Genomic DNA, 118687 nt, shown 5'->3' with positions numbered 1-118687 from the left:
AGGAAGGAGAAAGCTTTCGATATCATCTCCATCAAGTAATTTTTGTCTAGCCAGAAATGACTTTGTTATCCACAAGCGTTGTTTTTCTTTTAAGTCTTCATTACGGTAAGAAATTTCTTGGACAGTAGTTCTGTCGAACAGTGGTTCGTCTATGTCTTATGCTCCATGCATCCTTTTTAACTCGAAACTTGCAACGAAATTCTTAACTTTGATCATTCCCTTCCCTCCTTTCCCAAAGTCTAAGAAAAAAAAAAAAAAAAAAATTATACATTTATGCTGGATTTAGGTTTTTTTTTTTTTTTTAAACATATTTTTATAAAAGGTATAAAAAATATTGTTGTACATATATAAATTCTAAAATTAAATTTTTTATGTTCGTAAACTAAAACTAAACATTTAGAAACTTAATAAAAAGCTGCTCCCGTCCCTCCTATGAATGCATGAAATTCCTCCCTGCTTGAAAAACCTGCTCTAGAAAGAGAGATACTTCACTAAAAATGTATGATCACACTACAGATCGTCTTAGATGAGTTCCACTTCCTGATTAAGCATGTAAGCAATACAGTGTAAGCAAAATGTGACTTCTCACTGAGTCCTATTTGAAGATAATGGTATAGCTAAAACTGCGCCATTGACTTTACCCCCCCTTCTAAATAAAATTTCATCAGCTCTAGAAAGAGAGATACTTCACTAAAAATGTATGATCACACTACAGATCGTCTTAGATGAGTTCCACTTCCTGATTAAGCATGTAAGCAGTACAATGTAAGAAGAATGTGACTTCTCACTGAGTCCTATTTGAAGATAATGGTATAGCTAAAACTGCGCCATTTTCTTTTCCCCCCTCGTAAATAAAATTCCATCAGCTCTAGAAAGAGAGATACCTCACTAAAAATGTATGATCACACTACAGACCGTCTTAGATGAGTTCCACTTCCTGATTAAGCATGTAAGCAGTACAATGTAAGAAGAATGCGACTTCTCACTGAGTTCTATTTGAAGATAATGGAAGTTCTATTTGAAGAATCTAAAACTACGCCTGAGTTCACTGAGTTCTATTTGAAGAATCTAAAACTACGCCATTTACCTTTTTCCCCCAAAATAAAATTTCATCAGCTGTGGTACACACAGGGTGTTCTTTACACAAATTTTCTATTCAGAGGTTCTATTGAATCGTTTCCTGTTTTTAATATTTATGCAAAGATGTTTTTGCAGAGTTCAAACTTCGGTATAACAGAAATCTCCCACGACACTTCTCACATCTTAGCCATCTCTTCAGTGAAACTTATCGTTATACTATAATAAATACAGATTCCTTTTAGATTTATACTCAACAGTTCCATTCGGATGTTATCATATCTCTTCCTAAAGGAATTTTTTTTTAATATTACCCAATCCTGACAAGAAATTTGTACAGTAAAACACATATTTTTTATTTTAAGTACTAGCGGAAGTATCCGATGCCAGTCAAGTTGGATTCAGAGTAATGCATGTAACAGAGAGAACGATACCGCTGTAATCCATCTCTAATGACGGTGCAAAAAATACGATTCATAGTGATACATTTTTCAGTCTGATGTGATATGGAACCCACATAAAAAATTTCGATAGAAAAATAAACTAATTCTCTCTTATTGTATAAAAAAAATGGCACGCAGTTTTGAATGATTTTCGTCTTTCTAATCAAACGATCGTAAAAGCTCAAGTTCCATCCAATATTTCACCCATGTTCAATTTTAGTTTGTAAAATGTGTCAAAAAATTGATCATAACTGATAATATATCAATAACGCAAACAAACACACAAACAGGCGTTCTTTTTTATATATATAGATTTTTGTAAAACTTACAACTTTTTGATTAACAAACTCTACGATTTGAAAGCGAGCAGTAGCAACAGTTTTCGAACTAAAGCATTTTTATCTTGACGCGATGACTGTTGCCATTCGGTAAAATGAGTGCGAAAATAAGTGTTTTTAGAGTTTTTAATTAATATCTCGCGTGATTTAAGTCGTACGAAGATGGGAATAGTCGAAATGGCTTCCCACGAATTTTTGGAATCGGGAATAATGTATTTAATGTTTGGCATAGCTATTTTTGTTACATTGTAAAATTTAGGAATTTTTTATTTGCCAAATCTACAATTTGAAAGCGAGCAGTGGCAACGTTTCTCGAAATAAAGCAGATTTTTATCTCCAACGGGCGAGATTGTAGCCACTCAGAAAAATGAGGAAGACAGCGTTTTTTGAGTTTTTAATTAATATCTCTGATTTTAGCTATTTTTTGGGGGGGGGAAGTAGACCCCCCCACCCCCGAAAAAAAATTGTAGAACGTTTGGTGACGATAGCTATAGTTTTGACTGAGTTAATCGCGAACAAACACACATTCTTCTTTATATATATATATATAAGAATGTATGTTTGTGTGTTAAAATAATTTGTTAATAAAATTGTTAAAATAAATGATAAATGTTAAAATAATTTGTTACTCATTTTAAAACGAGAAGAAACCCAGAATTTCCAATTCGAATAGAACATTTTCATTTCTAGTTTTACATTGTTATGTCAAAACGTCATCGACCGACAGTTAACATCCATTTTTGTTACTTCCTTTTCCTGAAAAAAGCGGGAAATTTGCTGTTGCGTTTAAAAAATACCCATCTAAATTGGCCCCGTTTTATAAACTTACTCACCCACTACTGTTGAAGCGCTGGTGCGAATCCAAAACTGTCAACTTTTTTTGAGTGAGTACCTCATGTCGTCTATTTCCCCTTTCCCCGATCATATATTTTCCACCGGACTCAGATTAGCTGACACCGTTTAAGGCACATCCTGCATGACATTTCTCCTCAACGACATGGCTGATAATCTCCATAATCTCCAACAATTAACCTGGAAATTCAGCTTTCGCTTCAAGTATTTCATTTATGAAAGGTTAGTATAGTTATCAGATAATTGAATGCATATCAGTGCGCTGCAGATTTTCAAGTTCAGGGTTGTTTGAATTGCTTTAAGAATTCCATTATAATTCATTATAAGTTCTTTAATTTTAGAAACGATAATGTAACAGAGTATCTTAGAGGTTTAACCCATAATTATGAAATGTTATAATTTTGTTGTATTTGGTATTAATATAGTTTCTTAATTAATATATGTAACTTTTCATATCCCATTTTTGTAAGCACGTAATTATATAGATAATAAACAGTCTTTATTACGTATTTCATTTTTTACTTGACGGCGAAATGACCCAATGCGAACCAGCTGTCGGAAAAACGGCAACGGTGAAAATCCTAGAACCTTGCCTGTATTTCCCTACAACTTTTTATCCACATACAAAGTTCATTCCCAGAGGATGTCAATCGTTCCCCACAGGACACTAGTCAGTCCCTTATAGGTATTAATTATTTCAGGTAATCTCCTCGATTGGACCAATCAGGTCTGTTATGCACCTGAAGTGCACAAGAGCTGTATAATCGATAGTTAAAAGTTAGGAAAAAAAAATTTAAAAAATTTGCAAAAATAGAAATTCTGTAAGGTTTCAGATTTTAAATTACGTCCAAAGGGGAGTTTTTTAACATTTTGTGTGTAACCTTTATTTATTAAATATCATGTTCTTCGGACTTAAACCATAAAATTCAGTTCAACAGCAATATCGCAAAATAGTTTTTAAATGAGCATATCTTTAGAATTTCCGATACAGGGACTCACGCGCTGGAGATAAAAATGTTGTTTACAATGTTGCCATTGTTCACATTGAAATCCTTGAGTTTGTTAATCAAACATTCGTTAAAGGTTTACAAACTATGAAATCGATAATAAAACAAATTCCAAATTTGGGCTTCCAGAAGTCCATATTCGCAGTAGGATTCCGTCATTCAAAATTAGATGGCTCTAGGTACCGTTGTTTTATCGCAATGTGAGAAACATACATACATTCATGCAGATTCATCATTATTTAATTTCTTTAAATATAATACAGGGAGATAATATTTGGTGGGAGCAGTTCTAAAAGTGAAACGGACATTCAGAGTGAATCGACGCAAAACGAAAACGATAGTCCCTAAGGAACAAAGCCCTTCTGGACTAAAAGGGTATATGACGTTAACACCAATCTCTTTTCATCAGCAAAGTCCTTCACTGTTTTAAATAAGGGGAGCGCTTTCTCGTATTTGCTTAGTTATGATATCAAATCTTCACCGATTTGACCAATCTATTTTTCACTGCAAAATACCATATAATGTATATAAACAAAATATGCAGAACTATTTGCTCCTGTATTATTTCCTGCTTGCATTTAAACTGGCCGAAAATTAATCAGTTTTAATGCGTATTCTGAGCACAGCTGGCGATAACATTTTTATCACCTGTTGCAATCTCACCGGGAGGGTTCCTACACTATGCCAACCAGCACTGGTTGCACAGTCTTCGGCGCAGCATCTGATTGCGAACATGTAGTTCAAAATTAGATGTAATTTTTGAAGCACTGCTTTTAGCATGGTATAGTAAAACTAAATGCTTAATATCTGTTACATGTTTATGGAAGTGGTGTAGAATCTAAAAAGTACTTTCGCTTGAAAAGGAGAAAGTACCACACATAATCTTGCGTTTCTAAGAGCATTATGATATGACGTGATGTTTGTCTATATTTGCCATTTTTTTATTAATTTCTTTTTTTCACAACTTTGTCCAGTGCAGGAGAGAGGGGGGGATATCTCGGCTACAACCATGTTGAGATCGATTGTGGTTCCCTTCAAGGTTTCCTGTTATCCAACCTCCGATGTGTATTGAAGGAAAAATCAGGTCAGTGAACTCGTCGACGAATTGAAAAGTTCCGTCGTATCCGACTCGCTTCGATGGTTACGACTTTCTCCGACAATCGCCCTGCCGGCTATGAAATCATTCTTTCCAGATTTATATCCAAGAGAAAACCTGATTGTCTTCTTAGTCAGTCCTTTTGTGATCAACTGCAAAACAAGGTCTCCGTTCTTCCTGCCATACAGGTAAGCAAACTAAACTATTGTTTTGGCATATTGCATTGATTCACTATAAATGCCGGTTCACTTTTTATCTTTTAGCTTTTATCTTTTTATCTTTTAGAACACAATTGGTACTGCGTTTACCAATAACTATTACTAATCTTTAGTCTACAATTTTTATTTATATATTTATATATTTTGTTTACCAATCATTACCATTAATCTTTAATCAAAATTTTTTATTGTATTAAGTTGGCTTTAGAATATATTCTTACATTTATATCCACTATATGTATCGTTTTTTTAAAATTATTTATCAAGACAGAGATTCACAACCAACAACATTAAAATACTTCTATTACATTTATTCCGTTCTTAAAAATGCATGAGTAGATAATATCGTCTGCTGGCTAATGTTACATTCTATCTCTCACGTTTACATTCTTACAAATGCTTTGAATGGACATGACGCCATCTGGCGATAATCTGTGGAAATTGCTAGGTATTGTTTATCGTAAATAAAAATTTGAACACGAATTAGAATTGTGCGAATTAGAAGTGAGGAAAATGATGTGCACAAGTTCTTTGCAAAACTAGATTTAGTATCACCAAAATATTAAAAATTCTACATTTTTAAAAATATTTTTCATATTTTACTGAAATAAAAAGTGCTTTTTGCCACAAAAACATGAAGAATTGGTTATTGAGAATTTTATAGTGATTTCGATGGTTTGAAACATTGTTACATAAACTTACATAAACGGGGTCCCCCGTTTATGTAAGTTTATGTAAGTATAATATGATTCCCCCCGTTACATAAACGGGGGGAATCATATTAATAATGACACAAAATACTAAATTTTCTGTTATTACTATCTACTCAAAAATGCATTCGATATCTTTAGAATCTTATTTAATGAAGCTTTAGAGCATATACCCCAAAAAATACACTTCAATGCCTTTTAATCTTTCATATTTTTCATTTCAGTAAAAAACAAAAAGTCTGAAAGCTTTCAAATTTTATTTTACGCACAAAGGGGTGTATTTTAACGTTTTGTGTGTTACCGTTATTTATTAAATAGCATATTCTTCGCACTTAAACCAAATTAAAATTCAATGCCTCAGCAATATTGCAAAATAATTTAAAAAGAGCACATCTTTAGAATTTCCGGTACACAGTCTGAAGATAAAAAAAAAGGTATTTTTTCCTGTACAGTGTTGCCACTGCTCGCTTTGAAATAGTTGAGTTTCTTAATCAAAAATTCGTTAAAATTTTACAAAACTTAAATAGATAATAAAACACATTCTAAACTCCAAATTTGGGTTTCCTGATGCCCATATTCGAGTGGAGGACTATGTTATTCAAAATTTGATGTCTCTTGGTACCATTGGTTTTTCACAATGCGAGAAACATACGTACATTCACGCAGATTCTTCATTATTTAATTTCCTTAAATATAATACAGGGCTGTAATATTTGGTGACAATAATTTGAAAAGTGTAGAGTCGTTTTATAGTGGATCACGCAAAATGTCAAAACGAAATTAATAGTCCTTATGGGAAAATTGCCCCCTTAGGCTAAAAATTATGTACCTATTTTTATATAGTTATACACAGTTTGTTGCTAATACGTCAATGAATCTTTTATATATATTGGAAAAATTATGTCTGAACTGCAATTGTCACAAAATATGTTGATAAAAGTGCAGCATTGCTTTATCTCATAGAAAACTATACTCTTTTTTTATCGTGAAGAATGAAAATCTGTTAGGATATGATAGTTAGTTTAAAAATATTACTTAAGAAGTTTCACCAGTAAAATTTTATTCCAAACTTTACATAGGTGTAAATCCCCATTTTCCTGTTTTTTATTGAAAGCGCTTTTATACAGAAATGATGCTATTTGTATCTGGAACACAAAATATACGGCCTCACCAAAAGGAGAATGGACCAAAAGGTTTTTTTCCTGCAATTTTTCATAGAGTAAAGGTTGATCAGGTTTCAATAGATTTTAAATTAACTCAATTTTTGACTGGATACATTTAAGAACTATTTAAAGTGATTTGGTTTTGTTTTATGTGCTTTTGCCAGCTGCGGTAGCATCTATGAAGATGTTAAACATGTTTTCTTGAGTGCATTCATCAAGACCAGCAAAAGAAAATACTTCAGGAAACTTTAAAGCACCTGTCTGTGTCTTGGGCACCCATGTTTTCTGAACTATTACGAACTACAGAGACAATTTCTATTTTTCGGAATTTTATTCTCAAATTAAATTATTGAATTTTTTTTCCTCTTTTCTTTTTTTTTTTTTTTTTTATTTTTTTTTTAAGTTTTATTTTATTAACCCAAAGGGCGTTAGACTAGTAGGACTATTAATAAATATGTCGGTTCATTTATATATACTAAAGACGACATATACTAAATATGTCGGTTCACTTTTGAAGTTGCTGCCACCATATATTAGAGCCCTGTATAATGTTTAAAGAAAATTATATAATGAAGAATCAGCATAAATGCATGCATGTTTCTCGCATTGTGATAAAACAACGGTACCTAGAGCATTCAAATTTTGAATAATGTACGTCTCCACCCGAACATGCATCTAGAAGACAAATTTGGAATTTGTTTTATTATCTACTTCATGTGTTGTAAAGAATTTATGAGTTTTTGATTAATAAACTCAACAATTTCAAAGCAAGCGAAGGCAGAATTGTACGGAAGGTAAAATAAATTTTTATCTCCAGTGCTCGAGACTGTGTATCGGAAATTCTAAAGATACGCTCATTTTTAAAATTATTTTGCGATACTGCTGTTGAACACAATTTTATGGTTTAAGTGCGAAGAATATGATATTGAATAAATAAAGGGAACACACAAAACGCTAAAAGAACGCTCTTTTGGGCGTAATATAAAATTTGAAACTTTCAGATTTTTTTAAACTTTTTAATATTTTCCCAAAGCTTTCAGATTTTATATTGCGCACTCAACAGTGCGGTTTTTTTTTTTTTTCCATTTACAGATGCATACACGTTTGAGAGTATGTACGTACGTACGTATCTCGCATAACTCAAAAACGAGTAGCCTCAGAACGTTGAAATTTTGTATAGACTAACTCTTCTTTGTGCTAAAAATATTTAAAAACAGCATAGCTTTAGAATTTTGAATATACAGGCTAGCACGCTGGAGATAAACGTATTTTATTCCGTACAGTGTTGCCAATTCTAGCTTTGAAATGGTTGAACATTTATAATCAAGAATTCATTAAATTTTTAGAAAATATGAAATAGTTAATAAAACAAATACGAAATTCAAAATTCTCGCTTCCAGGTGCCTACGTTATTCAAAATATGATGGCTGTAGGTAAGGAAGTAAAAAGGAAGTATTGTAATCGCGAAAAGCTTCAGGCAGCATATTTCAAGGAAAATATCCATTTTGACCGCTTTTGAATGCAATTTAACGAAGTTTTTGCGTGATATCTGTACGTAAGAACAGAATAAAAGACGTTTTTCCTTCAAAAAAATTAAAAATCTGCTTTAAAATGTATTCTGAAGATAATTTTTCGTGGCGTCTGTACGAACGTATGTACGTACGTACGTATCTCGCATAACTCAAAAACGAGTAGCCTCAGAACGTTGAAATTTTGTATATAGGACTCCCATAACATGTAGATGTGCACCTCGTATTTTGGTTGCAATCGTCCGCACCAAACGTATATAAATATATTTATATATATATTCACTCTGTTACCCGTCTCAGTGATCTCAGTTTCTTTACTCTTATATGTTTGTAAATTGTACATTTTTTGCTTTAAAAATGATTGAATTATGTTGTTCCTATCTTCCGGTTAAGGTTTTTATGCCTTTAGTAAATCTGTATGCAATATTTTTAGAATTATCAACAATTTTAAAATTGTTTAACTGCCGCTAAGCCTAATAATGTTTTTGATGGCGGCCATTGCTTGTTTACATTTGAAACAGCAGGATAGCGGATTTGTTGCCAATCTACAGAAACGTAGGTTCGCAACAACAAAGATAAACGCCTTCATTTATTATTGCGATTTAAATCATGCTTAATCCTTTCTACAATGTTTTCGAGGAAATAAGTGTTTAAGATTTAATTAATTTTTAATAATTTAATTTTTAATAATTTAATTTTTAATAATTAATAATTTAATTTGTGATAATTAGTAATTTTTAATACAGATATTTTGAGTTTTTATGTATTTTTGCCTTGTCGCGAAGTGAGAACTGAATTAATTGAATGAGAAATACTCAATCGTCTGCGAAAAACTGTTACTTTTTTGTTTTGTTTGCTTAATTTTTTTTTTATAAATCGTTCTAGTTTTATTATAGTATTTGAATAGAACATGTGGCAACGATTAGATAATTCTTTAAATGATACAAATTTTGTACATTCTGAGTTATAATATGAACGAAATATAATACTGTTAAGTGAACCTAACGCCAGAGTGTCGCTATGGCAAACAAATAGAGTGAATTTTAAAGAATGCATTTATTCTATTATGGTTTATGCGCTGTCGGCGAAGTAGATTTAATTCAATCCAATAAGTGTAAATGAAATGCAAGAAAAAATGCGTATAATTTAATATTCCGTACAAGGAAGTCACGTGGTGCACACATCAGATTTTTTCATTCATATATTCATGCAGATTCTTAATTATTTAATTTCTTTAAGTATAATACACGGAGATAATATTTGGTGGCTACAATTTGAAAAGTAAGAGGATTTAAGTGTTTTGATGCAAAATGTACACGGTATAAGCGGGGGGGGGGCACCAGAATTTCTCCATGGGCTTTGCAGGGATAGTTACACCACATTAACTGCGCAGCTGCACCCCAATTTTGCGACAGAAAACCCGGGCGGGAGGTATCCGAGGGCCTCCTATTTCTCTTTCCCTGCCACCAAATACTGGAGAGAACTTTCGAACCGTCTTATATTTTGAGAGCCTCTTGCCACGCAGACACTATGCGTTTACAAGCATCCATGCCATCTCCGGGATTCGAACTTGGGCCCATTGGTATGGCAGCCAGCGTCATTAACGTCAAGAGGGTAATGTATTATTTAAGTTAGGGACAGTCAATTATGAAGCGAACTGTTTATCAGTGCTTTTATCGTACTAGAAAAAAAATTGCCCATAGACTAAATGTGTTAACTTAGATAATTTACCTATTGTATGTTTCTCTGTGTTTGGCATTTATTAAATACTCTCCTTTATTTATAAAATTTATCTAACAGTTTGTGTAGTATTGTATGCATATAATCTTGTTGAGGATATGTGCAATTTTTATCGAGATTAAAAATATTGATTTAGATGTTTCTATATATTTAAGAGAAAAATCTTTGCGTTAATCACGTGCTTTTGGGGCACACCAACGGCCGAGCGGCAAAGGCCGCAGAACACTCGTAGTTCTGCCGGAGGTTCGAATCCCATGAGTGTTTTCGTGGTTTTCTCCCATGTGTTACGAGAGCACGAGCCAGTTCCCTTAAAAAGTCCTCCCTTCCCTTAGGTAAGTATCCCTCGAGGCTTTGCCGTATTCCCATAAACAAATCATATAATTTTACAAAATTTTGATTTTCAGTAAAAGACAGTCCTTTAATTCATTTTGTAAAAATTAAGTTACGTTAAGTAAAAGTTATTGAGTTAGTAAAAGTATTCAGCAACGTTAAGTAAAAACTAAGTAAGTTAAGTTTTGTAAAAATTAAGTTACACAACTGAAATAAAAATGAAAAGAAAAATCTTCATTTAATCCAGCATCACTGAACTTCGTGGTTATTTTTAGAGCTTTAATGTGCTAATTTATGACCCATTTCTGAGACTTCTAAGATCAAGAAATTTAAATGAAACATTTCCCTAAACATTTCTAAATACTGAAGCAGATTGCTTAGCTCTTAAGTTTTCTTTACTTAATAAAAAAAAGAACAAAAGCTTAAAAAAAAAAAAAAAAAAAAAATATCTGAAATGTTTCAGATTTTAAATTACGTCCAAAGGGGCGTTTTTTAACATTTTGTGTGTTACCTTTCTTTATTAAATATCATGTTCCTCGCACTTAAACCATAAGATCCAGTGCAACAGCAATATCGCAAAATAGTTTTAAAACGAGCATATCTTTAGAATTTCCGATACAGAGACTCACGCGCTGGAGATAAAAATGTTTTTTCTGCACAACGTTGCCATTGCTCGCTTTGAAATCCTTGAGTTTGTTAATCAAAAATTCGTCAAAGTTTTAAAAAATAGGAAATCGATCATAAAACAAATTTCAAATTTCAAATTGGGTCTTCCACATGCTCATATTCGTTGGAGGATTACGTTATTCAAAATTCGATGACTCTATGTACCGTTATTTTATGACAATGTGAGAAATATACATACATTTATGCAGATTTTTCATTATTTAATTTCTTCAAATATAATGCAGGACTCTAACATTTTGTGGCAACAGTTTGAAAAGTGAACCGACATTTACGAGTCCGACGCAAAATGCCAAAACGAAACTAATAGTCCTTCGGGATTCAAATCCCTTTGGACTAATAATGCGATTGTAATGACTCTTTATAACGTTATTTTACTTTGAAAAATTCCCTGTTATCATTCAAGGTAAAAAACAACAACAACAAAAGTCAAACTCTAAATACGGAAAGATAATGATCGATAAAAAAGCAATAAAGATAATCTAGGTTATTATCCGTCAAAGATAAATCCGTTGAACGTAAATCTTTAAAAGCATTTCATTAAAGAAACTAAGTTCTATTCTTATGAACGCCTTGTGCCGTCGAAAAAGGCAAGAATGATCTTAATAAATATCACTCATAATTGCAAATTACATAGGTGAAATGCGAGTCTGCCTCTTGTATAGCTATTTTCCCCCGTTTTAGTAATAGAATTATTAATCTTCTAATGACTAAAGAGAGAGGGAACGTGTGGAACAAAAGCATAGTAAGATCCCATCTGACTATTTTCAGATGATTTCGCTTCGGGGTGGGAGGTTATTTGAGTTATAATTTGTGCTTTCTCAGATCATTCAATTTTGTTCTTATTCTATTTCGCATTATACAACGTGTAAAAAAATCCGTTAGCATTTTTTACCCCCAAAACTTTTGTTTATAAACATGTACTACGGTCAAAATGCTTCAAATGATGCGAATGTTCATTAAATTTCTTTTTAATTTAGAAAATCAATTTGTTAAAAATTATGAAATCGAACATTTTGTGCGCTATTCCGGTCCCTAAAATTATACTTCGTAAAGCTGTAGAGGCATTAGGTTATTTTGCCGGAAGGAGACTTGAAAAATGAGCAATGCTCTCACCGGGACTCGAACCTGGACCTCTCGAATACGCACCGAGTGTGCTACCGTTACACCACGAAGGCATGCAGAAAATATCTTATAAAGTTAACCTCGTTTTAAAAGCAAAACACGAAAAATTTGACGCTCATGTGACGAAAATTGGGTGAGATATTTAATTTCAAAACTTGGGGGGTGGGTTGCCATTTTCTTTTCAGCTTTTCTTGAATAGTTTTCTGCTTTTATTGATTAATTTGTTTGATAGTTTCCCCTTAAGATTGACTGGATGGTTGATTTTCCACCCTTCACTGTGATTATTTGTGAATTTCAAAGGATATTCTTTCGGGATTTACTAATGTGCAACTTTCTTGAATTTGCTAGTAAACTTCCAATTCTCTAACGAATCAAATAAGCGAACTTATGAAATTCCCTGCGGTATGAATTGCTTGTGAAAGAGAATAAGAGAATTGAAAAGTAAAGGATAAATCCAACTTTAAATTTGTATGTACATTTTGAGACTTGGCGATAAGATTGAAAGAAGATTAAATAATAAATAAATAATATTAAATTAAAGATTAAATGAATGTGGCTTTAGTATTTTACAACATAACTGGAACTTTGCATAACAATGAGTAGTAAAGTTAACAAAATAAATCAGCTCCATGAAATGCATCAAAACTTCACTGTAGACAATTCTTTAGGTATAAATATAAATCAGCTGAGTGCGTCCACGCGCAAGATATTTTTCCCTTCGTATTTTCTGATATAAGATAAATTTGTCACGTATGATATCCCGAAAACATTTTCGCACAAATCCATACTTCAAATGCTAATAATGTGTTATTAACATCTCACTCAGTTTTACTGCTCCAGAATGTTTAACTAGCAATCATAACAAACAATTATTTAGACTTTTAGATTAGATAACAAACAATCATTTAGACTTTTAGATTAGATAAAAAACTATCATTTAGACTTTTAGATCAGGTAACAAACAATCATTTAGACTCTTAGATTAGATAAAAACAATCCCTTAGTCTCTTAGATTAGATAACAAACAATCATTTAGACTCTTAGATTAGATAACAAACTATCATTTAGACTTTTAGATTAGATAACAAACTATCATTTAGACTTTTAGTTTGGATAACAAACAATCATTTAGACTTTTAGATTAGATAACAAACTATCATTTAGATAAAAACAATCACTTAGTCTCTTAGATTAGATAACAAACAATCATTTAGACTTTTAGATTAGATAACAAACTGTCATTTAGATTTTTAGATTGGATAACAAACAATCATTTAGACTTTAAAATTAGATAACAAACTATCATTTAGACTTTTAGATTAGATAAAAACAATCCCTTAGTCTCTTAGATTAGATAACAAACAATCATTTAGACTCTTAGATTAGATAACAAACAATCATTTAGACTCTTAGATTAGATAACAAACAATCATTTAGACTCTTAGATTAGATAACAAACAATCATTTAACCTTAATCGTAACAAACAATTACTTAGAGATAATCATAACAAACAATTATTTAGACTCTTACTTTAGATTTTCCAGCCATCATGAAAAACAATTCGTTAAACAAGAAATAGTTTACATTTATAATTTATGGAAATAACTTTACGTGCTGTCTGTGCCTTGCCTTTGTTTGTTTTGTATAAAAAGCTACACTACAATTTCAGGACAACGCATCGTACTATATAAAACTGGGCCTCAAGCCTCTTAATAAAATACAATAAAATTTACAATTGACTGGACAACATAACACATACTAAATTCTCATTATGACAAACATATAAAACACCGCATCCATTCATGCGCCTAACCGGTATAGTGCTAAGCGTCGCTGACTGCGATGCCGAAGGGCCCGGCTTCGAATCCTGTGAAGGCATGGATGTTTGTAAATGTATAGTGTCTGTGTGACATAGGGGCACTCTAAATATACGGCTAGCTGAAAGTCCTCTCATGTGGTTTCGTGGGTAGGGAAAGAGGGGTAGGAGAGCCACAGACCGGGGTGCTGTCCATCAAAATTGGATGGGGGCGAAATTTAACTAAATCGTACTGTCACTTGTAAGGAGCTCAAGGCTGTTTTCCAACGACAGACGTAAACTAGCGTTCCTCGCCACGAGGAATTTCGTGGGCTCTGTCTGATTATAAGTCAGACAAGTGAGCATTAGTAACAACAATGTGAATTTTACAGTTTAAAAACCCTATTTCAGTCAAGAATTCTAGCTGGATTTTTGATATGATTTATTACGCAAATTTGCACGTTAAGTAGGGAGGATATTAAAACTACGCATTAAATGAAACATCACATTTGTGTTCAAAGGAAAAAAAATTGTTAAGTAGATCTTCACTTGTTATTGAGCCTACATTTAAGTTGTCTTTTACAAAAATTATTCAGCAAATTTTTATTTGTGGAACGAAAAATCTAACAATCGCCCTGCAAATGCTTCTACTTCTCTAAATGATACCACTTTTAATCCTTGTTCTCTAATTTGTAACATAAAAATTCAATTTGATTTTCATTAACTCCTTTAGACTTGAAGCAGCATAGAATGAGTTGCCTCTTTCTGTCATCCAAGCCGAGTTCGACCTCCATGCCTAACCGCGTAAGGGCCGTTTTAGCTGCCAGCGGTGGCAGCTGTTTCTACTAATTTCACATCCCTGTAAACCCCCCAAACTGCTTACAAATTTAATCATTTTGTCTTCATGCCTTCATGCTTCATGAAAATATCATTGTCAGTGTACCATTTCTATTAATGTATAAATGCATCATTTACCATGTTATAAATGTATATTAACCCCTTAACTGCCGCGGGCGTATATATACGCCTTACTCAGCCGATGCGTTAACTGCCCCAGGCGTATATATACGTCCTTCCAAACTGCTATCATTTGCTTTGCGCTGCTACACCTAAAATTATTCGCAAAGTTAACGCATCGGCTGCGCATCTGGGCGCATCTGGGGCAGTTAACGCATCGGCTGAGCAAGGCGTATATATACGCCCGCGGCAGTTAAGGGGTTAATGTATAAGTGTATCATTTCTATTACTGTATGTATAGCCACTTAGGATGATACACGATTACGTGTTACCATTATTCTTCATCTATCGTATAATGTATAAGTGCCATTTTCAGTATTTCATTTCCATTAATGTATAAGTGTTTAAGTGTATCATTTGTACTAATATATATGTATAGCCAAGTAAGGTAATACACGAATATGTGTAACCTTTAATTGTCATCGTTCACACTGATACACAATTTTCATTCTCAGTGTATCATTTCTGTCAACGTATAGGTGTGTATGTATCATTTTTATTGATGTGTGTATAGTCCAGTAGAATAATGTATGATTATGTGTTTTCATTTATCGCCATCATTCGTATGTGTTTATGCATATCATTTCTAGTAGTTTATGTATAGTCATATAGGATGACACACGATTACGTGTATTCATTAATTGTCATCTTCTGCATTATTGCGCCAGTTGCGTCAGTGTTTCATTTCTTTTAATGTATAAGTGTTTATTTGTTTGCCTATCTCATTAACCCCTTAGACCAATATACATATGTATCCAATGTACCTATACCACCAATGTACCTATGTATGAAACTTTTTATTAATTGTATACTGAAGCATATATATGCACACGCCCTTGTTTGGCCACGTCAATACCACATATTCTCCATTAATATATTTCCGATGCAGCCCTTTCAGGAAGTCGCCAGGGTTGTGTTGTTCTAAATAGGTGCAGGTACCGGACGACACCCGATTTGTCATATTAAGGCGTCCGGGTGTCCGGGCCCTGCATTCACCTGTCACCTGTCTTCATGCCCTACTGTTTACGTACAATAAATATTTTTTTAAAAATGTTATTTCCTTCATGGTGTTGCAATTTTAATGGCCAGCAGTATAAGTGTGGTATTCCTTCAGTTTGTTTGTCTCTTTTACCCGTTGTCAGGCTTTGAATTTTGTGCATTAATTCTTTGCTGTTAACGATCTTAAATTTCCTTATTTTTGGAAAAAAATTAATTAATTTTTAAACAAATTTAAGCCAGTTTTAATACCTATTATAATATGGTACACTTCAGGCGATTTCACTCATTGAAGGAAAGATGCAGCTTTCTTATGCTTGAACCTTGCAACTAATCCTTTAGTGTCATTGTTATTGTAACTTTAAACGTAACAAATTCTATAAAGAAATATATTCAGCAAAAAGGATCAAGTTGAAATTTTTTAATGCGGTTTGTCTCTTTCTGTTGGATTAAAAATTGTGTTTGTAAGGGACAGAAAAAGTTGAAAACGAATATTCCATTTTAGGGTTGAAAAAGTTTGTCGAATTCTATAATTAATCGCTCCTTAACATTGCAACGATTAAGTCATTACAAATTTTCTGTCAAAATGTTAGTAGGATGAATGTAATAAATAGCCGCCCAACAGTGGTAAGGATTAATGATGCTGACTGCTGTACCGAAGGGCCCGGGTGGAACCCTGGAGAAGGCACAGATGTTTGTAAATGTATAGTGTCTGTGCGGCATGGGGGCACTCTAAATACGCGGCGAGCCGAAAGTTCTCTCGAGAGGTTGACGGTAGGGGAAGAGAGACGAGAAACCCTCGGACTCGGGACTCTTCCCGGGGTGCTCTTAATCAAAATTGTGTGTGTGTGGGGGGGGGGTCGGCTGAGCATAGTCGTGCTGTCACATGTATGATGTTCAAGGCCCTTGCCAACAACAATCGCACTCCTTACCACGATGGATTTCGTAGCTTGTTCTGTTGTTACTGTCAGACAAGTGAGATAAGTCACAAGAATACAACGACATGTAATAAATTAGTTAATATGGCAATTAAAGTTAAAAGAGGCAACGAACGCCAGAATATGAAAGTAACGGTTACTTCTACAAGTTATTTTCTCTTCGTGCTGGAAATGAACTTTTGGACCAATCAGGAAAAACTCAAATGGTTTTGAATTTTAAATCCAAGGAAGTTAATGGCATGTATTCACGGCATCAAAGTAATATAATGGACATTCATTAAAACTATATCGTTGTAAAGAAACTTAAAAAAAAAAAATGATTGCACAGTTCGTTGATTTTTGTTTTGAGTATTATTATTGCATGTGGCTACTAAATATAGTCAATTCCTGGTTGCTTTTATGCGATATTTGTATTGATGTATAAGATGCCAACATTCAGGAAATTGCAAACACATAAAAATTATACACGCATTCACATATAAATTTGCCAAACTTGCTCTGGATTTTTGTCATATAGAAGATTAAGGTTAGCTGTCGATAGGTTAAATAGACTCAAATAATTTTGCTTAATTCAGGTTAAGAAGCATTTATATTTTGCAATCAATTTTTTTTTTCGCACACCAGCCGTTGAGCGGTAGAGTCCCTAAACACTAGTATTTCGGTCCAAGGTTAAAATCCCGCGACCGGGATGGCTGCGTGGGAGTTTTCATGGTTTTCCCCATGTGTAATGTGTTAATAAGAGCCAGTTTCCCTTAGAAAGTCCTCCACAAAGGCATCCTTCTGTAGTACCTTAGAGGACCCGGGACGGAGGTCCCTCGCCTGGTGTGTCTGTGTCTGTAGTACCTTAGGGCGGAACACTTAAATAATTATAATAACCTTTGTTTTTATTGAAACATAAATTTTATTGAAATATAAATAGTTGCGCAACTTATTGCTTATATTAATTCTATTCAAAATCAGAACTGAGGAATTGTTATTCAACGTAAAACGGAACACAAGAACATAATAAATAATAGCGCAATAGCTTTTTGCTTGTTGACTTTCAAAACATTTATTAGAAACCATTTTGGTTCTGAACTGGACATGCAGAGACCGACAGATGTTTGTGCAGAGAAAGGACAGTTCCAAATCCACTGAGAGAAGACAGTCCATTGCTTGCATAAGATGCGGTTACTGATTTTATTCCTTCACTAGCAGAAGTACCCGATGCCAGTTAAGTTAAATTGAGAGTAATGTATCTGACAATAGAGAGAACGATACCGCTATAATAATTCTCTAATAACGATGCAAAACATACGATTCAATGGCATACATTTTTCAGTCTGTACATTTCATAACAATATATATATATATATATATGTTAGTTTAAAACACAACTTTCGGAATTAAACTTCCTACATATGATTTTAGATACTTCTACTAAATTTATATTAGGAGATAATATAATCAATATTTCTTTAGTAAATAAATTATATATATATATAATGTATATATATTATATATATATATATATGTGAGTAACAACCATTTAACTTTTCTTAAGAATAATTCTATCTCGATGCTCTGTCTTTCGACGTATGGTCAATTTTGAATGAATATTCTGCTGAATATTTCATTGGAGGAAATAGATATAACGATTATGAAATACTGGAATGGCATCTTGAAATTAGCACAGCTGGGTCGACTTTAGATCTTCGACTGTTTTACCGTTTGGCCTTCCTTATCCGTAACTCACGAACTCTTAACTTTTCTCAAGGGAAGTGACAAATGCTAGATTCTACAGAACGGAAGTCCTGAAAATCTTCCATTTTGAATTTTCAATTGATATAAATCTCAAAAAATTTGTTTTTCTAGATTTATGTGATATTATACTAAATATTAAAAAAAAAACTGAAAGCTATCAGATGTTACATTACGCCCAAAGGGTCGTTTTCTTAAGGTTTAGTTATCAGGTTCAGTGTTCCGCCTTACTTGCTTTGGGAACATGCAAAGACCTGACTCGGAACAGGGAGCTTACTAAAGCTATGTTCAATAAATGTGGGAAGTAGACAAGATACACAGGAAGGGTATACGAAACCCTTTATTTTTTCACTCTTTACAATAATTTCCGGACTTCGGAATACAGAAACCAACCACTTGTGGTCTGAACGTAAGAATATAAAAATATTAACTAAACTCTAACTTGACTTTGGAATAATAAACAAGGGCCTACGTGGAAGATTGGCCGTATATTAACAGGAAGCCGTATGTAGTACAGAGAACTGTTAACACTACAATACGTTTAAAATTATTAAGAGGATTAAACCTCTGGCCTGGAAGGCAACCAGCAACCGAGTAAAAACTGCTAAGGCAAGCGGCCTGCTTCTACTAACTCCTTCCTCTCTCTTGCTTGGCAAAAAGCCACAACTTAAGTACTTGGCGTTCGCCAGACAAATCTGCATAAATAAGTTAAAGCTTTTAATTCTGGCCGGAAGTAGAAAATAAGAAGTGATAGTAAAGATTTAAAATAAAATAAACGTTAGTAAAACTTAAGATCCTTACATAGTGTATTATCTTTATTTATTAAATATCACGTTCTTCGTAAATAAACCACAAAACTCAATTGAACAGCAATGTCGCAAAATAATTTAAGAAGATCAAATCTTTAGAATTTCCGATACACAGTCTCACGGCTGGAGAGAAAAATGTTTTTCTTCTTCGCACAGTGTTGCCATTGCTCGCTTTCAAATCGTTGAGTTTGTAAATTAAAAATTCGTTAATGTTTTACAAAATAAGAAGTAGATAATAAAACAAATTCCAAATTTAAGCTGCCAGATTCCCATATTAGAGAGGAGGACTACGTTATTCAAAATAGGTGTCTCTATGTACCGTTGCTTTTTCACTGTGCGAGAAACATACATACGTACATTCATTCACTTTTTTATTATTTATTTTCTTTAATTATAATGCATTCACTTCTTCATTATTTATTTTCTTTAATTATAATGCATTCACTTCTTTATTATTTATTTTCTTTAATTATAATGCATTCACTTCTTTATTATTTATTTTCTTTAATTATAATGCATTCACTTCTTTATTATTTATTTTCTTTAATTATAATGCATTCACTTCTTTATTATTTATTTTCTTTATCTATAATGCATTCACTTCTTTATTATTTATTTTCTTTAATTATAATGCATTCACTTCTTTATTATTTATTTTCTTTAATTATAATGCAGGGCTCTAATATTTGGTAGCAGCAATTTGAAAAGGGAAACGCCATTTACAGTGATCCATCGCAAAATGCCAAACCGAAGTTAATAGCCCTTCTTCTGGGCAAATTGCCCTTTCGGACTATTAAATTAAGGATAATGATTGAATTAAGTTCATGAGCCAGGATATTTTTCTGTATATTACTTAACTAAACGAACTTTTATTTTTTTATTTTTATTTTTATTTTATTTTTTTATGTTGATTTGCATTTGTTATTTTGATCATAAGTCATTTTGTATTCATTACACAGCAAAGGATATTTAAGTACTCAGGTACCTTTAAATAATTAAAAGAAAATGATTTTTTGTTGCTTTAATATTACAGTTTAGTTATTTACACGTTTTCTAAAATAAACCTAAAGTAAATGTTTCATTCTAGATCCAAAGTAATAGAAAAAAATTAAATTAAAAAAAATTAAATAAAGTAACACTAAGCTTTTGTCATTTAAACGGTTGAAGGGTGCCACACAAAATCATTGTATGAATGCATTCACGACCCTTTGAAATGGACATTTTCGTTGAAAAAGGATACCCGAAATCTTTCGCTCTGCAACTAATTTGTATACTGCTAAGAACTGTGGAAAGAAGAAGTTATAGTAAAGTTTTGAATCTTAAATATTCGGTTAATTAACACAAAATCATACAGAGCAAAGAATTAAATTCACGAATCATGAATTTGGACCGAGGTAAAGATGACGGGGTTCAAAAAGATGAGTTTAATAAGTTTATCATTAATTTATCTTTCGAATATATAGTTATTTTTAAAAGTCCTTAAATGATTTTGAACATAAATGAACTTCCAATGAATGACTGCTTTTTGTTGCATTAATTTTCAATCGTGATTAATATTTTATTCGTTTTTACACAGCCGATATCAGGTGACAATATGGAGGAGCCTCCGAAAATTCCTCTAATTGCAGATAGTCCTAATCACCCCTGGTATTTAACCCCTTAAGATGTTTTTAGGAGCAACTTAATAGTACTAAATAAAGAAAATCGTTGAAGTAAGCCTGATAATATCAGGCTGTGGCAATTCCTTTATATTTCTTATTAGATTATACTGTTTACTGTCAATTACTGAGGTGCAGATTATCCGGTTTACTCTTTACGAACTATCCGTGCGCACACTCGCCGTTATGTGCGAAAGTGTATGAAAAAACAAACACGTGCAAAACCGAGTGTGGAGGGAGATCCTTCCTAATATAGAAATCGTCGGGATTTATCGAATTGTGAAGAAGTCGAAGTAATAATTAAAGGCCAAACAATTGGAAATGTAAAATTCTTCGAAAATATCGTTTGGGGTAAACATCGAGGAATGGTTCGATGGCGATTCAGATGAGCAGGACTTTTAATGCTTGACTGATGCGTATATCGTTTCAAATGTCTCAAGCAGCTGCCCAACCGAATGACAATTACATTTGTGACAGACAAGTGAGGTTATCTTAACAAAAACAACAACGATGTCCTAAGAAGAGAAGAGGCAAGGAATGATTCTGAAAATGCAAGTCAAGAAGATAATGAAAATTACATTTGTGACAGACAAGGGAGGTTATCTTAACAAAAACAACAACAATGTCCTAAGAAGAGAAGAGGCAAGGAATGATCCTGAAAATGCAAGCTAAGAAGATAATGACAATTACATTTGTGACAGACAAGTGAGGTTATCTTAACAAAAACAACAACGATGTCCTAAGAAGAGAAGAGGCAAGGAATGATCCTGAAAATGCAAGTCAAGAAGATAATGACAATTACATTTGTGACAGACAAGTGAGGTTATCTTAACAAAACAACAACAATGTCCTAAGAAGAGAAGAGGCAAGAAATGATCCTGAAAGTGCAAGCCAAGAAGATAATGACAATTTGTGACAGACAAGTGAGGTTATCTTAACAAAAACAACAATAATGTCCTAAGAAGGGAAGAGACAAGGAATGATCCTGAAAATGCATGCCAAGAAGATAATGACAATTACATTTGTGACAGACAAGTGAGGTTATCTTAACAAAAACAACACCAATGTCCTAACAAGAGAAGAGACAAGGAATGATCCTGAAAGTGCAAGCCAAGAAGATAATGACAATTTGTGACAGACAAGTGAGGTTATCTTAACAAAAACAACAACAATGTCCTAAGAAGAGAAGAGGTAAGGAATGATCCTGAAAATGCAAGTCAAGAAGATAAGGACAATTACATTTGTGACAGACAATTGAGGTTATCTTAACAAAACAACAACAATGTCCTAAGAAGGGAAGAGACAAGGAATGATCCTGAAAATGCATGCCAAGAAGATAATGACAATTACATTTGGGACAGACAAGTGAGGTTATCTTAACAAAAACAACACCAATGTCCTAAGAATAGAAGAGGCAAGGAATGATCCTGAAAGTGCAAGCCAAGAAGATAATGACAATTTGTGACAGACAAGTGAGGTTATCTTAACAAAAACAACAACAATGTCCTAAGAAGGGAAGAGACAAGGAATGATCCCGAAAATGCAAGCCAAGAAGATAATGACAATTACATTTGTCCTGAAACAGCAAATGACTTCAATTGAAACTCTGTTGAACTTCGTCTGTAGAGACATAAGTTTAATTGGAAAAGCCGGAGAGATGAAAAATGAGCAAAAGCCTTCGCCAGGAATCGAACCACGGACCTCTGGAATACCGGCTCAGCGTGCAGACCACTACAGCACCAAGGCTCGCCAAGAAAGTTGGGAGAAATACCTTACACGTCGACCAAAGGAGATTCGAATAAAATTATTAAATAGCACCGAAATATAAGCAATGAAACTTGACAAATATTTAAATGTTCTTAAGAAAAATTTAAATTGTTCATTTTATTAAGTAATAAACACATGCAATGTGCAATTAATGTTTTAGATTTTCCTTGTTTTTCAATTACCCGTGAAATGCTTCCCTGCATTACCCCGGATGTTTTAGAGTGTACTGTAATTTCTATATAAATGTCCTATATCTATGCGGTTCTGAGCATTGGATACATGGCAATTATTAGAATTTCTGATAAGTTCATTCAGTATAATAAACAGTGCTTATCTTATGTAACATTAACATTGTTACTTATTTTCAGATTTCTTGTGCACTAAGATGTCAGATATTTGGGTGTTATTATTAGTAACTTCAGTGCTACTTCTGACGATGTGTGGACGCTCGTTGGCTGGAAATCACGATGACGACGACGACAATGGAGAGATAATGGAGATGATCACAGCAGGGCTGGTGGCTTTACTGCTACAATCTCACTAATCTTCTTAATTCCCCATTTACTACGAGCATTAATTACCCTTGCAAGACGAGGGTCATGTTGTTTTTCTTTTCAAATTTCTCTTGTTCATTTTTCATTTGCTCACCAGTATTAAGTAAGGTAGCTATTGACAGAAATATCTAAAATGTTAATAGTTTAGACCTGGTCATGTTCTGTTTTTCCAGATTTATGTATTTTGTATTTTACATAATCATGTTTAGATTTTGAGAATATACATTGTTATGTGAAGAGTATAAATCATTTGGTTCACAGAATGATTTAAGATTTAGAGAGTTATAGTTATATGTTGTAATGAAATTTTTAAAGAACTCTCGCCATTTTTGAACGAACAACCAACTTTATTAGTCAAAACTTACAGAATAACTGGAAAAACATTTTTTAAGCTTGCGCAGCGCCTGCGGATATTCTTTGCGGATAATCGTCTGCGGTAAATTACATTTGTTAGTGGAATTATGTTGGTAGCGTAGCAACGCAAATACGTTGCAATGGTTTTGCTGTTTAAATTCAAAAATATAATTTGGAAAAGTACAACGAAGAAGCGAAATAATAAAGAAAAAATTGTGTCCATTGTATAATTGTATAATAAAGCGAAGGAAAAGAAATGGCGAAAAGATTTAATTAATTATTTTCATGTTATTCAGTGCACTGTTTCTTTATTTCATGCAATGTACTTTCCTTAGTTTAGATGTATGTAAAATAATCAAACGATACGTTTAAGCCTCGAATGTTTTAATTTATTGTTTGTTAAATGTAGTACCATCTTCTAAATGCAGGAAAATCTTGCTTAACACAGCAAGTAAAAAGGACCCTAAGGGTACTTCTCTTTAACTAATGCAGCAGATATTTCAAAGACTTGATGAATATGTGTAATTAATTCGTCAGTTCTCGTAAATTTAAGAAAAACATTTTATGCTACGTTAGGCAATAAAACCTAAAACATTAATAAAATCTGTGCTCAACTCGGTAACCAATCAGTGCTTGCATCAGGAAACAGTTTCGAATATTACAGCCAATACAAGCTTTAGGCGTGTGGTGCTTGAAATCTTCGCAGCAGGCTTAGATACGCCTCTCAAAGATATTTACTTACTTACCATCGTATGAGTTGCTGTACCGACTGTTACATGACTATCAACATTTGTACTCAGTTGGTGGATCATTCTACTGTCGCCAGTACTAGCCAAAAATCTCCATAGAATATTAAAATTTGTAGCGGAATTCCTACAGTTACTTCGGAACATTGGTATTTGTGACCTATGGTTATTAAAGAGACCCTGTCAAGACTTTGACTGTACTGAAAGATACTTTTTTTCCTCTCAAAGATACTGAAGTACCACGCTGAGCTGTACTTCTGAAGCTTACCAATAGGTCCACGAGACAAAGGTGACAAAGACGAGGCAAATCTGAGGTCGCCACATTGAAATCCACGAATTGACAAGGACTTAAAGCGTGGAACTTCCTTTAGAATGGCATTAAAAATGCTGTAAGAGCTCAGTAACTGTGAGAGCTCAGTAACTGTAAAAGCTCAGTACTGTGGAACTCAGCAACCATCCAGCATTTGCAGCAGGAAACACAACCAACTAGTATTTCAGCGAACAGCATAGGCCCACTCTGGCTTTGCCAGTACATAAGAAAGAAGAAATTTCCCTAAACTTTCATCGCACAATTCATTAAATTCAATATTTTTCCAATTGTATTGATTTTTTAAATAATGTTATCAACTCGGTTGTTGAAACACATTGACAGGAATTTATGTTACTGCAAACTGAAGGGGAAAAAAGTCTTAGGTGATTAATTACTCGTTTAAAGCGGGAAACGTTACCATTTCACTCATTAACTAAAAAAGCTCTAACTGATTATCCCCCCCCCCACCATATTGAATTTGCAATAAACAAGGTTTTCTTGCTCTTGCACAAACTTTTTGAAAGTATATTTCTCATTATAAATCTGCATTCTTTACATAATATGCTTATATATTGTATTATTTATATATAATGATGTAGCTATTTAAACTTTAAAATTATACTACAAACGAATATAATTCGTGTTTGTTTCGTTTAAAACACAGTTATTGATGCAAAGGTTTTGTATTATATGTCACAGATACGTACGGCATTGCATAAACCTTAATTTTCATGTCGTGTTTCCAGTATTTTATTTGTGACTTTAGAATAACCCACTGAGATGTTTGTGCCAAAACCTTATTCGAGTACAAGCTATTCCATAGATTTCAATCCAGTATACTTGTTAATGGAACAAAGATTGTATCCGAATTATGTGTAAAAATATATTCCAGAAATAAAATATTTCACTGAAAGAAGTTGTGGTTTTTTTTAATGGCATTTAACACTTGGTAAAGAATCAGTAAGTAGTATTCTCTTTAATCTAATTGTGAGAATAACTTAATTAATTATTATTTATAATAATAATAGTAAACAGTAAGTTACGCTAAATTTCCTCAAAAATCGACTTGGCATGCCTTATAATAATACAACTACCGTATATTGCGATGCACAACGCGCACGTTTAATACAAAATGTAAGATGGAAATTTACGGATGAGAGTTATTTACGGATGAGAGTTAAAAATGCTAGATTTAAAAATAAGGAAAAGATGAGCATACAAAAACTATTTTTCTACATGTACGTAAATGCTGTTTATTTAAAAAAAAGACATTCCTTATGACCACAAAAAATTTCTTTTTGTGATAACTTGAAAAGCTCGTCATATTTGTATTCTGTTGTATCTTGCCGAATGCTGTTTCATTTTCATCATCACCATTATTTTAGTTGGATAAATAAATAATCATCGTCTGTTCTATCTAGACTGTTAAATAATTTTGAATGACTTTTGAATTACATCGGGTTTAATTTCATTCTATGGTTATTATCCATCCTGAGATCATGTATTTGGCTTCCTTATCGTTTCGTGTTTCTTCCTTGCCTTCGATGTTCATTTCAATCCACCCTGAGATCATGCATTGGCTTCTTTATCGTTTCTTGTTCCTTCCTTGTCTTCGGTGTTCATTTCAATCCACCCTGAGATCATGTATTTGGCTTCCTTATCGTTTCTCGTTCCTTCCTTGTCTTCGGTGTTCATTTCAATCCACCCTGAGATCATGTATTTGGCTTCCTTATCTTTTCTTGTTCCTTCCTTGCCTTCGATGTTCATTTCAATCTACCCTGAGATCATGTATTTGGCTTCCTTATCTTTTCTTGTTCCTTCCTTGCCTTCGATGTTCTTTTCCAAATCACGGCGTCAAATCACTATAGAAAGAGAAAACATTTAGCTGTTGATTCCGCAAATTCATTCGGATCGAAAGTGCATTCTTACCTGAAATAACGTCTGTATTTCCTCGAAATTCTAGAATAAAATTCTTGCGCACATCTGCATTGACTATAATCCACTCTCTTTGCAGAGTTATTTACTGCCTCAGGCATTCATCCCCCCTCACACACATATATTTCTCCTGCTATCATTTTGTATATTCATTATATAATTCGAAATTATTCAGTATTCAGTTAGAAAGCCTGAGAAAAAATTTTCGAATGAATGAATTCATTAGATAAGAGCATCACACATGCATCTTTCAGATTTCTTCGTAAATGAAAATATGCACGTTACACGGCAAATATACCTAAAAACTACAAAATGTAGTTTGAAATTATACGTGTAAGTTATACACTGGTGCCCGTTATACGGTTTATACAAAACTTCTGATAAGAAGAAGGACGTACACAGTTTTTCTATGATATTTAATGACTAAATTCGTCCAAAATTAAAAGTTGAAGAAAACAGCATTGTTGCCTTATAGTCCTCAATATATAATCCTTGTACGTTTATATTGTAGGCCGGATGGTGCAGTGGCTAGCGTGTCGCGCAGCAGGTCCGGGGTTCGATCTGGGGATTGGGCAAGGTTGACTCAGCCTTTCGTCTCTTGAATGGGTCGATAAAATGAGTACCAAGTTCGCTTGGGGTCTAAACACCAAATGTTCTGCGACAAGCTGACCACTCGTCCAGGGTATATACTCATGCAGCCTGGGCCCACGGTCAAGGAAGAAGATATCAGGGTACTGCAGGCTATGGCTCACTAAGAGCTGACGCCCAACTGAAAAATAGAACATTTACGTTATGTTTGGAACGTTCATATAGGTGTGTTGGTTTTTCGTAGAACTTAGCATGGAATACTGACTAAGTCTCTAGTTCCGCGGCACAGTGGCTAGCATGTAGCGCAGCAGCCCCACAGGCCGAGATAGGCAAGCTTGACTAAAACCTTTCGTACCTTCAATGGGTGGATAAAATGAGTACTAGTTCTCTTAGGAACTAAACACCGAGGGTCCTGTGACAAGCTGACCACTTGTTCAGGGTATATGCTCATGCTGCTGCTTCGTAGAACTCAGCATGGAATACTGCTTAAATCTCTGGCATAAGTGATGAATCGCTGGTTTCAAGTTCAAAGTGCCTCTTTTGCCGTGATTATCAAGCAAAATGCATGATTTGTTCCGGCTGTCATCAAGTGCATCCACAAAGGGCGCAGAAGGTAGACTGAGTCCGGACCGTAGGTCCAAGAGGGCAGGAGTTGATGGTGAAAGGGACGTGACAGCTTGTCACATGATCTGTAAGCAGACGTGGCATTGGTTGCGGGATTTCCAGGGAAATTCTGCAAAGTTCAACAGGAAAGTTAACAAGACATAATGATAGGTATGCTGAATATGCAGTTAAATACTCTACCAGCCAAAGAAGATCTGGACATATGAATGCATTGCCGGTGACACCATCAGCGGTAGCAGAGCTTGCGACGTCCGTTGCACCAGACAACAGTAGCATTCTCGGCACCAAAATGGTACAGTTGGGCCCCCGAAGGCGCTGCTAATCTAGATAGCTAGTGTAAGGGGCCTATATTTCCTTACTCAGGGTAAATAACAAGTAGCCCCTGCACTTATACTTAACCTAAACTTAGGTCTCTGGTTCCGGCTTCCTGAATCTCTTCAGTGATACCAAGTTCGCTTGGGGACTAAACACCAAATGTTCTTCGACAAACTGACCACTCGTCCAGGATATATACTCATGCAGCCTGGACCTACAGTCAAGGAAGAAGATATCAGGGTACTGCAGGCTAATAATAAAGTAATGACTTTTGAATTGAAATATAACTATAAGAAAGAGAAAGCTATCTGTAAGTGCAGATTATGAGGGAACAGGAGGGTGATTTTAAATTATCATATTTTTGTTCGGTACTTTGTCGTGCTGCCAGAAACCAGTTATTTCACTGAGCGTGAAGGGGTGAATTCTATTCAGAAGTTTGGCATTACCCTTTTATAAAATATAAGTCTTCAGTCTGTCCTTAAGAAACAAATCCTTTGTGAATTATCCCTTTTCATTAAAAAGACTAACAATTAATCTTTGATCAAGACATCAGAATTCTCTCTTTCTGTGGCAGTAACTATATTTTTGTAAAAGAAACAAATCGTTGTCATTGTGTCTACTGATTGAAAACAAAGCATCTAGTTTCGTAGTTTTAACTTGATTTAAAAAAAAATTATTTGCAGCTTTGCAGCAAATTTTCGTTGCCATTTTCAGCTCAGCTTTCGAATCATCCGCGAAAGATATTCATAGGAGCAAAGCAAATGTTCAACTCCATAAAACTTTTTGTTAAAAATTAAAGAAACGGTACTTCAGGAAAGATAAGTTGAAATGTAATAGTAATAATGCTATCATTTACAACCTGGCAGATTTGCTAAAATTTGAAAAAAAAAAAAATCTGAAAGCTTTCAGATTTTATACGACCTAAGAGGCCTTTTTTTCATTTATACACATAGACATTTCGACAACATTTGGCCAGACGCCCATTTAGTATTTAAATGTATTTAAAACCAGCATATCTTTAGAATATCCGATAGGCGCTGAAGATAAAAGTGTTTCATTCTGTGCAGTGTTGCTACTGCTCGCTTTGAAATCGTTGAAATTTTTAATCGAAAATTCGTGAAATTTTACAAAATATAAAATAGATTGTTTAAAAATTTTGAAACTCAAAATTCGACTTCTAGATGCCCATATGCAAGACAACGTTATTAAATATTTGTTCTCTCTAGATGACGTTGTTTTTTCACAATGCGAGAAACATATATACACCATTATTTTATTTCTTTAAATACAAGGCAATAATATTTGGTGGCAACAATTTGAAAAGTGAAAAGGACATTTATAGTGTCCTGCCCCAAAATACCGCTTCGAGACTAATAACTTCCCTTTGGGCTGAAATGTATGCCAACACATAACACATCAGAAATCTAAACACATTCTGATTTAAAAATTTTTGTAATTTTGCCATTTATCTGTATATGGCGTAAGTACCAAGAAAACGATGCTTAGTAATAAAGCTAAAACGACAAAAAGAAATGAGTTAGCAGGAGTGAGGGCATCAGCAGACTGCGAGCTCAGCTAGAGTGTAGAAAAACCTTAACAAACGCTTTTGGGTGACCGTTAAAATCTAGATCCTTTCAGATTTTTTAAAAATTTAAGTTGTAGAGATATTAGGATTTTTTTTAAGCAAGAGAGATGAAAATGATCAATGCCTTCGTCGGGACTCGAACCACGGACCTCTCGAATATGCGCCCGGTGTGCTGACCATTACATCACGAAGGCATGCTAAGAAGGCGGGAAAAATACCTTATTAAGTTTTGAGAAAAGATCGTTATTAACAAGAGAAATGACTTACTATTTGAATTTTCCCTCGTAAAATGTCCGTACATGAAACTTAATATTTCGCCTACTTTTACTAAAACAGGTTATGTAGACACGAACAGGATATCAACATTGTTATTTTTTTTTTTTTTATTTTATTTTATTTTATTTTATTTTATTTTTTTTTTTTGAAATAAAGCCACCTGTAGACTGCTTTTTGGCTTTCTAAATAAAGTTTACCCTCTTTGATTTAGTTCTTTAACTGGAACCAAAAGCCAACAACCGTCTATTCAAAAATCATTTAGCAGTGCAGCTAACTTCAAACATCCTGTATAATGGTCTTTGTAAGTTTTAAAAGCGGAAAAATTTTATTGTTCTTGTATATGAGAGTGATAATTATGAAAAATTATGAGTAACGAATTAAAAAATTAATTTTATTCTTACATAATTTCAACATGCTGAGAACTGCATTTTTAAAATTAGAAATATCGAAGCCCAATCAAAAGCAGTCTGTGAAAAAATTATTTAATTAAATATTCATTAAAACTAAATAAAATGCTAAGAGGTAAATAAAAAACCAATTAAATAATCAATTAGAGTATTGGAGATCATCCTTTTTAGTTCTTCAGCTGAAATAAAGGTTTCACAAAAACTGAAACGTCTTGATTGAATTTAAGCACTATATGTATTACTTTGAAAATAAAAATTTTCTCTACACTGGAATAAATTATACTCTATTACTAGCTATCATGTAAATTAAGGGTCGAATTAATCGATTCTATGCGGCGTTTGTACCTCTCCATATAGGTCATATGCTACGTCGGTGACTATTCTTTATAGTGTCTGTTCTACACCAGATTGATCCTATGCCTGCTCAAATTCTCTGCAGTGTCATTTTTACACGGGTCGAACCTAAGCCAGTGCAAATTCTTAGCAGTGTTGATCCTCCAGCAGGTCGATCTGATGGAAATTTAGATTGTATGTACTGTCGATTTTACGTCGATTCTATGTACTGTCGATTTTATGTCGATGCCAAGTCTACGTAGTGCCGGTCTTACACTGTATCGATCCTATGCCGATGTTGAATCTATGCCATATCGGTCCAACGTAGAGTCCATTCTTTGCTGGTGTCAATACTTTGCAGTGTCGATCCTACACGATTTCGATCCTAGGCCGGTCTCGATTCTGTGCAGTGTTGATCCTGCATCAGGCCGATCCTATGGGAGTGTTGATTCTACGCACTGTTGATTTTACGTTGTGTTGATTCTATGTCGATGTCAATTCTACGTAGTGCCGGTCTTACACTGTATCGATCCTATGTGTATCGATGTCGAATCTGTGCAGTATTGACCCAATGTGATGTCAATCCTTTGCTGATGTCAATACTTTGCAGTGTTAATCTTACACCAGATCGATTCTAAGTCGGTGTCGATTCTACCTCCGTAGTGATCCTAAGCAAGTGTCGACTCTCTGAAGTGTCGGTTTTATATCATAGGTCGATGTTATGCTGGTGCTGTTTCTGTTCTGTATCGATCCTTTTGAAGGTATCGATTCTATGCAGTCTCAGTCCCACGGAGCAGTGGGTATTAATCCTCTAACTCATTAATACATTATAATCAAAATTCTTGTTTTATTATATCTTTCGTATGCTGGTAACTTATGTCTTTCGTATTCCTATGTAGATAATGTTATAGGGTCGGTTTTAAGTGGTGTAGGTTCTGCTGAGTGTTGGTTCTACGCAGCATCGTTCCCATGAATGTAAGCCGAATTTTGTATAAAATCCACTACTGCTTCTGTCTCTTGCATACCTTAATTATTAACTTACATTCATAAAAATATAAAGCACTGTCCTTTGAATCTAAAGTTATTTTACCTTTGATAACGAATTAATTTTTCTTGCTGCTTTGTATTATATACCCTAGCAATTCACTTGGCGTAAAGAATTCATTTCATTTACTACCGATAGATGCCGCCACCACCAATTGAAATGTTTTACGAGTAGAATTGCTTATGATACTCAATGTAGATAGTAGTATTTACTTTTAATATTTTTCATTAGAAAGCTGCTGAATGTTTTCAAATCCAAGCTTGTTTGGAACCAATGGAAGATATTTAGCTTCTTCTTTAACTTAAGATTAAAACCAGTTTTCATCAACCAATTTTAAATATTTTAATAAATTTCTTAAGCTGTATGACGTTGTTAAATTCATCAGATGCCTCAAGTTTCCTTTTATCAGATGCCTCAAGTTCATGCAGTAATTTTATTCTATACATTTAATATGTTTAGAAAAATTAAAATTTGAAGAAAATTAAATGTATTTAAAATTTGACTGTATAGAATTTCATACAAATTCAATATGTACTTCTATTAACTTCTATCAAATTTTGTGTTAAATAATTTTTTTATGTAAGAATAATATCATGAGTAAAGTAAAGTAAAAAATTCAAATTATGGAATTAAATTGCTCTAACAGTATTTTGTTTTTCTTAAAATTTTAAAACTGTATTTGAGTTGTTTTTACAGAATTGCCATGAGGCTAAAAAATGTAGAGAGAGAGAGAGAGAGGGAAAAAAAACCAGATTTTGTTTTTTTCAAATAAAAGATAAATCTCAAATTTAATTTCAATGGAATTACTGTGTGATTATTTTACAAATTTGAAAAATGAGTATTTGTAAAAAACTTAACTTCGAAAATATCTGGTTGTAACAAACGTTTTTGACCAAAAATCGTTCTTAATAAAGTTAAGAAAAAAAAACATGAAAGCAGTACCTTTAGTGCGGGTATTAATCACCACCCAAATCTATGGTTTTTTGGAAATGTTTTGGTATTTTCCAAAGCCTTCGGCCCAGAAACTTGGCGGCCACGAGTCCAAAAACAGATCAACCTCATTTTGGACGTCCTATGCAGGATGGAAGATAGCACCAGCAAGATGTAGCTGAAGGTGGAAAAAAAGGTAGAAGTCCCAAGGAACAATGTCGGTTCTATATGGTGGGTGTGGCAAAAGATCCCATTCAAGTTCGTACAGGGTCCATCCGGTGAACGCAGACACATGTTGTCTTGAATGATCTCGATGGAATATTACCCTTCTGTGTCGAAACTCAGTTCGATATTTTTCCTTCATAGCAGCGTCAACACGGACTAACATCTCGCTGTATACCGTACTGTTAAGGGTTTTACCTTCTTCCAGGTACTCTTTATGTATAATACAACGGCAATCCCACCGGATACAAAGCAGGACCTTTTTGCTGGTCAAATTGCGCTTTGCGACTCAGCCGACGGACTTAACCACCGCAGACCAATCCCTTTTTCGGTCTTTGTTGTTGAAGTAAATCAACTTTTCATAAAAAGTGATGATCCGGTCCAGAATTTTGTCCTTGCGTTGATATTCGAGCAGATTAGTGCAGGTCTGAACAGGTCAGTTATCTGTTTAGGTCAGCTCATGTGGCACCCAGCGATTGAACTTGTTTATGTCATGCATAGCGGGACTAATGGACATGGCATCTTCAGCAAAGCTCTCGAGCGGTTGCATACTGATGTTCTTCAACAAGTTCTAGCAGGTGGAATCATCATCAGTAGGAGGGGCAGAGAGCTCTGCTTCTTGAATGTCATAGTCCTTGTTTCTGAACTTTCGGTAGCAGTGTCTTATGGTACAACATCAATACCTAAAGCTGTATACATGATTGTTGACATTCTGTAGCTGAGTTTTTGCAACAGAATTGGAAGTAAATGACGGTTCTAATCTGGTAGCGTGATAGTTCCATTTCAGACACCTTGTACGTAATGATAACGATATATTTTTTACAAATTTCACAATACAGTGTTCTAAAGTAAGTCTCCTTTCATCAAATGCCAAAAATCATGTGAGAAAATACGATTAAACACGCTAACGAAAGCTGCTTGCACAGACGATATTTGCGACGACGGGAAACTTTTGTTAAAACCAGATACATACTTTTGCAGAAAAATTAAAAGTGGATACTATTTTTGTTTAAAAAATTGTAAACGAAGCAATAATTTGAATAACAGCAAGCCAAACACACTGTTAGAACTAGTTTATGCAATGCACAGCGCGACTAATGGGCATGACACTAACGTCTAATTTCTTAGAAAGCTCTTTAGTGGTTGCATACTGATCTGCTTCCACAAGTTCTTCCAGGCGATCTCATTAACGCCGGTCAGAGCGCTCTGCTTCCTGAATATCATAGTCCTTGTTTTCGAACTTTCGGTTCCAAACTTTCACAGTGTCATATGATACGACATTAGTACCTAAAGTTGTACACATGATTTGGAGGCATTCTGTAGCTGACTTCTTGGAACAGAACTAGAAGTACCTGATGGTCCTAGTATGGTAGTATGATAGTTCCACTTTAGACACCTTGTACTTAATGATAACGGTATTTTTTTTACAAATTTCATAACACAGTGTTCTAAAGAAAGTCTCTGTCTTTCAAATACCCAAAATTCCTTTGAGAAAATGTGACTAAACACGCCAAAGCGAACTGTTTGCGCAGATGATATTGGCGATGGTCGGAAACTTTCGTTAAAAACCTATATTTGAAACTTTGGCTATTGATTAACATTTAAAACATGAGCAATAAAGTTAAAAAAAAAAGCACAGTTTCGTAGCTGTTTAAATAATTCGATAACACACATATCAGATTATTAACAAATGTCCACGGACAATCTGAAGTTGACAATTAGCATTTTGAAACACTGAAAAATTTTCGATTTTGAAAAGGAATATAAAATATTTTAAAATATGATTATATGACAAAATATTATACGCGGATACACTTTCCCCCTTAAAATAAACTGAAACTTTCCCATAACTATTGCTACAAATTAAACATAAGCAAGAATTCTGAAAGGAATTATTTTGAGACACACTTTTATGAGAAATCCATACGTTTTTAGAGTAAACAAACAGACTCAATAAAAGTACTGAGACACATTTTAATAAATACATTTATTTTTGTTAGTTATGCTTACACACTTTTCATACAGAATTATGAGCACACAATGAGTTCACATTTCTGAATCATATTATTGTGTAGTGAAATATATGAAAGTGGGGAAACATCATTTTTTAAAAATAATGAAAAATGTACAAAGTATCAATACAACCGTCCAGCAGTTTCAAATGCAAAACCTATATAAAGTTAAATGAATCAAGTAATGGTGGTGAACATAAATAAAAAATAGAACAGGACTTATAGGTTCAATTAATGAGGGGGCTAAAAGCTGTGCTGTGTACTTATTAATTCGTTCCAAATATTATGTATAAGAGAAATTATGTGAGATTGCTAAAAGTCATAAAAAGTATTTAATAAGGTTTTAAACAACCAGTTTTGTTAACTATTTATTTTCCTTTTGTTTTCTCCCTTCTGTTGAAACCACCCATTTCAAAAGCTGCAAATCTTGAAGAGAATATTCAAGCTAATTTTTGTAAGAGGAAGATATTTAAACTGACATATTCAAATTCTTAACTTTCACGAATATAATTTTATAGCGTTTAGTCATCTGCATTGTCGAGCACTGAAAAAATGATAAAACATAATGAATAGCATACAGATATAAATTTAGGAGAAAAAGTACTTTTAGTCGAGGTAAAGTATCCAAAGAAATCACCACGAGATTTCAACAGCTCCATATCCTTGTTATACCTTATTTATTCCGTCGAAACATTTGAACGAAAATTAAGAATATTAACTTAATTGTGATCGCGGTGACATTAATAATGAAAAATTTAAGAGAGTATTATTTCAGGGGTTTTATTTACATTATTTCTAAGAAAAACAAAACAAAAACATAAAAGGACGGTCCTTTGAATTTTTGCTGTTTATTAGTCCAAAGTCCAAAGGTGCTTTGTCCCTGAAGGACTATTGTTTTCGTTTTGCGATTTTGCGTTGAATCACTATAAATGACAGTTCACTTTTCAAACTGTTGCCACTCAATGTTAGAGTCCTGCATTATATTTGAAAAAATTAGGTAATGAAAAAATCCGCATAAATGTATGTGTATTTCTCGCATTGTGATAAAACAACTGTACATAGAGCCATCGAACATTGAATGACGTAATCCTGCTGCGAATATGGGCATGTGGAAGACCAAATTTGAAATTTGGAATTTGTTTTTTATCGATTTCTTATTTTGTAAAACTTTAACGAATTTTTGATTAAGAAACTCGAGGAATTCAAAGCGAGCAATGGCAACGTTGCACAGAAAAAACATTTTTAGCTTCAGCGCGCGAAACTCTGTTTCGGAAATTCTAAAGATATGCTCAATTTAAAACTATTTTGCGGTATTGCTTTTGAACTGAATTTTTTTGTATAAATGCGAAGAACGTGATATTGAATAGTTAAAGTTAACAGAGAAAATGTTAAAATAACGCCCCTTTGAACGCAATTTAAAAATCTGAAACCTTTCAGATTTTTTTATTTTCAATTATCGTCTCCAGAAAACATTTTCAAATATTGTAATACTATTGCAAACGTTCTGAAAACTGCTGGGAGCTTTGTTGATTGTGAAGAGGGTTTTCTAAGCAAAAATCATTTAAAAAGTGGAGTATTTTTAGATCTATAAATGTTTATTTTGTGTTTAAAAAGAATTTGAGAACTGTAAATGTTTATTTTGCATTTAAAAATTGTTTCTACACTACATCACATCTATCACGGTATCTATCTACATCACATCGAATGGAGCAGTCAGGTAGATATCTATGACGCCATCTATGGAACAAAAATTAAGCAAAATAATAATATAATTTTAAAGAGTTAGACGTAAAAATTTTCTTCAAATATAAACAAAGAGTTAAAATTTATTTTCCTATGGGTTATTTTGATATTTTTTGTTATTTGTTTGTACATCAAGATAGGCTACAATTTCAGGGACTGCCCCAGGCGGCAAAATTAGAGACGCCCCCAGGCGGAGAAAGCTGCAGCTACGCTTTAAGAGTAGTAAGATATTTTTGTCTTCAAAAATCGATTTTTCAATTTTGATTTTAAAAAACAGAGTTAACTTTCTGATGTATATGTAACATATAATCTGGTACATATGTAACAGAACAAAATATGTAACATGTCTAGGCTTGAAGCAATTAGAGAAATTAAAATAAAAGATGCAAATCAAGATGGACAGGGTCCTTTCTTAAAACGATAGGGTTTAAGAAGTGACTTTTAAACAGCTTTTTAACCGAAACTTATCGATACATTTTCCAATTATTCCTTGTTTATGTCACCAGTATTATGCAAAAGCATTTCCTTTCAGAACCATGTCTTATAGCGGCAAAAATACTTTTCACAGATCTGAGTCTAAAGAATCATTAACTTGAGCATATGCGTGGGGGAATAGAAGTTTTTAAAAATAGGTTCGTTCGTCTAAAATTGTTGAAAACTGCGGAGGCAGATATAGTTGTGTGTTTCGAAGAACTTATATTTTGGGATTAAAAGGCTGAAAATTTCAAAAATTAATGCAGATATACAGCAACACGTATAAGGGAATTCGAAAGATTTACAAGATTCATTCCTTAACGCTGAATAAAGATTTATAAAATCACTCAGGAAAACGTAAAGTTTCACAGCATTATTACAACATGATAAGTCATAAAAAGTTACATAAAATCCGAAGAAAATGTACTGACAGAAATTGATTACTTTATCAAGCTTTATTGATTATGTTTTCACGTTTTTCTGCAAATGAGGTTTTTCAATATCTACGAGCATTTTCCAAAATTCCATACATAAAACAATCTTAAATTTTATTTCATAATGTTACTTTCCTTAATGTATTGACTGAACCTCTTTAAATTCAGCTCTAAGGAGAAATAAATTATTGAGACCTCAATTTTGCTTAAAAATATGTTACATTTTTAAAGAATTCACTGATATTCGATGCATTGCTCAACTTTAAAGAAATCACAAAATTTCATTTCGGGAAGTCTCAAATTTTGTTGAACTGGAACATTTTTCCAAATTTACATGTTAAAATAAAATAAGTTCACTTACATTTCTGAACGTATCTTCGAATCGATGTGATTCTATGCATAAGAAAATTTTTTATGTATTTGTAATGGTGATCATGCATTTGAAGCCTGTCATTTCAAGGACCTACCAAGATTATTTTCCAAAAATATAAAATTGAAGGCTAAAATTTCAAAAAAAAAAAAAAAAAAAAAAAAAAAAAAAAAAAAAAAAAGAGGGCTAAAATTCGATGTGTTTCTATGCATAAGAAAATTTTTTATGTATTTGTAATGGTGATCATGCATTTGAAGCCTGTCATTTCAAGGACCTACCAAGATTATTTTCCAAAAATATAAAATTGAAGGCTAAAATTTCAAAAAAAAAAAAAAAAAAAAAAAAAAAAAAGAGGGCTAAAATTCGATGTGTTTCTATGCATAAGAAAAATTTTTATGTGTTCGTAATGGTGATCATGCATCTGAAGTTTGTCATTTCAAGGACCTACCAAGAATATTTTCCAAAAATATAAAACTGAAGGCTAAAATTAAAGTTTTATTTTTATATAATAGAAATAATATGCAGTTTAAATCTGCAATATGGGAAACTACGATAATAATAAAGTTATTAACAAGAGAAATTTTCACGTCTTTCGCTGTCGAAATGCTCTTATTCTTCTTAAAAAAACAAAGCGTTTAAGGTGATTTCGGGCGCAGTGAAAAGGATATGGGTTTTTAAATGAGGCTATGTACATTTAATCGTTTGGAGCCCCCAAACTGCCAAGTCTTGATACTTGCAGAGCAGCTAGACATTGATCTACACTGGTGACATCTATCGGCGAACATCTCTACTAATAAACCCAAAACAATTTTTCCCAACAGGAAATAGTTCTGGTTACTAAGTAAAGATGGCGCCGCGAGGTGGTGACATCTATCGGCGAACATCTCTACTAATAAATCCAAAGCAATTTTTCCCAACAGCAAATAGTTCCGGTTAATAAATAAAGATGGCGCTACGAGGCCAAAAGCAAATCTGACAGCGTCTGCGTATGTTAACCTCTGACATAATTTTCCACCTTTTTGTTTGCGCTGGTTTAAAAAAATTCAGAAAAATTTAAATATTAGAACTGTTTTTTCAAATATTTTTTTATCATAATGTACTGAGAAATGAGAATCTGAAGATACAGAATTAACAAGTACATTTCCATTATCTTAATACAAGATAGCGTATTTTTAAATTATACAGGAGTATTACAGGCATATTTTAAAATTTGTTTTTTCGATTAAAGAAGATTTGAAATTTTGTTTTTTAATTAAACGCTTTCCATATTAAGTAAAGTACTATTTTTTTCTCTATCTTCTTCTTTTTTTTTGTCTAACGGCGGGTTTAAGACATTCGACAAAATTTTAGGATTTAGATCTAGATTGAATAAAGATTAGAATTCGCCCCATCTCTAGTTTAAATCATAAACGAAAGAGTTACTCAAAGCTGACATATATATCGCGTCAGTAGGCATTTCCTCAATAGATTGATCCTGATACATATTTGAACAATTAACACTGTTACCAGCAAGTTTAATGTTTAGTAAATTTAGTTTTAATTGCCTAATGATAAAGTTCAATGAGATTACTACGAAGCAGAGTCTTTGATTAATTAGATTTCATAATAAAAACAAGAAAGTTTCTATTAAGATTTTAAATTGCTTTTTCTAGGAAATTGCAAAGGGTGATAACCTTTACTGGCGACTTAATGTTGGTTTTGGTAACCTATGAATAAAATTGAAAATCTATATAAAAGTACTTTAGTTTGAGTGTTAAATTTAGCTTAATATGCAAAATTTAAGATGTTCATATTAGTAGGAAAACTCTATAATAAAAAGGAAATGCATCGCAAACCCATATATTCTAGATAATTAATAAAATTAAAATTAGGTTCTGACTAGAACCGACTAGACACAATGTTACCTATGCTAAAAGATCCCTTTGTTAATAAAAATAGAAATGCATGTAATTATGTAATTTTATGCCATTTTCAGCCAATTACATTGCTTGTTAGGAAAAAATTCCCTGGTACTTACGTACTATCGCAACCATCTTAGCAGAAGTAGCCAAATTTTCAGAAAGTGCCAAACTGTGGCAACCATGCGTATAACTTTTCTTACGGCAGCCATGCTCATAATAACCGTTTCAGTCAAAAAACGCCGCAATTTTCGTATGCTTTCTGTTTTGATGTATTCCAAATTTTAACGGTTTTTATACACGAATGGTGATATTTTATGCCTGAATTTTAAAATACGAGCTTGTAGAATTTGCCAACATTGGAAGAAATTGCTGTAAAATTTCGGTAATAGTACAGGATTTTGCTGAAAATGTTCTGAAGGGAACAACGAGGAAATGTATTTTACAGATATCCTCTGCTACTGAAGATTGCACGATGCCGAAGACTGCATAAAGTCTTCGCAATTATCTGACTTTTTTTAAGTGAAAACAGATCGCTGTGTACTTCAGAAGAAAAATAACTCAAAAAGAAAAATTATAGAAAGATTCTAAGAAGAATGTAAGTGTTTTAGTTTTTTAATGCATGCCATAATCCTTATTTAATAATCCAAATTTGTATTTTAAATTACTAAGTTATGTTTCCTTTTCCTATGCTGATATTGTTCATCGAACGTACTGTAAATATCGGTAGTCTGGAAATCTTTCTTAAAAATCTGATGTGTACACCACATGACTTCTTTGTACGGAATATTAAATTATACGCATTTTTTCTTACATTTCATTTAAACTTATTAGATTGAATTAAAACTACTTCGCCGACAGCGCATAAATCACAATAGAATAAATGCATTCTTTAAAATTCACTTTGTTTACCATAGCGACACTCTGGCCCTAGGTTTACTTAATAGTATTATATTTCGTTCATATTATAACTCAGAATGCACAAAATTTATATCATTTAAAGAATTATCTAATCGTTGCCACATGTTCTATTCAAATACTATAATAAAGCTACAACGATATATAAAAGAAATTAAGCAAACAAAACAAAAACGAAACAGTTTTTCACAGACGATTGAGTATTTCTCGTTCAATTAATTCAGTTCTCACTTCGCGACAAGGCAAAAATACATAAACTCAAAATATCTGTATTAAAAATTACGAGTAAATCTTAAACACTTATTTCCTCGAAAAAATTCCAGAAAGGATTAAACATGATTTAATTCGCAATAATAAATGAAGGCTTTATTTTTGTGTTGCGAAGCTTAGTCTCTCTAGATTGGCAACAAATCTACAATTCTGCTCTTTCAAATGTAAACAAATATGTCCGCCATGTTATTTAAAATTTAACCGCAGTTAAACAGCTTTTAAATTGTTGATAATTGTACAAATATTCTTTCAGAATTACGAAAGGCATAAAATCCTTAACCGGAAGATAAAAGCGACATAATTAAATCATTTTTAAAGCAAAAAATGTACAATTTACAAACATATAAGAGTAAAGAAACTGAGATCACTGAGCCGTGTAACTGAGGGGATATATATATAAATATATTTATATGCGTTTGGTGCGGCCGATTGCAACCAAAATACGAAGTGCACATCTACATGTTATAGCAGTCCTATATACAAAATTTCAACGTTCTGAGGCTACTCGTTTTTGAGTTATGCGAGATACGTACGTAAATACATACGTTCGTACGGACGCCACGAAAAATTCTCTTCAGAATTCATTTTAAAGCAGTTTTATAATTTTTTTTGTCGGAAAACAGTGTTTTATTCAGTCCTTACATACAGATATCATGGAAATACATCGTTAAATTACATTTGAAAGAGGTCAAAATGGGATATTTTCGTTGAAATATGGTGCCTGAAACTTTTCGCGATTACAATACTTACTTTTTACTTCGTACAAGGAAGTAAAAACAGGCCTGAAAACTTACACATGCTAAGTAGCTTTTACATTTTCATCCGTAAAATATCGCCAAAGTAAGCTAAGATGTTTGAGATAGTACATAAGTACAAATTTCCTTCTTTTTTCAGTAAGATATTTTAACTGTCAGCAAAAGTTTCGTTAAGAATTTAAAATTTGAGAAGTGCATAAGCTTCTATAGAAGCGAAATGCACTAGTTATGAAGATAACACTAAAAGAATATGAAGTAAATACAATGAAAATATGAGTATGTATATAAAGGAACGATGTTTGAATTCTTGCTACTGTTCTCAAAACAGTAACAAGAATGACAGATGATGAAATACAGTCATAAAAACTTTACTATTAAACTGGAAGAAAAATCATATTAGACTGGTATTAACGTAGATATTGCTCGAAAACTAGCATTAGAAATTCAAAATCAGGAAGAATAAATACTTTAAATATCGTAAAAATATTTTTAAAAAAGAATTTTGGATTAGAAAATAAGTTTAAAATGGCACTCGGAGTCCTGATTTTAAATTTCACGCAATAATGCAATTTAACCCCAAATTAGACATAACCATAATATGCAAAATAGCGTTTTGACACACTTAACGGAAACTAATATTTTAAAAAATAATAGAATATTTACATATATATTGTAACGTATTTGCGATTCTACGTTACCAACATAATTCCACAAAGAAATGTAAATTACCGTAGATGATTATCCGCAAAGAATATCCGCAGACGATGCGCGCGCTTAAAAATGTTTTTCCAGTTATTCTGTAAGTTTTGACTAATAAAGTTTGTTAATCGTTTAAACATGGCGAGAGTTCTTTAAAACTTCATTACAATATATATGTAAGTATTCTATTATATATATATCGCATACACACTTTGTATATATATATATAAGCAGATTTTAAATTTCACGCAATAATGCAATTTAACCCAAAATTAGACATAACCATAATATGCAAAATAGTTTTTTGACACACTTAACGAAAACTAATATTTTAAAAAATAATAGAATATTTACATATATATTGTAACGTATTTGCGTTTCTACGCTACCAACATAATTCCACTAAGAAATGTAAATTACCGTAGATGATTATCCGCAAAGAATATCCGCAGACGATGCGCGCGCTTAAAAATGTTTTTCCAGTTATTCTGTAAGTTTTGACTAATAAAGTTTGTTAATCGTTTAAACATGGCGAGAGTTCTTTAAAACTTCATTACAATATATATGTAAGTATTTTATTATATATATATCGCATACACACTTTGTATATATATATATATATATATAAGCAGACACACTTTGTATATATATATATACTTTGTTTGACAGAAAGCAATTTTTTTACAAAGAAGCAGAGATATTTATGTACCTGGAATTAAATAAATTAATCTCTCTTTGAATTTATGAGAAATGCATATTATTATAATAATTCGAAGTCTTAACTAAGAATACTATACCTTTAAAACTTCCAAATGAAAAAAAAAAAAAAAAAAAAAAAAAAAAAAACTATTTTGCTCTAACTTTGCTTTGTAACTTAATTAAAACTATAACTTGAATTGTAACTTGTTTAAAACTATAACTTGAATTGTAACTTAATAAAAACTACATAGCTACAAAATGATAGTCTCCCAAAAGCAAAGTCATTTTGTTAAATTCAAGTTACACGTATTTGTTCCACAGTTAAATGAGTCTGTGTTACTTTCAATAAGCAATAAAACTGTCTCCCGTAAATCTTGATGGTTTTTTGTTGAACCAATTCCGATCTGCGATAATTGCTCCTCCGCAATTAGGAAAAGTACAGTCGCTAGACGTATGAATGACTATATCAGCGGCCTTGTTCGATTTGCTAAAAAAAAAAAAAAAGTAAAAAAGAAACAGTCAATAAATGATTTGCTTATCGCAATAATCATTGATGCAGTAATTTTACAGAACTAAATCTAGGTAATTAACTATAGCCTGAACTAAAAATTGTTAATTTATAATAATACATCAACGAAACCATTGTTATGTCAGCTGTCTTAAGTACAATTAGTGTGATAAGATTCGCATGCGTAAGTATTATTTTTGACTTACATTAGGCATCAGGATTAATAAGCAATTGTTTGTTACAATGATTTTTATAAAAATAGCAAAAAAACGTAAATGTTAATCTATTTGTAAAATATTTATAATATAATTATTAATATTATATTAATCCAAATGTGCAATTTGCCCATAGAGCCCAGCATTATACTATTTAAAGAAATTATATACTGAAGCATCTGCATGAATGTATGTATGTTTCTCGCATTTTGAAAAAACAGCGATACCTAGCGACATCAAACTTGGAATAACGTACGTCTCCTACAGAATATGGGCATCTGGAAGCCCAAATTTGGAATTTGTTTTATTATCTATTTCGTATTTTGTAAAGCATTTATCAGTTTTTGATTAAGAAACTCAACGATTTCAAAGGAAGCGATGGCAATGCAACAAAAAAAAAAAAAAAAAAAAAAAAAAAAAAAAAAAAAATAGCATGGAACTATTCTTATTCACGCCCTCACTTGGCGAAAAACTCCAGGGTGCCATATTACTATCTAAATGTTTTGTCTACATTTCGAACTTTAAGCCTAAAATGTCTCCTTTTCGCACATGTTAAAAACCATGTTTTGAACACACAATTTAAGCTAAACATCCGAAACTAAAACAAAAAATTTAGATAGCAAAAACGTAAAGTTTCTAACCAAAAATATTTGACAAGAATCCATGTACGCAGCAATAGGCATTGCGTACTAAATCAACAAAATAAACTAAAATAACTAAAATTACAAACAATTCAAAAAACAACAATAACAACTGAAATTCATAGTAAAAAAAAACAATGAACATAACATTGTACAAAATGAAATGCACTTATCATAACACATTCGTTAATAAAATTTCGCCAGTCACACAACGTCTGTGAAGAAAAGTACCGCGATTTTGCTATATCACATGTCTTTCTGCGACTCAAAATTTCGAAAGTAATGATAAAAACTTCCTCCAAAGTTAACTTACTACACGAAAACCACGATTCAAATCTTAAACTCCGCTGACAGCCACATAATTTGCCAGCAACCATTTGATTGCAAATCCACATAAGAACTGTCAGAAACGCCCTTCTTCGTCCGAGTTCTCATAGCAGCTCCGCATTTCGGACTCCGTTTTAAAAGTTCCACAGAAATTCCAAAAATACACTTCGATCCTCATAAACACACCCGCGAACAAAAGACTCGTCAATAACTCCAACATCGTACCTTTTAATACTAAATTTATTTTCCACACAATTTAAAATACGCGACTGAAATCTTGCCACCACGTCTATCATTGCAACATAGGCCATTTTAAAACATGGACGACACGAACCAACGAACAATTAAACCACTGCTGCAAAAGAGTTAAATTTCAATGTGAAAAGGGTTACCATACAAACAACATCGTCCCCAAAACAAAAACCAGCGGAGAAAACATATCGCCACATTTGGTGGTCTTAGGGCGTATATAAGAGTAGAGCCAAAAATTTTTTTATCTCCAGCTCGCGAGACTGTGTATCGGAAATTCTAAAGATATGCTCTTTCTAAATTATTTTGCGATATTGCTGTTGAATTGAATTTTATGGTTTAAGTACGCAGAACATGATATTTAATAAGTAAAGTAACACACTAAAAAACGCCCCTTTGGGAGTTATGTGAAATTTGAAAGGTTTCAGATTTTATTTATTTTTGTTTTATTAATTCTAAGTTCATACATCAGTGCAAATGACTGACATAGGTTCTCCATGCTTGGTTTCCGGTAAGAACTTCAAGGATGTCTTAATTGCATTTAAATTCAATCTTTTGTGTATTAACTATTTTACAGCAAGTAAGTAATTTTATTCATTTATTGCCAACAGTTCTTTTTGAAATGACTTTTTGAAATGTAAAAGATTTGTTTTATTTTGAATAATATTTGTTATGAAAAACTATGTAATAGAGTGTAACAACAAATAGCACAAACTTAAAATACATACAAAATAAAATCTGTAAACAAAGGAAATTTAAAATACGTGTTTAAAAACGCACTAAAAGAGCAAAAAGGCCTCAATACAAGCTAAAATAATCAATTAAAATTAAAAATGTTAAAGGTTGTCAACCAGTTCGTAAGGCCACCCAGACAGTATAATGGTTGGGTGAACAACCGGTGCTATGGTAACGAAGAATCCCAGAGAAGGCTCGGAATATTCGTAAATGTGTAGTGTCTTTGCGGCATGAGGCTAAATGTATGGCGAGCCGAAAGTCCTCACTTGTGGATTGATGGTAAGGAGTGGGAGACCCTTGAACTACCCCCTTCCTCGGGGTTCTCTCCCTCAAAATTGGAGTGCAAATAGAAGTCCGACCATCTCGAGGCTTTGGCAGCCATCCTTCCACGAAATTCATGTATTAAACGACAACAACAACCAGTTCTTAAGCTTAAAGCCTACCACTCTAAGTATCTTTCAAAAATGCTTAAGGATGGACAGCTTTCAATGTGTTTTACATCGAAAAATTGAGAATCACTTGCTACACAATTAAGACTGAATTTGAAATGACGCACAGTTAGGACTAAGACTGAAAGTAAAGGTATACTGCACAAAATATAAAAGAGAGAGTTCTGTATCTCCCGTCCTTCTGGGCCGATTGACGAAATTCAAATATCGTTCTTCATGTCTCGAAAGCGCGACTTAGGATATGTATTAGGTTTATATATAGTTTAGTTTAGTGACGGAGGACGTGGGCACCACCCCTTTACCATTATGGTTAATTGGTTTAGCGCCACGTCCACCCTTATCTAAAGCTGACTCATGTTAGGGTCACACGAAATCCACTCATAGGGCACATTGATTAGTGTTACAAAACATAGATATTAAAAATGGTTACATCTGTGTGAACACAGTACTTATGAGTTATGAACAAAACTTTAGCAAGTGACACATAAGATTACAATTCAATACCCTAGCAGGTAATTTTAGCAAGTTACATATAAAGTTTACAATTTAATACATAAAGAAGATATATCATACATAATGATTATATTATACTGTTGTGATTGATAAGTGACGACATTGTCAACATGAATTTACTAATGTAAAATTCAACATTTAAACTCAGTATACAAAAACCGACGAACATACAAATGCTTATATTTCATACATTGCCAACTTAAATTTATAGAAGTATAAAAATGCTTAGATCTCGCATAAGTCTCTAATCATTCTGAATGTCATTGTTAACTTATATATTACAGCGTACTACTAAAGACACAGTTATTATATTAAAATTGGATATTAATACAGTTAAATGAATAATTGCACTTAGACTATAAATACACTATAAAAGCATTAATTCTATACAATTTCTAAAATGCAATGATTATATGCGAATATTAAAACAATGATTCACTATAAATATACAATGATTCAATACTATTACTTAAATTAATGATAACACTATTCATATTATTAATTTATTGAAATGATGTTGCATATTACTGGCAAGCAATTCAATAATAAGATATGTACAGTGCAATTTTACTTGCACATTGGAAATACTATACAAATAAATAATTCAATACGATGATACCGTACGATTACTCACGAATAATTTAATACTATGATTCTATACGAGTATTCAAATGCAATGATTCAATACAACAATTCTATGCGCTTCTTAGAACAAAAATCTATATAATTATTCAAAATTTCAATATTATTATTAACTCAAATTAATAAAAATACCATTTATATTATAAACCTCACTAGCCAACAAACACAAACATTTAAATTATACCGTTAATTAATCATTACAGCAATGATACTACATGTTACTTGAAAGCAGTTAATTATAAATTATGTACTGTACAGTTTTACCTTGCACACTGAATATTATAAATAATGTAATGATGCAATACAGTGACATTATACTGCTTCTTTAGACCATGTACCAAAGCAATAATTATATGCAATTACTGAAGTATAAAGATTACGATACAAGTATTCAGTGATTTAATATATATACTCAGATTTGTAATAATTCTATATATGTTATTAATAACATTTAAATATATGGTATAGTCATCTAAGTACCTATTATAGTACTGATGTTACATTTACGTGTAAAGAAATCAATTGTTAAATATGTACAGTACAGTATAACTTGCACTTTATTTGTTCATTACAATTCAGTGATTCAAAAGAATGATTCTTTATGATTACTAAAATATAAAAATTTAGTACAGTAATTCTATGCATTTACTAAGTACAATGATTAATCATACCAAACCAGTTAACACAATAATACTATAAAACAATACGATTATTCTTATTAAATATAATTACTCTATTTAGTAACAGAACTATTCCGCTATCAATTATAATAGTTAGGTAAACATTAAAAGTAATAACCTTATCATCTATAAGATCATCAATACGATTATTCTCTTACAATATTTCAAAACTATGATGCAATGAATTAATACTATACACAATTTCTCTGATACAAAACGATTACTGTACTACTAGCATTGTTCTAATACAGGTATTTTGACACAAAACCGGATTTTTTCTGAAATGACATGCCAATTTTTTCCATATTTCCATTCTACGGCTCAAATTATGCCAAACTCCCAAGTTTTGTAAAGAATCGCAAAAGTAGGTTCTAAAATATTAGCTTTCAAAATTTAGCTCCTCGGTGTTAATTAAATTTGAAATACATTTATTAATATCTCTTTTTTATTAGACTTACCCGATTCCTTCTTCCAGAGTTCGAAATTTAGGTTTATTTCAAATAAAATTCGCCCATTTTTATGATTTATTTCTAAAATCTGTATTTTTAAATAATTTTTATAAAGTTTTCGAAAATAATTTTCAATTATAATCTATCAAATTTTTACCATCGTCTTAAAGTAAATGTATTTATTCAAAATTTCCTAAGATGTACGTGAATATAAGTCTAATATTGGTAAGTCTAATATTGGCACATATTGAAATTTTGCATAGTTTTTATAAGAGATAATAAAGCCAAATGTTGGTATACGCACTTAATTAAAATTTTTTTAAATAATTAAACGATGACTTTTCCCCCGCTCGTTTACAATGAAAAAAAAAAAAAAAAGGAAAGGAAAATTGGTTGCTATAAATTAAGAATTTCTCCAAGTATTCAAATTATGCCAAACTCCCAAGTTTTAAGCATTCTTGGCGGAAAGTGAAAAAAAAATGCGCCAAGATAAATTTTTTAATTTCTCCATGAATTTCGCACCAAATTTTACAAAATATAATATTTAGGCATAATTTGGGTCGTAGAATCGAAATATGAAAAAAGAATGGCACGTCATTTCAGAAAAAGTTCAATTTTGTATCAAAATACCTCTATCAGAACAATCCTACATATAAATGTAATACTATCCTAAGTCGAGCTTTCGAGACATGAAAAACGCAATTTAAATTTCATCAATCAGCCGAGCAGAACGGGAAATACAGAACTGCCCAATTTTTTTTTCGCAGTGAACATGATTTAGTCTTTTCAGGATTTTGGACTACTGATGTAAAACTGTAAAATATATTTATTTCTTTTAAGGAGCTTTATTTATATATTCAAACTACCCTATATTTCTGCAGAGTTCGTGTTCTGAATATATGTATAAAAAAGAGACGTCTAGATGATCATCCAGTCTTTTATGCTTTCAATATAGCGCATTTTCTACCTACATTATACGAACTCTAGCAATGATGACTGAAAGGTGGTTTAAGGAATGATCATCTAATTGTTGAATTTCTGAAAGCTCTGCCATCTCGAAGTCATGAGCTCTGAGAGGCGATATAAGAAAGGAAAATTAAGGTTGATCAACTAAATGAAATCATAAAATTGCTCACTTTTTTTTTCTTTTAAATTTATTTGCAAAAGGCCTTTCCTCAAGAAACAAGTAATGTAAAATTTTTTCTTAAATTCCTATTTAGGTTAGCAAAGAAAAAAAAAAGAATTAAAATACAAAAAAAAATTAATTTAAAATTAAAAAAAAATTAATATGTGAAAGAACTGTATTAACTACAAGTGTAAAAAAATGTATTTGAACTTGAGTGGATAAATAAAAATTATTTTATTAACGATTAAAAATTAATTAATTAATAACTAATTAAATAAAAAAATTAAATTCAATTTCTACTTAGGTCATCAAAGAAAAAATTTTTAAATACAAAAAATTAAAAATACAAAAAAAAAAAAAATAATTAAAAATTTTTAAAAATTTTAATATATGAAAAAACTGTAATAACATCAAGTGTCATCCACTACAAGTTTAAAAAAATTTATTTGAACTTGAGTGGTTCAATAAAAAGCATTTTATTAAGGATTGAAAATTCGAACAAGATAATACAGGGAGAATGTGAGCTAATAGTAGGAATTTAAAAAAAGGTTCACTTATTTTTTTTTCATATGTATACAAAATAAAATTTGCTTACTCTGAAAATAATAACACTTGCTTATCGTAAAAAAGGATATTCAAATCATTCTTTAAGCTAAAATCAACTGTTTAAAATGTGCTGCAAAAGAATTCACATAAATATTCAGCTACCTAAAACACGTACTTAGTATTTAACAAAAATACACAAAGAACAAAATATTTAATATTCAGCTGCATATACTTTTAACACAAAGTATATTTTTCACGAGATTCGGTAAGAATTCAGTGATCTTAATCCGGAAAGGAATGCTTGATTTTGTTTCGTCCTTACGTCGAAATTATTATCAATTTGTTCTTTGTAGAAATGTAATGTTTTCGTATTCTTGTCCCCAATTTATTCTATACATGTTCGAAGGCTTTAGATTAGGAACATATGGAACTATTTTGATAACTTCAGGATAGTTATTCAATAATTATAAGAGCGTTTAAAATCGTTTTCTTCTCAGAATTTAAGTACTTTATTTTGAAATCCGCAATTCGAAAATGTTATGGAATGCATGGATTAATGTATTTAAGTGCAGAATAGGCAACATTATTAATCGGAAAGGGAGAAACCGTCAGTCATTTCTTCCACCTGGCCCACCAGCGGCCAAGCGGTAAAGTCGCTGAATACTGGTAGTTCGGTCCGAGATTCGAATCCCGCGAACGGGCTGGCTGCATGAGCGTTTTCGTGGTTTCCCCATGTGTAACGTGTATACGAGTCAGTTTCCCTTAGAAAGTCCTCCACGAAGGCATCCCTTCCCTTAGGCAGATAGCCCTAGTGAGTTTTGCCATGATTAAATACACCATTTCTTCCACCTGGTCTCCAAACGCGAAAAAGGTAAGTACTTTTTCTAATATTTCTAAAGTTAAATTGTTGGTTATAAGAGAAAAATCTGCGGACGCAAAAATCAATCGCAAAGGCTTTATAGTATACATTTGTAACAACAATAAATAAATAAAAAAAATCTAAAAGATTTCAGATTTTTAAATTGCGTCCAAAGGGGCGTTATTTTAACATTTTGTCTGTTAACTTTAACTATTAAATATCACGTTCTTGGCATTTATACCGTAAAATTCAGTTCAAAAGCAATACCTCAAAATAGTTTTAAATTGAACATATCTTTAGAATCTCCGATACAGAGTTTCTCGCTCTGGAGATAAAAATGTTTTTTCCTGTACAACGTTGCCATTGCTCTCTTTGAAATCCTTGAGTTTGTTAATAAAAAGTTCGTTAAATGTTTACAAAATAAGAAATCGATAATAAAACAAATTCTAAATTTCAAATTTAGGCTTCCACATACCCATATTCGTAGTCGGATTACATCATTCAAAATTCGATGGCTCTATGTACCGTTGTTTTATCACAATGCGAGAAATATGCATACATTTATGCAGATTTCTCATTATTTAATTTCTTCAAATATTATGCAGGTCTCTAACATTTGGTGGCAACAGTTTGAAAAGTGAAACGGACATTTAGTCTATTAAGTCTATAAAGCATCGGATTCGAAGATAAAATAATGTGGTTTAATGCAAAGAAAATTTCAGTAAAGGGTTTATGATTATCGCATTATTTTTTTATAGTTTGAAGTTATACATAAGAAGAGTGGAAAAAGATTTAAATCAACTCAACGCACTAGCAAGAGAAAATTTAAAGTCAGATACTTTTTTTAACTGAATATTTAAGTTCTTTGCGTACCACATAATATTACACAACGCCTACAGAGGTAAGTAAAAAAAAATACAACAACACAACACAAAATAAAATAAGCTTACAAATTCACAGATGACATGTAAGAGATAAATGTACAGAAGAAAGAGTATGCCATTTTATCTTGAACAAATACATGAAGATGAGCAGGAAATGTACGATAGTAAGTCCCAATACTTTCAGAAGAAATTCAATTTGTTTATTTCAATCACTTTCAAAGAATGAAGCTTCACCAAGATAAAGCAACAATTCATACTCCAGAAAGCACCACTGCATTTCTTGACAAATGAAGACTGATACAGGCATTGCATATATACGTTTTCAACGTATTTATACGAAGTCCTTTGATATATGCACTATTATAATCCTTTGGTATAGTGACTATTAGTATATTTACTACTAATTCATATATGGACTATTATACCTTTGTTCTCTTGAAATATGCTCTTTCTAAGCGGAAACCCACCACGATAAATAGACTTTGGAAAGTAGTGGAACAGGAATAAATTCAATAAACCTGGAAAATTTGCGAAAAGCCTTTCTGTCATGGAAATTAAGATGCAGACTTATTATCGGGGGGGGGGGGTTATTATCAAATCGCACATTAAAAAATATTCCTCAAACATTCATTGAAAGGCCCTAATTAGACGAAAAAACATTGAGCAAGTGTGCATAAAAACTGTCATTCAGGTAACTGCTAAAACAGGATGAAAGTTGTTACTGAAATGTATTTAGTATGCAACTAATTTTTTAGTAATACTGCAACAGATTAAAAACTCTTTTTGACTTTACTCTGAAATTGCTCTGCACAAATCTATGTCGCAAACTTGGAGGAGTCTAGATTTGAGAAAGAAAGAAAAAAAAAAAAAAAAAAAAAAAAAAAAAAAACATCGTATGCAAATGAAATGATATCTTCCTGCTTTGCTAAAGTTGTGAATTTTGTACTTTATATGGAAGGAGTAAACTTACATTACGTTTACAAAGTGCAAAGTGTTGCCATATATTTTCCATACTCGTTATATTATTTAAATTTGGGATGTAAATTGATGAAGATATCTGGATAAAATCACTCGTAAAAATTGTTATTGCTTGGAGTAGCAAAAAGGATAAAAATGTTGGTTAATTTTTTTTACTCTTCTGGCATATACTTTTTTTTCACAAAGTTTACACGAACTGTTAACATGCAAAGTGCTAACTGAGTATTTGAAAACATTAGAAAATATCAAAATGTCTACTGGATGGCAACGATTTCTACAACAATTAAAAATCGAATCCTAAGTTTTAAAACTTTTATTTTAGAAAACAAGTACGGTGCTAATTTTAAATATTTAAAGATGTGAATTTTAAGATTCCGATAATACAATCCATTGAATTTTATAAGCTTTATTCTCATGATCCAATTTTACGATTTTTTGTCTGAGAACAGTTTTGGTGTTAGCTTTAAGATATTATGAAATGAAAGAGCTTTAAGGTATGAGTTAAAAACTTTAGTTATTATTTATTTGCACTTAAATTGTTATTTTCAACGTTAGCATTGATATCAGCATCTAGGTTAATATGACTCAGAAAGGAGAAGGGAAAAAATTGAGTGGCGTGGACGCTTTCGGCTAATCAATGTTTACATTTACGAGAGCAATCAAAAATAATTTGAGGGAGATCATTAAGCAATTAAAAGATCATTAAGCAAAAAAGATTAAAAAAATCATTAAGCAATTAAAAAAAGTTTAGTTCTTAACGTCACAGACTCGTTATTCGATTCATTAGAGAACCGGATGCTTACTAATATTTATATAATGAAGACAATAGCGTAAAATAGTTCATGAATATAACTAATTATATACATGAAAATAAAGTATAAATCAATCAGAATAGAATGAAATGAAAAACAAAAGTCACTCACTATAATGGAGGGTGATGATGAAAATGATGAAAACTTCGAAAGAGGCTGCTCAGTATACCAACAGGGACAGGAATAAAAAGTGGTAGGATGATGACTTTTTTTTGGGCTTGTTGGGCCAACAGCAAGTAAGTTAGTAAATTTTTGTGGTGGTGGTGGAATCCAGCAGATATAGCCAGGAGAGCAGTAAGAACAAGGAAACAGCCCCGCATTTCTGGTAGCACTTTCCCCTTTCTGAGAGAGAATAAACATTTAAATAGGTAGGATAATTATATAATACAATATATAATTTACAAAATAAAAAAAATATTCTCAAAGCTTCCAGATTTTCTATTACGCCCAAAGAGGCTTTTTTATAATGTCTTGTGTGTTACCTTTATTTATTACGTATCATGTTTTACGTACTCAAACTATAAAATTCAGTTTAACAGCGATATTGCAAAATAACTTTAAAATGAGCATATCTTTAGAATTTCCGATACACAGTCTTGCGCGCTAGAGATACGAAAAGTATTTTTCTGTACAACGTTGCCATTGCTCGCTTTGAAATCCTTGAGTTTGTTAATAAAACGTTCGTTGAAGTTTTAAAAAAATATTTTACAAATACAACAATTTTCCTTATCTTGCAAGAAATTCCTATTTGAATGATTACAACGATAAAAGCTGTTTTTACAGAAAAAATATTAATATTTAGCTATAAATTTTTACATAACAAAATAACGTGTTATTCATAATAATAATAAAATGAAAATGACATCCAAATAGAAGTACTGGAATACCTTGGTTTTTGGAATTCGTAATCTCTCTTGCTACTGGGTACTAAAGCTTCTCGTCTGCTGTGCCATCCAGGACGAGAACAAAAGCTTGCATAATATTTAAATTTAAAAAAAAATCAAAGAGAAGATGAATCTGTTTATTCCACTTTTCTGATGTGCGTTTCCTTGCTTCAGTGAAACAATATTAATATGCAATCCTAAGCCTCGAAGATGTCCTGTCAACCCGATTTAGGTTTGTTCTTTTTTGTACCTGTAGGTTATCCAATTTAGGATTTAAAAAGCAAAACTTTTTGATATTTTTCCTTTCCGTTCTACTGACGTTTGCCCATTTGGCCAAAACTGTGCCTTTATGTAAAGGATGAAGGAAAAGTCTACTTTATGTCCATTGTTATTAATAACGCTAGCATAAAAGGTGGAATTAACGAACAAAATAGCCGGTTTTGTCATAAAATAAGAAGAAAGGAATTTCTAATGTAGCATATTTTTCCCTTCACTGATATTAAATATGTGTTTGACGGCCTAGTTTCCATTTAAATACATTTGTTTTCCAATAATATCGAAGGTATATTGTAAAAAACAAAACAATAAACATGGTCGATGCTTGTTTAAACAACTAATATTTTCTTATGCCCAACCATTTGCTTTTAGATTAAAATATTATAATAATCCTCTCAAATATTCTATAATTCTTCCAACTAAACGTTTTGTCACCTCATCTGAGAACTATGAATATCTTTCACTCTTTCGTAAATTAGGCAGATAGCCCTAGTCTGCTTTGCCATAATTAAATACATCACAACACCACTCTTTCGTAAAACACTGTTAATAGTAATCCAACGAAATTTATTTCACGTTTTTAAAAAATATGATGTGTACACCACATGACTTCCTTGTACGGATCATTAAATTATGTGCATTTTTTCTTGCATTTCATTTACACCTTTTGGATTGAATTAAATCTACTTCGCCGACAGCGGATAAACCACAATAGAATACATGCATTTTTTAAAATTCACTCTATTTGTTTAGCATAGCGACACTCTGGCGATTATTATATTTAGAGTATTATATTTCGTTCGTTCGTTCGTTCGTCGTATTATATTAGGAGTATTATATTTCGTTCATATCATAAATCAGACTGCACAAAATTTATATCATTTAAAGAATTATTTGATCGTTGTCACATTTTCTATTCAAATACTATGATAAAGCTAGAACGATGTATAAAAGAAATTAAGCAAACAAAACAAAAAAGAAACAGTTTTTAACAGACGATTGAATACTTCTCATTCAATTAATTCAGTTCTCACTTCGCGACAAGGCAAAAATACACAAAAAGTCAAAATATCTGTATTAAAAATTACGAAGTAAATCTTAAACAGTTATTTTCTCAAAAAAATTCCAGAAAGGATTAAGCATGATTTAATTCGAAATAATAAATGAAGGCGTTATCTTTGTTGTTGCGAAGTTAAGTTTCTCTAGATTGGCAACAAATCCACTGTCCTGCTGTTTCAAATGTAAACAAGCAATGGCCGCCATCAAAAACATTATTAGACTTAGCGGTACTTAAACAACTTTAAAATTGTTGCTAATTCTAAACATATTGCATACAGATTTACGAAAGGCATAAAAACCTTAACCGGAAGATACGAACAACATAATTCAATCATTTCTAAAGCAAAAGATGTACAATTTACAAACATATAAAAGTAAAGAAACTGAGATCACAGCCGGGTAACAGAGTGGATATATATATATTTATATACGCTTGGTGCGGCCGATTGCAACCAAAATACGAAATGCATATCTACATGTTATAGCAGTCCTATATACAAAATTTCAATGTTCTGAGGCTACTCGTTTTTGAGTTATGCGAGATACGCACGTACGTTCGTACAGACGCCACGAAAAATTCTCTTCAGAATTTATTTTAAAGCAGTTTTATAATTTTTTTGGAGGAAAAGAGTCTTTTATTCTGTCCTTACGTAGAGATATCACGCAAAAACATCATTAAATTTCATTCTATATATGTCAGAATGGATATTTTCGTTGAAATATGCTGCCTGAAACTTTTCGCGATTACAATACTTCCTTTTTACTTCGTACAAGGAAGTAAAAACACTAATAGTAACTTAAGTATGTAAGATATTTTCTCCCTTCTTCCAGCATGTCTCACAATGCAATGGTAGCACACCCGCCGCGTTATCAAGAGGTCCGGTGTTCAAGTCCCGGAGAGGGCATTGCATGTTTTTTCACATCTTCTTCTTCAAGGAAAAGTTCCTAATGACTGTACAGTAGTGCCCGTACTAAAAAGTGGTGGACAATAATTTGTCATTACCTGGATTTGGCGATTGGGTCCATTAACCCCCAGTCACTTTTTAAAAGACGGGAGTATATGAGGTACTTTATCTTTCCTTTCAGCATGCCTTTATGGTATAACGTAGCATAGTCGGTGCGTTTTCGAGAGATCCAGGGTTCGAGTCCCAGAAAGGTCACTGCATATTTTTCATGTTTCCTGCTTTTTTCTTTTGGAACCTCTACCTTTTAAACTGAATGTTTTAAATGTGTATAAACAGTATTGCAATCCGTAAAATTTTTATTGCAATAAGGCCCATCAGCGGCCGAGCGGTAAAGTCACTGATCACTGGTTGTTCGGTCAGAGGTTCGAATCTCACGAACGGTTTGACTGCATGAACATTTCCGTGGTTCTTCCGATGTGGAACGTGTATACAAGTGAGATTCCTTTAAAAAGTCCTGCATGACGGCATCTCTTCCTTTAGGCAGATAGCTCTCGAGGGCTTTTCCATAATCAATAAAGCAAGTTTATTGCAATAAAACTCAAATGATGTTAGAGAGCACGTAGTTTTCTTTCAGATGTATAAAAATTAAAAATACATTTTAAAACATACTTAGATATTTAGAATAAAATGCACATTAATTCGAAATCAAAGAAACTACACCAGAATCTGGGATCGCGAAATTAATTCGTTCCTGAAAACCGTTCTTTAACCGAAATGCTCGTAAACCAAAACAATTTCTCCAATAGGAATTAATGTAAAATAGATTAATTCGTTCCTTGCCTACAGATCATTGATTGAACATTAAAACTGTATATCCAAAACCTTTAGATAGGTAAACACAATATTAAACGGAAACTTGAAACTGGAAAAAGAAACCTGGAAACCTGGAAAACAAAGCCACTGCTATATCCGGAAGTTGTCGTCACTTATGGAGGCACATAATATGTACTACTGTTGCCTGCTATTAAGGGACAGACAATTTAGATCCATGTCTTCTCCCGGACTCGAACCCGGTCTATTCGGTATGTTAGTCAGAGTCACTAACCATTTTTCCGTTTGGGTGGCTAAACAGGTAACATAGACGAAAACGTACATTAATTTTTATCGTACTTAAACAAACAAATAAAAGTATACGAAGAAGACTGAATAAGTTGAGAATCACGAGGAAAATGTTATTGTTTAGATGCGAAATTGCCTTCCATTTAAAAGCATTAGATAGCTCTGTTTAGGAGGCATTTCCTTGTCTTTCTTTGCCTCTAACCGTCACTAAATTCAGCTCGAGACTCACAGGGTCTCTATTTTACTCGCAATTGGTTCAATGTGATTTGTTTTTACTTATGTTTTAAAGTCTTTCTAAAGTGAGATACAACATTATCATTGATAATGTTTGCGCTGTTGCTTATGGTTACAGCCGAAAACATCGCGGAGAAAACGTCGCGGAGAAAACAACGCAGGGTGAAAACATCATGGTATAAAACATCGTGGGAGGAAAAAAAGCAGAGAGAATACAACGCAGCTCGAAAACATCGTGGGAGAAAAAAAAAGCAAAGAGAAAATATCGCAGTTCTAAAACATCGTGGGAGAAAGTGTGTATGTGTGTATTTAATTACGGCAAAGCACACTAGGGCTATCTGCCTATGGAGAGGGATGCCTTCGTGGAGGACTTCTAAGGGAAACTGGATCGTATACACGTTACACATGGGGAAAACCACGAAAACGCCCATGCAGCCAGCCCATTCGAGGGATTCGAACCTCGGACCGAACTACCAGTGTTTAGCGACTTTACCGCTCGGCCGCTGTCGTGGGAGAAAGAAAAGCCAAGAGAAAACATCGCAGTTCTAAAACATCGGGGTACAAAACATAGTCGTCGAAAATAAAGCGGTTCAAAAACTGCGTAGTTTAAAAACATCGCCGTCGAAAATATCGTGATAAAAAATAAAATACCTAAAAATCATCGCATGACGATAGCATCGCAGATATGCTTTTTTCAAGCTTTAATAACTGTAAATGGATACTCGCATAATGATTTGTGAATACAAGAAGGATAAATTTTACTTTCATATTTTTATTAACTAATAAATTTTTAAAACAGAGAACACAAAATTTAAACAAAACAAGAAATAATTTTCATTATAAGGGTATCAGATTAACAAATGCGAGAAAAATAATCTCCTAATTAACTTAGCAAGTTTTTTATAGATAAGGTCATGCAGTTACTTATCTTTCTTTTTCTATTCTTTTTTTTCAGATTATACTTTTCATGAAAACTTACCAGTAAAACCTTATAAAAATAATTAATTAATGACCTTCGTTAGTTAACTATGTCCGTTTAATATTCTATTAAGAGCTATAAGTTGCATTGATTTTTTATGCTTAAGTTTCCATTTTACCTTTTCAGCAAATATTTATTAGTTAATAAAAATATGAAATTAAAAATTAGCCTTCTTTCCATCTTGCGCTCACAAATCCTTATGCGAGTATCCTTTTACAATTATTAAAGCCTGAAAAAAGCATGTCTGCGATGTTATCGTCATGCGGTGTTTTGAAGGTACTTTATTTTTTACTACGATATTTTCGACGACGATGTTTTTAAACTGCGAAGTTTTTGAACCGCTTTATTTTGGACGACAATATTTTTTAACACGATGTTTTAGAACTGCGATGTTTCTCATTGCTTTATTTTCTCCCGCGATGTTTTGTACCACGGCGTTTTCGCCTTGCGTTGTTTTCTCCGCGACGTTTTTGCTGCGATGTTTCCGGTGGACACCGTTGCTTATTACTGTTTTATAAGGGTGATATGATCACGTAAAACTTTCGCAAAATGTCTGAGAATCAGAAAATTAAAGTAATTTTTTTCTTCCACTTCTTCTGAAAACAGTTCTTCACAATAATATATTGTTCATACTTCTAAAGTAGTTGTAATTATTTCTTGTTGAGCTTATGTTCATAGTCCACTAGTAGCTTCTATTGTATGTGTCTAAAGAAAACCAATGATGAACATGCATGCACGAAGTGTCGTCAAACAATTCTTACCTTCTTCCGCCATGTTAATAAAGATGATGAAATGGATATACTGTATAACTAATAATAATTTTAAATAATAGCCTTCTCACGACCTTTTTTCATACGTTGCCAAAGAAGAATTTGTTATTCTGTAGAATGCAAGGTTTTGTATATAATGCTAAGGAAAGTATATAATATTCGTAATCTTTCATGCTTTGCCTAAAACGTTCACACATTCTATAGAATGGCAACGTTTCATATACAATACTATGCACAATGCAAATGTTTTTAATTAATAGCAAATGTTTCGAAAGTCAGAATTCTCGAAATTTTCACTTTAAGAATTTAGATTGAAATGGAGAAATAACTGATTTAATTCAGTTAATACATTATATGACAAAACACGGCGTTTAGTTCGTTTCTATTATTTTGAGAGGTTAAATTGTAAAACTTACTTATGACTAACTAAATAATGAAATAAATTAAATGCAAATTTATTATTATTATTTCTCAAACAATTCAAAACTCTTCACAGGAATGGTGTTATAACGCTTTTAGAATTCTATAATACAAAGCAACAGAATAGGCAAATGGTTTCTAAATTACTTTGAATTTATACTCTTAATTATATTAGAAATGTACTTTTAATTAAAAAATTTGTTTCCTAGTCGATTTGCTTACTATATTTTCAAAATTATTTTATAGTTAAATTTCTTATTTAAGCAGTTCACTACTTTTGGTTTTATTTTTGTTTTGAATAATTTACCAATGCTTATATGGATGACGAAACATGAACTCAATAATTGAGAGTTAGGTTTGAAGGCAACTTTCCCTAGAAAAGATCTGTCTCCTGCTTGTTCAGCAATTATTCAATTTATGCAATTAATTTAGTCTTAAAATTTTTTAAAAAAATTTTTAAAGAATTTTTAAGATTAATTTTTGGATTATTCAATATTTTATCGGGTTTTAGATACTTGCACATAATTTACATATGCTTTCTGAATTTAAATAATATTGCAAATTAATTGGCAGCAATAATTAATCTTTTATTTGGATACAATTGAATTTTCATAGTTTAAAATTTAAATTAGCTTTATATAATAGAGAATATTTGTTAAATTCAAATTTCCTTCCTTGCAACAATGGCGCAAGAAAATTCTTTAATTATTTATTTAACTTTACTGTTAGTTTTTTCATTGTTTCTTTAGTGATATCCCTAACCTGCAGACAATTCAATAGATCGCTAGAATCAGCCAATGCAAAGTTAAGTAATAGGAAATTTGATTAAATCAATCATTAGTAAATTTGCATCTTATTGATCCTTCTCAGTTTGAAAATTCACATTACTTAAAACTGAAAAGCCTTAAAAGTAGAAGGAAACAATAAATAAAATCTGAAAGGATACATATTTTTAACGTCCGTTCAAAAGGTCTTGTTAAGGTTTATTATTTTTTCGCTTAGCTCGCAGTTTACCAGTCTACTCTTGCAAACGCCCTTCTTTTTTTGTTCTTTTAGCTTTATCTTCAATCATTGTTTTCTTTGCACTAACGTCCCATTCAATTTAACAACAAAATCACAAAGATTTTAAAACCTTCATAGCAGCATATTTTTAGAATTCTCGACGTCAATTTAGCAAACATTTTAATATTTTTCTCACTCTTTTCTCAGTTCATAATTTCAACATTCAGTTTTCTTAGCAAGATAGCTAACAAAATGTTTTCTGCCTTTTTATTATTAATTTTTATGTGTCAACTTTATTTATAACATATCACGTTCTTCACCGTTACGCCACACAAAATTACAAAGTATTTAAAAACAGCATATTTTTAGACTTTCCGATAAACAGTCTCCCAAAAGCTGGAGATAAAAATGTTTTATTTCTTACAGTGCGGCTACTGCTTCCTTTCAAACTGTTGAATTTGTTAAGCAAAAATTTATTAATGTGATACAAAACGGGAAATTAATAATAACACAAATTCGAAAAGATAAATACCCTACATTTTTCCGAATGGCAACAGTTTCGCACACTGGAGCTAAAAATGTTTTATTTTGAGCAGTGTTGCCACTGCTCGCTTGCAAATCATTGGATTTGTTAATCAAAAACTTGTTAAAGTTTTATAAAATGGGAAATTATTAATAAACACAAATTCGAAAAGATAAATATCTTACATTTTTCCGAATGGCAACATTTTCGCACACTGGAGATAAAAATGTTTTATTTTGAGCAGCGTTGCCACTGCTCGCTTGCAAATCATTGGGTTTGTTAATCAAAAACTCGTTAAAGTTTTATAAAATGGGAAATTATTAATAAACACAAATTCGAAAAGATAAATATCTTACATTTTTCCGAATGGCAACATTTTCGCACACTAGAGATAAAAATGTTTTATTTTGAGCAGTGTTGCCACTGCTCGCATGTAAATCATTGGATTTGTTAATCAAAAATTCGTTAAAGTTTTACAAAATATGAACTAAATTATAAAAAAAATTCGAAATTCAAAATTCGTCCTTATAGATGTTCATGTTTGGATGGAGAAATACTTTATTAACAATTTTATGGCCCTAGGCACCATTGATTTTTCACAATGCGAGGAACATACATACATACATGCCAATTATTCAGTATTTAATATTTGAAAAATTAATACAGGGCTATAATATTTGGTGGCAACAATTTGAAAAGATTTCTATTTATAGTGAAACAAGGCAAAATCCTATTTTGAGACTAAAACCGCTACTGGGCTGAAAAGAAGAATGAATAAATAAAAATGCTAATGCTTTTCAAATTCTTTTGCCATTTTTTTCGCTTAGATTTTGTTTTCTCTCATAAATACGCACACTTTTAAGCACAGTATTCCATCTGTAAAACATACAGAGCGGAACCAATTATAGCCGCGAGAACAGCAATGGGAAACCCAAATTAGAGCGAGTGATATTTTTTCCCCTGTCTTGAATGTCTGAAAAATGATGAGTACGAAGACACAACCACAAAATCTTAACCCGGATTTCTCTAATTCTATACACTTCACGGATTTGTTTTTTCTTTCAAGGTTAAATACGGATTTTTGTTGCTTATTCAGTTTTTGATTTTGATCTCAGAAGAGAATGGAAAATCATTTCTTGTAAGCGGTGTTCATTTACTTATTTTTGCTTTCGTTCACTCTTTATCTATAGCTTAAAGGTTTCTGAAAAGGAAGGCAGCAAATAAAATTTACTGTAATTTTTATACTTTCACAATCTTCTTTGGTAGCTGTGAAAAGGAAGTATTGCAATCGCGAAAAATTTCGGGCATCACATTTCAAAGAAATCATCCATTTTGACCTCTCTTGAATCCATTTTAACCAGGCTTTTGCGTGACATCTCTACGTGCGGACAGACTAAAGATCTTTTTTTCCGCTGAACCAAAAATATACATATATGCAAATATACCCAATCTGTTCGGTGAACTCATTTTTTATTATTATACATTGGTAATTTGTGCACTTTTTTGCTTTAAAAGTGATTGAATTATGTGATTCTTATGTTCCGATTAAGGTTTTTATGCCTTTAGTTAATCTGCATGCAATAGTTGTACAATATTATCGACAATTTGGAAGTTGTTTAAGCTCTATTAAGCCTAACAAGTGGCTGAATTGCTTGTTTTTGAGTAGAAACTCCACTTTTAATTGCAAAAATTGTTTTTATAGTTGTTTTTAACTGTATTTGGCGTTTTAGGGTTTACTGTATTTTACAATTTTTGATGAAGACGTTTTAAGTTATCCTGTACTTTTTCCTTGCTGCGAAAGGAGAACTATATTGCTTGAACGAGAACTATATCTCTAAGGAAATTCGAGGAAATATGTTTAAATGAAATGCAGCAATAAATGTGTATAATTTAATACCCCACACAAGGAAATCATGTGGTGTACATAGATGGTTTAGTATTTATGTTGATAAATAACACCATTTCCTAAGGAGACTAACTCACGTTTTTGGTAACTTTTAACTCAAAATTTTCACCTTTTTTTCTGGAGTCAACTCCTTTTAAAGGAATAATTTTCTTCATAGAGCACCTTATATTTTTCCTTACAATATACAACATATTCATAATAGAAATTAATACCCTTAAGTAACTTGAAGATAGAAATTAGATTAAGAATATGGACAAAATTTTGAAAAATGTGGTTTATTTGACTTTGTGGTGTCCAGATCAGATTTTTTTAAATTACAGTTGCACCTCAGATACTTTGTACATTTTGGATCAATTTGAAAATGTTAAAACATTCTACGTATTGGAAAAACCATTCAGCACCTGTTTACCCGGAAATTATTAACCAGCTTACAGTTTAACCGGGTGATCTCCGAAGAAAACGTTACGTGCGTCTGTTAGGGAGGAATGGAAAAATTAAATTGGAGTCGCTTTTTTAAATTACAAGTGCATCTCAAATGCCCTCTTCATTTTGCATCTTTAAAAATGTTTAAGGATTTTATTTATTGGAGAAAATAGTTGACTCCGCATTTCCTCGAAGGGATTAATCAGTTTGCAGATTAACCTTGTCGTGTTGATCTGAAATAAATAAATAAATCTGATGTGTACACCACATGACTTCCTTGTACACAATTTTAAATTATACGCATTTTTCCGGCGCTTCATTTAATATTATTTCCTCGAATTTCATTAGAGATATATTTCTCATTCAATTAATTCAGTTCTCAAATCGCGACGAGGCAAAATTACGCAAAAATTCAAAGTATCTTTATTAAAAACTGAAACATATTGAAAAATACAAAACATAAATGCAGTTAAAGAATTTAAATAAAAATTTTTACGATTAAAATTAGAGTCACTACGTAAAAACAAGAAATTCAGCCAGCAGGTAAGAAGGCAGATTTTTCAGTGAAAGAAACTGAAAGTTTACTTTTGGTCCTTCTCGGTAAAAAGACACTGAAAGCACAGAAACTGACTTAATTTGATGTGGATGGTAAGCTGAGTCAATATATGAGATAATTTAGTAACTTAAAAGATAATTCCAGAATGTATTAAGCCTAATTTAATTCGAAATAATTAAAGAAGACGTGAACTTTTGAGAAGTTTAGTTTCTCTAGATTGGCAACAAATCCACTATTCTCCTGAGTTTCAAGTGTAAATAAATATGGCTGCTATGGTAAATAAATTAGGCTTAGCCGCACTAAAACAACTTTTAAATTGTTGATAAATCTGCAACTATTGCACGCTAGTTAATTAAAGGCATAAAAACCTTAATCGGAAGATAAGAACCACGTAATTCGATCATTTTTAAAGCTAAAAATGCACAATTTACGAACATATAAGACTAAAAAGAACTAAGCTCACGGAGCCGAGTAACAAAGTGGTATATTATATATATATATATACATATTTATATAATTTTGGTGCGGCCGATTGTAACCAAAAAGAGCGGTGCACAGCTACATGTTATAACAGTCTTATATACAAAGTTCCAAAGTTCTGACTCTATTCGTTTTAGAGTTATGCGATACCTACATGCGTAAACACATACCTACCTACGCGCGGACATCACGAAAAAATTTCTTCTGAATCCATTTTAAACCAATTTTACAATGCGTTTAAGGAAAGTTTTTTATTCTGTTCTTACGTAAAGATGTTTAGCAAAAGCATCATTAAATTGCATTCGATAGCGGTCAAAATAGATATTTGCGTCGTAATATCTCGGTCAGTCTCAGCTTGCTACAAATTATATGACTGTGGTTTTTTCCAAGTGTAACGCAGATACGAGGCAGTTTCTTTCAGAAATTTCTCCACTAAGGTCTTAAGACCCACCCAGATGTAAACGTGTGCTTTCTCGTTATCAGTAAATCAGATTATAAGATCATCCACTTGAGCCCGCAGTTTGTAAGAATAATTACGCAAAAGAATAGAAGAAAAATAGGCAGCTAATGAGAAGTTTTATCATAACAAAAGTAGTCAACACGAAAAAGTTTCCGTTAAAATAATCCGTCATCAAAACTATTCAAATATCCCTCTTAGTACGGAAATCTATTCTTTCTATTTAATATAATCTTCTTATGCTTTGTGCTATTCAAATAACATAACTTTCATAAAATCATCAACTACATTTATTTAATACAAAACATGACTTTTATTTAATTTATACTTACTTTTATTTAATACAAAAACAATTTACTTTTATTACTTTCGCTAATTTTTACTTTACTTTTTACTTTTATTTTATTTTTTACTTTTATATTTTTTTTAAGTTACATTTTACTTTTATCTTTTTTTTTACGTTACATTTTACTTTTATTTTATTTTTTACTTTTACTTTTTAATTTAATACTATTTTACTTTATTTTTATTACTTTTAGGTACTTCTTTAGTACAAAAACAATATTACTTTAATTGAATTAGGTATAGAAGTAATAAAAACTGTCTGAAAATAACTAAAATATAACAATTTTTATAAATGGCAGTGATGAAAATATATCCGACATGCTTGTAATGGAGGATTCAATAAATAAACTTTCCTTAAAAATTAAAAAATGATAAAACTGAATTAACTTTTCGGAACGTCTTCACAAGATAATTCAGGAAAGAAACCGTCTTAGATAATGTTTCTAATGAAGTAACAAAAATGAAAAAAAATACAATTTTTCTTATAACATATGTATGGAGTAATAACTTATACACATGATTTATAATCATCGTTTAAAGTTAAGATTTCAAATGTTATCTCGAAAAAAGAACTTTTTTAAAACCCTATTATTTTTCATCCACATTCGATCACGATCAGATGACGTAAATTTACATACCACGAGTAAATTTCAAACAGTAAAAAGAATTAAAAATCAAAGTAATATACGATTTATTTATTTTTACCTCCATGTACGAAGTAAAGGAAATACTGTAAGAGCGAAAATTTTCGAAATGCATATTTCAACGGAAATATCCATTCTGAATAATATTGTTACGAATTTGGTATTTAAAAAGCTAATGTTAGTTCAATTATAAATTAAATGGTTTTATTTCTCGCGCAGTGCAGCGCGTGACGAATATTAAAAGAAAGCTAAGCCAGAAAATTGAAAATACAAGAGCGCGTGCATTAAATAAATAAATATCTCTTTTTGATTTCGAGAAAGTACTGGAAAATTCTAGCGCGTGATTTTAAAATCTTATAAAAGGAGGAAAACATCTCAGTTTGTAGTAGTTTCTTAGTTTGTTGTTGTTTAGAAAACTACTGTTGTTGATTGTAGCGAATTCGCGGATTAGCGTTCTTTAGCTGTTTTGAATTACGTTCTATTGGACATTTGAGTAGTTAAAAGAAAACTACTGTGAGATATTGTAATACTGCATGATAATTTGAGAAAATTTAAGCATTTTTGTTCTGATAATAATAAATTTTTGTTCATTTTTCATCGGACTTGTGCATTCATTTCATAACGAACCCGTACGCACGCAACAATTTTTGGTGTCAGAAGTGGGATTTGAATGCCAATAACAAGAGCGATGGAAGAACAATTGAGACAGCTCATTAGTGCTTTTGCTGCATTCCAAGAAAAGAGGGAAGCTGGCCAAGCATCATTTAAAGAAGAGATGAAAGACTCTGTTAAAGCAGAGATTAGATCCGTTAAAGCAGAAATGAAAGTGGGCCAGGAATCCGTTAAGGACGAAATGAAAGCCGTTCAAGCTGGTCAAGAAGAAATGAAAAGAGAAATTACTTGCATAATAGAAAATAAATTTGAAGCTATGGAAGGCAGAATTGACGCAGTTGAAAATAAAGTTGGACATATTGAAGAAAGTGTTTCTTCGGTGATAGAAGAAATAGAAGAAAGAGCTTCTTCTGTAAAAGAACATATAGAAGGGAGAGTTTCTGCTGTGGAGGAACGAATTGAAGGAAGAGTTTGTGCCGTCCAACACCAAATCGAACAACAAATTGATGAGAGAGTTTCTGCAGTTGCCAAAGAAATGGATACTTTAAAGAAATTCGTAGCGTCGGCAGGGAGCAGGAGTGATGATTTTAAATTCTTACCAATGCCTGCTCGTCCACCTCTGAAGCTATCCACATATGATGGGAAGACCTTCTGGCAGGTAACTCTTAGGGATCGCTACCCAGTCAGAGCTGTGCGAGTCCACGACCCAGGGCACCAATTGATGGCTCGTTTAGATGATTTATCCAGACAAGTCGATGCTTTGATACGGAGTAGCAGTGAGAACAAAATGGCTGTAAGATGTTGGAGATGGTGGTTCTGAAGGTCACCTACGACGGCATTGCAGAACACCCCAGGGCACGGATAATGAAACGGATGAGTTGACAAGACCAGTGAATGCCTTAAGACGGAATAGTGGTGAAACAAAACCGACCCTAAAGTGCTGGAATTGCGGTGTTGAAGGCCACCTACAAAGGAACTGCAGAACTCCCCAGAGCACGGAAAATAAGGCATACGATTTAAACAGACAATTAAATGCCACGGGAAGGAAAAGGACTGACAAGAAACCAAAGTGCTGGAACTGTGGAGCTGAAGGCCACGTACGAAAGAATTGCAGAACACCCCAGGGTACGAAAATTGAGACAATTTCTGAGCAACGACGCAGGAAACAAATTAATGACCATATCAAGGAACGGAGGTCGCCAGATAATGAAAAACCCTGTTTTAAAGCGCTTAAGATCTCTATAGTGAGTGGCAACAATAACGGACTGTCCATCAATGGGAATATCGATGGAGTTCCTTGCAATATGATCATTGACACAGGAGCTAATGTTACCATCATTAGGAAAGATTTAGCTGAACAGTTTAAAGATAAACTTATTTGGACGCCATCCTGTGTTACCCTTCAGACTGCGTCTGGTGACAAGATCGACATAACTGGGAAGTTAAACGTAAACATCACGTTCGGAAATTCCGCCTACCATCACACGGCATATGTGGCGGATATTACAGATCCATGCATACTCGGATTGGACTTTTTAAGGAAATACAATTTTTCCTTAGATTTCAAAAACAATAAGCTGCTTTCAGCATCTGATGGCATGATTATCCATCCTCAAAAGGAATCCTCGCCTGGAAATGTCGACGCCTTGTCCGAAAGATCGAGCTCGGGAAGCTGCCGAAATCATACCAGGGTCGAAAGGAAACTCAAGACTACCAACTATTCTCCATCCCAGAAGCTCTTCGGTCGAGACCTTCGTCTGTCTTGTGACCGCCTGTTTAGTCGCCCTACGGATGCGCCTTCATCGCCTGAGGAACACATCCAAGATGCCCAGGCCCGGTTTGAGGGGATGCACCGTTCTGCACGAAAGCGAGTCAACTTGGCGACGGAGAAAATGAAGACCAGATGCGACACAAGAGCTACTAGACAGAGATCCAACAAAGGAGACAAGGTGTGGTTGTGGAACCCAATTCAACGAAAAGGACTGAGTCCTAAATTACAGTCACCTTCGGATGGTCCATATACAGTGCTGAACACGAATGACGTCGTGGTTCGGATCCGTGAGTCTTCGAACTCTTACGACAGGTTAGCTTATTACTATGGCCATAGTACATAATGTAAATAATTGTAAATAGTACCAGACCATGGTCCTTTTTGTTTTTAAATGTGTATTTGATTTGTTTTGTATTTAGTATTTGATAGTATTTGATTTGTTTAAGTTAGTTATTGCATTTATTGTTCATGTTGTTTGATATTGTAATGTAATGTTTATGCCTCAGTTGCATTTATGCCACAGTTGTAAGTTTAGCTTCCTGTCCAGGGATTGTACTGCCCGGGACGTGCAGTCCTTGGGAAGGGGGCAGTGTTACGAATTTGGTATTTAAAAAGCTAATGTTAGTTCAGTTATAAATTAAATGGTTTTATTTCTCGCGCAGTGCAGCGCGTGACGAATATTAAAAGAAAGCTAAGCCGGAAAATTGAAAATACAAGAGCGCGTGCATTAAATAAATAAATATCTCATTTTGATTTCGAGAAAGTACTGGAAAATTCTAGCGCGTGATTTTAAAATCTTATAAAAGGAGGAAAACATCTCAGTTTGTAGTAGTTTCTTAGTTTGTTGTTGTTTAGAAAACTACTGTTGTTGATTGTAGCGAATTCGCGGATTAGCGTTCTTTAGCTGTTTTGAATTACGTTCTATTGGACATTTGAGTAGTTAAAAGAAAACTACTGTGAGATATTGTAATACTGCATGATAATTTGAGAAAATTTAAGCATTTTTGTTCTGATAATAATAAATTTTTGTTCATTTTTCATCGGACTTGTGCATTCATTTCATAACGAACCCGTACGCACGCAACAATATGAATGAATAAATAATATTGTTACGAAATGTACAGGCGCGGTAAGATGGCTTCCCCGCAAAGTAGTTTTAGGGTTGCCATAAAATGGCAAGGGAAGGCAGAGTTGCCAGATTTGGGGCCAAAATTGGCGATATACCGTGGACGGATGAAGAACTTTCTGGAACGAATTCTTACCTGTATAGCCCAGAATGTTCTCGAACACAAGCCGAAAGCTATATAAATCCTGCTTTTCCGCAGTCTGTTAATGTGTGTGCTTCGTCTAGCGAGCTGATAGTCAGTCATTTAGCGAGTGACTCGAAGTCTAGCTCCCAGTCGGTCGTCGAGTGCATCGAGAGGGTCTTGGAGTGTATCGCGAATTAGTGCATCGTCGAGTTTTGTCTTAGACTGTGCTGAGTCGAGAGCTATACTCTTGTGTTTCTTCGAATGCATCGCGACTTGTAGCGTGGAGAGTCTCGAGAACACGTGGAATTCCGAGAACGACCAAGCAGAGTCGGGAGCTGTACTCTGGTGCTTTGAAGTGAAGCTGTCTCCACCGTTATTGCCTGACAGTGTGAAGGTTGTGTTACTGAACGTGTCAGCGTATTTATAACAGTTCCACGACTGTGAACGAGATTTTTGAGTTGTCCTGATCAATACCGGCCAATAAAGTGTGTTTCAATACTTCATCAAGTGTCGTCATTATTCACTCCAAATCCACACGAACCCCGTACGAACGTAAAGGATGAGAATAACGTAACAACTGGTGTCAAAAAAGAAAAACGCAACAATTGGTGTCAGAAGTAAGAAAAACGTTACAATATGAACATGATTCAAAACATCATCAGCTCTGGCACTTTGTTGATTACATGAATCTCCAAGAATAAAGAAACCATAGAATGACTGAGAATCTAAGGAAATTTACTAATTAGAATTATAAGAGTCAATACAAAGGTTAACCAGAAAACAAATTTCCGTACTAAGAGGGATTTGATGCTTTTAAATAAGAGACGGAGTAGTGCCAACATACACAGTGCATCTGCAAAGCTTTAGCACTAAGTTAATATGAAATCAAAAACTAAAGAAAACAACAACATTACTTCTTAGACTTTAATTCTTGAAAATCCTTATAATGCTTCTCACATTCATATACTTCATAATAAGATTAAAGATTAAAATTTCCTTTAAGATTAAAACTCTGAAAACCTTTTTGGAATTGAAAATTTGTTAGAAGTAAGATTTGAAAGACCTGTGTTTGACAGAAGTCATTTGCTTAAACCAGCAATCTGCTTTAGACACATCAATACAGTTACTGAAATCCGGATCTGGTGCTCCCAGTCAGCAAAATACTTTCTACAGATGCAGAGTACAGGATGGCTGGTCTAGCTGAAGACGTGAGAAACAGTCCTCTCTGTATTGTCTACATGTTTTCATGTATTGTTCCACTGTTAAAATCATTGTAGCCAGGGTGCACTTAAAACACTTTAATCTCAGAAGAGGTACTGATAAATTCCAAATAACATTGATGGAGAACTGGATGCTGATCCTTTGGCTGTTGAGGAAACTTGCAGGAGAATAGAGCCACACATTGTTACTCTTTTTTTAGTCTATGACTGCTATTAAAGCACTTTCTTCTGCATCCTCGCAAAGTTAATTCCCTTGAGGGCACCGGGAAGAAATTAAATGTCCTCCTGCCTGTTAGCTCTTATGTTCAGTTAGTGTTCCACAGGTACAGAAGCTCCTGTTCCAGTCTTGATTTAAGATGTGATAATGGAATTGGTAGACAGATGGCTGGAGCAAGTTGTCCATTTGCACTATCTCTTGCCTGTTGGTAGGCTGCTTCATTGCCCACTGTGCCCACATGATCGTTTTCCCAGTGAAGTTTGAGACGGGTTTTCTCTGGGAAACACGGTACAGTAGAAATCTATTTATTCAATGTATTTGACTCTTTTTTAGAAACTGGAGGACATATTACTTTAAAATGGACTTCCAGCCACTGTGGTATAATTAGAAGTTACCTAGGAGGAGCGTGTGATCAAAGATTAGCTCACTCTTTTGTTTACATTGAAACCGTTAAGAGACTAATCGAGTTCAAGTATCAATGTATATTTTCAAAATCTCTTAGGAGAACGACTAGAGAAACAGTCCTCATAATTTCCTTAGAGCTCTGATCATGCCGATTTCCTTACTGTTGTGCGCCTAGAGTTGGCGATGTTTTGTTTCAGAATTGGCCATGGCTATTTGAAAAGCATCTCCGTAGTATGGGTCTAGTGGATTCAGCAATGGGCTTGGTATGTAGGTTGAGTGACTTGACCGGCGACGACCTCTGTATTTGCCCTGATATTAATGACGTTGCAGATAGTAATACCGTAGAAAATCTTGCTTTAAGATGTTACTGGATTATCTGACAGAGACTAAGACGACCCTTGACGTGAGGCTTAACTTTAGGGGACAGAAAATATTTTCCGTGGCCACCTTTTAAAAAATACATCCTTAAAAATATTTTAGATTGTTTAGTCAAATAGAAACCCATAAATAAAATAACCGATGCCACATTTTCGAATAAAACTGCATTATAACATCAAACGTGGTATGAGATTTTAAATCCCTCCTCAGACGCCCAACGGAGATAACGGCTACCGACGTTGACTGCCCTAAAGGTCCGAGTTCGAATTCCTGAGAAGGGCATGGATGTTTGTAAATGTATAGTATTTGTACGGCATGGGGACACTCTAAATATTCAGCAAGTCTTTCTAGAGATTGTTGGCAGGGAAAGAGGTGTGGGAGACCCTCGGACTCGTCCCCCCATGGGTGTTGTCTCTCAAAATGGGGGCAGAACTGAGCTAAAGTGGGGCTGTCAATTATATGATGCTTATGGCTTTTGCCAGCAGTAATCGCATTTGAACAACGGCAGTCCTTGCCACAATGAATGGGGTTTGCCACGATGGTGCCATGATTGAATGGCACGATGGTGGGTTTGGGCTGACTTTTGTCAGACAAGTGAGATTGGTAACAACAGCAACAAAATTCGCCCCGCATCAGAATCAGAGACCTTAAAACCTAATCCTTAAACGTCTTAAAACTTACTCGTTCCCCTCATGGGTGTTGTCTCTCAAAATGGGGGCAGAACTGAGCTAAAGTGGTGCTGTCATTTATATGATGCATGGCTTTTGCTAGCGACAATCGCATTTGAACAACGGCAGTCCTTGCCACGATGGTGCCATGATTGAATGCCACGATGGTGGGTTTTTGCTGACCTTTGTCAGACAAGTGAGATTGGTAACAACAGCAACAAAATTCGCCCCGCATCAGAATCAGAGGCCTTAAAACTTAATCTTAATCCTTAAACGCCTTAAAACTTACTCGTCCCCCCATGGGTCTTGTCTGAGTTCTGCCCTTGGGGCAGAACTGAGTTAAAGTGGGGCTGTCACTTATATGATGCTTATGGCTTTTGCCAGCAGCAATCGCATTTGAACAACGGCAGTCCTTGCCACGATGAATGGGGTTTGCCACGATGGTTTAGGCTGACTTTTGTCACACAAGTGAGATTGGTAACAACAGCAACAAAATTCGCCCCGCATCAGAATCAGAGACCTTAAAACTTAATCTTAATCCTCAAACGCCTTAAAACTTACTCTTCCCCCTTATGGGTGTTGTCTCTCAAAATGGGGGCAGAACTGAGCTAAAGTGGGGCTGTCACTTATATGATGCTTATGGCTTTTGCCAGCAGCAATCGCATTTGAACAACGGCAGTCCTTGCCACGATGAATGGGGTTTGCCACGATGGTGCCATGATTGAATGGCACGATGGTGGGTTTAGGCTGACTTTTGTCATACAAGTGAGATTGGTAACAACAGCAACAAAATTCGCCCCGCATCAGAATCAGAGACCTTAAAATTTAATCCTTAAACGCCTTAAAACTTATTTAGCCAAATAAAAATTGTTTTTAATGAAATTTTATCTACCAATTAAAGCAAATAACACATTTTCCAATGTTTACTAATTTTTATACACATGATGAAGCAAAAATATTGACTAAAATTTAAAGTAACAAAAACTATATATGTTCAATTTTTATATAGTATATGCTTAGCATAAAATAGGAGCTTATCCGGAAGACATTCCTTGTTATAAATCTTCACCACTACTGTCATTATAATCTAGGAACCTGCGTCGTAGAGCTTCATGTACCAATAACTTTAAAATTTGTTTCGACAAATTTTCGAATTTCATTTTAAGTACTTTTCTATTGCTTGTTATAATTAGGGTTGGACGATTTCATTCCGGAATAGATTCAAAGAACAGATTCATTTTCTGAGAGGATGAACAACTGATTCCACAAACTGTACCTCTTTTACAGTTCACGGACAGCTTTAGTTGGAAGAGTGCCAGGAAAAGGATGTGCTATCCGTTTGCGAACCGAATCACTTTAAGGAGCAAGCAGACGCCTTATTCGCCAAAAAAAGAACTGATATTTTTTATGGAAAAATTACTTTCCCACTGAGAGCTCTTGTTAGAAGCATTCCAAGGAAGTTCGATTCCCATTTTAGGGAAGACAATAATGTTTAATTTCCCATGCTAAAATTGCGTTTAATTTTCAACATTTTCTAGCATTCTGAAAATATATTTATACTAGAATTTTTAGTGTTTGTTCTGTGCGGAAAGCAGATTTCAAGAAATCTAAAAACTACAGATGAAACAAAATCACTTCTGGGTGTTAAGTTTAGATTGAGTCTATAATTCCGATCCCACTGCTCGTTCGATTCTTTCATCTCTTCGCTCCAGCCTCCCAACCGCTCCTGTCTCCCTCCTCGTTTCCGATGTTTTTCATCAAGGTTATTATTAGTGAGCGATTAGTCATAAAAAGAACTGAATTAAACTATTTAACAATTCAATACATTTATTTGCATTGATGAAGACAGTCTCATGACTCATGGCTTCATGTCAAGAAATGACGCAGGAGCTCTTTATGATAGCTATATCAACGTTGTTGACAACATACTTTCACAAGAATGAATAACACTTATTTTTACAGGAGTGAGGTAAGTTACGTAAAAAAGAATGTATGTTTTATTGCTTCCGCGCAGCGATGTATATGTTATGTTGAAACACCGAAATCTGGAGAATGTCGACTTTCACCGGTGAATGTCAACATTCACATAGTCGCTTGGTATATGTCCGAAATATTTTCCACATGCTCTTATTTTTGACTTACACCGGTCAATGTCGACATTCACCATGTACTAATGGTGAATGTTGAACATATAAGAATATCATATTTTCTTCTCCGTAATTAGTCGCAAAAAAACGCACTTCAGACTTAAAATAAGAACTTAAGAATATAAGAACTTAAAACACACAGTACATTCAAAATGAGAAAGGAAAATAATAGAAGTTAAAAACTTACTTAATTATACAGTACGCTCTAAATGAGAAAAATAATAGTAATAAAAAACTTACTAAATTATGTGATTAAAATCTTATTTATTGCAACAACTTAAACTATTATGGCACTTTGAATTGCTTTTTTCGACCTACACCAGAGCATATCTGTGATTGTCGACATACACCGGTGAGCGTCCGAATGTACAAGAACGTAATTCAAAATTCGATCTTTCACCGACGTATTTGATGAATGTTGACAGTCTCCGGTGAAAGTCGGGCATTCTCCGACTTCGGTCTTTCACGGTAACATATATAACAAATGCAGTGTTTTATCGTCTCGTACTTACATTAGATGTTAGGCATAGGTTTTATTGCAAAGATATAATGAATGAAAGTTCTTTTCATTTTCCAGTTTTGAAAAATATGTTTTCCTAACCTACGAATGAAGCTAGTTAAAGAATTTTTCAAAATATAGTTTCGTTCGTTTATACGGATGGAAAACAAAACTATTTATATTGCGTATTGAGTATTAATTTGGTTTTGGCATTTTGCGTCGTCGACTATAAAACGGCGTTTCACTTTTCAAATTGTTGCCACCAAAGATTAGAAGTCTCCATTATATTTAGAGAAATTAAATAATAAAGAATTTTCTTGATGATAAGTGCCTGATGTATGTTTCTGGCACTGCAAAAAAAAAAAAAAAAAAAAAAAAAAAACAGCGACATCTAGAGACATCAAATTTTGAATAACGCAGTCCTCCACTCGATATGGGCATCTGGAAGCCCAAATTTGGAATTCGTTTTATTACCTATTTTATATTTTGTAAAACTTTAACGAATTTTTGATTAACAAACTCAACTACCTCGAAACGAGCAGTGGCAACACTGTACGGGGAAATATATATATATATCTCCAGCGCGAGAGACTGTGTATCCAAAATTCTAAAGGTTTATTTTTTTTAAATATTTTGTGACATTGATGTCACAAAATATTGTCACACAAAAATTTGTGTGAATGAATAAAGGCAGTGTCTAATCAAAACTTTTTATCTCTTTTTATCTTTTTTAAACTCGTTATCAAAACATTTTTAACGTTTTTTTTACGAATGTCAAAAGCTTTCAGATTTTATATTTTTATCTTTTTTTCCTTTATTTTTATTCTTACTGTAAAATATACTATAAATTATTTCAATGATTTTGTCAAGCACACATTTGCTATATGATGACATTCAGCTTATATATTATTTAAGTGCCCTGAAAACATTTTCTGATTTGAAAATTCTGTAATTTGACTTTTAAAAAAATCTCTTTACAACTGTAAATGAGTTATCTAGTTTATCTCTGTAATAAGAGCTACATATGAAGTACTTAAATGGATGTAAAGTAGGTAAAAATGTTACTGTCGATTACAAAATGACACTTTTAAGCGACCCACAATTTGTTAAATCGTACCGAGGTACGTAATGTGCGACTTTCTTATTAATTACAATATGACGCAAATAAATCACACCTGTTAAATATATTAAGAATCTAATTAATTAAACGCATTATAAATTTCAACCACTTAAATTAATATTAAAAATAATATAAAGCTGGAAATTTAGCTTTTCCAGCTGAAAATTATAAATTTCCAGATAGAAATTTATAATTTCCAATTTGTAATTTATAATTATAATTTATATTTATAAATTTATTTTTAATTTATAATTTATAATTTATAATAACAATTTATAATTTATAATTTATAATAATAATTTATAATTTATAATTAGAAATTTCCAGCTTTTAAAATTATTATTAAGAAGCAAATTGTATTAAATTGAAAGCTAAATTAAAGAGCTTATGGGACATCAAATGGGAACATGTTTAGGAAATAGAAATTTATTAAGGCGTGCAGATGATAAATTACTCAGAAGTTTAAGTAAATGTTAGATATGAACATCAATGAGAAAAATAAGGAGACTAAGCTATAGCTGTTTCTAACGTTAGTATTTATATGCACGTAAAAATGTGGAAATATAGGCGAAAGCAATGAATAAGCTTACCTTGAAAATAGGAAGAAATAATCCAGAGTAGTTTCGTCTCCTTCTTTCTGTATCTGCGAAGCTTGAGGTGCGGTTTTCAACACAAACTGCTCTCCGTCATATCGCTCTCTGGCTCTGTGATTTGTTCATAAGATCCGCTCTGAGTGTCCGCACGCGATTGGAAAGCCTGAGGCATGTGGCATCTATCAGAGGGTCCAGCAGCCCGAAAATTTAGAACAAGAACACTCTTCACCTACTTCGGACAGGTATCGTGAAGAAGAGGAAAATATCAACAGCTAAGGCGTTGCAGTTTCAATGCCAATTAAGTAAAGAACCAACAACAACAACAAAGAAAGCAAAAAATGATCTTCTGCAAAATTACTCCCTCCCCCCCCCCAGTTTCGCGTCAATGCTTTCTCTGAAATATTCGACTCTTATCGTTAGAGAACCATTTTGCAAACAGGGCGATTTTTGTTACGACCAGTTAACTATTTTTGTTTTCAATATCATCCACAACTTCAGAAACATCGTGTAATTGCTCATGTTTTTTCCCCCAAGTTCTATTACTGTTTTCGTTCGTTTCGGGTTAGACTAATGGAGAAAAAATTCACACGTAGATTGGCGGTTCCAGTATAGTTACCTTCTATGCTTAAGAAACCGTAAAATTCATTATTAGCCCAAAGTAGCGTTAGCTCAAAAAAGCTATTAATCTCGAAACGGGATTTTACGTTGATCCAATGTAAAAGGCTGGATGTAAAAGACTTTTCAACTTGTTGCCACCAAATATTATCGCTCTGCATTATTTTAAAAGAAATTAAATAAAGGAGAATGTGTATGAATGTAGGTATGTTTTTTGCATTGTGAAAAAATGACGGCCATCCGATTTTGAATAACGTAATCCTCCACCTGAACATGCACCTGGAAGCCTGAACTTTGAATTTCGAGTCTGTTTTATTATCAGTCTCACATTTTGTAAAAATTTGAAGAATTTTTGTCTAACAAAGTTAACGATTTCAAAGCGAGCAATGGCAACACTGTACATAAAAAAAAAAAAAAAAAAAAAAAAAAAAAAAAATTATCTACAGAACGCGAGAGTGTCTATTGGAAATTTTCAAGCTATGCTGTTTTTTTTTTTTTTTTTTTTTTTTCTTTTTTTTTTTTTTTGCTGTTGAATTGAATTTTGTGTGGTTTAAGTACGAACAGCATGATATTTAGTAAGGTAACACACAAAACGATAAAATAATCCTTTAGAACGTAAAAAATATCTGAAGACTTTCAGATATATATATATGTGATGTACCAGCTTTACTCGTAGCTTAAATTATCAGACGATAAGTTTAAAAAAAAAACAGGATCCATTTATTATTATTCAGGAGAAATAGCAGTTACAAAATCAGATATCCGGAGTAAATAAAAAGAATTACTAATAACTTTTTGTATGAAGTTTACTGCATCGTGACATTTAAGAAAAAGCCCCCGATATTCTTTGCGAGTCCTTTTATAGCCTCTGGAAAGGCGGAGCTTCCAAGAAATAACGTTCAGCCTCACCAGCCAATCCAATTCGCTTTAAATATTTCCATAACATTCTATAACTGTACGTGTAGAAAAGGCGGGAAAAACAACTTGACTACGTGGCTGTGGATTTAATTCCACGTACTTTCAACTAAGAGAACGTCGCCATTAAAAATAAAAAGAACATGCAGTTAGAATTTTAAGTGTATTCTTGACTATGGAATTTTATTATTACATACATAAATATATATATATATATATATATTTTGCTTGAATGAAGATAAAATTTCCACAAATCTGTATTTCATTCATCAAGCTTTTAGGATATTTTTTGTTGGTATGTACTAAATTTGAACGCTCAGGTGTACGACTTTTATACTCTCTTTCGCTGTGTAATACACGTTTTTGACTGAAATCTACGTAATATTATTATTATTTAATATACTTTACTTTTTAATTTCATGGGTTAATAACATTTTGCTTTGCTAGACACTGTTTGCGTAAGGAAATATAATTGTGTTAGCTAATTTTCGTCTAGAATTATCATTGATAATTTCAAAATATTAAAAAAATTTAAACACATAAATCCGCATAAGATTTAAAAAAAACTAATGCTTCTCTACTAGTATTACAGTATTTTTAATGGAGTCATTTTTCTCCTAGCTTTTTGACGCCAGGTTCTGAAAATTTTTTTAATTACGGGAAATATTTCACTTCTTATGTTTAAAGAACGAGATTTTAAAATCGGTTCGTACATGTAGTGATCGGTTTTATCTTACTAACAAAGGTAAAACCTCAAAACGTACCTGCCAAGGCCACGCCGAACTTTTATCTTCTAACGGCTGAGTTTTACGCCAGCGTAAAACAATAACCGATCCTTTCCAACGAAGCCAGGCATTCTGTCTGTGATTTCGCAGAGTCGGCTGCATTTTCACCTTCACTAATTATTTACGTATGATTTGGGGGGGAGCTGAGGAGTAGCAGACACAATAATAAGAAAGGGCGAGATTCAGGTGACAGAAAAGTAGGAATAAATATATTTTATTATTTAATTTGATGTTAATATTGCTATGTATTTGAAGACGGTAAAACTAATAAAAAAACCGGGAGGGCTAGAGGAAATAAGGTACATATCGTTAGGTGCATTTTCTATTAATTATAATAAAGCTGAAAATGTTCATAAAGGATGCATTATAAATTAAATGCATTTTGATTTATGTAAGCTAGACGCATTACTAAAAATAATAAAAATAGAGATTTATATTGGTTTTATATAAACAATATAAATATTATATATATTATTAATAACAATATAAACAACAAAATAATAAAGACGCGAGGGCTCTTTTAAGCGCCCCTGGGGCCAAAAGACCCGGCTCGTGTTTTTTGAAAAAAAAAACTGTTACTCTTCAGGTAAAAGTGTTACCTTTATGCCAAAATTTTATGATCAAATTTAAAAAATATGCAAACAATAAAAATTAAAATTTTAATTTCAATTTCTATAATATTTTTTATGAAATAACATTTTTTAAAGTAATAGAAAAACGTATTATATTAATGTAGAATTTATTAGGAATTCAATTTATTATTTTTCAGGTTATTCATGTTTATCAGGAATATACCGCCTGAAACATCTTCCTCGAAAGGCTTCGAGTTTTTCATTAATTGTTATGAACTCACCGACAGTGTAATATTTCTGGCAGTTATTTACAAAATCTTCAAAAACTCTCTTATAGGTGCAAGTTTATCTGATTCTTTCTTGACGACGTGAGTTCCTATGTCATCAAAACGCAAAAATCTTGGAAAAAAAAAACATTTGTAGGACATAATTTTGTGAATTTCCAAGCCGGTTCCGTCTGTTGCCCGCAGATCTCGTACATTTAAATGAGATGACATATGTCACAAAAATATAAAAGATCTATAAAAGTACGAATTTCAGTTAGTATTATGAGCATCTCTCTCTCTCTTTGGAAGCTGTCAGAAATAGATGTAATATAAATATTTGTATAACTGACGACATTCAGCAACATTTGTTCACTTAGTAAAAGTTCCCACGATTCATTTGGAATCTACACATATTTTGCCTTACCGATGTTTTCAGGCAATTTAATAATAATATTATAAGCAGGAGTTCTAACATCAGCTTTAGGTTTTTTTTTACCACTAGGATTTCTGTCTTTTCCAATAAAGTAATAAATGTCATTCGCATTTTCGTTTTCAGAAGGCATCTCGATTTCTGAGTCAGTATCATGAGAACTACAAAATTCATTATAACTTTCATCATCAGTTTCTTTAATGGAGTCTTCAAAAGTTGATACATCTAATAATTTTTGATACATCTAATAAACTTTTCATCCTTATAGGATAAACTATGCGAAATGTGTGCAGCTTTCTATGCTACCACAAATGAACTACCTTACAGTGCGAATAGGCGCGCAGTAGTATAACTCAACGCAGTAGGATAATAATTGCTAGAAAAAGCACCAAAGTTAGCAACGTGGCCTTCAAGCAGGCAGAACACGCTCTGATTTCCCCCCTCCAAAACCTTCCTTTAAATGTTTCTTTCTATTTAATTTGAATATCGCGCTTGCTGGAAATTTGCATTCTGGCAGGGAATGAAACGAGAAAAGTAAATTAACTGGCGGGCAGGTTTTTCGCTAAAAAACACAAATTTCCCAAAGCTACTATGAGAACAAATTATTTTTTTGATTTTAATGTAAAAACTCTCCTGGTATTTCATACCTGGATTTATTTTCTTTTGATATATTGCCTTAATTTCATTGACATATTTAATATGCACGTATATATACGTTCTTACAGATATCACAATAAATATTCTAGGCCGTCTATATACGGCCTTGCCGCTTAGAGGGTTAAATAGCTGGTTAGAAACTTAATTGGCATTTTATAACCTCACTTGCTAAGGTCGGCATTTATAGATTCCTTTTCTTTCTTTTGCTCTGTCTATTTCCAAGCATTATCGACGATGTTACGGATATAATTCTTGCAGCACAAGATTTGATTTATTAAATGAAATTCGTATTTTTCCTTCGACATAAAAAAAAATACTTTTACAAATAAACTGATGCCAGTCTGCTAGCTGGAAAAGTTTACACAAGAATAATAATTAGAGCATTTTTCCACAAAATGTTACTTATTTTTATTTTGTTGCAAAGTTCTTGGAAAAATAAAAGTAAAATTGTTAGCTTCCTATACCGTGAGACCGTTCGCATAGAATTTCGCTCTGAATATTACAATGCACGTTTATAATAGCAAGCTGCGGGTAATAGTTTTTACGCACGATTAAAAACTCTCGGAAATTGCTAATACGAGTGTCGCACGAGCTTCGAAAATAAATACATCCCTCAGCCTCGCTTACTGCACGAATCGCAGTCTATCAGATATCAAACTCGAAGTAAAAACAATATGCTCACTTTTCAGCAATGAATGCCATTTGTGCGTTTTGATTTCTTTTGTCAGCATAAAGTGAGCTTAAAATTTATAATAATTATATAGAAGGCTTCCATGAAAACCATCTCGGAATGAAATCCTATAATAGGTTGTCCAGCCGTCAGATTTATTTTGCAACAAGAAAACACGAAGTCTTCTCAGGACTCAAACCCCAGACCTTCTGATGCTAGTCGGACGTGCTTCCGGTTACATCACCAAGACACGCGGCAAGAAAGGTTTGGTATGGTTTATCTGATGATTATGGCAAAACATGTTAAAGCTATCTACCTAAAGGAATAAATGCCTTCGGAAAAATACTTTCTAAGGAAAACTTGTACATATTCACGTTCCACATTAAGAAAATAACGAAGACGCCTATGCAGCCATCCTGTTCGCCTGGAATCGAAGCCAGGTCAAATTACCAGTGTTTAGTGACATTATTACTCAGCCGTTAGTGAGTCCGTAGTAGGCAAGGAGAAAATTCTATACTTTCTCCCGCACTTATAAAGCGACTGAGGAAAAGGGGATACAGTCACCAAATCCAGGTAATGACGAACTATAGTGCATCCCTACAGGCACCACTTATAGTCATCAGGTTTATATCTATGCAGAAAGGATTAAACAAAAAAGACATACTTTTGTCAGGACTCGAACTCTGGAACTTCCCATTGGTAGCTGGACATGTTTCTAATTACAAAGCACGAAGGCAAGCGATAAAGAAAGAGAAATTTTCTTGCGAGGTTAAAAAAAAGAAGTTTAATTGAAGTTGCTCACGAGCGTTCAATTAATGAATTTTTTTAATGGCCGGAGACATTATTTAATAGCCATTAGCCTTTCGCCACTACAAGGGCCGTTAGTGGTGGCCATTTTATTGTAGAAGCACCTAACAGGTGACCTCCTATGAAGGGACGGACAGTGATAACCATGCCAGGATTCTAAAGGCCCGTCCACACGAGGACGCTCCCGACGTAGTTGACGCAACTTTTTTGACGCCGGCGTAAATTCGCATGACGCAGAAGACGTAAAATAACCCGGGCCCATCGCTAGGACAGTCAGGTCTGTACAAGCTGGGTGGCAGTTAATGAATTTATAACAGTAAATTTCATAAAATAATAAGGAAAAATAAGTAATACTTGAAACTAATGCCCTTTAGAAAGAAGTGGATTTTGACAAAAACGATGACGTGAAATTTTAAACCATGATTTTCATGCGAATTAAAACATCCGTGGAAATTCTTGAATGAACATCTTACTCAGAATTTCCCAATGATATTTTAACAAGTTTAACATTAAAACAGAAAATAAGATTTAATGAATCGTGTCTGTGAGGAATGGGGACACTCTAAATATGCGGCGATCCGAACGTCCTCTGGAAAGGTTGGCGCTAGGAGAAGAGGAAGTGGGAGACCCTCGTATCCCCAGGGTGATCTCCACTAAAATTTGGGGGGGGGGACTGAACTAAATCGCACTGCCACCTGTAAAGTGCTCAAGGCTGTAGCCGACGACGGCCGTAAACTTGCGCTCCTTGCCACGAGAAATTTCATAAGCTTGGGCTGACTATAGATCAGACAAGTGAGCATTAGCAGCAACAACAACAGAAATACACTGCTGGCCATTAAAATTGCAACACCAGGAAGGAATGATCTGACGAACTTCAAAATCACATGAAAGGAAAAAGAAGTTGGGATATGCAAAGGAGTAGTATTCCAGCATTTAGACGACAACAGGAGGAAGAAACGACATCTGAAGCACTGCATGTCTAGTTTATTTCTCCTTCAGAAAGTGCTTTGTAAGTTTGCTCAGAATATCGTACTATGCCTCGAATAAGGAGAGGAAATGCTTACCATCAATATTCAAATTTCGATAGAGGCAGGATCGTTGTGTCTATCGAGAGTGTAGATGATCGTTCTGTGATATTGCCGGTCGAACTGGTCGACCACTGAGATGAGAATATGGAATTAATGGATTGCTGAGCGTCATACTGAAGGGCATGAAGGATCTCAACGCCCTCCCATGACTAACGCCAGAGACGACAGACATATTGTGAAGTCAACCCTGCAAAACTGTACGACCACATCACGGACCGTTAGTCAGCAAATGGGCATGTTTGCAGCCCGCCCAGAATCCTCCCTTAAGGTGCATCAACGTTTATAGCAGCGTGGACTATCAGCAGGGTGACCATTACTTCCGCTTCCCTTGACAATCCAGCATAGCGAGAGAGACGGCGACTCTGGGGCACCAAACGACAAAGCTGGGTATCGGAGTGGCACAATGTCGCCTTTTCAAACAAGTCCTGGTTCTACGTGCAGTAGGACTCGAAGGCTTGATGACAGAAATACTGTTTTTCAAGCAGAACTTTTAGCGATAAACGCTGCTCTAGCTTATGTTAAAAGAAATCTATCGGGCAAGACTAAGATCTTCAGTGATTCATTATCTAGTCTGCAGGCTATCTCAGACATTACGAATAGAAATCCGATTGTACAAGTTATTCAAGAGAAATTGCTAAGATTTAATTCATCTGAAAGACCACTTCTTACCTGGGTGCCAGCTCATGTTGGCATACTGGGCAACGAAGAAGCAGATACTTTAGCTAAATGGGCTGCTAATGATATCAACGGAATTGAAAATTCAACGAAATTGCCTTTTTCACACTTGAAGAGCGAGACTTTAAATACACTGCTTGTGAAATGGCAGGAAAGATGGACTAATGACTCCACAGGAAGACGAGTCTTCTCTTTCTTTCCAAAAGTTTCACTCAGTCAAAGAAGCACATCGAATTTTTATACTCAATTTTTCACTGGTCATGGACCTTTTAATACATATCCCTTTCGATTTGGACTACGTACGACTGAGCTTTGTTCTTGCGGGGAGTTGGGAGACCCTTAACACTTTATCTTTCACTGTCCATTTACTAAAAACCTTCACTTGAATAAACCTTTAGATCAACACAGGCCAAAATGGGCTCAACTGATATTAAAAAACTCTAGTGAAAGTAAGAAATTTAAGGATATTATGCTTTTCTGTCAGGAATTAAATTTTTCTGTAAATAATTCTCTCAGATCATCTCTACGGTTGATGAAGTATGGCATAGACTTGAAGTAGCATGGAATGAGTTGCCCATTTCTTTCATCCCAGCCCAATTTGACACCATGCCTGATGGGGTAAGGACCGTTTTAGCTTCCAGGAGTGGGAGCTGTTTTTACTAATTTCGCACCCCTGTAAACTTCCAAAATGCTTACAAATTTAATTATTTTGTCTTCATGCCATACTGTTTACGTACAATAAATATCTTTTTTGCATTTACTTTCCTTCATGGTGTTGCAATTTTAATGGTCAGCAGTGTATATATTCCTCGGAACTATTAGCGAAATTTAACGAATTTAGCGCATATACGATAGAAAGATATAATACATACTTCGCTGAGATTTTAACTGGAAAGAGAAATTAAATAATTATTATATTAAAACCTATACTAAGTTAAGGTTGGATTTTTGCCTAATTTATGCTTTCCATTTGCATGCTTCTCTTTCTGTGTGGTCAGTAATAAACTGCTTTGTTTGCAGCTGTTGTGTAAAATTTCATTTACAAACTGTTCGTATTCTTCGCATTTTTAATAATTAGTAACACAACATCGTCAAAAAGGAAGAATCTTTTCCCCAATCTCAGATTTAGTTATAAAATTACTCCTCTTTTCCGTCATCTTATCATGGGTTGAATCAGAATGTTCTGGGTTCTCATTTAATATTGCAATTTACAGCATTAATTTGTTTATGATTTTATCTAGCCGTCATTTTATCGCACTTTCGAATATAGAAGATATCGAAGATTTTATTTAATGAAGTTTCTGTTGCTGAATTATGATAATATAGAAATTCGAATTGGCTAAACTGAAGAATGAGGAGCTCGCCAAATTTTGCGATTTCCGTGTTACATAATGATTTTTTCATGAGAACCCTACTTATTCATTTTTCGTAATCATTTTATTTTGGCAATCTTATTTATTTATTTATTTATTTTTTAACAACCGAAATTTACGAAACGTAACAGTAATATATTGACAGTAATACAACAGCAATAATTGTATAAGTCATATAATCCGTGTCAAATTCGAACTTAAATTGAATGCGTGTCGAATACACGATATGAAAAAAGCAGCCAGGCCACACTTTTTTAACAAAAAGAAAACTACACCCCAACAACCAGGGCTTAATTTCTAAAATTAGAAGCCCCGGAGCCCTATGAAAGATCATCAGGAAAGGGGAACAAGAATAAACAAATAAATAAAATAATTAACAAAATGATAAAGTGATTGATAATTAAAAAATGAAACAATTAATTATCAAAATGATTAAATAAATAAGAATTAGTATAATTATATAACCAATGATTTGAATAATAATAATATAATTTAAATAAAAACTTAATAAAACGTAAAGAGACAAATAAAAATTTAATAAGATATTAAATAAGTAGTAAATAGTTAAATAATAGAATAAAATACTGAGCCTTGACTTATTTGGGCTTCCGGCTTGAATTATAATTTCACACAAAACTAAGCTCTACCGGTCTCCGGTTGAAATTAATCTCTGCATGTATTGTATTACTGCAAGTGATGATAGAAATAATGACCATTCTTCTTCCAGAGAAACCAATTAAAATGGTTAAAATGTCAATAATAAGACTAGAGAGAATGCTATAAACAGTAACAGGTTATAGAGAAAATTTTAAGGTATATAGGTATGGAAACAAACAGAGAAGAGTCTACAATTTTACCATGATCTTTTGTCTATATAATTCTAGCTGTCAAACAAAAAAATCCCCCTCTCCCGCCTTCGGTTACATCGTTCCAAAAAGTCTGCAGACGCTCTTTTCCGCGGGAAGACACTAGTGTTGAAATAATTTTCGTGTTGTCATAAAATCATTGTACCTTATGGAGAATAAGCCTTTGACATGTGGGTGGAGTTTTTTCTTCCCTTCGAAGTCTCCACCTCCATTCAAGGGTTTGTTTCCCAAGGAAATGGAGAGATGCATTTAGAAGTCAGGAACGATTTTTAATATAATTTAGCATTAAAAATAAATCTTCCGAGATCTAATTTCTGCTGAAATTGTTGTTCAGTTACATTAAGAACTGCCAGAGCCTTCTTATTTAGGACTCCGGTGGTGGCTCCGGTGTAATTCAGGCTCTGCCAGTAGCTGTTTTCGAGCAACATCAACTATCTCATAATTCTTGAAAGCATCAAAAATACTGAGACGAGCCCATGAACTTTATTTATGTACTCTGGACATTGGGTTGAATGATTTGAGTCCTTACTTGCAACAAATATCCTCACATAACAAAAACAAGACATTCCAATATATTTACAAAATCAAATTCGGTATGTTTATCTATTTACACAAAAATGTAAAAACTCCAGTGCATTGATATCCAAAGTATCAGCCCTGTTATATTAATGTAATGCATTATTATAATGAGTATACTCAACAGTTTGTGTTATGTAACTCAACAGTTTGTGTTTGTTTTTATGTTAATATCCTGTTGTTTTTATGTTAATATCCTGTGTGCCTATTTTTATGTTAATATCCTGTTGTGTTTAACCTTTTGAAGACGGGATGGCCATTATAGTGGCCATAGAGTTCTCTCTTTGAAAAGACGGGGTTGTCCACTTTAGAGGCCATGTCTTTTTCCCCCATTTTCCAGGCTGAAAAGTGGGGTGAAATGTCAAATTTGACGTCCACAGGGTTTCAACCACTTATCTCTTTCAAAGATCTTCCTTTTGCGACATAGATGCACCCCTCTGAGAATCTATTAAACAACACACAAGAATCTTTGTTGAAAATAGGAGGGAATTTCTTAAAGGGGGAAAGCATTCGGTTCAAAATTCCCCGTCCTTTGGTAGCTTTTACTGCTACCAAAGCCCGACTTCAAAAGGTTAAATGTAAGAAATCCATTGTATCAGTGCAGTGTTCCTAAGGGACTATGCAATCAATTACATTCTTCAGCCCCCTTCTGATCCTTTTTGAGTAGCTACTTGCCCATGGGGCTTAGTCTCATCCAACATCCATCCCCATCGAGCCTTTTCGACTTCATGGGGAGTGGGAAAATCTATTTGTTTAGTGTAATAGGATAATCCGTAAGTCTCTAGTGACCAATGTGCTTTCACCTGTAAGCCTTTTTTTTTTTTTTTTTGTCTTGTTTCATCATGCACTCAGGCATTTCAAAGAGTGATCCAAGTTTTATGACAAGAGGTATAAATACAAACTAAATAAAATGTAATCTTTTTTTTTTTATTTTACAAATGGTGAGCACTTGCATTTAACGGCATTGGCCACTACTAATCCCAGAAGTGGTAGCCATTTTATTGTAGAGGCACCTAATAGGCGGTCACCGTTACCTCCTATGAAGGGACAGACAGTTTTACATCCATGCCTTCTGCGGGATTTGAACCCGGGACCTTTGGTATCGCAGTCAGGCTCCCTTAACCACTAGACCGTCTGGGCTGCTGAATCTTTGTTTGTGGAGTTGCTTGTAATCTTTGTTTGTAGAGTTCTTGTCGCTGTGTTCTTGCTTGCCTAAAGAACCTCTCATCTGAGCAGAAGGTGAACGCCTGAGACCTTCGGTTTCAGGCGTTCTTTCCAACTTGTCAACAAGTTTCGCACAGGATCTTAGAGAAATTGTAAGCCAACCAATGTACTGTATAATTAAGACACAATAACACGCCGAATAAATACTAATTCAGAAGTCAAACAACAAAAATCAGCGTTAATTTACAAAATTTTCACAGGACTAATTAGCCCAATGTACTGTATATTAGCAGCGCGTTGCTGTCGTTAAGAAAAAGAAGGAATAATTATTTGTTAACTTTTTTTATCAGCAAAACGAGCATATGGCAGACGAAAATGAGCATCAGTCTATGAAAAAAAAATAGTCTTTGAAGTTGCACATGCGTACCTTCAATCAGAGGTGAAAATAAATCATAAAGCTAATTTTAGAGATCTACTTTGCTTATAATAAACGCTTATTAAGATAATTTATGACGACAAAATTTATTTACAGGTACTGAAAGTAAATAAGATTCATCATAGAAGACCGGGAAATAAAACCAAATCAATAGTGAGGAGGGCAACGTAGTGGATCTCACTCTGTACTTGGAAGAGAACACAAAGGAAGATACTGACCATTTTCTTTTGGTATGAAGAAAGACCGTTGTCCATTGATTATTGTCGACGTAACACAATAATAACAGATGTTTTTTGCGCCATCCTTCTGACCCAGTTTTGGTAGACCTAAAAGAAATGCGAGTGTTACCTTTTGAATGACAATGCACCAGCACGCGAGCGTCAAGTTCTGCTCAATTCCTTTTTACCAATTCCTTCTTCCCTACAATGTATCAGCCAAGTGTGGCAGTAAGTGATTTTGTTTTTGGCTCCTTTGGAACCTGAAGTATCGTGTAAGTAGTTTACGTTACGGACAATGATGATGTGAAAATTACCCCTCAGTAATGGTTTCAGGGCTGGATATGCAACATCGTTTTAGCTGGAATTCGACACCTCATTGATCAAAATGCTAGATGCACTAAACATAGTGGGCAAACAAACAGCAGCATATAAATCGGCATACGCCTTTTGAGCATTTACCTTTTGCGTTTTGCTTAAGACGTACTGAACACTGTTTATGCACTGTGTCCATATAAATTTTGATTTGTTCTTTATTTAATTAATTTCCCATAAAATTCGAAAATTAATTTTTCCACGTTCCTCCGTTTCTGTAGTTACATAGCGGAACATTTTGTACACATTATCAAAAAAAAAAAAAAAAAAAAAAAAAAAAAAAAAAAAAATTACCGAGATAGGCAAAAAATACGAAAGGTTTTTTTAGAATTTTACGTTCGCCCAAGGGTTCATTTTACGCTCTAGCTTGAACTCTCAGTATACCAGCCTGCTGTTGCATCCACTCCTTGCTAAACCATTTCTTATTGTCTTTTTAGCTTTATTATTAAACATTTTTTGCTTCTCGCTTAGGCATTTTTTGCTTCGCGTAATTGAACAAGAAAATTTTATAATTGAACAACAAAATCATAACAAAATTTTAAGGGGACTCTGTACCTTTCGAATGATTTTTTTTATTTAAGCACTTTCATCTACTTTTTGTGAATAATATTAAGTGGTTTTATGAGAAAAAATGGTTTTAAGCTGAAAAAAAATGTTCTTGCTGTTAATTTTTGTTTAATTTGAATTAAAAAAAAATTCAACAATTAAAAATTCTTTCTTCTTCCACAATTTTCAATATTTTTGCTTCAAAGCTTTTTATTGTATTCATAATAGTATTCTTAATAACTTTACAGATCGATTTTTCAATTAATGAATTAGTTTCTGAGAAAAAAAATAAAAAGCACATTTTTACATAAAAATTTAAAAAAAATATGATTTTAGCAACATTTTTACTTCCAATAATTTTTCTTTTCACTATTTTTCAAATCCCATCCTTGATTCTATTTAGTATATAATTTTAAATAAGCAGTAAATTTATTAAATAATTTGGTCCATATCTGAACAAGTTTTAGGACTTTAAGTAAAAGGATATATTAAAAAATTGCAAACTGAGAAATCGCAGTTTAAAGAATGTATGTCTGGACGGTCATTAAATCATTTCCAATTTCTTAAAAATTTTATTACTGAATTTCAATACATATATATATTTATAATAAAACATAGTACTGCTCAGTTAATTAATATGAATATAAATTAAAAGCTTTTGTTTAAAACCTTATCTGGCTAGTAATATTGCAAAAGTATCATAAAATGCAAGTAGAATTTTCCATTACCTGTTTTTGTTTTTTAAAACACGCTCAAAACAATTTTAATGCATTAATTAATTATAATGTATTTTCTCAAACGCTTATAATCATTATTAATAATATTAATTTGTCGTTTTATTCATTTTTTAAAAAGCAAAATTTGAAATTTTAACGGACATAAAACATTTTATTTAAAACCACTCAGCAGCTTATCTGATTTTTTCTCTTATTTTAGCCATTTGCTCTCGTATATAAATTCCATTTTAAATTAATTTATGTGCATTTTAATTAATTAAAAAGTTTAATGTTTGTTCTAGCACTATATCAATAATGCTACGGTCAGAAATTTGATCACTTTCATTACATCACCTCTTTCTGTTCGTATCTAATCACATATAATTTCAACTTTTGAATAAACATAGCATTTTTGTTGACTGATAATACATATAAAATTATTTGCTGAGCTCAGTATAAATATATAAACTTGCCAGTTTAAATGTGAAAATTTTTTTTTCCAACTTTAATTTGTATTTAAATAAATCAGTATATGCGCATAAATAGAGGTTTTTGATAGTTGGAGTCATATTTAATTACACTGCTTTTCATTTACACTGATTTTTAGTAAGTTACTGAAAAAAATTCAGAAATAAAAAAAATAAATAAATAAATAAAATAAAATAAACACTGAGGGGGTGTGGCATTTAAAGGGGTGTCAAAATTTTAAAAACCTTTTTATAGCATTTATTATCGTCAGATCATTTCAAAATTCCTCTTCAGTGTAGTAAGTGTATTAAGGTACTTTTTCAGCGAAAAATTGAAAAATCGGTAATTTCATTGATTTTGGGAGGTACCGAGTCCTCTTAAAAGCAACATAGCAGCATATGTTTAGAATTTACGATGCAATGCTAAGTGTCAGAATGAAATTTTTGTCCAGCCTTTTCTCAGATCATCGCATCAATGTTCAGTTTTCTCAGTTCTTCTGTCAGTTTTCTGCTTCCTTCTTCCTTAAAAAACTTTTTTGTCTTTTTATCTTTAAAGTTTTGTGTGTTATTTTTATTAATATCACGTTTTTGCAATGATGCAACATAAAATTCAGTTTTTAAATCACAAAATATTTAAAAACAGCATTTCCTTAGAGTTTTCGATAGACAATCTCGTGATCTGGAGATAAAAATGTTTTTAATTAATTTTAGTGTTGCCACTGCTCCCTTTCAAATCGTTGAGTTTGTTAATCAAAAATTCGCTAAAGCTTAAAAAATACGAAGTAAATAATAAAAAATAATTAACATCATTCTATGAATATATTGAATATTTTTCAATACGTAGATCATGAATTAAATGCATTTTTGTTAATTAAATCATTTCAGTTCAAAAGTAATTAAAAGTAAATAAACGAAATTTTCTAAGAACTGCATCTATTACTGTCATATAACTTAGTTAGTTGTTAGTCCACAGAGAGATTCAAGTTGAAACAAAAAAAAAAAATAAAATCTGAAGGTTTTCATACTTTATAGTACGCACAAAGCGGCGTTTTTAAAAGTGCTACCTTTATTTATTAAATATGTTCTTTGCACTTAAAAAACCATAAAATTCAATTTAACAGCAATATCGCATGAGCACACCTTTAGAATTTCTGATACACAGTGTCAGCGCTGGAGATAAAAATGGCCATTTTTTTTCCGTACAGTTTTGCCATTCCTCGCTTTGAAATCATTCAGTTTGTTAATCAAAAATTCGTTAAACTGTTACAAAATATGAAATCGGTAATAAAACAAATTTCAAATTCCAAATTCGACCTTCCATGATATTCAGTGGAAGGTTACATTATTCAAAATTTGATGGCTGTAGGTACCGTTGTTTTACCGCAATGCGAGAAATATACATACATTTATGCAGATTCCCCATTATTAAATTTCTTTAAATATAATACAGAGCTCTAATATTTGGTGGCAACAATTTGAAAAGTGAACTGGCATTAATGAACCAACGCAAAATGCCAAAACGAAATTAATAGCCCTTCTGAACTAACGCTCCTTTGGGGTAATTATGAAAGCAATAAAGTAGTAAAATTATGCAGAATTTCAAAAACAAAATGGATAGCAGATATCTCAAGTACTCTATCTTAAGTAGTCTTGGAAATCTTTTAGTAGAAGTATAAAAATTTTGAGTTTTTCTAATTGTTCTTTATGTTTATTACTCTTATGTTTTCTAGATGTAAATAGTATCATTTGAATGTTGCTTATAAAAATTTAACATGCGTGTTTTCATTAACAATATATGATTTTTGATCATCAAACGTTTTGTTCCAAATATCTTGATAATTTTAATCGCATAAGGAGGGCAGGACTTTGCAAAGTAATCATGGAAATTATTTTCACACTGATAATGCTCTTATTATTGTGCATAAAAAATTTAATTTTTTTTAGGTTTTACTAAAAAAAAATCACGTAATAAAAACTTTCACAGCCTTATGTAATTTATTATTTATACTGAGCCCTGGACATGAGACCAGCTGTTTCAGAGATATTTAGTGATGCAATGTTTCTGGAAAGCATGTGCGGCTGGTAATAAAAGGAAAATTTATGAGACATTTTCCATCACCAGACAAGTATATTTCACACTTAAAGTACAGATTTAAATTACAATCCTTTAAAAAGTAGTTGATAATTTTGGACTAAAATTGAATTCTAAACACTGTTTCTGAGAAACTCTTTACCTGGAAATTCACTGTTTTCCAAAACTTAAGCAATATAGGAAAAACTGATGATAATTAAAAAAAATATGCGAGCATGCAAAAATATGCAGATTGAACCGAACTTCGGGCTCATATTTAAGACACATAAAGACACACAAAACATAAAGACACACAAAAACATAAAGACACACAAAAAAAGTGCTATACCGGGTGATCAAAAAGTCAGTATAAATTTGAAAACTTAATAAATCACGGAATAATGTAGATAGAGAGGTAAAAATTGTCACACATACTTAGAATGACATGGGGTTTTATTAGAACCAAAAGTAAAGTTCAAAAAAAGTACTGTTATCGGGCCTTTTTTCTTCGAGGAAATGCGTGATTCTGGTTTTGTAACTGCTACCGTGACGGGTGAGAGGTACGCCGATATGTTACAGAATCGTCCCCAGCAGGGCTGATAAACACCTGCTGGAACGTACGATTTTTATGCAGAATGGCGCTCCACCCCATATTGCTAGACGCGTAAAAGATCTCTTGCGCGCGTCGTTTGGTGATGATCGTGTGCTCAGCCGCCACTTTCGTCATGCTTGGCCTCCCAGGTCCCCAGACCTCAGTCCGTGCGATTATTGGCTTTGAGGTTACCTGAAGTCGCAAGTGTATCGTGATCGACCGACATCTCTAGGGATGCTGAAAGACAACATCCAACGCCAATGCCTCACCATAACTCCGGACATGTTTTACAGTGCTGTTCACAACATTATTCCTCGACTACAGCTATGGTTGAGAAATGATGGTGAACATATTGAGCATTTCCTGTAAAGAACATCATCTTTGCTTTGTCTTAATTTGTTATGCCAATTATTGCTTTTCTGATCAGATTATTGCTTTTCTAATTATAGCTTTTCTAATAAAACCCCATGTCATTCTAAGTATGTGTGTCAATTTTTGCCTCTCTATCTACATTATTCCGTGATTTATTATTTTCCGTGATTTATTATCTACATTTGCCTCTCTATCTACATTATTCCGTGATTTATTAAGTTTTCAAATTTATACTGACTTTTTGATCACCCGGTACATAGTATTTACATTTTGTGATATTAACAGGAACATAATATCTTTTCAATTTCGATATACAAATTAAATGCAAAAAATTTCTCATTAATGAGTGGGATCCCCCCGAACAGCAGTACAAGTCTGGCTGCGATGTCTCAAGCTGTTTATGATGTTGGCAATGAACTGCATGGAGAGCAATGCCAATTGATCACGTAAAGTAGTTAGAAGCCCATTTAAGGTTAGGAGAGGGAATTTAAGCTCCTCATCTCATCTCCTGAAAGAGTCCACACATGCACAATGGGATTGATGTTAGGTCAGCCTGCTGGCCATTCCATTTGGACTATAGTTTCTTCTTCAGGAAACTGTGCACAAGACGAGCAGTATAAGGGCGTGAATTACCTGCCTGAATGTAGGTATCGCTAATTACTACATTATATCGACGAACAATAGGATGCAGTATGTTGTCTTTCTACATCTGAGCATTGAGAGTTTCACGTAGTAGTAATTACTGTCTGTGCGCCTAGTTGAAAATGCTCCTGCCCATACAAGAACACTACCTCCTGCATAGTTATCCCTTTTCAATATGTTAGAAGGAACATACCGAGAGTTTGTCTTTATCCATATATAAACATGTCGAGAATCAGTCTGTAAAGCAAAACGGGACTCATCAGTGAAGAGAATATACATCCACTGGTTTCCAGTCCAGTTTAGAAGACTACGTGCCTAATTCAAACGCTTCCACTGGTGGTGGAACGTAAAGAGAGACAAACAATGCCGGTCGCCTAGCATAGAGATATCTTTCATGCACTCTTTTGCGTAATGATATGGCTGATACTGTCATTCCTGTAGCAGAAATAAGCGTGGATCAAAACTGAGATGGAACCTCAACCCTGCTGCAACGGGGACTAAATATCAAATACTGTCCATCTTCAGAAGTGGTAACTTTTGGTCTATTTCTGGTAGATTTTCGAGAGGCTGAACCAGTAATTAAAAATTGGTTCTGCAACCGGCTTAACCACGGATCTGTTGACATTTAGCCATCTTGCAGCGTCTGATTGTTGTTGGCCTGCTTCTAATAGGCCAATGGCTCTATAATGCAACTTTTCTGGGAAAAGTTACCTTGAACTCCTTTTGAAACTTGAGCTATCTAAAAATTAATATACCGTCGTTCACTGTATAGCGATTCTCCCACCGAAACGGTTGATTGCGTAAAGCCACGGCAAGGTCACTTCTTTGCATTGTGCAACTCGATGCAGTTTGCTTTTATTTTTAACATATTCATGTTTCAAATATTTCAAACAAGTTTAGCCGATGTATCGCGATTTTTCAATTTGCTGCTTAACTTTTGGAAACCAGTCTGGTTTAGAGATAAATCTGGTTTGCTTTTACATACATCAACCCAGCTATCAAAGCTATCATCACTTGCTAGTTAACATTCCTCACGCTTCTTACCCATTTGTAACACGAGTAACAAAACTGAGCATTCTGAGAGAAATTTTTCCTTTCGTTTAGCTGTCATCTGTTTTCGTTACGCATCACCATTTCATGTAATAAATAAAAACATGTAGATAAATGTGGGCTGCTATATTTTGAGTTACAGTTTCAGATTCGTCTATCTATTTTCAAGAGCAGGCCTAATTCTTAACCTCAGTTATGTGTTTATTTTGCTTAAAATTGTCAAAATCTCACTGTTTACAACAATTTAAAAACTTTTCTTAGCCTTGCAGTTTTCTTTGTTTACTTACTTAAGTTGTTTTTATTTTACTTACTAAGACGTTTTTAGATTCTTTCGGAAAAAACTGAGTAAATTTTATTGCCATGTTATTGTTGATTCTTCTTCTCAGACAAAACCGAACTTTGAATAGGAACATTTGTTTTATAAAATGTCTGTCTATTCCGAAGTAGTATGGCACACATGTTTCATTTCGTTTAAGAACAAAAATACTCTGCACCATTGTGCCTTTAATGAGATGATACTATAAATGTAAATAATAAAATATCTCACGTGGCCAACATATGTTGAGAGATGGAACTAATGCATGTGCAGTGGATTTATCACTTCTGGTTGATCGTTTATAAATAAATATAATATGCTTATAAACTTTATAACGCAATGTTAATTGCCGAATATTATGGTGTATAACGTGCGCTTTCAATGCAAAAAATAATATCGAAATATACAGCTACGCGTAATACGTCGGGTATAAAAATGATAGATTTAAAAATAAGGAATGAGCATTAAAAAATTAGATTTCTATATGTACCTCAATGCTGTTTCTTTAAAAGAAATGGCATACTTTATGAACTTCAAAATTTTAATTATCGAACAATCGAAGTAATCGAAGCCTTTAGTAAATCGCATTAGCTTTCTGTAAAGTGCCATTTCCGGCTGACTTATTTTCCTCCAAATCTACTGGAAGTTTGATATAAGAGTTATTGTGGAGATAAAAGAAATCGTCACACATATACAGACATATATGCAGACAGACAGAATTGTAGAATTAATAAAACCGTGTTTTAGGGACCCTTATTTGTGCTTATTCACTGAAAAAAATCACTATCGAACATTTAGGGCGAAAACATTCCCTCCCTAGTTCTTATATATAGGCTGGAGAGAAGCAAAAAAGGAAGGAAACAATACACGTGCTCTTTTTTTATCTCTTAATTATAATGGAAAAAACGGTTTTTGGTTTGGTTTATGTGATTACGGAAAAACCTCGAGACTTATCTGCCTTCGTGGAAGACGTTGAAAACTTTTGTTACGCCTTATGATGAACTAGTAAAATTTTTATTTTATTTCTTTTTTACATTTTCATACCAATTTATTTTCACATAAATAATTATTATTCATGTGAAAATATTATTATACGAGTAAATTTTATTTTTTTTATAGTTTTCATGTGAAAATTTCTTTTACATTTACCTTTGCAGTTATTTATATTCATATAAATTGAGTAGACTGATAATGATTTTTAAAACTGAATCCTTAATTCGAAAGAGAAGAGCCCCCAAAATTAAATTAAAAAATGCTTTATTTACAGAATATATAATCCGTCACCATATTGTAACATTTTGATGGAAATGAAATATAAATGTCTGGAAACATTATGAAAGAAATCCAACTTCAAAGCACCTTTCGAGTGTCTTTGCCGCTACCAGAGCGCTTTTATATTTTTCAAAAAAAAAGTTCCAAATATCATTCTATTTCTTACAGCCTGTATTACCAATCATCATTTCCAAGGGTGTAGCAGGGTTGTTTGGAACAAGCAGTTTGCAGTGGAATATAGGTGGTGCCTCCACCGCCTGATCCAAGCCTGTAAAAGCAAATAGTTGTGGAATCTCAAAAGTGATCACATACAAGATAATTTTATCACAATTTATATAATTATATATATGCAATACCAAATTTTAAATTATGCATACGCAATATTAAACTTAGCAACAGTACATAAAACATTAATTGCAATAGTGATCATGTTCTAAAATTTGGATAGCATTTATATTTGGAATCGTAATTTGCTAAGTTTATCTAGTTGCTTTATTGCTACTATTCCTGATTTCGCGTCCAAGTTATTGATGATTTTATAGCAATTATCAGTATACTGGCTGTTTCGAAACTCATGAGCAAAAATTTAAGGGGGGGGTAGAAAACATCTAAACAAGTAGTTTTCGCCGTGCAATGCATGGGTGAAGAGCAAAAGGTGAACCGTGCAATGCATGGGTGAAGAGCAAAAGTTTTCGCCGTGCAATGCATGGGTGAAGAGCAAGCGGTGAACCGCTAAATGGCGCTGTAATAGAAAACCTAAAGCGCGCTCTCACAGCCATGCCTATTGCTTACTTCAATAATTGCTTTACTTCATCACATCATCCGCCAACAGATGGCGGCACAATAGTCATCTCTCTCTACAATTACTTCTCCAGTAGCCCGCAGACGGCGCCACAATTGCTCAGCTTCATCAAGAAAGACTACTACTTGTAGACATTAAAAGATTTCACTAAGACAACCCAGCAGGCTTAACAATTTCTGAGTAAAGGCCACTAGGCCGAATATTTCAAATCACCATAATTTACCGCTAATTCACATCATCAGTTCTAGACTGGATTTCAGAAGGCATGTCGACGTGCAGTAGTCAGGAAAAGATGGATATGCATTTTATGTATGGTCTTGCGAATCGGAATGCTCTGGATGCCGAAAGACTGTTCAGGTGGCGTTACCCGAGAACGCAAGTGCCAGATCGAAAAATGCTGGAACGACTACATTGGTGCCTGTGTGAAACAGGATCTTTTGTCACCGGTATGCATGATATAGGGCTTGGCAGGAGTGTGCGAACTCCGCAAGTTGTAAAGGACATCCTGAAAAGAGTGGAAGATCGTCTGCATATTAGCAGACGAAAGATTTCCCGCGCCGTAAATGTGCCCCACTCAATTGCTTGACGAGTATTTTACGGGACGAAAGATTACACCACGAACACGTGCAGAAACTGCAGACCCTGATACCTGCAGATTATGCCCTACGTGTCGAGTCTGAACCTTAATTTTTGAAACAGCTGATTTCAGCTGCAGCCTGATTTCACTGCGCACGTGTTATTCACTAATGAATGCACCTTTACTCGTGAAGGTGTATCCCAGCTTGGACCACCCTACCAGATAAAATCCGAAGAACTCGCAGTCTGCTTCCCTGGCATCAACGTTTCAAAAGAATTTTCAAATATTCTGTTGCTTTTAACTTCCTGATCTAAAAGGATCTGGATCAGGTTCATGAATTTATAGTGTATAAAATGTAGTACCACACCCGACACTATCTCGTATTCAACTACGTCTTCTATAAAACTAAACTCAGTGGCACAACAGCCCTAGTGGACCACGGCCTGCAGTGCCCCGAAATCTGCTTTCTTGAACTTGGGCCTTGGAGTGCATCAGCATATGGCTTGGACAAGTGGTCAGCTTATCGCAGGCCCCCACGGTGTTTAGCCCCCAAGCGAACTTGGTACTCATTTTATCAAACCTCTCAAGGAAGGAAAGGCTGAGTCAACATTGTCCAACCCGAGGATGGATCCACGGATTAATTGTGCAGCTTCACGAAGCACTAGCCTCTTCGCCACCGGACGGTCAACAACACGTCTTCTGTGATGTGACTCTTAGGTGACAGCTCGTCTTCTGCCAAGCTCCGGCCATTTCTGAGGAATTTAACATGGGAGGACGGATCCAAGAGCTTCTACCAAAAGAGGACTAAGTACTCTCATGCCTGAAAGGCATATTTTAACGAAATTCGTGTTTTCTTTCGGGATTCAAACTCAATCTAAAAGATACGGCATGCAAAATTGCCGTCGAAAAACATTTCTAAACTGAACATGCTGATTCTGAAATGGTTTAAGAGTAATATCCCAAACGTGTGTCCGCTGCCTAAAATGTTGTCTCAGAGTAGATGTGACTTGATGAACAATTATAGATAGAATGGAACAATTTCAGCAGTTTTATTCACCGTCAGCTCATTCAAAGGCAATAATAGTAAGTAGCATGTAGTGAGTTTCAAAATTTACTCATTTAGCATCTTCAAGTAAGGCTCAGTTATTTACATATTTCCAAAACTTGAAAAATAACCCATGGAAGAATAATGATCATACGTTCAACAACGGCTGAGGATTTTTGAATGAAGCAGAAGACAACTCATAAGGTATTTCAATGACTTTCTTAGCATGCCTTCGTGGTGTAGTAGTCAACACGCTCGGCGGGTATTCAAAGGTTTAAGTCCCGGCGGGGGCATTGCTCATTTTTTACGACGCCTGCTTGGAAATAACTTAATATCTCTACAGTGGCGCCCGAACAAAAAAAAAAAAAAAAGGTGGGGGATGAGGATTCTCAACCACCAGGATTTGGCGAATGGGTCCCCTAATCCTCAGTTGCCATTTACAAGGGGGAGCATATAAGGTATTTCTTCCGCCTTCTCAGCATCCCATCGTGGTGTAGTGGTCAGCACGATCGGCGAATATTCGAGAAGTCTGTGGTTCGAGTCCCGGAGGCGGCATTGTTCATTTTTCATGTATCCTGCTTCGAAATAATTTAATGTCTATACAAACGTACTGCAGGAATGTACGAAATCGGACATCTTTTTTGTATGAGATACTTCTATAACAGGGGCTCTCAACCAAGGAGGGAAATTCCCCTGAGAGTCATTTGATAATTTCAGCGGGGGGATGTAGTCAACCTTTTACTTAGCTAATCAAATAATTTTTCTTTGTGAGTACAAAAACATACTTTTATTCAAGTTTTGGTATTTACCAATATTTTTCTATAATTTTTGTTTAGTTTATTAAAACACACAAAAAATAAAACATAAATGTAAATAAATATAGACAATACATAAATGTATACTGGTATGTATTTTTCGAGTTTTGTAAATGAGGTGAGAATAATAATTTAGCAATGATGAAAAAGGTGCATGGAGCAAAATGGGTTTGAAAACCACTGATATCGAAATTGTGAAAGTACTGGCAGTGATATTGAACAACGAATTAACTGAAAATACCATGTGCGTACTACATTATAAAAATGAAAATAATAACCATATATGTTAATGGCAGTATTGTTAATAGTAGTAAAATGCAATGACAATGTAGCACTAATACAAATGGGCGATATTGCAGTGTTGTTCTAATGAGAAACCAGTATTATGTACACCTATCCGCCTTTAATTAGAAATACAGAGGCTGTTCACACATTTATTAGACGATGTATATTGTATTCACAAAATTAAATTACATAAAATTCGTGTGCTTTAAATGTTCTATTTGACATACCTTATTCTGAACTATCGACACCGCTATTTCCAGGATAATAATGCCTTTTGAAGTGGCAGAAGAGGTATTTTATCCCATTCCTCCCGAACAGCTTTCCAGAATCCTGTTAGGGTTTTGGGACAACGTTTGGATAATGCAGTTTTTAAAAGTCCGAAAGCACAAAAATCCCTAGGTGACACATCGGGAGATTTAGTAGAGATATCAGTGAAGAGTATGGCCTTGATACCAGTTTTTTGTTCCATTTCTTTAAGGAAATTTACAATAGATTTTGATGTGTGACTGCTAGCTTTCTTCTGATGGAGTCTCACAGATGGATGGCACTGTGGGTAAAGCGATGGTATTTCATTTAGACAAATTGGCGATAAAATATGTTTCCGATAGTATTTGGAGTTAATCTTGACATTTTTTGCACTCTCTTTATTTTTAACTTGCCATTATAAGAAAAACCAGCAACAATCATGAATCCCTTAGAAAAACTTTCTTTCGATTCTTTGAACCATGTACTTAAATTTTTTTCTCCCCTTTTATGATAATAAATGGCTCTTTTTTGTTATAATCATTTAAATACACCTATGCTTCATCTATTGTGACAATTGTTTTCCAATTTTCTTTGAATAAGTCTTTCTCATATAGAATTCTGCAGCGTGTCCTGCGTTGAGCGATATGCTTTGGGAGAAGACGATGCACATTGCGTTTTTTCGCTTTCTTAAGATTTAAATCAACGTTTATCATTTTGTTTACAGTGGACACCGAGCATTTTAATGATTTTGCAACTGTCCTCTGACTAGGGGGATTTTCTTTTAACATTAAACAACGTACCTTTGCAATAGTCGAAGATGTCCGCTTTTTTCCTTGGATATTTGTATGGAATTTTTGTCCCACTTGAGGCCCCAATTGGACGTTTTTTTTTCCTTTCTTGTTGATGATATTACCTATCGACGCTTTAGATATCACAAAACCATGACTCTCACATCGTTTTTGGATAACGGAGTATGCATATTTCTCTTCGGAAAGAGCGTAAATGTAGCCTTCGAACCACTGCTTTGTTAAATTCGCCATTTTGAATAAAAACAAAACTTTCAAGCCACAGACGATAATTTTAACTTTTAAAAACATAGTGCAATTGCAATTACTTCTTTTGCAGCAAACGAATTTTATTACCACTTACCAAAATCGTCTAAAAAATGTGCGAACAGCCTCTGTAAAGTACGCAGCATAATTAATTAAGCGTTATTCACTGAAATGTACAACACATACATAATATTCATAATTAATTTTTGCTTTAAGCTTTCGCGTTCTTAAAAACTTATCTTACTTACGCGATGATGGTGCTTCCTCCAGATTTCACAGGTATGGGGATTGGTATAGGCAATGGTAGGAAACTGTTCCTGTTGAGAGAATTGGCAAGCAAAGCTGCAGCCATTATTTTGTGCATGTAAAAAGCATTAGCCGACGGACTGATCAACAGAATCGTCAACAGTATTGCCAGACAAGACCACCAGCGTATGATAACCATCTAGAACTCACTATTTCAAACAACTCCTGAAAATAAAAATGATCATATTTCTTCACATGTCATTGTAATCAAGGATGAAATAGAATTTTTGCTAGTGTTTTGAAAAATGTAAGATGCGGCAAAGATCTGTTTTACCACAAATGGTTATAAAATGCAAAATGTAAAATAAATATTTTATAAACTCACATATTTGGAACCATTACTTATATTTATCATACCTACTCGGTGGCAATTTAGGCTTGGTAATGAAATCTGCAATATTAAAATATTCTTTGAAATTTTACTTGGTAATTTAGAGATTTGAACATTCAAAATATATTTTTACTTTGAAGCACATGAATTATGAATTATCTACTTTGAAATATATATATATGTAATAATAAAAATTCCATAGTCAAGAATACACTTAAAATTCTAACTGTATGTTCTTTTCATTATTTAATGGCTACGGTCTCTTATTTGAAAGTACGTGGAATTAAATCCACAGCCTCGTAGTCCGGTATATGTTTTTCCCGCCTTTTCTACACGTACAGTTTTAGAATGTTCTGGAAATATTTAAAGCGAACTGGATTGGCTGACGTCATTTTTTGGAAGCTCCGCCTTTCCAGAGGCTATAAAAGGACTCGCAAAAGAATATCGGGGGCTTTTCTTTAATGTAACGATGCAGTAAACTTCATACAAAAAGTTATTAGTAATTCTTTTTATTTACTCCGGATATCTGATTTTATAACTGCTATTACTCTTGAATAATAATAAATGGATCCTGTGTTTTAAACTTATCGTCTGATAATTTGAGATACGACTACATCTATGATTCTTCACAAATCTATTTATTCCGGACAAAGCTGGTACATCACACATATATATATATATATTTATCAAATATTCTCTATTCGTATAAAGCAAATATAAAATATTCTCTATTCGTATTAGGTAAATATAAAATTAAAATTTTAAATTTAATTAAGAATTTTTAATTGCAAAGAAATGAAAATAAAAATAATTATTATTATTATGAAATGTTACAATATCATTTAAAATCTAAGAGCATATATATATTAATTGCACTTATCTAAAACCATTAAAAAATATATTATTCCAAAAAAATTAAATTTATTCCTAAAAATTGCATAAGTGAATAATTGTTGAGCAAGCAGGAGACAGACTTATCAAGGTGAAGTTGCCTCCATACCTAACTAAGGGTAAAAGTAAAATTCAAGACCAAAAGTAAAATCAAATGTTAGGAATTACAAAAATAGAACTTTAAACAGTAGAATTTTTAAGATAAACGTAAGTAAATGACTAGAATTAAAATTAATTAAATTGATTAAAAGTCAATTAAATTAAATTTGTTTTTGGTTTTGAGATTGTTTGGTTTGGTAAAAAAAAATTTCTTTTGGTTTGAATTTTACTTTTATCCTTGCCTATATGGATGACGGAACACGAATTGAGTAATTGAAGAATTAGGTACAGGGGCAACTTTCCTTTGATAAGTCTGTCTCCTGCCTGCTCGACAATTATTCACTTATGCAACTTTTAGGAATAAATTTAATTTTTTGGAATAATATATTTTTTCATGGTTTTAGATAAGTGCAATTAATTTATATATGCTCTTAGAATTTAAATGATATTGTAAATTAGTTCACGACAATAATAATTATTTTTATTTTTATTTCTTTGCAATTAAAATTGCTTAATTAAATTTAAAATTTTAATTTTATATTTGCTTAATACGAATAGAGAATATTTTATATATGCTTTATACAAATAGAGAATATTTTATATATGTTTTATACAAATAAAGAATATTTGTTAAAATAAAATTTCATTCCTTGCAGCAATGGCGCAAGATAATTATTTAAATTTAATTTACTATTTTTTTTTGTGAAACAATATATATACATATATATCATAAGTAAGAGGAATGTTTAAAAGCTAATGCTAAAAAAATACATTTGACACTATAGCTCCTTAGCAAAAATGTAAAATAATGTAACAACTAGAAACAATATTAAAGTACTAAAAGCTATCTCGTAAAAACTAAATGTAAAAATTACAAATTGAAATGACTTCAAAATCAAAAATGGGTGATAACAAAATAAAAAATAAAGAAATTTTAAAAAGAACTCCTGTAAAAATAAAATACATTTCAAATGCACAGTAAATATGTATTTTATATTTACATATTAATAAAATGTAAAGATATATTAATTATATCTTTACATTGATTATATCTTTACATATATTAATTATTCCTTTACATCATATTGTGTATAACTCATATTGTATCATATTGTGTATTTTTAAAATTCTTTGTGCGTTAAAATTTTTTTATTTTTTATCACCCTTTTTCGATTCAAGAGCATGTTTTCATCATGTGTCTTTAAGACAGCAATGATATTAAACTTTGCAAACCAAACCTTTAATTAACGAATAAAAATTAAAATGCTAATTAAAAAAAATCTGCAATGTTTCAGATTTTAAAGGTAATCCAGAAGTGTGTTTTAAGCTTTTTTACTCTCTCTCTGAGCTTGCAGTCTGCCAGTCTGGTGTTACACTCATTCCAACAAACCATTTTGTTGTCTTTTTAGCTTTATTGTTAAGTATTATTTTCTTCGCCCTTACGCCATATACAATTCAACAACAAAGTTAAAAAAAATTTAAAAGCAGCACAGCAGTATGCATTTAGAATTCCCGGTGTAGTGTTAAGTTCTGTCACACATTTTTCTATTTTTTTTTTCAGTCTTTTCTCAGTTTATGGTTTCAGTGTTTAGTTTACTTAGTAAGATGGCATACAAAAAAATGTAACGTTTTATATGTTAACTTGTTTATTAAATATCAGATTCTTAGCACTTATGCTACAAAAAATTCAATTCAATAACAAAATCACAAAACATTTAAAAATAGTACATGTTTAGAATTTACAATATACAGTCTCGCTTTCTGGAGATGACAATTTTCAATCCCCACAATGTTGCCACTGCTCACTTCCAAATTAATGAGTTAGTTAAAAATTCTTCATAGTTTTACAAAATATGAAATACAAACACAAAATTTGATTAATCTAGGTAACGTTGTTTTTTCACAATGTGAGAAACATGCACACATTCATGCAGATTCTTCATTATTTAATTTCTTTAAATATAGTGAATTGCCATAATATTTGGTGGCAACAGTTTGAAAGGTGAAACAGACATTTATAGTGAACCTACGAAAAATGCTGTTTCGGGAGACTACCATGCATCTGGGCTAACACTCTTTTGGGCTAAAAAATTAGCAACGATGTTTTACCTAGAATAATGCTATTAAGAGAAAACAATAATATCATTGACTTTTAAAGCTTATTATCTTAAATTGGTAATTTTTATTTATTTCTTATTACAAAATGAAGAACTTCTGAGTGAGTAAGCATGTAGGTTCGTCATACTGCAGACAAATTGTCAGATTTTTTAGCATAATTAATCCTGCACTCGAACATACATGTCTCGGAGTCCAAGTTTTGAATTTCGATTTTTTTTTGTTTTATTAATTATTTTACATTTTGTGGGAATTTATCGAATTTCATATTTAAAAGCATTCGTAAAATCAGTACATATTTTACTTCCGCACACATACGGTTATAATGATTCAATACCTTTTTTATGTGCTGGGGAATAAGCTATTAAAATCAGAAAATTGAATGGAACAAAAGCCTGAAAAAAACAAAGAAAAAATTAATGTTCGTATAGTGTTTTTAGAGAGTTATATAGAAGCTTTCATAATATTTTCTATGCTTACTTGTACTAATGCACTAATTTTATTTGAATTTCATTTTCAATGCATAAAAAACATCTTATTGTTTAGGAATTAATTAAATACTGAGAATGAGGAGTATTAGTTTATTTTATCATTCAGATGTTTCTCAATTATATTAATTTCCACTCCATTCTAACGGTACTGTTATTACCTCAGCTATCAGTTGTTCGTTTTTAGTCCAAAACAGCATTAGCTCAGAAAAGCAGTTAGTCTCAAAACGGGATTTTGCGTTAAATCACTGTAAAAGTTTGTATAACTTTTCAAACTGTTGCCACCAAATATTATCGCCCTCTAATATCTTCAAAGAAATTACATAATGAAGAATCTGCATGAATGTATGTATGTTTTTCGTACTGTAAAAAAGCAACGTCACCTAGAGCCATCAAATTCTCAATAACGGTGTCGTTCACCCGAACATGGGCACCTGGAAGCTCGAATTTTGAATTTCGAATTTTTTTTTTTATTGCGGATTTCATACTTTGCAAAACCTTAACAAACTTTTTTTAATAAACTCAACGATTTCCAACCGAGCATGGCAATAATGTACGGTAAAAAAAAATTATCTCAAGCTGTGTGTTGGAAATTCTAAAGATATGGTGTTTTAAAATTATTTTGGGATGCTGCTGTTAAATTGAAAATTATGGTTTGAGTGCGACGAACATGAAACTTAATAAATAAAGGTAACACACAAAACGTTAAAAAAACTCACCCTTTTGGCCGTAATACAAAATATAAAACCTTTCAGTTTTTTTCATTATTATATTAGTTACTTGAAACCTTTATTATTTTTTCTTTTTGCTTTCGTTTTTATTGAACATTTCGATAATTGGTCATAATAGTCGTTCTATAACAATCGTCATAAATACTCCTTCTGTTACAAACTTTCAGTTTTCTTTCTACCTTATCCAAAGAAACTTATCAAATATTTAATCTCTTCTCCCAATTTTCTGGAATTATTTTGGTCGTGAAGTGCGTCCTGTATCTGATTGCTTTTGAAATCGATAGAGTTTTATTAAAAATCTGCACGATAATAATTTGGGTGTTTTGTTTAAACTAACCAAAGAATTTACTTGCTCAGGTACAGAGAATACTTTTTAAAAACATTATTAGTCTAAAGGGATTTCAGTCCCGAAGGACTATTGCTTTCGTTTTGGCATTTTGCGTCGGACTCATAAACGTCGGTTCACTTTTCAAACTGTTGCCACAAAATGTTAGAGTCCTGCATTATATTTCAAGAAATTAAATAATGAAAAATCTGCATAAATGATTGTCTATTTCTCGCATTGTGATAAAACAATGGTACATAGAGCCATCGAATTTTGAATGACGAAATCCTACTGCGAATATGGGGATCTGAAATCCCAAATTTGGAATTTGTTTTATTATAGATTTTATATTTTGTAAAACTTTAACGAATTTTTGATTTACAAACTCAATGCTTTAAAAGCGAGAAATGGCAACGTTATATAGAAAAAAAAATACTTTTATCTCCAGCTCGCGAGACTGTGTATATCGGAAATTCTAAAGATATGCTTAATTTAATATTATTTTGCGATATTGCTTTTGAACTGAATTTTATGGTTTAAGTGCAAAGAACATGATATTTAATAAATAAAGGTAACACTCAAAACGTTAAAAAAACGCCCCTTTGAACGTAATTTAAAATCTGAAAAATTTCAGATTTTTTTTTTAATATTTATTTTTCATGTAGCCCCAAATTTCATTCAAGTTAAGCAACAGAAGCACTGAGTGAAATGTTCCAGCCAAAGAACAGAACACAAATGCTTGATTTCGTCTCTATTATGATTTAGAAATTTACTTTAGTGAATTACACAGTTATATTAATTCAAAATTATCCTTTAATAAAAAGAAAACAAAAGAGAATTTGAAAGGGTTTCAGATTTTATACAAGTATTATGCACAAAAGGGCGTTTTTTCTAATGTTTTGTGTGTTTTCTTTATTAATTAAATATCATGTTCTTCGCACTTAAACCACATAAAATTTAATTCAATAAAAATATTACAAAATATTTAAAAACAGCATATCTGTAGAATTTCCGATACACAGGCTAACGCGGTGGAGATAAAAATATTTTTTTCCTCACAGTGTTGCCACTGCTCCCTTCGAAATCGTCGAATTTCTTAATAAAAAATTCGTTTAAGTTTTACAAAATATGAAATAGACAATAAAGCAAATTCGTACTTATTCGTACTTCAGCAAATTCAAAATTCAGGCTTCCGAGTGCCCATGTTCGGTTGGAGGAATTCAAAATTTGATGACTCTAGGGATCGTTGATGTTTCACAAAGCGGGGAACATTCATGCATTCATGCAGATTCGTCATTATTTAGTTTCTATAAATATCATATACGGCGATAATATTGGTGGCAATAGTTTGAAAAGTGAACCAACCCAGAAACTGAAACGACGAAAATGCCGTTTTGAGACAAATTTGATACTCACTCACTCATTCTAAAACCCCTTTGGGCTAAAATAAAAAAAAAAAAAAAGTATTCTATTTTTAACTATGAAAATGTATAAAGATTAAGAGTTTCGTGCTGAGTTTTGAAAAGGATCAACATCACGCTGAAGTTAGATGTGAGATATTTATAACCTCGAACTCTATAAATTTTGTGAAAGATTGGAGTTTCAAAACGTCGAATCTTTGCACGGTTTTCAGCATTCGAATCTCTTGAGGCCTGATTAAAAAAAATGTTAATCCATTTAAACTAAAAACTTTGAAAAGATTATATTTATCGAAGTCCAGTTTGGAAGGTTTCATTGAAAAGTGTTTTTGTTGCGACTTCAGTAGACGTGCATAACCATTATTATCAACCTGAGTGACATATTCATAATCTGCGGACAGAATTTTACGAAGTATCATTAAACCTTCGATTTTCTAAAGAATCGAATAAGCAAGCACGTAAATCGAGACATTCCATTTGTAATTCCCATGGTAGGAATTCCATGGTAATGAAAATGGGAGAATTGAAAAGTGGAGAATAATCCAGCTTTAATCTTCCGATATGAATATCAAAAAAGACCAAGAAATGAGCTCAGAAACAGTATCATAAAATAGAAGATATACTGGATGCACTACAGATAATTCCCCACGAATTATTAGATCAGGTGCAGCTACAACGAAAAAAAATTCAAAAGTGAGGCACACGTGCAAGCGAAGTTTTCACAAGGGGGCAAAAATAGATTGAAATTGGAACTTCTTACCTGAGGAGAAGACGATCCGCTCCATGTCCTAGCTGCTGAGTCCTTTTTGAGGGTCGTAGTGTCTTCATGGGTCTCTTTATCAACTTCGCCTCGGGTGTCCTCCTTAGAGAAATGGAGCGACGAAATGCATGACTCTGCGCTCCACCAACAGTCCGGAACCATCGCTCGTTGTCGAAGATCACCGAAAAGAACCAACTTTGATTCTTCCCCGAAGGAGGGCCATAACCAGAATTTACGATCTGATAATGTGATATCCATAATCTAACAAATTAGAATAACACAGAATTCAGAAACCTGATGCTACACGAAACCGAAATGGAGCATTCTGCCTCTGGCCTTTTCAGCTTTGAATTCGAGAGAACTTATTTTTGACTGATAGGAATCTGAGTTCTTTTTTATTGATTTAAATTATTTATTAACGAGTTAAAAATATTTATTTTAATAACAGTTTAAAAATAAAGAATTTTTAATAATTCATTAATATTTATTTCAGATTTTCAATTTTTTAATAATTTAATAATATTTATTTTGCGAAAGAACTTACTTTTTTCTAATAAACATTTGAGTTCCTTTCCGATGATGATTAAATTTAATAACAATTTAAATATAAAGAGTTTTTAATAATTTAATAATATCTATTTTATGAGTTTTTTAATAATATGTATTTTACGAAATTTTAATAGTATTTATTTCACGAGAGAATCTGTTTTTGACTAATTTGCAATTGAGTTCCCTTTTGTCGAATTAAATTATTTATTAACGAGTTACAATATTAATTTTAATAACGATTTAAAAGTAAAGAGTTTTAATAATTTATTTTAATAATATTCGTTTTTATTTATTTTTGTAAATTTACTTTTATTTTACTTTCATTTATTATTAATTTTATTTTAATAATATTTATTTTTGTTTTATTTTTATTATTTTATTATTTATATTATAATATTTATTTTATCAGAGGATCTGTTTTTAACTTTTTAAGATTTTAGTTCCTTTTTGTCTATTTAAACTAATTATTAACTAGTTAAAATACTTATTTTAATAACGATTTAAAAGTAAGAAGTTTTTAATAATTAAATAATATTTATTTTAGGAGTTTCCAAGTTCTTAAAAATTTGATTGATAGAACCTCTTTTTGGCTAATAAGCATTTAAGTTCCTTTCTGTCGATTTAAATTAAAATATTAATTTTAACAACGGTTTAAAAATAAAGAGTTTCTAATAATTTAATAATATTTATTTTACGATTTTTTTTAATAATATTTATCTTTTGAAAGAATCTGTTTTTGACTGATTAGAATTTGAGTTTCTTTTCGTCAATTTATATTATTCATTAAAGAGTTAAAATATGTATTTAAATAACAAATTAAAAATAAAGAGTTTTCAATAATAAGTTTTTAATAATTTAATAATATTTATTTTACGAGAGAACCTGTTTTTGACTGATAAGTATTTGAACTCCTTTCTTTTGATTTAAGTTCTATATTAACTAGTTAATATATTCATTTTAATAACGGCTTAAAAATAAAGAGTTTTTAATAATTTAACAATATTTAATTTTACGTAGTAAGATAAATACTGTTTAATTATAGTTTTATACTGTTAAATTATAGTTTTATACTGTTAAATTATAGTTTTATATTGTTAAATTAAAAATTTAGTAATATTTATCTTTTGAAAGAATCCGTTTTCCACTGATTAGAATTTGAGTTTCTTTTAGTCCATTTAAGTTATTTATTAACTAGTTAAAATATTAATTTTAATAACGAATTAAAAATAAAGAGCTTGCAATAACAAATTTTTAATAATTTAATAATATTTATTTTAGGAGTTTTCAAGTTTTCAATAATTTAATATTTATTTTACGAGAAAACCTGCTATTGTCTGATAAGCATTTGATTTGCTTTCTGTCGATTTAAATTATTTATCAATGAGTTTAAATATTTATTTTAATAACGATTTAAAAATAAACAGTTTTTAATAATTTAATAATATTTATTTTACGAGTTTTTTCAATAATATTTATTTTACAAGAGAATCTATTTTTGTCTGATTAGAATTTTTTGTCGATTTAAATTATTTATTTTAATAACGATTCAAAAATAGAATTTTAATAACAAGTTTTTAATAATTTAATAATATTTTTGCGAGTTTTGAAATTCTTAATAATTTAATAATATTTATTTTACGAGAGAACCTTTTTCGACTAATAAGCATTTGAGTTGCTTCTTGTCGATTTATATTATTTATGAACGAGTTAAAATATTAAATCTAATAATGATTTAAAAATGAAGAGTTTTTAATAATTTGATAATATTTATTTTGAAAGAGAATCTTTCTCTGTCTCATTAGCATTTGAGCTCCTTTTTGACTATATAAATTATTTATTGACAATTTAAAATATTTATTTTAATAACGAATTAAAGATTGAGAGATCCCAAAACAAGATTTTATAATTTAATAACACTTATTTTAGTAGTTTTCGTTGAAATACATGTGAAATTAACGGCACAGCTAAATTTTTTGTAAATATGAAATGGGAGAGGGTCCTCTAGGAAGGCAAATGACAGCAGCAGACGAGTGAAGGGCACGATAGATCTGCAATTGTATTTAAATTGCTCTTCTAGCAGCAGACAGTTGCAATGCTGGATGTTACATGCATACACTGAATGGTACTAAGATTACATACGTAATGCAAAAGAATATAGTAAGATATGTACATCAGCATACTGAAACTGTGGCTGCATACGGGGCATAAAACGGAAACTGCATACGGGGCGAATGCCCTTTCTGAAAAGGACTGACGAGCCAGGACATTTTCTTTCCATTTTTCTTTTTTTCGGAAAACTGAAAATTTCTTTAGCAACAAAATGAATAATATGCTTTCAAAATATTTATCCAAATAGGCATGAACAATAAAAATAACAACTCAAAGAAAAAAAAAATCACAAGGTAATTTTGTGACTAAGCTATATAATTAATTAATTATTAAAATAAAGACTGAAATTTGGTTCAAATAATTCTAATATGTTTAATTATATTTAAACAACTTGATTTAATTTAAATTAAAAATAAAGAAATTATGCAGGTGATAGGTGACGGAGGACGGGGACGCCTGGTGTTCAACATAGGTAAACAGGCGTGTGTCCCACGCCCTCCCCTATCTAGGAATAACAACTCCCTATGGCTCCGTGAGGCTGCCTCGGGAATTTATAATACAGATCTAAAGATCAATACATGGCCAGTAAGGGGCTGAGGATTATTGTTTGACAATGGTTGCGTGACAATAACTTTGTGGGTGTGCATGGCCGTTGGAATAACACAGATACATAAAAATATACATATACACGCAAAAACAAACAAATACTAACAGATACGAACATAAGGATGCACTGATATTAAGATAAATATGAAGAGAGACACATATGTAAGATACAAGAGAAAAAACAAGAGTAATACAAGAGTAAAAACCTTAAATACTTAAAAAAAAAAAAAAATTCTAGCGGAACAATACTTAAGAATATATAATGATAAAGCAGTCACTTTCTCCTATGGCCAACCAACGGCGGAGCGGTAAAGTCGCTGAACACTGCTAGTTCGCTCCGTTGTTCGGGCTGGCTGAGTAGACGTTTTCTTGATTTTCCCCATGTGTAACGTATATACGAGCCAGTTTCCCTTCGAAAATCCTCCATTAAGGCATCCCTCCCCTTAGGCAGATAGCCCTCGAGGCTTTGCCGTAATCACATAAACAAAAACCCACAAGCGGCTGAGCACTAAAGTCGCTGAACACTGATAGTTCGGTCCAAGGTTCGAATCCCGCAAACGGGCTGGCTGCATATCGTTTTCGTGTTTTCCCTATGTGTAACATGTATGTGAGCCAGTTTCCCTTAGAAAATCCTCCACGAAGGCAATCTCACCTTTAGGCAGACAGCCCTCGAGACTTTGACTTAAGCACATAAAACAAACCAAACCACTTTCTCCTATTCATTAAATTTTTCTTCGATACATAAATTAAAAATATGTTTGTATGTAAATAAGCAAAAATTATATATGTAAATGTATGCAAAATTTGTTTGTAAAATGCTCGTGCACTGGTGAAAAATTACTAGTAATGATCCTCTTCACTGGTTGCAGATATTTATGGTCAGTTTGGTTTTTTGCTTTAATTTCAACTGTTAAAAAGGAAGTTTACTATAAATGTATTCCCAAAGCAATTACCCTTAATACAAAAATTCTGAGTGCATTTTATTTTTTATAAGTACTGATAAATATTAATCAGAACTGCACTTTCAGATCTCTGAATAAGATTTACAGCACATCGCAGACTGCTTAGCTCAATTTATAAATTTTCAGAATTGTTATTCATGTTCGTTTTAAGTGGTAATAAAAAAATTTAAACTCAGACTTTAAGCAATTAAAATCTCGAAATATTTGAAAGAAATTTATAACTGAAAAATATTTGCGAGTCATATAAAATTACTTCGAATGCCGCCAATTTGTGACCACTGTCGCAATGTAAATAGGCAATAAATTGCAATAGAATTCACACAACAGAATGCAAAATATTATGTGCAATTAATACATAGCTGTAGGAGTAAATTATCAAATTCCAATTCTTTATCATACTTAAAGTGTTAAATTACTGTAGGACAAATGTCGAAAATTCATATTGGAGACATGAAGCATCAGTTCACATGTCCATCAGTTAAATTACACTAATTCATGTGTCTTTTGTGCTGAAGAGCTTCTATGATACTATGTATGAAACATCCATTAGCATATTAGCCGCTTAGGAAATGCGGTTATGTTATAAAAAAATGCCGTAGTAAATTATTATGTCCTGAATCCTTCGCAGGGGCAATGCAGTTCCTCTCCTTGCTGGGATAGCACATTCATTATCTTGCAGATTTTCTGCATTAAGTAATGTTTCGTAATTAAATATCTTCTGAATTCTTGCGGATTGCTGTTGGGAAGCTTTATATATGCAGCCTTTCTGTTGTTTGGCAGTTTTTGGTGTCACGGCTGCTGTGAGCACTCATGTAAACATGCCTGTCACCCAAGACACTTGGTGTGGATCATCAAAGGAAATCATCTGACTATTCAGAACAGACCTGTAACAGGTGAACCACTTCTCTGGAATTGAGATCCAACTACGAGCTTTTTAACCGCAACTTCTTTAATATGCGCTATTGGAGCTAGAAGTATCTCCGCTGTTGGCAGCAGTCTCGTCCTCCAATTGATTCTCGTTAAAGGATTTAGAAAGTACCCATTTCAGTTAAGGGGTCTCAAAAGAGTCCTGTATTGTTATTTGTCATTATTACTTCTCCGTTTTGGGATTGGGTAATTTTCCCGTATCTTGCCTTCTTTGGATGTGGTAACCATTGCTGAGGTACCCTCTCCGAAACCGAACTATGATCTCTTTCAGCGTCGCGACCATGGTGCGTGGTCAAGCCACTTACAGTTGTAAGGCACACACTTGAAAGATACACCGCTAAGACGAACCCTTGCGATCAGCCCCAATGTTATGTACAGTCACCACATAATAAGACGAGCCCTTGCGATCAGCCCCAATGTTATGTACAGTCACCACATAATAAGACGAGCCCTTGCGATCAGACCCAATGTTATGTACAGTCACCACATAATATGGACACGATGTCTATCTGGTTTTGGTTTAATGAACACTGCTTCCTGTGTTAGCTCTAGAACTGCAGCAGTTATCCAAGTATTAAGGTATGATGCATTACTCCAAGGTTACCTTGCTTTCCACATATGCAACGGTCAGTGTTTGAAATCACAAATGTGTAGAAATATGTCAAAATAAAGAGTAGAAATTCCGGTTCTAATTAGCAAATTAATTTATGAGAAGTAGCAAAGCAGAATGCGCGGTACATAACCTAAATCCAACAGTTCTAAATGATAAAAAATGGCGTTAATATAATATTTAAAGTTGGAATTATGCTGGTTACAGCAGTATTCATTCAGCGGTTGCTTTCTGCAAACCGCTGTTTGCGTGTCGGCAAGTCGTTACGCAGTGGGCACAGTTTTCTCATTTACTTTAATATCATCCTAAAATAGCCTTACATATGTCCACTTCATCGAATCGGTTTTTAATGCACGCTACTATCAGGAATAAGCACCTCATTTAAAATGACTGAATGTGCGGTCAGCATTCGCGACCACGTTTTCCGCTGTTTTTGGCAGCATTTTAAAGTTATTTTAAGATTAAAAACTCTTTTGCATGAAAAACATTTTGTAAATAATGATTGTGTCTTTTCCTATGATTAGTTTAAAACTAAAAACGTACAGGTTTTTCAGTGCAATGATAATTTACATATTTGTTCCTTATATGTGAGTGTCAATTTTTAGCTTAATAATTAAACAAATAAATAAAGTTTTAATTTAATAATTAAAATTAAAGTAATTTAAGCAATTAAATACGCGCTACAATAAACTTGCAGAATTTGCTTTTAAATTTAGGTCTGTTTGGAGGAAATTTTTTTAATGTGAAATTGAGAAGACAGAATTCTGAATACAATGAATTAATCATATTCATTCACGTGTAAACAACAAACTCTAATATAAATGAATCATTAATAGTGTTATTCTACCATTTCTGTTCGTTGCCATTCAATCTAGTATTAAAACTGCTAATAACAAACGGTTTATATGAATTTGTAGCAAACTATTTATATTAAAATGCAAAGTGTGCCACAAAAGCGTCGGATTTAATATACCCTCAAGCATTCTTTACTTTTTGTTGTCCAGACAGTACAGTGGAAGCCTACTACAGTACTGAAGGACTCGGGTTCGAATCCCGGAGAAGACATGGATGTCTGTAAATGTATACTGTCGCTGCCGCATGGCGACACTCTAAATATGCGACGAGCCGAAAGTCCTCTCGTGTGGCTTGGTGGAAGGGGAGAGGGTGAGAAACCCCAGGATCCTTCCCCCCGAGAAACTCTCCCTCAAAATTGGAGCTGGAAAATAAAAGCCCAACCTCTCTTTTGGAGTAGGATCTGGCAACTATTGTTCTAAGTAATATGGACAAGACAACAACAATAAAGCTTTACTTTTAGAAATCGAAAATACTTTTACATATTTACAATAGGCAAATATTTCGATTAAAGAACTTTGATTTGATTTTATCTGAGCCTGATATGGAGACTGGTGTTTTATCACTGCCAGTTCATTTCGCAGCTTCACTCCAGGTTTTTTTTATATTGATATGCTTTTTGTCAATCTTTTTGCTCATATCTTCTCTCAAGAAACAAATTAGAAATCTCTGAATTTCATTGTTTGCACCCATTGGATAGTGCAGGAAAAAAATATTACAATTTAAAGTTAAAAGGGAAAACCGAATATCGCCAGTTCGTCGCTAAGAACGCCAAGATAGCAATCTTTGTCATTAAATACGCCAAGTTGGCAAACTTAAAAGCTTGCTTAGAAATGCCTTTTCTCCCTTCGGCATCAGACTGCAATACATTTAAAAAAATGTAGATAATTGCCTAATTAATATTTTTTATTTTAAAAGAGAGCGAAACGTTTTTTTATAACCAGTGAAAATTTTCAAAATTTATATGCGATACATTTTAGATGTTAAAATTTTAAAATCGTAAACGTTAATATCCAGCAATTTTCCAAAAACCGCTAAAAATTCAGAATTTATCATACGAATTTTATTAGATATATTTCTTCCCTCTGTTCTGTGGTGCAAAAGGTAAAATTCTGATATGTTTAGTTTGTCCGTGAAACGAAAATATGTGCTAGAAACCGTTTAAATATTAAATAATAAAAATCTAAATTGAATTTTGAAAACATTTCTTTGCCACATTGCATTTTTATCGACCAGCAGTGCATATAGAAAAA

General features: G+C 32.9%; 2 protein-coding genes and 1 long non-coding RNA gene across 4 annotated transcripts; 1 reads left to right on the top strand and 2 right to left on the bottom strand.

Moving 5' to 3' along the window:
* Window positions 1-2816: 2816 nt before the first annotated feature.
* On the top strand, window positions 2817-25913 carry LOC118192711 (uncharacterized). Of its 2 annotated transcripts, XR_004758803.2 has the most exons (3): window positions 2817-2932; window positions 4692-5001; window positions 23402-25913. It is a non-coding gene; the product is annotated as an uncharacterized LOC118192711 (long non-coding RNA). The 2 variants fall into 2 exon arrangements; XR_015040149.1 differs by lacking the exon at window positions 2817-2932 and having other exon boundaries at window positions 4477-5001.
* Window positions 25914-35238: 9325 nt separating this feature from the next.
* Window positions 35239-55184, bottom strand: LOC118192712 (uncharacterized). Its single transcript, XM_085812640.1, has 3 exons — window positions 55030-55184; window positions 54254-54484; window positions 35239-44016 (listed from the first exon to the last, which is right to left on the bottom strand). Exons 2-3 carry the CDS (start codon window positions 54460-54462, stop codon window positions 43872-43874), a joined length of 354 nt encoding a protein of 117 aa, XP_085668766.1. The 5' UTR covers window positions 54463-54484; window positions 55030-55184; the 3' UTR covers window positions 35239-43871.
* Window positions 55185-98501: 43317 nt separating this feature from the next.
* On the bottom strand, window positions 98502-110954 carry LOC146997928 (uncharacterized). The gene is made up of 3 exons (XM_085812638.1): window positions 110820-110954; window positions 103604-103826; window positions 98502-98801 (listed from the first exon to the last, which is right to left on the bottom strand). The coding sequence occupies exons 2-3, from the start codon at window positions 103798-103800 to the stop codon at window positions 98708-98710; spliced, it is 291 nt and encodes a 96-aa protein (XP_085668764.1). The 5' UTR covers window positions 103801-103826; window positions 110820-110954; the 3' UTR covers window positions 98502-98707.
* Between the last annotated feature and the right edge of the window lie 7733 nt (window positions 110955-118687).

Source organism: Stegodyphus dumicola, chromosome 3, assembly GCF_044657685.1.
Source record: "Stegodyphus dumicola isolate Sdum_Otavi_A_Nest chromosome 3, ASM4465768v1".
NCBI lineage: Eukaryota > Metazoa > Arthropoda > Arachnida > Araneae > Eresidae > Stegodyphus > Stegodyphus dumicola.
This window is presented reverse-complemented; position numbering and strand designations above follow the sequence as displayed.

Coding starts and splice junctions, on each gene's coding strand:
- LOC146997928 (XM_085812638.1), bottom strand. CDS start 103,800: ATGGTTATCATACGCTGGTGGTCTTGTCTGGCAATACTGTTGACGATT. Junction 98,802..103,603: donor GGAGGAAGCACCATCATCGC/GTAAGTAAGATA, acceptor TTGCTTTTACAG/GCTTGGATCAGGCGGTGGAG.
- LOC118192712 (XM_085812640.1), bottom strand. CDS start 54,462: ATGCGGGGCTGTTTCCTTGTTCTTACTGCTCTCCTGGCTATATCTGCT. Junction 44,017..54,253: donor CATCATCACCCTCCATTATA/GTGAGTGACTTT, acceptor TTTTTTTTTTAG/CAAATCGAACAAGGCCGCTG.